We start from the raw sequence: 144,179 nt of genomic DNA on the forward strand, positions 1-144,179 counted from the left end.
AGCCTGAACCCTTCTGGCTGGCAGCATGTGCCTCACGGTCACTTCCTGAGTGGGGGCAGGAATGATTCTGGAGCTTCTTACGGTAACTGGCCTTTCCCAGTTACTCTCCCTGCAGGCCACCGCTGCCCCCTGCACCCTTTGGCAGGCCCCAGGCTCAGCTGCCCCATGCCTCTGTCCTGCACAGCCCCGAAACTAAATATTTGGTGGGTGGAGAACAGGCCCCACATGCCCACATCACATCTTACTTTCCTCTGCCTGCCTGTCCCTGCCCTGGCACTGATGCCCAGCCCTTGTGGCCCGAGCTCCTTCACCCTCCACTGCCCATGCAGACACAGAGACACTGTACTCTTTGGTGCAAACTGAGGCCTCAGGCACCTCTACTCTTCTCTGGCAGTGGCAAGTTTGTGTTTAACTCAAGATCCACTCTGAATCAAACCACTCCCCTGAAGCCAGCAGGCAGCCAAGCATACCCTTCAGCCCTGCTCTCCTGAGTCACCCTCTCACCCCTCTCCGGGGTTCCCTGCAGAATTGTGGAGCCACAGCGCCTCCAAGTGGCCAACGTTCCACAGTCTCATGGATTCACACCTGACCTGATGAGCTCAAGATTGTCCAAATCGGGAACAAAGATGCCCCATTCTCAACCCTGCAACCCCCATCCTCACACCCTCTATGCTTTCCCCAAAAGGCCAATTTAGGTTGATCTTCAAATTCACCCCAGGCCAAAGGGACACATGAACCAATCTTTTGACTGCAAAATAAATAATTGTCGCACTTAGCAGCCAGAATTAAACAGACCCTTAATTAAACAGCGTGAGGATGTCAAGCCCACCTAGCCCAGAAACACTGCACTGTTCCCCGGATCCTTTTGCTCAATCAGACCCAATCTTTTCATATTTTGTATTTAAATTAATATCACTAAATTTTACATCATGTGTTTTATAAGAGATGATTTCTTGATTTTACAAATTTATTTCTGAATTTGTAAAATTTTAAAATAAACAACCCTGTCAGCTATGACTTAGCCACATTCAGTTGGCTGTGACATTTCCTATCATTCCCTGGGGTTAGGAAAGTGCCTATGAACTCTACCAGTGATCCAGTGATGCTTAGTAAATGCCTCCCACAGAAACCATTTGCATCTCCACAAGAAAACACACTCACGACTGGGCTCGGTGGCTCATGGCTGTAATCTCAGCACTTTGGGAGGCCGAGGTGGGTGGATCACGAGGTCAAGAGATCAAGACCATCCTGACCAATGTGGTGAAACCACATCTCTACTAAAAATACAAGAATTAACTGGGCGTGGTGGCGCACGCCTGTAGTCCCAGCTACTCAGGAGGCTGAGGCAGGTGAATCGCTTGAACCTGGGATGGCTTGAACCTGGGAGGTGGAGGTTGAAGTGAACCAACATCGCCACTGCACTCCAGCCTGGCACAGAGCAAGTCTCCATCTCGAAAAAAGAAAAGAAAGCAAACACACTCACAGTCGCAAGCTCACAAGCACGCACACACAACACATTTTAATGGACAAGTCTGCTGAAGTTCAATTACCAGCACAGCTACTTTTCCTCTCGGTGCTTTAGGTTGGTTTCTGAGAAGGACCATTGTTGATGTTCCCAGTCTTACCAAATCCCTGAAGATGTGGTCATGGAAAGTGTGTGTATGATGAGAAATATTTCTCAGCAAGATCGTGAGACTGGATAAATGTTACTAAAACATAATGATTTTCTTTTTTCCCAGAAGAACATTTACAAATTCTGGCTTTAAACACAGTTCGAGTACTTTAGAGAACAAGTCATCAATTATGACTGTGAAGACAGAATTGCTTAGAATATTGCAGAATTTGTGGAGAAAACTGAGCCTCTCCCTGAAGACTCTCCAGTCTATTTCACATAGGAGAAGTCTCTTGTAAAGAGAAGATAGTAATTCGTAATATTCCACAGGTCTATATAAGTGAACTTCAATTTATTCATCTTATAAACATCAGGCAGTTCCCATTTTATTCTTGGTTTGGCCTATGAAAACAAAGAGAGTGATATCATGAAGTGCCCGAGAATGCCAGGGAGAGAAGTGAAGAGCAAGACAGGTGGGAGCCCGTCCTTGACAGATGGGCAGTGTCTGGCCCTGTCGTGGGAAAATGAAGGTCCTTCTGGGCCATGGAAACAGTGAGCGCCAATGCAGAGGATGTTAAAGGCTGCAGAGTTTTCCAACATCTTCAAAAACTGTTCGATCACAGACGGTAATCAGATGTGGATGACGACTGTGAGAAAGCATTCCCAGGAAAGCAGAGTTTATCTTGGGGAGAAGCTCAGAGCATTTTCTCCTTCAAAACCAAAGGCAATTTGACCTTCTCTGTATTTTGGGAAGTACCTGACTTCCCTGAGGCGTTAAGATTAGGGCCAGAAGTCCAGAAGGAAGACATCAGGACCAACTTCAGGGTTCTTACACCCGACAAGAGGCTGTTTGGTGTTTTTCCCAACTGGAACTGGCTGCAACGTGATTCCAGTTGCTATCAGTCCTTTCTTCATATTTTCTAGGTGTTGAAAACTTTTGGAGTGGGGAGAAGAGCGTTCGTGGTGCACAGAACACCACTTTTCATTGCTTTCTGCTCTATTTCTGTTTTCAGCTATCTTTGACCAGGTTCTCTTTACTTGACCTTTCCCAAATCTCAGTTCCTGCTTCCTCAAGTATATAAAGCAAACCACGATGACTCTACCTTCTTCACTAAACAATTTTCAACAGTCTTGACCCCAAAATGAAATTCCCTGCTCTGAAAAAAGAAGGCCCAAGCTATGAAACCACAAAAAGTTTCCTCTACCCCGGTAGCGTACAGTGGCCGGTGAAGCCGGTGATTCCTCAAAATAAATAAATAAACAAATAAAACAGAGACCAACCCTAGACAGACAGAGATATGCGACCTTTTAGACAAAGAATTCAAAATAGATGTTTTAAGAAAACTCAATGAAATTCAAGATAAACAAACATGTCCCCCAAAATAACAATCAATGTTACCATAGAAATAAAGATTAGTAAAAGACTGACCAGATAATGAGAAAGGCTTATTATTTCCAAGGTCATCTTGACCTTCAAGAAGGGATCAAATATGTATGAACTAGTGAAAATTGGAATATAAAAAGTAGGATCATCTGCAAGGCAATAAACAGTATCTCATGTGGAAAGTAAGGATGGATATAATTAAGACCAACAAAAGGCTTGCTATGTGAAATGAGTAACTTCTACAATGCACATTTGCTGATCTGAGCAGTGGAGAGGGAAGGGATTATTCTGGAAGAGGTAGAAGAGTGATGTGAGATAAGGACACACTGGTGCAAAATAGTATCATTAGCAAACAGAACCTGCCAGGGGACTGGGGCTTGTATGACTTTTCTTTCCACTGTCCTCTGTGAGAGCTCAAATGCACCATTTTCTGTTCCAAGGATTTGCTCCCACAGCCCTCACTCCACCTTTGTTAGAAGCTGCTGGTATTTACTTCTCTGTGGTTTCCCATGGACAGACTCCCACTCCTTCTTTGTGGAGCGTGGTCTAAAGTAGAGGTCATCTCTCCCTCCCTCCAAATCCCACAGTAATTGGCATGAACCTCTCTCACAGCATGTGCCACCTAATTCTGCATCTTTTCATTCCAACTGGATTGAAAGTTAGGTGTGGATCTGAACCTTAAACAACACCTTCATCATAGGATGTGTAAATGACTGCTTTCACTGTTCTATCCGTGAACAGAATAAATGCACAATTAAAATGATTGTTTAAATTAATTTAACCACAAAAACCTTCCCAAATGCTGTAAACAATGCAACCACAAAAGAATTGCTCTCCTAAGTTGTGAGATTGTAATAAACAAAGAAAATTATGTCAAATATTTGAGAGGAGCCTCAGAATTTTAATCCCTCTTATACAAATATCATTTGACACAATGCCTCTCTCTACCTGAGAGAAAGAACCAGCCTCTGGTAATTACTGCTCGTCTTTTGATGTGGCTTAATTTCCCTGAGGTCTTTAACTCAAGAAGATGGGGATATTTTCTTTGTAAGAATGCTTATATTACTTTTTGTTTTCTTTATTTTTCACATATATTATTTGTTATGAATATAAGTAAGTATATTGTAATAAAATCTTCCACCTCTCTGCAGGTGAAGCTACAGTTCACATTCCATTAGAGCAAGGCCTTTATTTCTTCTTTTTTTGGTTATTAATAAAATATTCCCTTTCTGCCCTTGTATGTTCACCCTCAGTGTAGGTAGGAAACCCTGCCTGCCTTTTTTACGTCTTCTTTCAGCAACAGTGTTTACAGCTGTGGTCTGAGTTCTGTTCAAGCGTAAGAATCAGAGCTGGTCCACTATTGGGAGTGTGGGTCTCACAGGTCATGTGGATGAAGGTGGAAAAAGACGGATACAAGGTCTTAGGAAGTCTTTGAAATAGCATACTAAGGTCAGGGAATTTCCATCTGTGCCCAGGGCTTCCACACAAGGTGACAGCAAGGAGTGATTTGATGATGGCAAAATTATAATGGGTTCAGAACAATCCCTGCCAAGAACCATCATTTGCAAGAGAAAGAAATTTGGTGTCTGTGGCACCAAAATATCCGATAAATGAATTTGGGGAACTATAATTTTCCAAGGAGCTATGCAGGACCATGCCCTTCTGTCCTGGCTGGGTCTGGAATATTCTATCTTAGCCTTGGTGTACAGGGCTGTCTCTGAGGACTCCCAGAAATCCATGATACATAATCATGTCAGCTTTAGTCACAGCTTGAAATTTCGAATATGTGAACTGTAACTTCACCCAAAGACAGGTGAAGGATTTTTATTACAATATAATTATTTATATTTGCAGCAAACCCTATATTGCAAGATGTAAAATAACAAACAAAACAAAAGTAATATAAGTAATATAATCATTATAGAGAAAATTCCCCCATCGTCTTGAGTTAAAGACCTCAGGGAAATTACTTCAAATCCAAAGACTAGAGCAGTAGTTAGCAAAGGCTGGAGTAGAGATGGACTGTTGGGAAGATGTTGGTCAACAGATACAAAATTTCACTCAGATAAGACGAAGATGTTACAAAGATCTATTATACAACAAATGACTAGAGTTAGTAGCAGTAGCTTGTATTCTGGGAAAATGCTAACAGAGTACATTTCAAGTATTCTCACCACTGGAAAGGATAAGGATTGAGGTACTGCATATGTTAATTAGCTAGATTTAGTCATTGCACTACGGACATACATTTTTAAATGGCAGGTTGCATGGTATACATACATACAACTCTTATTTGTCAGCATTCAGGTTCTAGAAACGCCATTTCCTAGGGAGCCAAGCTGACACTGGAGCAGTAGTGCACGCAGCTTCAGTCTCCCAGGACAGGAGCAGTGGTAATGGAAAACCAAATAAAGAACACGCATTGCTTACACTAGGCAGAAGAAACGAAGTCTTGTTATCATGACTGTATTCATCAAGTAACGGCCACAAAAGTCACAAAAACGTTCAAGTCAAACATGAAGAATGGTGTGCCTCTGTATACAGAAAACTTCCAATGTGACAGGGATAGAAGAGGCTTCAGAAGAAAGAATGAACGTTCTTGTGGATGAAGCATCAGACCTTGCAGATGCCAGATGCCCAACACATGCAAGGGAAGAGGCCCGTTCCCCGCCCATGCCCAAAGCTTCTGTATGTGGGCAGCAACCTCCCAGCCCCGAAGAAAACTGCGTGTCCCAGCCCTGAAGGCCGAGGCTAAGACACCCAGTGCTTGCCTTAGAACAGTGAGTTGGCTCTGAGGACTCCTGGAGCCTGGTGGACCACGATTGCTTCCACCACCCACATTTATAGTTACTGTGTCTCAGGGGTGAATCTGTGGACAGCTGAGGTCCAAATCTATTTCTTTCTCCTGGAGAAGGAGGAGCAAACAGAGGAGCAAAGCCTCTGTTAAGGGTTTGCAGGAGTTGCAAGGAGAGAGAAGGATGAGGTTTGTGAGCCAGAAGGAGGTGACTGTGCCACGCTGTGGCTGAGCTGCTAGCACAGAGATACACGGCCGAGTCCCCTTGCTGTGTCCGCTTGATCTTCAGAGTGGAGACGGATCCCTCAGGCCTCTCTGCAGAGAACCAATCATGGGGAAGCCCCGATTTGTCTGCTGCATCCTTGTCTTGGAAGTAAATTGGAAACTCCAGGCCCTGTCCCAGGCTCTGTCGTTATCAATAAGGGACATTATGACCTGAAATTGGATCATATCTGAGAGCTACATCCTTTCCCTTCCTTGCTACCTTGTGTCTCAGGGACTGGGAGACTCCAGCACCTGTGTGATCTGTGGAGACAGAAATTGGGAACTGAATGAGAAAAACAACTATAGTCATCTCTCTCTCACCCATCACACACACACAACACACACACACACACACACACACAATGAGACTGCTTGGCATCTGAGGAATTACCTGCCCCCAGGAGACACAAGCTGCCCAGGAGAGGAGCCTGGTGCCCATGGCAGGGTCAGGGCAGGATGGGAGCTTTGCAAGATCAGAGTCACTGTGAGCAGGAGCAGAGGAAGGACATCCCTGTCCTTACACGGAAGTACCCACAGTGACATCACTTCCTCTCTCAACCACGCAATGACAGGAACAAAGGATTTATATTAGAATACACTTAAATGACTTCTTTAAATATTTGTGAGTTCCTTGCTTTTTGCTTGTTTGTTTTTTGAGACAGAGACTTGCTCCGTTGCCCAGAATGGAGTGCAGCAGTGTGATCTCGGCTCACTGCAAATTCTGCCTCCTGAGTTCAAGTGATTCTCCTGCTTCAGCCTCCCCAGTAGCTGGTATTACAGACTCACACCACCATACCAGGCTAATTTTTGTATTTTTAGTAGAGATGAGGTTTCACCATATTGCCCAGGCTCGTCTCAAACTCCTGACCTCAAATGATCTGCCCACCTTGGTCTCCCAAAGTACTGGGATTACAGGTGTGAGCCACCACGCCCAGGCAATAAATTCCTTTCTAGGCCGGGTGTGGTGGCTCATGCCTTTAATCCCAAAACTTTGGGAGGCCGAGGTGGGTGGATCATGAGATCAGGAGATGGAGACCATCCTAGCTAACATGGTGAAACCCTGTCTCTTCTAAAAACACAAAAAATTAGCCAGGCATTGTGGCAGGCACCTCTAGTCTCAGCTACTGGGGAGGCTGAGGCAGGAGAATGGCTGGAACCTGGGAGGCAGAGCTTGCAGTGAGCTGAGATTGTGCCACTGCACTCCAGCCTCAGCGACAGAGTGACACTCAGTCTCAAAAAAAAAAAAATTCCTTTTTAACAACATCAATGCATATATCATTGCTTTGGGCTCCCATGCTGTCTGGACCCAGAGGCCTCACACTGCATCTGAGTTCATCTCCTCATCCCACAGCCGCTCCTCTGTCTGCTGGACATGTTCTCTAGGATGTGTCAACAGCTCCACGAACACAAGGCAACACAGGTGAACTCATTGTCTTTCCTGCAAATCAGGGTCCCCTCTGCCATCCCCATTCATGTGCCAGCCTCCTCCATCCCCCAGTCACACATGCCCAACAGGACTGTCCCATCACATGGGTTCCCTCATGAGAGGCACCTCATCCCTCTCTTCTGGGACCACCTGCCATCTTTGTTAACTATAATTCAGAAAGGATACCTTGGTGACAAACTCACAGTGTTTTTTCTTTCTCTACCTATAAATATATTTACCTCAATCTCAGTATTTAATGAATGAGAATTATAATTCTGACTTGATGCTTATTTTTAATCTCCTTTCTTGACTTTCACTGTGCCTTTCAGTCTATTCTTCTGGGAGATAGTTATCTTTTGGGCTACTTTTAAAATCTTCTCTTTGTCATTTGTGTTCCACAATTTCACTATAATATATGTATTCCTCTACTTCATATTCATTTAACTTGTTCAAACAGAGGATTTAGGTCCTGAAACACATCTTGAAAATTCTCAGCTAATGTCTCATAATTATCACCTATCATTCTCTCCACTTTCTCTTTGTGACACTTCAATCATGTGTAAGAAAAATGGGAAGTTCCAACAAAATATTATATATATCCTAATATACTAGAACCCACAAGATTTTTATTCCTTATCCCTTACCTTTTCTTGTTTCCTATTTAATTTTCTGTGCTGCATTCTAGGTAACTTCTTCAGATCTGGCTTTGACCTCAGTAACAATCTCTTTTGAAGCATGTCATCTTTTCTTCATTTCCACTTTGTTTTCAATGATAATCTTAATCATTACTGTATTCTCTTTGATTATTTGTAATGTTTCCTTGGTGATTTCTGACAGTCTCCTTTTTCTTGTTCACATATCAATTTGCTCCTGTATTCCTTCAAATCTAGCTCTTTAACTTTTATATCTTTTAATGGCAAAATTCCTTGTCTTCATACATTTCAACTGCTTATTGTTTCTACTCATTTTTCTTCATTGGTTCTGGTTTTGTCTTAATAGCGGGTATATTTACCTGACATTAATCTGTGGGATTTCAGAGGGGCCTGCATTGAGAGTGCAGAACGTCCAGTCCATAGCTTTTCCAGCTGTCTCCAGTCTCATCCCAAATGCAGGGGGCCAAGAATTGTCTGCTGCACTCTGAGTTGCCAAATACTCTCCTGGCTTTGGTTCCTGGGGTCAGAACGTACTCTCAGGACAGCCACAATGTTCCCTCCAGAACACAGTTCTTAATATTTGTTATTTTTCATGATACCGTCTCCATAAATTAGCACTTATAAGGCTGTGTAGTCATGACTTCCCCTACCTGTTCTTCCAAGAAAAAATTATATAAATACATTTTCAATAAAAAAACTACTTAGTCTAAAGATATTCCCTCTTCTTTCCTTTTTGGTTCTTAACCCAAAACTTTAAAAAATAACTTAGATATTAGAATTATATAATGTAGACTTTACCCTCATTGAGTTTGAAGAGCATGTGATATTTTAAATTGGAAATTCCTAGACAAACTGACAAACTGGCTTACACAATGAATGGTCCAATGCTTGTTCAACAAGCAAGTGCCCTTTGATAAGCTCATAGCAGAGCATCTCAAGCACAGTTAACTCTAGATCTCTGCCAGGAGATCTAGACTACAGCAGACCTGTAGTCTTCCCATTATTGGTTCATCCACCTGCTCGTCACTCAATCAGCCTGTCATTCATTAACTCATCCATTATCTGTGAAATAGGTCTCCCTTCATGCCAGGAACAGCTGTTGGTAAATGTAACAAGCACAGCCTTCGCCTTTATGGAGTTTAAAATCGAGTTGAGCAGAAAAATATCCAGACAAGTAACTGGACAACTCCAACTGTGCTCAACTCTATTGACTAACGAGCACATGTTACCATCAGTGCTTATAACAGAAAAATTGATCTCAGCTGGGAGGCAAGGGCGTGCTTCCCACAGGAGGGCTGATCATGCTGAGGTCTGAAGCACAGGTAGGAGCTGGCCACTGCAGAAACGAAGACTCCAGCCCAAGGCAGAGAAAATGGCCTTTGAAGTCTCTGTGATGGGAAGGAAGGAGGCACAGAAGAGGGACTCCCCTCATGGCTGCAGTAGAGAGAGGCGGGGAGGTGAGGGGAGGAGAGACACAGCAAGGCCTTAGAGGGTGACTGCCCATATGGGAAATGTGGGCTACAGAAGAGACCACATGAGGGTGGGGGCTGGGGGAAACCCTAGAGAGAAGAAGCAACATGGTCCCCAGGGAGAGACGAGAGCCTAGATGGATCTGAAATACAAATCCTGTTTCATCCTGGGGGCCTCAGAACCATGATGATGGGGTTTCAAGGTCCCTGGTGCAGAGAACTCTGCTCAGGGCATCACTGAGTTTGGGGTGAGAGAGGAGGGCAGAGCCTCCCTGCCTTTATGTACAGAGAGGAGACGGCCGTGCAGCACTGTGGCTTCACTGCTGGCACAGAAGTACACAGATGTCTGGGAGGGAGCAGCCGACTCCAGCCTGAGCAGGAAATCCTTTTTGTTTAATCTGGAGACATTGTAGCCATCGGGGACTTCTCCTTTGTCAGTGGTATCCTCGGTAGCTGAGTAATGAATCAGCCTCAGCCCCATGCCTGGGTCTTGTCGATACCAGTACATGGAGTTATGGTTCATATCCTGGGCACACTGCAGTGTCATGCTCTGTCCTGTCTTCAGGATCTGGAATTTTGGGCTCTGAGTGACACCAGCATTTGCAGGACCTGCAGAGAAGGACAAAGCTGATGCTGCAGCCCCAAAGGGAAGGCACTGGGCCTTGAATTCCAGACAGGGTCCCTGCCTAGGACCCACCTGCCCACAAGAGAGAAAAGGCCGCACAGCACAGGAGGCCGATGCTCATGGCAGGTGCTGCAGGACAGAGGGATCTTCTGGGTCTGTGCATTGATGAAAGGGGAACAGGACTGTCAAGGGAGTCATTCTGAGATGTCATTCTCCCTGCCTGGGCCCCAGAGCCTTCCTGTCAGGAGAGGCCACACCTCTTCCCTAGATGGTCAAATTCACAATAAATGCACCAGTGAACAGTTTGGATGGGAAGAATGCCTTTGTCTGAATTGACACAACCTTACAAGTTTTTCTTAGCCATTTTGTAAGCAGTTTGTAACTCAATGTAAATTTTATCCCTGTGATGATATAATTCCTCATTCATACACTGGTGCTAGTTACCTAAATATTTCTCTAATTTAGACACTTATGGACACTCCTCTTGTCTTCCGGGTGTTTTTGACTCCTGTGTCCCAAATACTCCTTCAAGTATCCTTTTCTAATTTGCTTAGCTGACCTTAATCCCGTTTAAAATCTTTTGTCTATATTGGTTTTCTCTGTTACCAAGTTTCCAAATCCCAGGGGCAGGTTCATCAACTTTGGAGCAGTCGTTTGTTCTGTTTCTTGTCAATTCACTGACAGATGGGACTCCTGACAAGCCGAGCTGAGCACCTTCAGCTCCACCCAGGGCTGTTGCTTTCTGTGACTGGGGTGAGACCCCAGCAGGCAGAACCACCTCACGCTTCTGACTGCCCTCTCTGTGTGGATGATGGTGGCTGCCCAACGCTGCCCATGATCTGTGGGCACAAACGTGTCTTGATGTGTGAGGTACGTGGGGAGAGGAGAGAGGAGGCAGGCTCCAGGATAAGAAAACATGCTCTCATTTTATTTGAGGTGTCATATTTCATAGGGAATATTCCCTTGGTCAGGATTCTCACCACTAATTCAGTAACAATTAAAAAAAAAAAAAAAAAAAGGCCGGGCGCGGTGACTCATGCCTGTAATCCCAACACATTGGGAGGCTGAGGTGTGCGGATCATGAGGTCAGGAGTTCAAGACCAGTCTAACAAACATGGTGAAACCCCTTCTCTACTAAAAACACAAAATAATAATAATCATCATCATCATCATAAATTAGCTCAGCATGGTGTTGCACACCTGTAATCCCAGCTACTCAGGAGGCTGAGGCAGGAGAATCACGTGAACCCAGGAGACGAGGTTACAGTGAGCCGAGATTGCACCACTCCACTCCAGCCTGGGCAACAGAGCAAGACTCTGTCTCATTAAAAAAAAAAAAAAAAAAAAGCTCAAAAACTATATCTTAGTGCACAGAGTTCCACACTTAAAAAGACCCCTGTTGCTGTAACATTGTCATGATCTTCAACTTCCTTACAATATTTGAGCAAAGGAGCTGCCAGTAAGTCTCATTGACTGTCCTGAGTACATGGTTTGGTTTCATATTCTGCTCACCTCCTCTTGTGCTGGTTTCCTTTTGGCACAAGCATATGACTGGAGTCTGAGTCACTCAGCATCCATGGGGTTTATGCTGAGTCACTCAGCATCCAAGGACACAGAAATTGAAGTCAGAGCAAAGGACCACCTGGTGCTGAAAGTCACAGCCAGGATGTAACAAGTCTATGAGTGGGTACCCTGTCTGTCCAGGCTAGACCAGGAGACAGAGAAACACACAATCTAGGAGCCTGCTTCCCAGGGCAGAAAAGGGCATTTCCTAGCTCAAGGCTTAGGACTCATGAACTGGACAGTTAGGGTCAACACAAAGAGAACCTTTCTCCCAATGTGATGTCATCTCTCAACAAGGTCACTATTACTGTGTTTTGTTTGGCCCCAGGGCACTCGGTGTGTGGACACAAAGCTCAGCTGCGTATGTGTCTGATGAAACTCAAAATATTTCCCTTAAAGATGATTAATTTTTGCCAAAATATAATTATAAAATAATTTGAGTAAATGAGCAGATAAGAAAAGAGATGAATGAAAATGAATAAACAAACTTTGTAAAATCAGCCTGTACCAGCTTGGAAGACCTTTTGAGGTTGTTTTATCACAACATCCATCTCCAGATAGAATTGTCCCTAATGTGGATCTGGTAGCTCACTTGGCTTCAACCCCTTTTAAAACCATATAACTTTTCAGGAGCTCCTCATTCTGTTAATTATTTAATGTATAACCAATCTGTTTATTTAAAATTTGTAATGTTTATATAACTTATATATCAATAATACTGAGTTTTAAATGCCTGAGGTGGGATATATGCTACATTCTCTAGTTAATACTTTCAAAGTAATCATCACACATATATATTGCCATTTCTGTGACTTCTTGAGTCCTCACCCTAAGATTTCCAGGCAAAAGGTGTCTTTATCTGCCTTTGGGCATTGGCACAGTGAAAGAGGCTGCCTGAGATTAGCAAAGGAAATAAAAATAGCTAGATTTCTACTATATACTAAATATTTTATGGTATTGGTTGGGTGCCATGGCTCACACCTGTAATCCCAGCACATTGGGAGGCCGAGGTGGGCGGATCATGAGGTCAGGAGATTGAGACAATCCTGGCTAACACTGTGAAATCTCGTCTCTACTAAAAATACAAAAAATTAGCCAGGCATGGTGGTGTATGCCTGTAATCCCAGCTACTCAGGAGGCTAAGGCAGGAGAATCACTTGAACCTGGGAGGTTGCAGTGGGCTGAGATCACGCCACTGCACTCCAGCTTGGGTGACAAAGTGAGACTGTGTATCAAAAAAAAAAAAAAGAAAGAAAGAAAAGAAAAGAAAAAGAAAAAGAAAAAAGAAATTCTAATTTTGTATAGTAAAATAACAATAAATAATGAAATTATTATTTTTTGAAGTCCTCTCTATGAAGCAGAATTGGACTTCGAATGAATGTGCATTCATATACTCAGTGCTTGCTGTTCTGCAAATGACCCTGCCGCTCGTGTGACAGATGGTTTCACAGAAACAATAAGATACTATATATTTAATATTCAGATCTTAAATGTGGCGTATGCATACAGAGGAATATCATGAAGCATTAAAAAGAAGATTATCTGGCCATACCTGACAATGTGGCTAAACCTGGAGGACATTATGCTGAGTTGAAAAAGTCAGGTACAGAAAGACAAATACTACATGATTGTGCTTATATGAGGCAACCTAAAAGTCAAACTCACGTAAGTGAAGATGAAAAATGGTAATTTCCAAGGGCTGGGAAGTGGGACAAATGGGCAGCTGCCGTCAGTGGCTATAAAATTTCAGTAAAGAAGGATGAGGAAGTTTTAGAGATCTACTGTCCAACCTTCTGTCTGCAGATTACGATACTATATTGTACATTTAAAAATCTGTTTAGGGCCGGGCGCAGTGGCTTATGCCTGTAATCCCAGCACTTCGGGAGGCCGAGACGGGTGGATCATGAGGTCAGGAGCTCGAGACCATCCTGGCTAACACGGTGAAACCCTGTCTCTACTAAAAATACAAAAAATTAGCCGGGTGCGGTGGCGGGTGCCTATAGTCCCAGCTACACGGGAGGCTGAGGCAGGAGAATGGCGTGAACCTGGGAGGTAGAGCTTGCAGTGAGCTGAGATCATGCCACTGCACTCCAGCCTGGGCGACAGAGCAAGACTCCGTCTCAAAAAAAAAAAAAAAAATTCAGTTTAGGGGGCGGAGCAAGATGGCGGAATAGGAACAGCTCCAGTCTCCAACTCCCAGCGCGAGCGACACAGAAGACCGGTGATTTCTGCATTTTCAACTGAGGTACTGGGGTCATCTCACTGGGGAGTGCCGGACAATTGGTGCTGGTCAGCTGCTGCAGCCTGACCAGTGAGAGCTGAAGCAGGGCGAGGCATTGCCTCACCTGGGAAGTGCAAGGGGGAAGGGAATCCCTTTTCCTAGCCAGGGGAACTGAGACACACAACACCTGGAAAATCAGGTAATTCCCACCCCAATACTGTGCTTTAAGCAAACGGGCACACCAGGAGATTATACCCACACCTGGCCGGGAGGGTCCCACGGCCATGGAGCCTCCCTCATTGCTAGCACAGCAGTCTGCGATCTAACCAAAACAGCAGCAGCAAGGCTGGGGGAGGGGCGCCCACCATTGCTGAGGCTTAAGTAGGTAAACAAAGCCACTGGGAAGCTCGAACTGGGTGGAGCTCACAGCAGCTCAAGGAAACCTGCCTGTCTCTGTAGACTCCACCTCTGGGGACAGGGCTCAGCTAAACAACAAAAGAAGAAATGGATAATTTCCTGGACACTTACACTCTTCCAAGACTAAACCAGGAAGAAGTTGAATCCGTAAATAGACCAATAGCAGGCTCTGAAATTGAGGCAGTAATTAATAGCCTACCAACCAAAAAAAGTCCAGGACCAGATGGATTCACAGCTGAATTCTACCAGAGGTACAAGGAGGAGCTGGTACCATTCCTTCTGAAACTATTCCAATCAATTGAAAAAGAGGGAATCCTTTTATGATTCCCTCTTTTTTTTATGATTCCCTCATTTTATGAGGCCAACATCATCCTGATACCAAAGCCTGGCAGAGACACAACAAAAAAAGAAAATTTTAGACCAATATCCCTGATGAATATCGATGCAAAAATCCTCAATAAAATACTGGCAAACCGGATTCAGCAGCACATCAAAAAGCTTATCCACCATGATCAAGTGGGCTTCATCCCTGGGATGCAAGGCTGGTTCAACATTCGCAAATCAATAAACGTAATCCAGCATATAAACAGAACTAAAGACAAGAACCACATGATTATCTCAATAGATGCAGAAAAGGCTTTTGACAAAATTCAACAGCCCTTCATGCTAAAAAGGCTCAAAACATTCGGTATTGATGGAACGTACCTCAAAATAATAAGAGCTATTTATGACAAACCCACAGCCAATATCATACTGAATGGGCAAAAACTAGAAAAATTCCCTTTGAAAACTGGCCCAAGACAGGGATGCCCTCTCTCACCACTCCTATTCAACATAGTGTTGGAAATTCTGGCTAGGGCAATCAGGCAAGAGAAAGAATTAAAGGGTATCCGGTTAGGAAAAGAAGAAGTCAAATTGTCCCTGTTTGCAGATGACATGATTGTATATTTAGAAAACCCCATTGTCTCAGCCCAAAATCTCCTTAAGCTGATAAGCAACTTCAGCAAAGTTTCAGGATACAAAATTAATGTGGAAAAATCACAAGCATTCTTATACACCAGTAACAGACAAACAGAGAGCCAAATCATGAATGAACTTCCATTCACAATTGCTTCAAAGAGAATAAAATACCTAGGAATCCAACTTACAAGGGATGTAAAGGACTTCTTCAAGGAGAACTACAAACCACTGCTCAGTGAAATAAAAGAGGACACTAACAAATGGAAGAACATACCATGCTCATGGATAGGAAGAATCAATATCGTGAAAATGGCCATACTGCCCAAGGCTATTTATAGATTCAATGCCATCCCCATCAAGCTACCAATGAGTTTCTTCACAGAATTGGAAAAAACTGCTTTGAAGTTCATATGGAACCAAAAAAGAGCCCGCATTGCCAAGACAATCCTATGTCATAAGAACAAAGCTGGAGGCATCACGCTACCTGACTTCAAACTATACTACAAGGCTACAGTAACCAAAACAGCATGGTACTGGTACCAAAACAGAGATATAGACCAATGGAACAGAACAGAGTCCTCGGAAATAATACCACACATCTACAGCCATCTGATCTTTGACAAATCTGAGAGAAACAAGAAATGGGGAAAGGATTCCCTATTTAATAAATGGTGCTGGGAAAATTGGCTAGCCATAAGTAGAAAGCTGAAACTGGATCCTTTCCTTACTCCTTATACGAAAATTAATTCAAGATGGATTAGAGACTTAAATGTTAGACCTAATACCATAAAAACCCTAGAAGAAAACCTAGGTAGTACCATTCAGGACATAGGCATGGCAAGGACTTCATGTCTAAAACACCAAAAGCAACAGCAGCAAAAGCCAAAATTGACAAATGGGATCTAATTAAACTAAAGAGCTTCTGCACAGCAAAAGAAACTACCATCAGAGTGAACAGGCAACCTACAGAATGGGAGAAAATTTTTGCAATCTACTCATCTGACAAAGGGCTAATATCCAGAATCTACAAAGAACTCAAACAATTTACAAGAAAAAAACAAACAACCCCATCAAAAAGTGGGGAAAGGATATGAACAGACATTTCTCAAAAGAAGACATTCATACAGCCAACAGACACATGAAAAAATGCTCATCATCACTCGCCATGAGAGAAATGCAAATCAAAACCACAATGAGATACCATCTCACACCAGTTAGAATGGCAATCATTAAAAAGTCAGGAAACAACAGGTGCTTGAGAGGATGTGGAGAAATAGGAACACTTTACACTGTTGGTGGGATTGTAAACTAGTTCAACCATTATGGAAAACAGTATGGCAATTCCTCAAGGATCTAGAACTAGATGTACCATATGACCCAGCCATCCCACTACTGGGTATATACCCAAAGGATTATAAATCATGCTGCTATAAAGACACTTGCACACGTATGTTTATTGCGGCACTATTTATAATAGCAAAGAGTTGGAGTCAACCCAAATGTCCATCTGTGACAGACTGGATTAAGAAAATGTGGCACATATACACCATGGAATATTATGCAGCCATAAAAAAGGATGAGTTTGCGTCCTTTGTAGGGACATGGATGCAGCTGGAAACCATCATTCTTAGCAAACTATCACAAGAACAGAAAACCAAACACCGCATGTTCTCACTCATAGGTGGGAACTGAACAATGACACCACTTGGACACGGGAAGGGGAACATCACACATCGGGGCCTATCATGGGGAGGGGTTGCATTGGGAGTTATACCTGATATAAATGATGAATTGATGGGTGCTGATGAGTTGATGGGTGCAGCACACCAACATGGCACAAGTATACATATGTAACAAACCTGCACGTTATGCACATGTACCCTAGAACTTAAAGTATAATAAAAAATAAAAAATAAAATAAATAAATAAAAAATAAAAAATAATTCAGTTTAAAAGATAGCCTTCGGTTATTAAACTTAAAAAGCTGGCAGAAAAAGGTGTAGGTGGCTAAGGAGAGAAAGAGAAGAAGAAAAGGAAATCTGTATAATTCAGAAACTGAACAAACTACTTCGAATAAGTTAAAAAAATTAATGCAAACCTTAATACTCTAAAAGGTAAGAAACATATTTATCATTCTTTAAAGCTTCTTTTTATTTTCATTTGTTCTTTTTTCATTTTGCATTTTTTGTCATAAAATATCTATACAAAGAAAGGACCTCCAAACATATATCAAATAAAATAAATAAAATAATAATGAATGAATAACAATTTTTCTTGTTACTTTTCCTCAAGGTAGATTGTATCAGTTACAGGAAGTCTACAGTGCGGAAAATTTCATCATTCTGTTTTGCTTCAGTGAAGGTGAATGGATACGCTTGGCCTGGAAGTCATGTGTTCCTTGGACTTGTCAGGGAAGAGGTTATAATGGTCACATATGAGGCATGACCTTGCCCTCCTGCTAACGGGACCTGGAAAGGGGAAGCCAGATGAAGGGACAGATATGTAGAGTCGGGGGAGAGGGCTGGTGCAGAGGTGTCGGAGGAAAACACCTCAGCCAATTACTTAATATGAGACCCAGGACAGCTGCTTTCCTTCAGATGTATAAACAGGTGAAATTATACCTACCTTACATGATTTCAGTGAGCATTAAACCAGATCACATATAGAAGCAACAGGAAGTGTCTGGGGGAAAAGCCTGTCAGCTCACCAGGACCTGAGCCCCTCTGGCTGGCAGCATTCTCCTCAGGTCACTCCCTGAGTGGGGGTAGGAAAGTGTCACCCAATTCCTTGGGGTACTGGCCTTTTCCAGATACTCTCTCTGCAGGCCACTCTTGCCTTGTTCACCCATTGAAAGACCCAGGCTTAGGAGCTCCATGCAGCATTCCTGTCCCGCACAGACCCTCAACTAAAGGGGAGGTGGTTGGGCACAGTCCCCACATGCCCACATCACACTTCACTTTCCTCGGCCCACCTTGTTCCTGCCCTGACACTGATTCCCAGCCCTTGCCACCCCAGCCTCTACACCCTCCACTGCCCGTGCAGAGGCAGAGACACTCCCTGCTTGGTGCAAACCCCGGCCCTACCTTTCCCTGGGCAGCCCCAGGCCAGAACCTACTCTAATATCCACCTAATCTCCTGATGCCAGCAGGCAGCCAGCCATTCCCTTCCACCCTCCTTTCCTGGCCACCCTCACACCCCTCCCCAGGGTTCCCTGCAGCATTGTGGAGCCACAGCGCCCCCAAGTGGCCAACGTTCCACAGCCCCATGGATTCACACCTGACCTGATGAGCTCAGGACTGTCCAAGTTAAGAATAGGGATGCCCCCACTCCAACCCCTGCAGACCCCATTATCTCACACACACCCTCTCTATTGCTTTCCCGGAAGGGCTGATTTAGGGTGGAACTTCAAATTCACCCTTGGCCAGTGGAGACAAAAGGACACATCTTGATTGCACAATAAATGACTGTTACATTATAGCAGTGAGCATCCTAAGATGGAGGAGAGGAGCCAGAATTATACAGGCCACAGGACGAAACAGTGTGACAATATCAAGCCAGTCTGGGCTGAAAATACTACATTGCACAGCTCCCTTTGATTAGTCAGACCCACATCTTTTCACACGTTGTATTTAGTTTATTCACAAATTTTAGTTAGCACATTTTATAAAGAGGATTTGTTGATTTTACGAATTTATTTCTGAATTTATAAAATCTTGAAATAAACTATCTTATCAGCTATAACTTAGGCAGATTCAGTTAGGTCTGCTATTTCCTATCCTTACCTAGGAGTGCTTAGGAGCTCTGCCAGTGACCTAGCACCTCATAAAATGCCACCAGGGGAGAAACTATTTCTATGTGAGTGAATATCCACAAGAAAACACACACACACATTCACACTCACAAACACACACACACTCACAAACACATATCTTTCCATTGTCAAGGATGATAAGATTCCATTACTGAGCAAAACTAGTTTTGTTTTTTTTTTTCTTCAATGTTTTAGGTTGATTTAGGTTGATTTCATCAAGGGTGATTAACAAGCACCTTTGACTCTATTCCACCCTCACCAAATCTCTAAAAATGTGGTTGTGGAAAGTGTTGTTATGGTGAGGAAGTTTTTTGCAGGATTATGAGTCTTTATGAATATTACTGCACCATAATTTTCTTTCTTTAGTGATTCTTCAATCAGCACAAATAACATAATTTTCTTCACTCCAAAAGAACATTTGCAAATTCCAGCATTAGATATCCTTTGGATACTTAACAGCACTGGTCATCAATCCTGACTGTGAAGACACAATTGCTAGGAATATTACAGAAGTTACATGAAATACCAAGACTATTCATAATCATTCTGCATGATATTTCAAGTGGAGTCCCTTAATCACACTCCAGGATTCTGTATAAGAGGGCAATAACTTATTAGTTTTACAAACATCAAAGAGTATCAACTATATGCTTGGCTTTTCCTATGAAAATAAAGGGAAGAGGCTGATACAGTACAGTCCCAGGGAATGTCACAGTAAGACGTGAAGAGGAAGGCAGACGTGAGCCTGTCCTTGACAGATGATCGGTATGTGGCCCCGTCTTAGGAGAACAAAGGTCCTCCCAGGCCATGGAAATAGTGAGGACAAACGCAGAGGACGTAAAGACTGCTGAGTTTTAGAAAATGTTCAAAGAGCATTTGGTCATAGAAGGTAACTGGATCCGGGAGGTGAGTGTCAGAAAGGAATCCCAGGGTTGCAGAATTTATTTGGAGGGGAAACTGGAAAGTATTTGCCCCTTTAGGAACAAGGGTGACTTTACCTTCCTCTGTGTTTTGGGAAGTACCTGACTGTGGCCTGAGGAGTCAAGATTAGGGCCGGAAGAAGGAAGACAGCAGAAGTAGCTCTAGGGCTCTCCCAATGGCCAAGCGGCTCTTCGGTGATATCTCCGACTGGGACTGGCTGCCAGGTGATTCCAGTTGCTATAAGACCTTTCCTTAATTTTTCTAGGTATTGAAAACTTTGGGAGGGGGGAAAAGAGAGTTCATAGTGCACAGAACACCACTTTTCATCACCTTCTGCTCTATCTCTATTTTCAATCATCTTTCGTTTTCTCTATCCTTGACTTTCCCAAAATCTCAATTTCTTCTCCCCAAGTTGTATAAAGAAAACCCTGTTATTCTCCCTTCTACACTATGCTGTTATCAACAATCTTGACCACAAAATTAAATCCCTTGTCCTGAAAAAGAGCACACCAGCTGTTAAATTACAAACATTTCCTCTATCCCTGTAACTTACAGTGTCGGCAAAGAAGGTAACATTGCAGTCAACCTGCGGAAGCAGCACCGGTCCTCTGAGCAGGCTCTCTTGGCCTTGTTTCCTCCAGCCCTTGTTTCCTCCAACCCCGAACTGCAGAAAGCCCCAGGCTGTGGGTCCTAGCATTCTAAATTGCCTTTCTTTCTCCCTGCAGTCCCCAGGTTCTCACAGATATGTCAGGGCTGAGGTTGCTCCACATTGGGCCTGGGAAGTTTGTGCACAGAATGTGGTTGGCTTTGTAGGGCTGTGCCAAGCTGCTGGCACAAAGATAAAGGGCCGAGTCCCCCAGCTCCAAGGCGCTCACATTCATCTCAGAGCTAGAGTTAGAGAACTGGCGCCCTGAGAATCGACTAGGGAAGTTTCCTTTTTCTCTCTGTGTCTCACTGAAGTATTCGAAGAGGAACTGAAGGCCATGTCCTGGGGTCTGTTGGTACCAGGACACACTCCTGTGCCCAGAGATAGGGGAGCAGCTCAGTGTCACTTGCTGTCCTCTCATTTTGATCAGAGATCTTGGAGCTTGGGTGACTCCAGCCTCTACTGGGCCTGTGGGAAAAACAGATGGAGGATGAGCACGGGAGACAGCCTGGTGGTACCTCCCCAAGGTAAAGCGGAAGACACAGGGGTGAGGGCAGGCTCAGAATGGGGTGCTGTCCTGTCTGCAGGGACTCACCTGCTCCCAGGAGACAAAGTAGTGCCCAACAGAGCAGCATGGAGCCCGTGGCACAAAGGGGCAGGCAGCACTGTGTCTGTGCTCAGGGCTTGGTCCTCCTGGGGAACAGCTGAGTTCTCAGCCTCGCTTTTCCTGGTGGGAGGGGCATCCTGTGACGTCACTGTCCTATGTTCTTCCCTTGCAGGCCTCCTGAGGTCCACTGCTCTCTGTTCGGCACAGCAGAATCCACTGGGCCTGTGAGGGAGGGAGACAAAGGCTGGGGCAAGAACACCGGAGGGAGCCTGAGGGTGCCTTGGATGAGGGCTGCTTCAGGGACACCCCACCTGTGTCAAGGATTCACTTGCTCCCAAGAGACAAAGGCCTTCCCATCAGAGGTACCTGGAGCCCATGGCCCGGTGGGACAGAGCGGGTCAGATGTCAGCCTGTGAGGGATACTGGTCCTCTGAGAGCTGGGGTTTTGGGCATCGCATCTCTGATCGGATGTGAGGCTGTGATGTCACTGCCCTGATGTCATCTCTGCAGGTTCCCATGCACCCTGCCTTCCTTGTTATGCCCCTGGCTTACCTGATCCAAGACCTCTGCTTTGTGCTGTAAATACTCGCACATACCATGTGGGGCTGGACTGGGCTGCTCTGAGCTGGAATGAGGCTGCATGTCCCCCCCACCCCAAGTTCCTTTGCTTTTCCTTCCAGGCAGTTTTTCCTCTGTCTGTCCCTGCCGGGGACATGCAGGTTGTCCCATCCCAGCATGGGACAGCCCATTTTCATTCTCCCTTGCAAGTTCACAGAGACTTCCTAACCCACGCAGAGCTGAAGTGCATGGCTCCCTGAAGAGAGGCACACCTGCAATTTTATGTATCTGCCATCACATTTTTAGTGAGCACAAACATTGAGCAAGGCTGCTCCTTAACCCTCCATGTCCCAGGCTCCTGGCTCTGTGCACACCCCTGAGACATTTGGAGCTCAGTCGTTCCACAGCACCCCCGTGTGGCCCACTGCACAGTAACCAAGATTTTGTCATTGTTAACCGACTGAATATTTATGTCCCTCCAAAATACAACCCCCAGGGAGACAATATTTGATGATAGGGTCTTTATAGAGAAAACTATGTTTACATGAGCTTATAAAAGTGGAGCTCTGCTCCAGTATGATTAATGCCCTCTGGGATGAGGCACTTGATGCCTGGCTTGTTCTCTCTCCACCATTTGAGGATTCCACTGGAAGAGGGTGCGCTGCAAGCCAGGAGGAGGGCCCTCACCAGAGACCCACATGCTGGCATCCCCTTTTCATACTCTGGAGTTGTGAGAAAAAAAAAGATTTGTGTTTAACCCATGCAGTCTGTGCTATTTGCTGTGGCTGTCTGAACTGATGGATACAGCCTTTCTAACATGGTGCATGGGACATGTTTAAATTAGGAACAATTTCACCATCTTGACTATTATACTTTTTCTCTAGGGGAAGTAAAAGAAGCCCCCACATTTTAAAATTTGTGTCCTTCAAGATCACTTTTTGCATTGTAAAAAGGGGAAAAAGTGACAGAGAAGAAATTTTACCTTTGAGAAAATTCTGATGGAGATGATGCAAACCTGGCCTAGCTCATGTAGGTGTGCTGCGGGAAGAACTGTGCCAGAAATCACACCAAGTCATCCTGTCTCCCTCGCTGCAGGCAGACTCTCAGGGATTTGTGGGTGATTGATTATTAAAGTTCTTTTTTCTGTGATAACTCCAGCCAGCTTGCTCGAAGCAGACCTTTCAGACCACTCTGTGCTGAGTGCCAACGAATCAGCTTATCCAAAAATAAAGAAAACAATATCCACTGTTGCCATGCTGCTGGGCTGAATATGTTCCCATCCATATTCTCTCTTTTAGAAATCCTCCTTTTGCTGATTTCACTGACAATATCCTCTTGCCCATTTTCCCATATATGAGTAAAGATATGTGCAGAAAATGATTAAATTTCTAAGTTTCTATTTGTGATTCTATACTTAGTAAGCCAAGAAGGAGAGGCCAGACTGAATTTAAAAAAGAAACATGAGACTTGGGAAAACAGAATCCGAGAAAGATTCCATTATAGAACCACTATCCTTCACTTGCTACTTCTGATTTAGCTTATTTCCAATCCAAATTTCTTTAAATATCGACATTTGACATATCTGTTACCAAATTTTAATAATAGTTACTTATATAGAGCAAATCTAGATACTGTCATTATGAAGTATTTCTTGATTTTTAAGTCCAAAGGCAAATGACCCCATGAGAAATCAATGAGAAGAGGTTCCAATCCAGCTGCATCTGACATTAGCAGTCACTAGCCAATGTGCCAGTGAGATATGATCAATAACAAGTACCTCTTCTAAGATGTCATCACAAAAATACCCTACTGTGAGGGCCGGGCGCGGTGGCTCAAGCCTGTAATCCCAGCACTTTGGGAGGCTGAGACGGGCAGATCACGAGGTCAGGAGATCGAGACCATCCTGGCTAACACGGTGAAACTCTGTCTCTACTAAAAATACAAAAAACTAGCCGGTGCGGTGGCGGGCGCCTGTAGTCCCAGCTACTTGGGAGGAGGCTGAGGCAGGAGAATGGTGTAAACCCGGGAGGTGGAGCTTGCAGTGAGCTGAGATCCGGCCACTGTACTCTAGCCTGGGCGACAGAGCGAGACTCTGCCTCAAAAAAAAAAAAAAGAAAAAAAAAAAGAAAATACCCTACTGTGGGAGTATTCATGGATATAAACCAGTTAAAATTCTCTCAAGTTCAGATGGCAGTGTTCTACAACTTAATGCTTTTTATGGATTTTCTGCATACCTAACTCTCCAAAACCTTTCATAACAGAAGCTGATTGTCTGATGTGGTTTCTGATCCTAGGGAAGGTAAAGCTACTACACAAAATCATAAAAATATAAATTATCAGTAGAAGTCACGTTAAGAAAAACTATGTTTTTTTTTTTTTTTTTTTTTGAGACGGAGTCTCGCTCTGTCCCCCAGGCTGGAGTGCAGTGGCCGGATCTCAGCTCACTGCAAGCTCTGCCTCCCGGGTTCACACCATTCTCCTGCCTCAGCCTCCCGAGAAGCTGGGACTACAGGCGCCTGCCACTTTGCCCAGCTAGTTTTTTTGTGTTTTTTAGTAGAGACGGAGTTTCACTGGGTTAGGCAGGATGGTCTCGATCTTCTGACCTCATGATCTGCCAGTCTCGGCCTCCCAAAGTGCTAGGATTACAGGCTTGAGCCGCCGTGCCCGGCCTAAAAACTATGTATTTTTTGCTTTAAAAGGAATGCCTAAAATTTTTCTGATTCAACTAAATAAAATTGCTAGAATACTGGTCAATTCTTTACTAGAAAAAGAAACAAAACAGATATCTAAATTGCTTCTGAGATACCTCATATCCCATGGTGAATAGCCATTATATTTCAGAGAAGAGAAGGCTTAGATAATATTATAAAGATGTGTGAAATACCAGAGCACTCGATCTGACTCCCCATAAAATTGCAAACTGGTAGCATCTCCTGGCTCCTTCCCCAGGGAAGCCTGATCAGACAAGATATAACTAAGAAACCAGAAACAAACTGAAAACTATGAGAATCTTCTGGGAAGACTGAAGCTATTTGGGGCCAGAGTATGAAGAGATGAATGGTGAGCCCAAGACTGCAGTGAGAAAACAAACCGTGGACATTGGTTAAGCTCTGCCTTGTCTGCCTTCCTCCTTGCATGGAGACAATCTGATCTACATTTAAATTTTAGAAATCAATAGCAGGAGCCAGGCACTGTGGCTCATACCTGTATTCCCAGCACTTTGGGAGGTAAAGGCGGGAGGATCACCAGAGTTCAAGAGTTTGAGAGAAAACTGGCAACATAGCAAGACCTCATCTCTACCAAAAATGTAAACAAAAAAGTTAACGAGTGGTGGCGGTGTGTGCCTGTAGTCATAGCTACTTGGGAGGCTGAGGTGGGAGGATTCCTTGAATCTCAGAGGTCGAGGCTGCAGTGAGCCACAATTGCACCACCGTACTCTAGCTTGGGTGACAGAGTGAGACGCTGTTTCAAATAAAAGACAAGTTTTGCAGAGATAGAAACTTTAGAGGAAAAAGTAACCAATGTAACCCCAGAAAATATAACTTGATTAGCAGCAGCTGCCCAGTTACCTGGGTTATCATTAAGTGAGGTCAAATAAGTAAAAGAGAAACACAGAAATGTCAGATGTTAATCAAATAAACTACAATTAAAGTTAAAATATAAATGGAAAGGACAATAAGAAAGAGAGAAGTCTGAGAAGCATGGTGACTGCAGGTCTCAGGAAAAGCTTCCCAGAGAAAAATAGGGAGCTAAGTAGAGATCTTGGCTACCTTGTACCAAGCAAAGGGGCTAAATGATTACCTGGCACACAGTTGTGTTAATGATTTGAGAAAGTGTGTGGAGTAATTACAGATGAGAGAATCTAAGTTGAAAGCACAATATTAGGGAGTTGCATTTTCCATTGGAATGTGTACTGGGTTTTCCCTCTTACTTCAATTTATAGAATTTCGGCCCAAATGAATCCATTTTCACCTCCATGGCCTTGCTCATGTAGCCCCTCTATAACCACAATTGGGCATTATCATAGAACCCCACTTCTGCCTCTGGCTGAAATCTAGTGTTGCTGACTTGGTGAAGACATTGCCCACTTTTCCCACCCTCTAAGGCAGGAGGAAACCCTTCCTTCACAGAAACTCCAAAGCCATTAGCATGTACTTCTTTCTAGAGGTGATTAAATTTCTCTTTATGAGAACTCTTGTTTGTTCCTTCCAGCCTCAGAATTCTGTGAGAGCACAATCATATAAAGGGACATGTAGATAGCACTAGCCCTGCGCAATATACACATAAAACAAGATTTACTGGGGAAAATTCACAAGCAAGAAGCAGAAACGCTGACTCAGTTATTCACCCCATCCTTAGTCCCTGCAGAGATGTGCTTGGATAGGCATAGCTCCATGCATTGTGGAAAGTCTGCCAAAAGAAGGATCCATCACCATTCTGCCATATGTATTATGGAGAGAGTGTGAGGTGCACATTTAAGGTCTACTCAAGGTAGAATACATAGCAGGGGTAGCTTCTGAGCTGGCAAAATTGTCTCTTGTTGATTGGAGATTGGAGGTATATCCAAGCCAGTGTTGCGAGGACTAGCTAGAACCCTTTACATATCTCAATCTGACTGAATTAATTACCTGCCTAATACTGATAGGGGTGAAGGTAGAGAGAAAACATAAAAGGAGAAAGAAGGGTACTCTCATTTCATAGGGATTGTGTTCAGGTACCATCAAGAAAGTGGAAAGGAAGATTTTCAGACCAAGAAAAAAGTTTCACAATACATATATTGGACTAGAATCCTGTATCCTGATTATATAAAGGATTCCTATAAATCAGTATAAAAGATACATAATTTAACTTTTAAAACTGGGCAAAAGCATTAATAGGTATATGAAAAAGACATATCTGCGAATGGTAATAAAAACATTAAAATGTACTCAACATCATTAATCCTTAGGGAAGCGCAAATTAGAACTCCAATGAAAGATTAATATTATGCCAATAAATTCAACAGGAGACAAAATAAACAAATTCCCCAAGAAACACAATTACTCACTCAAAAAGAAGTAGATAACTTGAATGTCCATAGGGATATTAAAAAATACACATAGATGTAGTTTTAAAAATTGAACTCATAATAATTAAAAGCTTTTCCAGAAAGAAAACTCCAGACCCAGCTTACTTTATTGATGAAATTGACCAAGTTTATCAATTTACAAATTGTAAGGAATAAATAGTACTAATATTAACATAGAAGCAAAAATCCTTAACAAACATAAAGTAAATTTAACTCACAGTGTATAAAAAGATTAATATCCAATCAGTAGGTGAGATTTGCCCCAGGAATGCATAATTGGTTCTATATTTAAAAAGCAATGAATGTAAGTCACCATATTTAAAAATTATTTAATTCGTGCAAAAATTTTTAACAAAATATTGGCAAACTGTATCCAGCAGCACATCAAAAAGTTTATCTACCACAATCAAGTAGGCTTCATTCCTGGGATGCAAGGTTGGTTCAACATACACAAATCAACAAATGTGATTCACAACATAAACAGAACTAAAAACAAACCCAGATGATCATCTCAATAAACACAGAAAAGGCTTTTGATAAAATTAAACATTCCTTCATGTTAAAACCCCTTCAACAAACCAGGCATTGAAAGTACATACTTCAAAATATTAAGAGCTATCTATGACATACCACAACTAATAACACACTGAAGCAGCAAAAGCTGGAAGCATTCCTGTGAACAAGACAAGGATGCTCATTCTCACCATTCCCAATCGACACAGCAGTGGCAGACATAGCAAGAGCAATCACACAAGAGAAAGAAATAGAAGACATTCAAACAGGAAGAGAGGAAGTCAAACTGTCTATACCTATCTATACCTAAAAAACCCTATGGTCTCTACCCAAATGCTCCTAGGTTGGAAAAATTACTTTAGCAGAGTTCAAGGATACAAAATCAATGCACAGAAATCAGTACTACTTCTATACATCAGAACATCCAAGCTAAGAGGCAAATCAAGAATGCAATCCCATTCATAATAGCAACAACAACAAAAAATACACCTAGCAAAACAGCTAACCAGAGAGGTGAAAGATATCTACAATGAAAACTATAAAACACTGCTGAAAAATATCAGAGGCAACACACAAAAATTGAAAGACCATTCCATGCTCATGGACAGGAAGAATCAATATTGTTAAAACGGCCACAATGCCCACAGCAATTTACAGATTCAATGCTATTCCTATCAAGCTACTAATGTCACTTTTCACAGAATTAGGAAAAATTTTTTAAATTCGTTTGGAACCAAAACAAAACAAAACAAAATCCTGAGTGGCCAAAGCAACGCTGAGCAAAAAGAACAAAGCTGGAGGCATCACACTACCCAACTTCAAACTATGCTACAAGGTCACAGTAACCAAATCAACATAATACTAGTACAAAAACAGACACATAGACCAATGGAACAGGTTAGCGAACCAGAAATAAAGCCATCCACCTAAAACCAACGATAACAAAACCAACAATAACAGGCAATGTGGAAGGGACTCCCTACTCTACAAATAATGCTGAGAAAACTGGCTAGCACATGCAGAAGGTTGAAACTGGACCCCTATCTTTTACTATATACAAAAGTCAACTCAAGATTGATCAAAGACATGAATGTAAAACCTAAAACTAAAACAACTCTAGGAAAAAAAAAAAAAAAACCCTAGGAAATACCATTCTGGACATAGGACCTGGCAAGATTTAATGATGAAGACTCCAAAAGCAATGGCAACAAAAACAAAATTTGACAAATGGAATCTAATTAAACTAAAGAGCTTCTGCACAGCTAAAGAAACTACAAACAGAGTAAACACACAATCTACAGAATTGGAGAAAATATTTGCAATCTGTGTATCTGACAAAGGTCTAATATCCAGCATCTATTAAAAGCTTAAACAAATTAACAAGCAAAAACCAAACATCTCCATTAAAAAATGAGCAAAGGATGGCCGGGCGCGGTGGCTCACGCCTGTAATCCCAGCACTTTGGGAGGCCGAGGTGGGCAGATCACGAGGTTAGGAGATCGAGACCATCCTGGCTAACATGGTGAAACCCTGTCTCTACTAAAAATACAAAAAATTAGCCGGGCATGGTGCCAGGCGCCTATAGTCACAGCTACTCGGGAGGCTGAGGCAGGAGAATGGCGTGAACCCGGGAGGAGGAGCTTCCAGTGAGCTGAGATCGCGCCACGGCACTCCAGCCTGAGTGACAGAGCAAGACTCCGTCTCAAAAAAAGAAAAAAAAATGGGCAAAGGACATGAATAGACACTTTTCAAAAGAAGAAATGCATGAAGTCAACAAGTCTATGAAAGAAATGTTCAATATAACTAATCAGTAGGAAAAATGCAAATGAAAACCACCATGAGATACCATCTCACACCAGTTAGAATAACTGTTATTAAAAAGTCAAAATATAACAGATGCTGGCAAGATTGCAGAGAAAATGGAAAGCTTATACATTGTTGGTGGGAATGTAAATTAGTTCAACCGCTATAGAAAGTAGTCTGGAGATTTCTCAAACAACAACAACAACAACAGCAACAAAAAACCCTGCCATTCAGCCCAGCAATCCAATTAATATACCGAAAGAAATACAGCACTCTACCATAAAGATACATGCACACGACGTTCAATGCAGCACTATTCACAATAGCAAAGACATAGAATCAACCTAATGCCCATCAATGTGGACTGGATAAAGAAAATGTGCTACATATACACCATGAAATACTATGCATCCATAAAAAGAACAAGAACATGTTCATTTCAGCAACAGAGAGAGAGTTGGAGGACATTGTCCTAAGTGAACTAATCCAGGAACAGAAATCCAGATACTACACATATTCTCACTTATAAGTGGGAGCTAAACATTGAGCACACATAGACACAAACAAAGGAACAGTAGACACTGGGGCTTACAGAAAGGTGGGAGGTGAGAGGAAGGTAGGGATTAAAAAACTACCAATTGGGTATTAAATGGATTACTTGGGTGGCAAAATTATCTGGATACTAAATACCCACGACATGCAATTTACCCACGTAATACACCTGCACATGTAGCCCTTAAAACTAAAATAGAACTTGGAAAGAAAAAATTTTTTAGAATCATCTTAATAGATATAGAAAAATTATTTCACAAAAATTCAACGTTCTGATTAAAAACTCTTAGCAAACTAGGAACAACAACAACAACAAAAGTCCTCTACCTTATAAAAGGCATTGATGGAACATCTACAGCTAATATCATACTTAATGGCCAAAAGCTGAAAAAATGAATGTTTTTTCCCAAAGATTAGGAAGAAGAACAGGATGCCCATCCTCATCCCTTCTTTTCAACATGGCCATGGAGCTCCTAGCAAAGCACAGAGGGTAGGGGGTGATGTTAAACAGTCTTTATTCACAGAGGACCCAAGCACCTATGTGGAAAACCCTAAACAATGTACAAAATCCTACCAGAAATAATAAATGAGTCTAGCAAAATTTTAGGATACATTTTAAATATACCAAATTAAACTGTATTTCTATATAAATGTGAAAGCAAGAAAAATTTGGAATTAAGGAGTGCCATTAAAAATATTATTATTTGAAAAATGTTCATGTCCTTTGCCCATCTTTAAATGGGGTTACTTGTTTTTTGCTTGTTGATTTGTCTAAATTCATTATAGCTTCCGTATATTGGGAACAGAAAACCAAATACATGTATACTCTCACTTTTAAGTTGGAGCTAAACATTGAGCACACATGGACATAAACATGCAAAGAATAGACACTGCGGATTACTAGAGGGAGGAGTGGAGAAGGGGGCATGGGTTGAAAAACTACCTATTGGGTACTATATTCACCACCTGGGTGCAATATACCCAAGTAACAAACCTGCATATGTACCCCCTGTATCTAAAATAAAGGTTGAAATTTAAAAAATATATAGCATCAAAAATACTAACTACTTAGGGACATTTTAATAATATTTGCCCTGGGTTTCAGGAGACATTGAAAGAAAGCGGAACACGTCCTCTTAAGACTTGACAAAATACTCCACATTTTGGTTGTGGTGGTGTTGCTGGAGTGACTGCATTTGATAAAATGCATATAACTGAACACTTAATACTACATAGTTCACTGAGAGTAACAAAAGTATATCCCACTCTCCAGAGTTAACAATCATTAATATTTCTGCATTTATTCTTTCAACTAGCACTTTTCTAAAATGACTTATGTAAATGTGATTAGACGTTCACAGAGCTCACTACACAGTTGTTACAAACGAAGGCCACGTATTCACGGGTATCTGAATGGTACTAATTCTGGGCCAGAACATACCAGCATCCCTGGAAGTCCAGCCTCACCCAGGGCTTGATTTCCTTATGTTCCTAAGGAGCCCCAGAGTTGTTTACTGTTCACAAAATACGTTGCCCCTTCGGTTGAGCTCTGTAAGGGTTGCCTCATGGGTGCTGCTGGCCAGGGTTTCCCAAGGGTCCTGCCTTTCTTCCCACCTGCCTGAAACACTGGCCTTGCCTGCTGCTGCCAGGGGCAGGGATTGGGGAGGGAAAGGGTCTTTTGCTGCAAATAAAGTCCCCAGTACTCAGGTTTCTGCATTGCTAAGCTTGAGAGCCAGATTCTGCCTGTGTGCTCAGACTTTTGTGGTTCTTTAAGGACTGTGCTCCGGAATCAGGGCAGATCTGTCAGGGAAACCCCACAGCAAAACTCCCTTCCCATTTTCCCCATGATCTCCCCACCGCATCAGGGTGGCTGGGTCTGGAGGCTTTAAAGTATCAACTCATCTACTGCTACTGTAAGGGAAAATGCAAAATAAATAAAAGAGGCTTAATTTTTCCTGTGAAAAGTAATGCAAGAAACTCCTCCTCACCCCTTTTCTAAGAGCATTTAGTTTCAAAGTCTTGAAATTCTAAATTCTTCCTTTGTCTCTTTGAAATGTGTGTAAATCCTATTAAAATCTATATAAATCTCTTGCCAGTTTTATGACCCAGGAATGTCTTTCCCAAGACATTCCTTTCCCAGGCTTTCCTGGGAACCATATTTTGAGATGTAATCATCAAGGAAGACAGAGTCCCTGTCGCCCAGTTTTTGTGGGAGGGTAGGAGCCCAATTTAGGATCCTAACTTAACTTAGGCAAAAGGCTAATTTTGACAATTAACTTAAAAGGTTGCTTCCCCCCAAGTTGCAAAGCTACCTCATTTCATAAAACTGTGAGAAGAATATCTTCTCTTTTGATACAGCACAGATGACCGTACATCTTGGGGTAGGGAGCCTTTTGTCTCTATCATAAATGAACGAATGAATTAGTGAATGAAAAAAGACGTAAACAGAACAGCCAGGACCCACTCTCCTCTCTAAAGGCTAATGTAGAGCTCTGGAGGAATCAGGCTCTGAGCCTGATGATTTAACACACCGAGAATAAAGAGACCAAAGGAGGAAAATAATCCTTCAAATGTCAGCCTGGAGAGGAAATCCAGGGAGGAGTTGAGACCTGAAACCAACAAGGAGACTTCCAGCCAAGGGAAGGAGAGTGGATGAGTCAGGAAGCTTCTAGACCATGCTCCACGGGCTCTAGAGCAAGGGGAGCAGACAGAGGCACGTTTGCTGCCTGCAGGGTTCAGAGAAGGTGTCTGTGTACATTCGGAGCTTTGATCAGGGCTAGAATTCACAGTCTAACTTTCAGTGTAAAAATGAGAAATTAGAGAATAGACAAACTGGAATATAGAACAATAGAAGTGGTGAAAATTCATACATATTTCTCAAACACATTTCCCAAAGAGTAAGTCTACTACTGTCCTCTCTAGCTGACTTCTGGACTGGGACCCTTGCCTGGAAGTTCGTTCTCTGATTTCCCAATGCTCAGTGCTGCTTGACTCTGCATGACAACAACCTATGATGGAAGGGAACCCTTGGTCCCAAAGAAGAGTCATGAAAACCACTGGACATGAAGTGTCAGGAGAACATAGCTCCTCACAGGACGGTGTCTGACCCAGTGCAGGGTGTAACTCTGTGGTGACACAGGTGATTATTTAGAGGGTTCTTCTAAAATTTTAAGCTAAACAATCCTTACAGCATGCTTGCTTTATTTCAGAATTTTATTATTATTATTATTATTATTTTTAGATGGTATCTCACTCTGTCGCCCAGGCTGGAGTACAGTGGCGCAGTCTCAGCTCACAGCAACCTCCACCTCCCAAGTTGAAGCGATTCTCCTGCCTCCTAAGTAGCTAGGATTATAGGCATATGCCACCATGCCCAGCTAATTTTTGTATTTTTAGTAGAGACAGGGTTTCACCCTATTGGCCAGGCTGGTCTCAAACTCTTGATCTCATGATCTGCCCGTCTCGGCCTCCCAAAGTGCTGGGATTACAGGCCAGGCCTGAACCACTATGCCCGGCCTATTTCATGATTTTAAAAAAGCATTTTTTAAAAGTAGATCTGAATATGTTTATCTTTTTTTCAAAGCAGTTGACAGGGCAGAGTCACACTCAGGCAAAGGAAAACCCACACTCTAAATATGAGCACAGGATGTAAAGTTGCCACATGGATGAATTAGCAGGTGCTATGATGTTCTGAAGCTTCTGTCGGGGACTCTTGCAGGAAATGCTCACCCGAGCCCTCCGTGGCCCCCACAGCTTCCTCGCAGGCTCTGAAGGTTTCTGCACAGGAACCCGGCGACTCTGCAAGGCTGTGTCTTGGCTGCTGGCACAGAGATACAGGGCTGAGTCTTCTGGCTGCAGGGCGCGTACGTGAAGGTATAAGAGAGAGCTCTTGGAGCTTTCAGGTGAGAAGCGACTGGGCACACTTTCATTTAGAGAGAGTTTCTCATAGTTGTAGATAAACATGAGCTCCAGTGGCTTCTTAGCTTTCTGCTTGTACCAGTACATAGCATTGTGCCCCAGATGTTGTTCACATTTCAAAGACTTCTTATTTGTCATTCCCATGACCAGGTGTTTTGGTGTCTGGGTAACTCCAGTGTTTGTGGGGACTGTAGGAGGAAAGGGACAAAATTCAGGCAGCGCCCAGGAGGAGGGTTGTTGCTGCAGCTGCAAGGAAAAAGCTTGGAGTTCAAGGACAGACAGTTTGAACCTAACTCACCTGCTTCCAGGAGACACAGAACCACACAGCAGAGCAGCCTGCACCCCATGCTAGCCTTGGGTCTGAGATGGGGCCTCTGACTGGGGTCCTCTGGGCGATGGGCTGGGCTCTGGTCTCCTTGGCCCTGATTGGTGGTTTTTCCTGTGATGTCACTGCTCCTGACAGTTTCCCCAGACCCAGGGGATGTTTCTTCCTAGCCGTTTTACACCCTTTCTAGGTCCTGATAGAAGGTAGATTTGAATAGTCTGGGCTGGAATGAATGGGCTGGGGAGAAAGGGCAGAGCCAGCTTTTTACCCCCCAAGGATAGTCCTCTGGCAGGGGCTCTTTGCTCTCAGCTGCTTCCTCATTATGTGGATCCTCCCTCTCTCTCTGTCTCCCTGTCTTTCAGGATTCCTCTCAGCAACAGCCCACTCCCATTCAAGGAATCTCCTTCTGCCCTGCGGGATCACACAAGACAGAACCATTCAAAATGTCCCTTCCCTCAATGTCTAAGCACGGTGGAGCCCTTTTTGCCCAGCTCTGTGGAGGGAGGATGACTGCGTGACCACAGATGCAATGTGGATCAGCGCCCAGCATTCAAGGGTATGGCTGTGATGCCAACCAGCAACCAGGCACTGGGGAGGGAGCTGAGGGAGCACGAAAGGGATCAGCCACCTTCTGTCCCTATAGTGGAGGGCATGGGGCTTGGCTGGGCCTAGAGCTAACATACACAGGATGCTGAAAAAGAACAACACAAGGTGTGTGGTGCAAAGGGAAGGGAAATCAGCTTGAAGCTGATGTTAGTGTGCTTGACCTGAGTACAGCCATGCTCTCATTTGAGGTACGCATGGCTCCCCATGGGCAAGATCCCTCCTGGCCCATCTCTCCTCTTACTCTCTATCCCTTCCCCAGGTCCCTGCCTCAGAGGTTTCACGGGAGCACAGCTCCTCCCTGTGGCCAAAGCAGCACTTGGCCACTCACCAACCCAGTGTCAGGATCCAGACCGGTTCCACATCCTGAGCAGCAGAGATGGGTTTCAAAGGCCAGGGGAGAATGAAGAGGAAGGACGTGTTGGCGACAATACAGAGAGTTAGCAGCCAGAACACCAGGTACCCACACACCTAGGACATTCTAAATTTTTACTCAACAGTAATTGTCTATGTCTGAGTCTGGGCACCATCGCAACACCTTCTCTCTACAAAAATTACCAAAAATTAGCCAGGTGTAGTGGTGCATGTCTGTAGTCCCAGCCACTCAGGAGGCTGAGGTGGGAGGATTGCTCGAGCAGGGAAGTCCAGGCTGTAGTGAGCCATGATTGTGTCACTGCACTCCAGACAGGGATCCCAGCGTCTATCCTCTCTCCTTTCTATAGTTTTTTCCTCTTCTGCAGCATAGTGGGCCCTGTCGGAAAAGAAGACGTACATCATCAATTTATTTGCTCCTTTCTATCCTTAGGACAATTTTTGATGGACAATAAAACACTTTTGCTTTCCATGTCTCCTGTAAACAAAACAAAACAAAAGAATAACCAGAAATCCTGGAGGTTGCTGCCCTGGGGCCACTTACTGAGGCACTGAGGTCTGAGTGCTGGGCCTTGCTGACCAGAGTAGGAGGAGCTGGGTGTGCTGGCATGCACCTGTAATCCCAGCTAGTCTGGAGGCTGAGGCAGGAGAATCACTCAAATATGGGAGGCAGAGGTTGCAGTGGGCCGAGATCACCCCAATGCACTCCAGCCTAGGCAACATGAGCGAGACTCCATCTCAAAAAGGAAAAAAGAAGATAAAAACGGGAAAGCAGAGAAATCCACTCCTTGCTTTCTTCAAGAGGCTTCTACCTAAAATAAAAACATGCAAAATTGTACCTCACCTTTAATAAATATAAAAACTGGCTTTCGGAGTTAATAGACTGAATCTTTGCAGAGCAGCATTCCCACCAAAAACAACTACATAAACTTAACAAAATAGAAAAACAAATGTTTGAAAGCACTTGGAGCTACTGAGGCAGTAAGAACCTACCGGACTGGGATCTCAAGGAGAAAGGAGAGATCTAACAGATCACTTTTCCCTCTAAGTCATTTGCCAATTTCATATCGCTGCCTAAGTAGCTGAGGAAAAAAAGGGAAGACTGAGAGTGTAGCAGGCTTTGAGGAGCATCTACCACCTTTCTGGTCTTGGAGAACATTTACTTTCAGTGACTACTGAATAGGAGAGGACCCTGGCAAAGACCCCAGGCCTTGGTGCTGGGGGTAGGAGCAGGGATTGACTGAAAATGAGCATGAAGGAACTATCTGGGTGGGGAGGATGAAATGTTTTACAGCTGGATCATGGTGATTGTTGCACAACTCCACAAATTTATCAAAATTCGTTGAATTGCATACTTACAATAGCAAATATTATGTTATGCAATTTGCACTTTGATTAAGCTGTTAAACTCCAGACATGTAGTTGGAACTTAAATGGCTAAGACCAAAGGCAAGCAGCCATCACGTAGGCTGAAGCCCAGCTCTGATCCAGCTCAGTCATCAGCTCAGTTAAGGTGATCTGCCCCTGCTACAATTCCCAACAGAAGCAAAAGTGAATCATTTGAGGAAGATGAAATCATTCAGAGCCTCAGATTATCTCTATAGTTTTTATATACAATATCCAGCATTCAAATAAATTACTAGTTGTGTGAGAAAACAAAATCACATGCCCAGAAAAGAAACAGAGAAAACAGAAAAAAGAAATAGACCCAAACAGATTCAGATGTTAAAGTTATCCAAAATTGGCTTAAAAATGATGAATGTTAATATAGTCAACAAAGTAAATGACAAAATGTGGAATTTTAGCAGACACCTGGAAATTGCAGGAAGATTTAAGTGGAAATTCCAGAACTGAAATATACAAAATACCTAAAATTTAGAATTCAGTAGATATGTTTAAAAGAGCAATAGTTTCTTAAATGAAACTCAAGAAGTTAATCTGGCTGCCTCATGTTAAGTTGAAAGTGACAAATTCATTCCTGCCTCTGCCTCTAGATGTCTCTTGACTTTTGCTGCTGAATTCTGTTCCTGCACTGCCTGGCTTTATTCTGGCGATTCTCATGCTGGTCTAGACCTCTGTTGACCTTGAAATGGTGTAAAATGGTGTCCCAATATTAGACTCCATGTTTTCTACTCTCTTAACTTGTTATTTTGTGAGCTAGCATCATTAGCCCAAATGCATCACACCAGGTTGACAGGGTCATCAGATTGTTCTGCTCTTGCCCACATGCTGAGCAAGACTCATTGATATTGAGGCCCTTGTACCAAGTCCCTTCTCTTTCTGAAGGTTCCCATGGGGACCCTCTATATTCTTGTGTAAATACCTGAACTCCCGCTCAGTAATCATCTTGCAATTCTATGAGTCAAAATATGTTTTCCTAAACAACTAAAACAAAAAAAATTCTAATAAAAATGGCAAAATGGGAATAAAGAAAAGATACAGGTTATGTGGTCGTGTACAATTGTCCTGTACTCAGAGTCCACAGTTCCACCTAATAGTATCTGTAAAAGTTCTTCAAATCCTACAGTAGCTGGCCATTTCTGCCCAAGATATCTTTGGTAATTTAATTTCAGATATCTGTCTATTTGGAGATGGCTGCAAGAACAAACCCAGCCAGATACTTTCTTTCTTAGACAGGAAGTGGGAGCTGGTGGCTGGGAGGGAGGCAGATCTCTGGGGGTTTGTGCACAGGCTGGAGGTGTCTTTGTAAGGCTGTGGTTTCACTGCTGGCACAGAAGTACATGGCTGAATCCTCCAGCTTTGTGGACTTGATCTTCAGAGTGAAATTTGATCCATCAGGCCTTCCAACTGAGAATCGATCATCGAATATTTCAGACTTCTCTGAGATGTTATCATTAACAAAGGAAACCAGAAACTCGACTTTCTGCCCCAAGATTTGTCTGTACCAATAGAAGTAGAAATGATTAGAGATGGGGACACACCGCAAGATCACTTCCTGTCCCATCCGTGTGACCTGATGGCTGGGAGTCTGGGTGACTTCAGGTTCTGTGTGTCCTGTGGGAAAAGAAAGAAGATTAAGAGAATAGTTTAGAACTGTCTTAGGTAAGTTCAAAGCAAGAATTTCCTAGAGTCCTAAGCATCGACCTGCTTTCAAGAGACTAAAAATTGCCCAGCATAGAAGCCAGGTATCCATGGCAGGATCACAGCAGGAATGAGGCCTCTCCTAGCTCAGGCATCTGATCCTGTGGAGGAAAGGAGTGGCATTTTGAGCTCCCATGACCCCACAGGCAAGGTTTGGCAGAATTACTGGTGTCTCTGGCAGCACCCACCATCCCTGGAGCGCCCTCTATAGGAGAGAGGAGGGAGCCTTTGTACTGGTGCAGAAACCTGACAGTGCAGGGCTCTGCTCAGGGATCTGATGGTGTGTGCAGGACTGAGGGCCATTAATTGTAAGAGCAGGGCTGGAAAATATGGGGCTTAGCAAGGTAACCCTGAGTACAAAGTCCGGCTCAGAAATTCCAGGAGGTCGTCTTCTCTTATTACCTGCTGTGAGCAACAATTCAGGTGCAAGAGACTCCATGGCTGATAATGGATGCCGAGAAAACTTGGTATTAGGATTAAAGAGACAGAAGGAAAAACAATCAAGTTTGAAAGTTTTAAATCCTGAGTGGAAGAGAGAAGCCAACAAGAAGTTGAAACTCTGAACATGCCCCAGGGAGAGTGAACTAGAGAACAATGATGCAAACCCCATGGAGAACCACTGTCCTCAGGGTCAGGCACTGATACAGCCACCTGAGGAAGGCATTGGGTATTCTTTATTTTTTTAAAAAAGAAAAGGACCTGCCAGGTGCGGTGTTTCACGCCTGTAATCCCAGCACTTTGGGACCCCGACGGGGGCAAATCAAGAAATTAAGAGTTTGAGATCATCCTGGCCAACATGGTAAAACCACGTCTCCACTAAAAATACAAAAATTAGCTGGTTGTGGTGGCGGGCGCCTGTCATTCCAGCTACCTGGGAGGCTGAGGCAGGAGAATCGCTTGAACCTGGGAGGTGGAGGTGGCAGTGAACCGAGATCACGTCACTGCACTACTCCATCCTGGTGACAGAGTGAGACTTCATCTAAAAGCAAACAAACAAACAAAAAACAAAATAAAAGGTCTGAGCAGATTTTGAGCTGGGATGATGGCTGAGATCCAGGGTCTAACTTGGGTGGAAAGATAAGTAAAAAAGGTTCATATTGGAAGGCAGATTGGTGTGGCCAGAGTGTTAAATGCTACACACAAGATTTCCTGAAGCACAAACGAACTGGAAGATACTTGGAACAACTTAAACTTGACAGCATCTGTCCTGCATTCAAGTTCAGGCACAGTCTCGTTCAAGACAAAGTCGGGACATGGGCTACAGGTGTCTGGGCAATGTAGGATTGTCACATCCAATAAAGGACAGTATTATGGTCTGAGATTTCTGCCGAGGCCCTCCGGAATGCTCAACTGAGTGTTGAGGCTCAGCTGGACGTGTTGCCCCCATGGGTTCCTCACTAGACCCAGGAGATTTGTGCACAGGGAGGCGGTGACTCTGCAGGGCTGTGCCTTGGCTGCTGGTACAGAGATACACAGCTGAGTCTTCTGGCTGCAGGGTGACCACATGAAGGTGTACACAAGAGCTGTCGGCATTCAGACGTGAAGTGACTTGGCACAGTCTCTTTTTGAATGAGTTCCTTATAGTTGTAGTAAAACATGAACTCCAGGGATTTCTTAGCTTTCTGTCTGTACCAGTATATAGAATCATGTCCCAGATGCTCACGTTTCATCGTCCTTTTACTCCTCATTGCTGTGACCAGGTATTTTGGTGTCTGGGTAATTCCAGTATCTGTGGGGCCTGTGAAAATAAGAAGCCAAATTCAGACGAAGCCTAGGACAGCATCTTCTGAGGCAGTTCCATGAAAAAAGCAAAAAATGCAAGGACAGAAATGTCCCACCTGTATCCAGGACTCACCTGAGATAATGGACCACACCACAGTGGAGGCTGCAGCCCATGGCAGGGTCACACGGGCAGAGGCGTGGGGACCCTGAGTCTCCCTGCTTGGCATTCTGGTCTTGTGGGTGTGCTTCCCTGGCCCTGAGACAGGGGCTGCTTGGGAAGTCTCTGCTCCTGTTAGTGTCACTGTTAGTGTCCACAGCTCACACTTCTTCTTTCCCTTTCACCTTTGTGCCTGCACCTCAAGAGGTGGGTTTAGACTAGCTTGTCAGGGCCAGGTGTGCACGGCAGTTTCCTCAGACAGTTGCATTTTCTTAGCCACTGCCCATCCTCCCCATAATGAATAACTGGGTCTCCCCTTCCTCTTTCTACTTGTAGTGGCCTTCCTCCCCAACATACAGACCCCTTCCCTTTGGGCAGGTGCATTCCCCATGCCTGTCTTGGACCTAGGACGAGCACACTCCGGCTCCCCTCTCTCATTTCTGTGAACTCCAGGAGGCCTCCTCACCCGGCTCAGCTGAGCCCATTCCTAGGGCCAGCTGTGCATAAGTTTAAGACCCAGTAATGTGACACCAACTAGGGAGGAAGCACCCTTCAGTGGGTGCTGAGGGGGCACGAGAGGAATACTCTGTGACCCCTACCCCCGGGGAGCATCTCACCTACTTAGGATGACAGACCTGAACACAGACTCGAATAACAGGAGGCCCTCCAAGCATGAGCAGAGGGACTGCAGAGACGAGGCTACGCAGGTCCAGGTGGAATGGACTTTAGTGTCTTCATGTTGTCCACACATGATCTCTTAACTAGCACAAGGAGCAGACCCTGATGCCAGAGCATTTGATTCCTTTCTTAGTCCTTTCCTCCCTCCTGCCTCTCTTCTCCTCCCTCCACTCGACTCAGGAATGTCACTAAAGTCACAGCTCCTCCTGGAGGTGAAAGAGGCACATGGCTCTCTTCTCAGCCATCTGCCCCCAGTCCTCCAGATACAGCATTGGGAGCATAGATACACAAAGGGATTCCACAGGGAATACACAAAGCAAGAAGGCATTTGAAACACCAAAGTAAAGGCTTAGCAACTCTAACACCTACTGGTGAAATACCCAACAGCCTCCACATACACACTTAAGATATCAAAATAATATGATCCAATAGGTATTTATGGAGTGCATAACTATACGTCAGGCACTGTTTGAGGACCAGGAGTAGAGCAGTGAATAAAACCAACTCTCATGGGCACATGGGCCATTTTAATTTGTTCAAAAAGCTTTTGTGAATAATGTTCTCATTCTCAAAGTGCTTCAGGGATTACAGGAGCTATAAGACATGTTTGACGGGAGCTGGGCGCGGTGGCTCATGCCTGTAATCCTAGCACTTTGGGAGGCAGAGGTGGATGGAATACGAGGTCAGGAGTTTCAGACCAGCCTAGCCAATATAGTGAAACCTCATCTCTACTAAAAATACAAAAAAATTAGCTGGTGAGGGTGGCGTGCACCTGAAGTCCCAGCTACTCAGGAGGCTGAGGCAGGAGAATCACTTGAACTTGGGAGGCAGAGCTTGCAGTGAGCCAAGATCGCGCCACTGCACTCCAGCCTGGGCGACAGAGCAAGACTCTATCTCAAAAAACAAAACAAAACAAAACAAAAAAACACATGTTTGGCATGTTTACAGATAACATCTAATTTGGAAAGTTTTACAGGGTATGCTTTAGGAAGGTTAAAGTAATTGGTGTTTAGGTGCCTAAATCATTTTATCTACCAACTTTCTCATTTTCTCATCCTTGAAATCTGGATGTGGGGAGAGACTGAAATAATTTTCTCCAACTCTACCCAGCTCTGAAACAATGAAAGCCAAGCAGGATAGACTTCACCAGGCTGCTGTGCCAGAAGCTTACATGGTTCACAGCCCCTATCAAAATACTTTACAGAGTGCAGGGGCTTAATACGTATTTGCTTAATTGGTCAACGAATAGATGGGTGGAATGGAAAACAGTAAAATCCACAGGTAAAAGGTAGGTCTAAGCACTTAAAAATTGCGTTTCTAATGTGCTATGGTTGGCATTGGTATATTTGTATCTGTACCTGTACAGAAATCAGATCATAGTCTCAGTATGTAAGGCTGGAATGTAACTGATAAAAATAATTTTCATTTCTGCCGGGCGCGGTGGCTCAAGCCTGTAATCCCAGCACTTTGGGAGGCCGAGACGGGCGGATCACAAGGTCAGGAGATCGAGACCATCCTGGCTAATACGGTGAAACCCCGTCTCTACTAAAGAATACAAAAAACTAGCCGGGCGACGAGGCGGGCGCCTGTAGTCCCAGCTACTTCGGAGGCGGAGGCAGGAGAATGGCGTGAACCTGGGAGGCGGAGCTTGCAGTGAGCTGAGATCCGGCCACTGCACTCCAGCCTGGGTGACAGAGCCAGACTCCGTCTAAAAAAAAAAAAAAAAAATTTCATTTCAAAGCCTTTATTTATAAATAATAATGTTTAAATGTTGATGAAGCATTGTCAAAAGGAGATATGGAAATAGAGGGATTGTTAATTCTTAAATTCTCCTTCCTGTCAGGGTTCCCATCACTCTTTGAGCATTTCCTTACTTGATGGCACAAGGGGTTCTAGGCTTTTCCTGCCTGTCTTGGTATCTACTGTTTGTCCAAAAGTTCTGGTGCCTTCTAGTGGACAATGGTATTTAGAAAACAGAATATGGACACTAGATCTTTTGGGGTGCTTCCAGGGTGAACTACTCTTAGGCATCACAGTGGACAGAGCTGTACATACAAATGTATATTCACAGTACATATATATTTACAGGTATCTTTAATTCCTCTTTAGACATATTGAGAAGCGATGAGTTCACACTAGTTCCCATCCTATATTATGTTTATTGTTGTGTCAACTGTTCTCTCTTTCCATATTTGCAACTTCCTTATCCAACACTGAGAAGACTGGCTCTGTTATCCATATAGATCTGCATATTTGATCAATCCCTTTGCATGTAACTACATGTATGCTGCGGCTGCCACCATCTCTCCCTTGTAAATGGCCTCATCCCTCCATTCAAGTTCTGACTTCCTTTGCCAGGGAGACTACCCAGGAGAGATGAAACTCTCCTCACCTCAGTCCAGTTTCTAACACATCACACAAGGGATGCCTTGCCCCACCCAGTGCCCTTTGCAATTAGCTGGGGCTTCCACAATCTGCAGGAGGCTGCTTTCCACACCCCATCTGGACTCACTCCACTTTTGCGGAGACACTTTCCACATGCTGCATGGTCTCTATCTCCTTCCAACAGGCCTCCCTTCTACACAGATACAAAGAAATGCACCACTTTGGTCCACTGTATATCATGTCACAGTGTCTTTATTGCATAACTTGAGGCACCTGACATGGGTGATGAGCAGGGAAGGCCTCAGGACCTTTCAGGAAATCTTCTTAGTGTATAGGGTGATGGTTGCACCTAGTGAGTTTGCTTGTACTTGATCTGTCTGGGCTTCTCTGAGCCCTGTGTGGTTCTGTGATTCTTCACCTTGGTCTTCAGGGAGCAATGCCAATTTCATCTTTCTAAAAAATCCTAGGGTTTTCCTTCCATACTAACACACGTTCTTGTGAGTACTTGTCTCCCTTACTCAATTGGATCTTCCTAAGGTCACAGGCTGTATCTTAATCACTTTCTTTTTTCTCCTTCCTAATGCAACCACCCGCCTCACTTGCCAGCATTTGCAGAACACCTTAAAGGTGCAACAGCAGCTGCTCCAGATACCCCACCACATGCCTCTTTCCATTCTCTCCCTTGAAAGTGGGAGCTGGGGGTCCCCTTCCAATATTTTCAGGACCACAGACATTCTAATCACCTCTCATTCATCTTGCTAGGACCAAAAGCTTGAGAACCACAACCAGATGTTTTCTTCTCAGCATTTGAAGGCCTGTCTGAAGTCTCAGGTCCTCAAGGACCCATGCTCTGTTCTGGTTAGTGAACACCTCTGACTACAAATATATAGAAAGACTCTGATTGCGATGGGTACCATGTGAAAGGAAAAAATAGGGCACAAGCTATTCTCATCAGCATTCAAAGACTATGTAGAAAACCACTTGTCAGTTGGGGATTGACACAATGAGAGAAGGTTTTTTGAAGAAGAGGACTTCAAGGTAGATCTTAGAGCAATCTACCTAGTCCCATTCCAACTATTTTTTCTGAGAAACTATTTCTGCTGGATTGTCTAGAAAGAAGCCAGCATCAACTTTGACTACTAGCACCTGGCATGCTATGTCCCAGGAACGGAGAGACACTTTTGAGATTTCCTTTCACAATTTGTAACTGCTACCTAAAGAGAAAAATGCTTATTTGCTGGGCTGGAATTTTCACTTATCCGACTCATCTTTAACTATTTTAGAACTCACAATCTTCTTTTGGCTTTGTTGACTACTTACCTTCTTACTATGCCTCTCCTGATCTCATGTTCCCAAGGTATAAGACTGAGAGCAAAAGATTCATAGCCCGAGGAGAAGACTTTCGGGCTCGACAGAAGGAAGAATTTTCCAGAAGTGGGTACTGTGGTTTCCTGTCCAGCCAGAATGGAGGCTGGAGGACTATTGGACTATTGGTGGGGATGTTTTGGACAAGGCTTAAGTCCCCAGTGCAGCAAAGAAGAAGCTTAGCATTTACTCTAGGCCAGAGACAGTGTCATAAACTGGGGATTTTAACATACAATATTTTCTTCAGAAACTCATAATCTAGTTGAAGGAACAGATAAGGAAATCAAAGCCTGCAACAAAATTGAAAAGTTATAATAGCAACACACACAGCATTTTAAAAGGGCACCAAGAAGAACAGAAAGGTTAGCATCTAACAAATTGGGGCATTATAAGGTGGAAGTAGGGCAGGGCATTGGGAATAAAGAGAACAAAGTGGGAAACATATTCCTTCAAGTGTCAGTCTGGAGAGGAAATCCAGGGAGTAGCTGAGACCTGAAACTATCAAGGAGACTTCCAGCTGAGGGAAGGAGAGTGGATGAGTCAGGAAGCTTCTAGACCATGATCTACGGGCTCTGCAGCAAGTGGAGCAGACAGAGGCAGGTTTGCTGCCTTAAGGATTCAGAGAAGGTGTCTGTGCACATTTGGAGCTTTGATCAGAGCTAGGATTCACAGTCTAGCTTTGAGTGCTAAAAGGAGAAATTATGGAATAGACAAGCAGGAATATAGAATAGAGAAGTGGTGAAAATAGATACATATTTCTCAAACCCATTTCTCAAAGGGTGAGTCTCTTACTGTCCTCTCCAGCTGGCTTCTGCAGTGGGATCCTTGCCTGGAAGTTCGTTCTCTGATTTCACAATGCTCAGAGCTGCTTGACTCTGCATGACAAAAACCTATAATGAAGGGAACCCTTGGTCCCAAAGAAGAGTCATGGAAACCACTGAGCATGAAGTGTCAGGAGAACTCAGCTCCTCACAGGGCGGTGTCTGGCCCAGTGCAGGGTGTGACTCTGTGGTGACACAGGTGATTGCTTGGAGGGTTCTTATGTAATCTTAAGCTAAACAATCTTTTTTAGAGGGTGTTTGCTTTATTTCATGATTTCTTTTTCTTTTCTTTCTTTTTTTTTTTTTTTTTTTTTTTGAGATGGAATCTCACTCTGTTTTCCAGGCTGGAGTAAAGTGGTGCAATCTTGGCTCACTGCAACCTCTGCTTTCCAGGCTCAAGCAATTCTCTGTCTCAGCCTCCTGAGTAGCTGGGACTACAGAGCTGGGATTACAGGCGCATGCCACCATGTCCAGCTAATTTTTTGTATTTTAAGTAGTGACGGGATTTCACCATATAGACCAGGCAGGTTTCAAACTCCTGACCTCATGATCTGCCCCTCTCGGCCTCCCAAAGTGGTGGGATCACAGGGGTGAGCCACCATGCCCGGCCTATTTCATGATTTAAAAAAGCATTTTTTAAAAGTAGATCTGAATATGTTTGTCATTTTTTTCAAATCAGTTGACAGGACAGAGTCACACTCAGGCAAAAGAAAACCCACACTCTAAATATGAGCACAGGATGTAAAGTTGCCACATGGATGAATCAGCAGGTGCTATGATGTTCTGAAGCTTCTGTCGGGGCTCTTGCAGGAAATGCTCACCCGAGCCCTCCGTGGCCCCCACAGCTTCCTCGCAGGCTCTGAAGGTTTCTGCACAGGAACGCGGTGACTCTGCAAGGCTGTGTCTTGGCTGCTGGCGCAGAGATACAGGGCTGAGTCTTCTGGCTGCAGGGCTTGTAGGTGAAGGTTTAAGAGAGAGCTCTTGGAGCATTCAGGTGAGAAGCGACTGGGCACACTTTCATTAATAGAGAGTTTCTCATAGTTGTAGATAAACATGAGCTCCAGTGGCTTCTTAGCTTTCTGCTTGTACCAGTACATAGCCCTGTGTCCCATATGTTGTTCACATTTCAAAGACTTCTTATTTGTCATTCCCATGACCAGGTGCTTTGGTGTTTGGGTAACTCCAGTGTCTGTGGGGACTGTAGGGAAACAGGGACAAAATTCACGCAGCGCCCAGGAGGAGGGTTGTTGCTGCAGCCACAAGGAAAAGACTTGGAGTTCAAGGACAGTCGATTTGAAGCTAACTCACCTGCTCCCAGGAGACACAGAACCACACGGCAGAGTAGCCTGCACCCCATGCTAGCCTCGGGTCTGAGATGAGGCCTCTGACTGGGGTCCTCTGGGCGATGGGCTGGGCTCTGGTCTCCTTGGCCCTGATTGGTGGTTTTTCTGTGATGTCACTGCTCCTGACAGTTTCCCCAGACCCAGGGGATGTTTCTTCCTAGCCGTTTTACACCCTTTCTAGGTCCTGATAGAAGGTAGATTTGAATAGTCTGGGCTGGAATGAATGGGCTGGGGAGAAAGGGCAGAGCCAGCTTTTTACCCCCCAAGGATAGTCCTCTGGCAGGGGCTCTTTGCTCTCAGCTGCTTCCTCATTATGTGGATCCTCCCTCTCTCTCTGTCTCCCTGTCTTTCAGGATTCCTCTCAGCAACAGACCACTCCCATTCAAGGAATCTCTCTCTGTCCTGTGGGATCACACAAGACAGAACCATTCAAAGTGTCCCTTCCCTCAATGTCTAAGCACAGTGGAGCCCTTTTTGCCCGGCTTTGTGGAGGGAGGATGACTGCGTGACCACAGATGCAGTGTGGACCAGCGCCCAGCATTCAAGGGCATGACTGATGCCAACCAGCAACCAGGCACTGGGGAGGGAGCTGAGGGAGCACGAATGGGACGAGCCACCCTCTGTCCCTGAAGTGGAGGGCATGGGGCTTGGCTGGGCTTAGAGCTAACATACACAGGATACTGAAAAAGAACAACACAAGGTGTGTGTGGTGCAAAGGAAAGAGAAATCAGCTTGAATCTGATGTTAGTGTGCTTGACCTGAGTACGGTCACGCTCTCATTAGAGGTACGCATGGCTCCCCGTGGGCAAGATCCCTCCTGGCCCATCTATCCTCTTACTCTCTATCCCTTCCCCAGGTCCCTGCCTCAGAGGTTTCACGGAAGCACAGCTCCTCCCTGTGGCCAAAGCAGCATTTGGCCAATCACCAACCCAGTGTCAGCATCCAGACTGGATCCATATCCCACATCCCTGAGCAGCAGGGATGGGTTTCAAAGGTCAGGGAAGAGTGAAGAGGAAGTATTGGCAACAACACAGAGAGTCAGCAGCCAGAACACCAGGTATCCACACACCTAGGACATTCTAAATTTTTACTCAACAGAAATTGTCTATGGCTGAGTCTGGGCACCATCCCAACACCTTCTCTCTACAAAAATTGCAAAAAATTAGCCAGATGTAGTGGTGCATGTCTGTAGTCCCAGCTATTCAAGAGGCTGAAGTGGAAGGATTGCTTGAGCCATGGAAGTCAAGGCTGTAGTGAGTCTTGATTGCATCACTGCACTCAGGACAGAGTAAGACCCTGCACCCACCAAGCCCCTCAAAAGAAAAAAAAGAAACGAAAAGAAATGAAATGAAACAAAGAAAAGGAAAGAAAAGAAAAGAAAAGAAAAGAAAATTGTCTGTGTCTGGATCCCTAGTAATGAGCAGAACAGACAGTACCCCAGCCCTCTGGAACTTGTGGGCCAGTCTGAGTTGTTCAACAAATACTCCGTGAGCAACAGCTAAGAGCAAGCACAAAATCACTAACATTTTCACCCCCAGAATTCTATTTGAGTAGGGCAATTCAACATATTCAGAAAACAACTAAAGAATAAAAATGTATCTTACATAAAGTTTGATACATATAATCAGTATGTCATTGTTCAATCACTTCATATATGTGATACCATATTTCCTCACGTATTAAATCAGGAGAGCGGAAATGAGATGATCTCCAAAGCCCTTCCATTTCTCAAATGTTAGAAACCAAATTGGTCATCAGTTCTGTGGAGAGCTTTCCAACTAGAAACCAGCTGGATGACTTCCAATGGGTCTTCTCTACTTCACTGCAGAAGCTATTTATGCTTTGTGACCATTTAGTTATTAGAATATCATCAATTTTCTTAAAATGTACTGTTATGCCCATATTGACTTTTCATTCTAGACCATTTGAAGATACAAATGAACACAAATAAACACAAAATGAGATGATTCATACTTTCTAAGTGATTTTTATTATCTATTGTTGTATTACATCAGTATTACCATTTTGTGATGATAATTATAATTGTAGGACTGAGATTACGGTCGTAAATCTATATTATATGTAAATCTACACTGGGCCGAGGGAAGACACTTATGCATGATTTAAGTCAAGGGTTTATAATTTAGATTTGTTTTAACCTGGGGATGTGCTCGGTCAGGAGGAAAACTTTAGCATTCTTCTAATGTATAAATTTCATCAGATTTTCAATGTGGCCCAAATAACAAACATAAAAAATGTAAAGGATGTAGATTAGAATTTAAGGGTGTTGAATATTCTCCCTCTCAACAGGTTACATATAGGATTGATCTCTAACCTGCTACAGTTGGAGATATTCTATTCACTAGATAAAAACCTAAAATTAGCCTTGTTTTAAACACTAGTATCATTACCATTAAAATTGTTTCAATTGGTATCTACTTCAGCAAGAAAATCCTTTGGCCCTTCTACAAAGAAGTAGAACAAATGCGAACAAATAAAATCGTGTTGTATGTTTGGCTCCCAATAAGTAAACCAAATTGCCAGGGAAATAATAAAAAGCAATAGAATTTAAACTGAAAACTTGAATAATGGCGAAAGTGAAGGGTTTAATTGTCCTGAGGACAATAGCTAACATAAGCATTTCCCACAACAAGGGGTGGTGACCAGAGAGTTCAAGTCATCTGAATTAGGGATGGACCTAAGAAGGAAAATGATCTCAGGACCGTGTGAATTGCAAGAAGAGTGAAAAGTGGAATGGTAAATATGAAGAGAAGCCAAGTAAATGTATTTATATAAAATAGAAGTAGTATATATGATTGAAGATAAGAGGACATAACTGACTCCAAGACAGCCGGGATTTAGGACACAGAGTACTAACAAGGAGCCCCAAGAACCTGTATAAGAAAATTTTTTTTATTTTTTGTATTTCTTTCTGGGTCAGATCCTAAGTTGTGCATGCATAGGGTGGCACTCCTGAAGGCCCAGCAGGGAACAAACTCTGGAAGGCTGAAGACATGGGTAGGGATGTCAGAAGATACTCAGGGCCGGAAGGAATTGGCTTTCAGACCCAGTGAGAGTAGAGAGTCATGGTGGGAACAACATGATTCCCACTAAGACCCTGGAAAGGCATGCACTAGCAATGATGACCCCATGCTGGGGCTCCCTAAGAGGGAGGGCAAAGCTGAAGTAGACCCTAGCTAGTCATATATTCAACCCTCCCAGAATAAAACCCAATACTATTTCCAAGAAATAACATAACCCAGAGCCTCAAGCCTATGTTGTCCACAATGCTTCACATAAAATCTTTCTAATCTTTCATGTAGGATATTTAGAAGTCTCCTAATTCTTCATGCCACCCAAAAATCTATCTCCTTTCTGATCCATACTACTACCAGTGTTCCTGTACCAAAATATCAGTTTCATCACGTTGTTTCACATGCAGTAGGACCAATGACTCACCACTGCCTAGAGATTTGTGTCCAAAGTCCTTTCAGGTCTCCCAATATTCCCAGTCATCTGACTATTGCCTGCTCTTGAGGAGAGTTCAAGATGACCTTCATCAGAATTGGGAGAGACGCTTGCTGGTCACCCTTCTTGAAGAGAAGGAGCCTACAAGGCACAAGGCTGCCTCCACCAGCTTCTCCTCAACACTTTCCAGTTTACCTATTGCCATGGAATTTCATGCCTCTCCCATATTTTTCTGTTAAATAAAGTACTTACTGATCATCAGAATTGTCTCTTGATCTTAGAAATATTTCCTTCCCCTCGTTGTGCTCATCAACCATTTTTAGCAATCATATTTTTTTCATAATGTTATATAAAATATGAACACATGTGTGCAGCATAGAAACACAAGAAATAGCTTCCTCCACCAGTTCAGATCTTCAGTGCATGGGACAGGCTCCGTTTTTGTTTGTGGAGCCCTAATACTTCAGTGGCTTTGTTGTGAGGCCCTGCTCTAGCTGAGAAACAATTCCGTGAGACTTTCGTGTGTGTAAAATAGAGGATTTCTCCACTGGGTGCACTAGCCGCTGTACTACAGACTGAAACTCCATCAGAGGCCATCAGGGAGTGGAGACTGGAGCCTTGGGTGCAGGTGCACACACTGGCCCACAGCTTCCTGGCTGAGCTGGGAGGTTTGTGCACAGGAATGCGGTGACTCTGCAGGGCTGTGCCTTGGCTGCTGGCACAGAAATACACAGCAGAGTCACCAAGCTCCAGGGACTTGATGTGAAGAATTAAATGAGCTTTGTCTGGAGAGTCAGGTGAGATGCGATTTGGAACTGTTTCATTTAAAATGAGCACCTCACTATTGTAGCTAAACATTATCTCAGCAATTTCTTGGAGTCCTGCTTATACCAATACATAGTATCATGGCCCAGATTTTGTTCACATTTAAGGGACTCCTTCTTTCCCGTCTGTGTGACCAGGTATTTTGGAGTCTGGGAAACAGCTGTGTCCAAGGAACCTGCAAAGGAAAGATGCAGAATTCAGGCAAATCCCAGGAGGTAGCCTGCTGCTGTTGTCATGGTGAAAAGACTTAGGGACTCCAACAGGATCATGTCACCTGGGCCCAGGACTCACCTGCTTGGAGGAGGCAGAGGGCCACACAGCAGAGGAGCCTGCAGCCCATGACAGAGTTGGGCAGACCAGGCAAGGCCCAGGGCAGGATTCTGGTGTGCAGTGGTGAGAAGTCTAGGCTGTGCTTTCCACTGCCGCTGAGAGGGGCTGCGCCAGTGAGGTCACAGCCTGTAATCATTTCCCCATTCCCAGGCTCTCCTCTAGCATGGCTCCTCCTTTTCACGCCCTACACTTGCTGCTTTAAAGGAGTTTTTGGAACTTCTGGGAAAAGTTGAGAGGGTTGAATTGTGGCCTTCAGGATGTCTCTGACAGTCATTCCTGTGCCATTAGCCCCTTCCCTCCTTGCTTCTTACCCCGGATTGACCACCTCCTCCCTTCCTCTCCCTTTCATGCCCTTCCCCAAGAGTCAGGCTGCTGTTCCTCTCTGAATCCTTTGCTTCCCCTTCACAATAATGCAGAACACTGTTTTGCTCTCTTGAATCTTTGTTCACTTGAAGGTCTGATTAATGGTCAGCAGTCCCCCTGTTTCAGAAGAGACTGGCCTAAGATTTCACCTGAGTACCAGCTACAGCCACCTAACCCACATGACTGTGATGCTAGTTCAGAGAAAACCCTGTTGAAGGGTCATTGTTGGGAGTGAACTGCAGCCCGGCTCCCTCTGATGTTCTTATCTGTCCAAGGGGTAGATCTATGAGGAAACAGGAGGCTGTTGGACAACATGCAGACACCGTGTGCTGGGAAAGAACGGCGATGAAGGTCAACAACACAGCAGTCAGGGAAAACAAAAGTAGGTGATGTCACTGCCCTTGAGTTGTCTGCAGATAATCCTCCTTCTTGGTATGAAGTTTACAACACAAGCTTATTGCAGAGTTTCTCAACTTCAGCACTAGTGCCATGTTGGATCAGGTGATTGTTTGTTGTGGGGGGCTGACCTGTGCAGGTAGGATGCTTAGTGGCATCCTTGGGCCCTACCCACCTGATGCCAATGTGACAACACAACATGCCTTCATGTTTTCTGAATTTTCCCCTGTTGAGGACTCCTGTCCCCTTTATTCTTGCCCATGGTACTCCTCTCCTCTGCCACCCATCAAACACCCAACCTTGGGGGTGTGGCAGGGCCACAGTTCCTCCTGCTCTGGTCAGCAAGGTCCAGCACTCAGATCTCAATGCCTCTGTCAGTGGCCCCAGGGCAGGAACCTCCAGGAGGAAAACCAGGGACCAGCACAGCCAGAATGGCATTTCACACACACATACACACACACACTTTGGTAGCGTTGTCATCTACAGGTGAATCCCCTGCAAACACAGACCCTGATGGTTCATTTGTGATTTACTAAACACAGAACTTGAACTAAACAAAAGAAAAATGACCACTATCCTTCTTGGAACATCAAGAATGCTTTCTTTGTTTATAGTCATTGAATGTCTACTTAGTGCCAAGCATGAGTAAACAATATTCTCACTCTTATGATGCTTATAATCCAATAGGAGCAAAAACACATTCACACATTACCTGTAGACTAAGAATATGAAATGCATGTTACATGGAGGCCAGCAATATAGTTACTGCTTGCATTTAAATACTTTTTCTAAAGCATCCCATTTCCTGATCTATGAAACAGTGGGCAGAAGTAAATAATTTTCAACATTCTGTCTAGTTCTAAAATTCTGTGAACATAAACCAGGGACCCGCTGGATGTGGGTCTTATTCAGTACTTACCTCATTGCACCACACAGCTGACATGGGAGGCTTTTCTAGTGAGGAAGGAAGGAAGGGAGGGAAGATAGTGAAATGACAAGAGGCTGTATATGATGGTGATGATAACTATATAAAGATGTAACCAATCTTAAAGAGTAAACAAATAAATATGTATCTCACTATTTTACGCAAGGGTTTTTACCAAATCACATGGACAGCATCTGGGAGAGGCACTGGAATGAAACTGATAGAAAGAAACTAGCCTCACATGAGGCAATGTTAGTTCTGGGTGTTGTTTTCGTTTGTGTTTTACAGGAGACATGAAAAGCAAAAGTGTTTTATTGTCCTTCAAGAATTGTCTAGGCCAGGCGCAGTGGCTCATGCCTGTAATCCCAGCACTTTGGGAGGCTGAGGCGGGCGGATCACTAGGTCAGGAGATCGAGACTATCCTGGCTAACATGGGGAAGCACCGTGTCTACTAAAAATACAAAACAATTAGGAGGGCATGGTGTCCGGAGCCTGTAGTCCCAGCTATTCAGGAGGCTGAGGCAGGAGAAGGCGCGAACCCAGGAGGCGGAGCTTGCAGTGAGCCAAGATTGTGACACTGCACTCCAGTCTGGATGACAGAGCGAGACTCAGTCTCAACCAAAAAAAAAAAAGAATTGTCCAAAGGATAAAAAGGAACAAATAACTTGATCATGTATGTATTTTCTGACAGGGCCCACTATGCTGCAGAAGGGGAAAAAAGCTACAGAAGGGAGAGACGATAGACGCTGGGATCCCTGGGAAGAGCCAGGCTTCCAACAAGAAAGTCAAAGAAAGAAGAAAATATAATAATTTTATCATGGAGATAACTTAATCTACAAAAAGGCGGAGAGTTGTAGGGGCAAAGGGAATGAGACAGAAGCCTGCAGAAGAACCAGAACACGTCGAACTGAATGATACCACGATGCATATTTTGAACATGGGTCTATTTTTGGCTGCCCTATAGTTAAACCCCGTCTTATATTTGGGCAGTTCCCCCAAAGTTTGCGTCTTAGCGGGAAAGGCAAGTGTGTTGATATGTTTACAAGCAAAATCTTCCACCCTTCTAGAGTCAAAATTTCCATCTCCGCCTCTTCTTTTTACACTTCTCATGAGGAAACCACTCCACTTGGCAGAGCTGTCTCCCTCCTCCAGCTCCCCAAGAACTCACGGGAAAACCGTGCTGTCTCCTCGGGTGGAATAGAATGGACAAACAATCTCTTGTGCCCAATTATGTCACATTTAGTTTCCTGAGAAGAATCTGATGTCGATTTCATGTCATCTGATTCTGTCTCTGTCTTCACTGTTGCTCATCACTGGGTTTCCAGGTCTGCAATGGGACAAGGGCCGTGGTTTCACTTCCATTCGACCCAGCTGGCTGCTTGTTACTGGAGACAATGACCCTGATTTTAAAAAATTATTTCAAGCTGACAAAAAAAATACAAAAGTCAACACGCATCTCAGCTCATGGGATCATATCTCTGCAGGTCAACCAGCAGCTGCCAGTTTTCCAAATGAAATTCAGACCAAAGCCAGATAAGACATCCTGTCACAGGCCATGTGTCCCTCACCTTTGCAAAGTGTCAGTTCATGCTATTTGCCTGTTGAGTTATTAAAATTGTTTGTCCACTTAAAACATTTGCATTTATTATTTCTATTATTATATGGATCACCAATGTTTAATCTGTAGTCATTTGTTAGCAACAATTAACACAAATTAAATGCAATGCCATGATGGATAGAGATTGTTTATTAACAATGAAAAATGATTATACGTCATCTTATTTTTGTTACTGAGAAGAAGTTCTAGATTTGTTGTGAGGGTAGGAGTTTGAAAAGCCCAGGGGGACCCTGACTCTCCAACTCTTAGTTAGTCACTTTAAATATTTAATATTGACCTTAGAAGTGTGTGTTTCGCGTAGTCTGCTTTTATAACTTTTAGCACATTTGAAAATGGCTCATACTACAGAAAGTTAAGAAATTTAGAATCTAGCATGTAGAAAGGAGTTTCCTGCCTTCAATACATGCTTTTCTTCCATTCCAAGATAAACTGCAAAATTAACCTCCACAGCACGGCTAATGGTTTTCCTGTTAAACTGTCTGGCTAGACTTTCACTTCCAGGCAGCATGCTAGAATATATCTGGTAGAGTATAGAGATACTCTGAAGCTCCATCCTGATGAATAGCTAGAGCCTATGTAAAGTGTATCTTTACTGTATTTTTGCATTTCTAAGAAGTAAGGGAAATTCCAAATGCTTTTTGAAAAGGTGAAACAGGAGCCTGTAGTGAAAACAAAACGAAGAGCCTGTTTCAGATGTGCATCCTGGAGGTCTGTCCACGCCACCTTCTTTCCCATCTCCAACTGTTTGGCATCATCTTTTGACATCTGGACAAGTCTAGCTTCCATGGGTCTTGGGAGACAGGGATAGATGTTGAAGATGGAAGCTGGAAGGGAGTCTGATGATGTTGTTTTGATAGAATCATTTGCTCAGACCCAGGAGACAGATTTCTAATCCTTAGAAATTCCTGCTCCAAGAACTTAGAGGAACATCCAGAAGAGGAAAAAGAAAAAAAAAAAAAACCTTTCTAGCTTAAGTCTTTAATCATTTAGAGTCAGGGGAATGGCTCTCCAGGTATTCTTTGGTCTGATAAGTAGATTTCCCTTGGTAATTACTCTCTTTGCAAGATCCCTTGAGGAAGCCCTGGTTTGTCAGGCTCACTGCCCACATCTCAGGAAGTCATTTCATGGCAGGATTGAGCTGGAGCAGAGGCCCAGCATCCAGAGCCTCTCTTATTCCTCTCAGGAATGGGTCCTCCACTGGCATCTGCCTGTGAGCTCTCCTCTTTCCCAGCTCAAACTCTCCCCTTTCTCATCCCATGCAGGGTCACGTGCAACAAATCTGGCAGTCTAGGCTCTTTGCTAGAACAAAAACACCTGCACAGCAAGGCAAATGAACAGTCTGTATTTAACCTCTCACATTTCAGCATTAACACAGCTTCTGCAGACCATATTTTCCCCTGTTGTAAATAAACCCGATATTTCTTTTAACTGTCTCCCATGTGGAGAATGCTCTGTCCTTCCTCTGAGTTCCCTTAATCTCAGTAGAGTCACAGCTCCTCCTTGTGGCAAAAGATCAAACATGTCAAGACTCTGTGCCATGGTGGACCAAAGGCAGCAGGGATGTTGAGGTCTTAGAAATAGAGATATGCAGCCAGGCATGGTGGCTCATGCCTGTAATCCCAACACTTCGGGAGGCCGAGGCGGGTGAATCATGAGGTCAAGAGGACGAGACCATCCTGGCCAACATGGTGAAACTCCGTCTCTATTAAAAATATAAAAATTACCTGGATGTGGTGGCATGCACCTGTAATCCCAGCTAGTCTGGAGGCTGAGGCAGGAGAATCCCTTGAATATGGGAGGCAGAGGTTGCAGTGGGCCGAGATCACCCCAATGCACTCCAGCCTGGGCAACATGAGCGAGACTCCATCTCAAAAAGGAAAAAAGAAGATAAAAACGGGAAAGCAGAGAAATCCACTCCTTCCTTTCTTCAAGAGGCTTCTACCTAAAATAAAAACATGCAAAATTGTACCTCACCTTTAATAAATATAAAAACTGGCTTTCGGAGTTAATAGACTGAATTTTTGCAGAGCAGCCTTCCCACCAAAAACAACTACATAAACTTAACAAAATAGAAAAACAAATGTTTGAAAGCACTTGGAGCTACTGAGGCAGTAAGAACCTACCGGACTGGGATCTCAAGGAGAAAGGAGAGATCTAACAAATCACTTTTCCCTCTAAGTCATTTGCCAATTTCATATCGCTGCCTAAGTAGCTGAGGAAAAAAAGGGAAGACTGAGAGTGTAGCAGGCTTTGAGGAGCATCCACCACCTTTCTGGTCTGGAGAACATTTACTTTCAGTGACTACTGAATAGGAGAGGAGCCTGGCAAAGACCCCAGGCCTTGATGCTGGGGGCAGAAGCAGGGACTGACTGAAAATGAGCACAAAGGAACTTTCTGGGTGGGGAGGATGAAATGTTTTACAGCTGGATCACGGTGATTGTTGCACAACTCCACAAATTTATCAAAATTCATTGAATTGCACACTCACAATGGGCAAATATTATGTTATATAATTTACACTTTAATTAAGCTGTTAAACTCCAGACATGTAGTTGGAACTTAAATGGCTAAGACCAAAGGCGAGCAGCCATCACAGAGGCTGAAGCCCAGCTCTGATTCAGCTCAGTCATAACCTCAATTAAGGTGATCTGCCCCTGCTACAATTCCCAGCAGAAGCAAAAGTGAATCATATGGGGAAGATGAAATCATTCAGAGCCTCAGATTATCTCTATAGTTTTTATATACAATATCCAGCATTCAAATAAATCACTAGTTGTGTGAGAAAACAAAATCACATGCCCAGAAAAGAAACAGAGAAAACAGAAAAAAGAAACAGACCCAAACAGATTCAGACGTTAAAGTTATACAAAACTGGCTTTCAAATGTTGGATGTTAATATAGTCAACAAAGTAAATGACAAAATGTAGAATTTTAGCAGACAACTGGAAATTGTAGTAAGGTTTAAGTGGAAATTCCAGAACTGAAATATACAAAATACCTAAAATTTAGAATTCAGTAGATATGTTTAAAAGAGCAATAGTTTCTTAAATGAAACTCAAGAAGTTAATCTGGCTGCCTCATGTTAAGCTGAAAGTGACAAATTCATTCCTGCCTCTGCCTCTGGATGTCTCTTGACTTTTGCTGCTGAATTCTGTTCCTGCACCGCCTGGCTTTATTCTGGCGATTCTCATGCTGGTCTAGACCTCTGTTGACCTTGAAATGGTGTAAAATGGTGTCCCAATATTAGACTCCATGTTTTCTACTCTCTTAACTTGTTATTTTGTGAGCTAGCATCATTAGCCCAAATGTAGCACACCAGGGTGACGGGGTCGTCAGATAGTTCTGCTCTTGCCCACATTCTGAACAAGACCCATTGAGATTGAGTTCCTTGTACCAAGCCCCTTCTCCTTCTGAAAATTTCTGTGGCAATCCTCTGTATTCTCATGGGAATACCTGAACTCCCACTCTGTAATCATCTCACTATCCTAAGAGTTAAAATATGTTTTCCTAAACAACTAAAACAAAAAAAATTCTAATAAAGATGGCAAAATGGGAATAAGGAGAAGATACAGGTTACTTGGTCGTGTACAATTCTCCCATATTCAGAGCCCACCATCACACTCTGTAGGATCTGTAAACATTCTTCAAATCCTACAGCATCTGGTCATTCCTGTCCAACATATCTTTGTTAATTCAATTTCGGGTATCTGTTTATTTGGAGATGGCAGCAAGAATAAACCCAACCAGAGACTTCTTTTTCTTAGACAGGAAGTGGGAGCTGGCGGCTGGGAGGGAGGCAGATCTATGAGGGTTTTTGAACAGGCTGGAGGTGTCTTTGCAAGGCTGTGGCTTCACTGCTGGCACAGAAGTACATGGCTGAGTCCTCCAGCTTTGTGGACTTGATCTTCAGAGTGAAATGTACTCCATCAGGCCTTTCAACTGAGAATCGATCATCGAATATTTCAGACTTCTCTGAGATCTTATTATTATAGAAGTAAACCAGAAACTCGACTTTCTGCCCCAAGATTTGTCTGTACCAATAGAAGTATAAGTGATTAGAGATGGGGACACACCGCAAGATCACTTCCTGTCCCATCTGTGTGACCTGATGGCTGGGAGTCTGGGTGACTTCAGGTTCTGTGTGTCCTGTGGGAAAAGAAGAAGATTAAGAGAATGGTTTAGAATTGTCTTAGGTAAGTTCAAAGCAAGAATTTCCTGGAGTCCTAAGCATCGACCTGCTTTCAAGAGACTAAAAATTGCCCAGCATAGAAGCCAGGTATCCATGGCAGGATCACAGCAGGAATGGGGCCTCTCCTAGCTCAGGCATCTGATCCTGTGGAGGAAAGGAGGGGCATTTTGAGCTCCCATGACCCCACAGGCAAGGTTTGGCAGAATTACTGGTGTCTCTGGCAGCACCCACCATCCCTGGAGCGCCCTCTATAGGAGAGAGGAGGGAGCCTTTGTGTTGGTGCAGAAACCTGACAGTGCAGGGCTCTGCTCAGCCCCAGGGGTCTGATGGTGTGTGCAGGACTGAGGGCCATTACTAAGAGCAGTGCTGGAAAATATGGGGCTCAGCAAGGTAACCCTGAGTACAAAGTCCGGCTCAGAAATTCCAGGAGGTCGTCTTCTCTTATTACCTGCTGTGAGCAACAATTCAGGTGCAAGAGACTCCATGGCTGATAATGGATGCCGAGAAAACTTGGTATTAGGATTAAAGAGACAGAAAGAAAAACAATCAAGTTTGAAAGTTTTAAATCCTCAGTGGAAGAGAGAAGCCAACAAGAAGTTGAAACTCTGAACATGCCCCAGGGAGAGTGAACTAGAAAACAATGATGCAAACCCCATGGGGAACCACTGTCCTCAGGGTCAGGCACTGATACAGCCACCTGAGGAGGGCATTGGGTATTCAGTGTTTAAAAAAAAGAAAAAAAAGGAAAGGACCTGCCGGGTACGGTGTTTCACGCCTGTAATCCCAGCACTTTTCGGGTCCGAGGGGGGCAAATCAAGAAATTAAGAGTTTGAGACCATCCTGGCCAACATGATAAAACCACATCTCTACTAAAAATAGCTGGTTGTGGTGGCAACGCCTGTCGTTCCAGCTACCCGGGAGGCTGAGGCAGGAGAATCGCTTGAACCTGGGAGGTGGAGGTGGCAGTGAGCCGAGATCACGCCACTGCACTATTCCAGCCTGGCAACAGAGTGAGACTCCATCTAAAAAAAAAAAAAAGAAAGAAAAGAAAAGGTCTGACTATATTTGGATCTGGGATGAGGGCTGAGATCCAGCGTCTAACTTGAGTCAGAAGAAAAGTCAAAAAACAGTTCATATTGGAAGGTGGATTAGTGTGGCCAGAGTGTTAAACACTTCACACAACATTTCCCAGAGGCACAAGCCAACTGGAAGATACTTGGAACAACTTAAACGTGACAGCATCTGTCCTACATTCAAATTCAGGCATAGTCTCGTTCAAGACAAAGTCATGTCCCAGGCTGCAGGCGTCTGGGTAATTTAGCATTGTCACATCCAATAAATGACAGTATTATGGTCTGAGATTTCTGCCGAGGTCCTATGGAATGCTGAACCGAGTGCTGAGGCTCAGCTGAATGCGTTGCCCCCATGGATCTCTGACTAGACTTAGGAGGAGGTTTGTGCACAGGGACGTGGTGACTCTGCAGGGCTGTGTCTTGGCTACTGGTGCAGAGATACAGAGCTGAGTCTTCTGGCTGCAGAGCGAACACATGAAGGTATAAGCGAGAGCTGTCAGGGCATTCAGGTGTGAAGTGACTTGGCACAGTCTTGTTTTCAATGAGTTCCTTACAGTTGTAGTAAAACATGAACACCAGGGATTTCTTAGCTTTCTCTCTGAGCCAATACAAAGAATCATGTCCCAGATGCTCACGTTTCATCATCCTTTTACTCCCCATTCCTGTGACCAGGTATTTTGGTGTCTGGGTAATTCCAGTATCCATAGAACCTGTGAAAATAGGAAGCCAAATTCAGACGAAGCCTAGGACAGAGTATTCTGAGGCAGTTCCATGAAAAAAGCAAAAAATGCAAGGACAGAAATGTCCCACCTGTGCCCAGGACTCACCTGGGACAATGGACCACACCACAGTGGAGGCTGCAGCCCATGGCAGGGTCACACGGGCAGAGGCGTGGGGACCCTGAGTCTCCCTGCTTGGCGTTCTGGTCTTGTGGGTGTGCTTCCCTGGCCCTGAGACAGGGGCTGCTTGGGAAGTCTCTGCTCCTGTTGGTGTCACTGTTAGTGTCTACAGCTCACACTTCCTCTTTCCCTTCCACCTTTGCGCCTGCACCTCAAGAGGTGGGTTTAGACTAGCTTGTCAGGGCCAGGTGTGCACGGCAGTTTCCTCAGACAGTTGCATTTTTCTTAACAACTGCCTGCCCTCCCCACAGTGAATGACTGGGTCTCCCCTTCCTCTTTCTACTTGTGGCTCCCCTCCTCCCTAACACACAGACCCCTTCCCTTTGGGCAGATGCCTTCCTGATGCCTGTCTTGGACCCAGGTGAGTGCACTCCAGCTCCTCTCCCTCATCTCGGTGAACTCCAGGAGGCCACCTCACCTGGCTCAGCTGAGCCCTTCCCTGGAGCCAGCTGTGCATCATTTTAAGACCCAGTAATGTAATGCCAACTAGGGAGGGAGCACCCTTCAGTGGGTGCTGAGGGGGCGTGAGAGGAATAATCTGCAACCCCTACCCCCAGGGAGCATCTCACCTACTTAGGATGCCGAACCTGAACACAGACTCGAATGACAGAAGGCCCTAATGGCGTGAGCAGAGGGACTGCAGAGACTAGGCTACGCAGGTCCAGGTGGAATGGATTCAGTGTCTTCATGTTGTCCACACACGGTCTCTCAACTAGCACAAGGAGCAGACCCTGATGCCAGAGCATTTGATTCCTTCCTTAGTCCTTTCCTCCCTCCTGCCTCTCTTCTCCTCCCTCCACTTGACTCAGGAATGTCACTAAAGTCACAGCTCCTCCTGGAGGTGAAAGAGGCACATGGCTCTCTTCTCAGCCATCTGCCCCCAGTCCTCCAGATACAGCACTGGGAGCATAGATACACAAAGGGATTCCGCAGGGAAACGCACAAAGCAAGAAGACATTTGAAACGCGGAAGTAAACGCTTAGCAACTCTCACTGCCCCTACTGGTGAAACGCCTCCAACAGCCTCCATATACACACTTAAGATATCAAAATAATATGATCCACTAGGTATTTATGGAACACAGAACTATATTTCAGGCACTGTTTGAGGACCAGGAATAGAGCAATGAATAAAACCAACTCTCATGGGCACATGGACCATTTTAATTTGTTCAAAAAGCTTTTGTGAATAATGTTCTCATTCTCAAAGTGCTTCAGGGATTACGGGAGCTATAAGACATGTTTGACGTGGGCTGGGCGCAGTGGCTCACGCCTGTAATCCTAGCACTTTGGGAGGCAGAGGTGGGCGGGTTACAAGGTCAGGAATTTCAGACCAGCCTGGCCAATATGGTGAAACCACATCTCTACTAAAACTACAAAAAAATTAGCCAGGTGTGGTGGCGTGCGCCTGATGTCCCAGCTACTCAGGAGGCTGAGGCAGGAGAATCACTTGAACTTGGGAGGCGGAGGTTGCAGTAAGCCACGATTGCACCACTGCACTCCAGCCTGGGTGACAGAGCAAGACTCCATCTCAAAAAAATAAAAATAAATAAATAAATAATAATACATGTTTGACATGTTTTAATTTGGAAAGCTTTACAGGGTATCCTTTAGGAAGATTAAAGTAATTGGTTTTTAGGTGTCTAAATCATTTCATCTACCGACTTTCTCATTTCCTCATCCTTGAAATTCGGATGTGGGGAGAGACTGAAATAACTTTCTCTAACTGTCTACCCAGCTCTGAAACAATGTAAGCCAAGCAGGGTAGACTTCACTAGGCTGCTGTGCCAGAACCTTACATGCTTCACGGCCCCTATCAAAATACTTTACAGAGTGCAGGTGCTTAATACATGTTTGCTTAATTGGTCAACAAATAGATGAATGGAATGGAAAACAGTAAAAACCCTACCTTTTAGGTAGGCCTAAGCACTTAAAAATTGTGTTTCTAATGTGCTGTGGTTGGCATTGGTATATTTATATCTGTAAATCTACAAAAATCACGTTGTAGTCTCAGTATGTAAGGCTGGATGTAACTGATAAAAATAATTTTTATTTCAAAGGCTTTATTTATGAATAATAATGTTTCAATGTTGATGAAGCATTGTCCAAAGGAGATATGGAAGTAGAAAGTTGTTACTTCCTAAATTCTCCTTCCTGTCAGGGTCCCCATCATTCTGTGAACATTTCCTTACTTTATGGCACAAGAGGTTCTAGGCTTTTCCTGCCTGGCTTGGTTTCTACTCTTTGTCCAAAAACTCCTGATTCTTTCTAGTGGACAGTGGTATTTAGAAAACAGAATATGGACCCTAGATGTTTTGGAGTGGTTTTGGGGTGAACTACCCTTAGGCATCACAGTGGACAGAGATGTATATACACATGTTTATTCACAGTACACATATATTTACAGGTATCTTTAATTGCTCTTTAGACATATTGAGAAGTGATGAGTTCACACTAATTCCAATCCAGTATTATAAGGTTTATTCTTGTGTTCTGGTGTTCTCTCTTTCCATATTTGCAACTCCCTTATCCAATACTGAGAAATGTGGTTGTGTTATCCTTATAGATTTATATATTTGATTAATCCCTTTCCATGTGACTACGTGTATGCTGCAGCTGCCACTGTCTCTCCCTTGTAAATGGCCTCCTCTCTCCATTCAAGTTCGGACTTCCTGTGCCAGGGAGACCATCCATGTTGAAACTCTCCTCACCTCAGTTTCTGACACACCACACAAGGGGTGTCTTGCCCCACAGAGTGCGCTTTGCAATCCGCTTGTGCTTCCACAGTCTGCAGGAGGCTGCTTTCCACACCCCATTTGGACTCACCCCTCTTTTGGGGAGACACTTTCCACGTGCTGCATGGTCTCTATCGCCGTCCAACAGGCCTCCCTTCTACGCAGATACAAAGAAATGCACGTTAGTCCTCTGTATTTCATGTCACTGTGTGTTTATTGCATAACTTGAGACACCTGACATGGGTGATGACCTGGGAAGACCTCAGGACCTTTTAGGAAGATCTTCTTAGTGTACAGGATGATGGCTGCAGCTAATGAACTTGTTTGTAGTTGATTTGTCTGGGCTTCTCTGAGTCCCGTGTAGTTCTATTATTCTTCACCTTGTTCTCCAGGGAGGAATGCCAATTTCATGGTTCTAAAAGTCCTAGGTTTTTCCTTCCATACTAACATATATTTATGTCAGTATTTGTCTCCCTTACTGGATTGGATCTTCCTAAGGTCACAAGCTGTATCTTAATCACTTTCTTTTTTCTTCTTCCTAAGGCAACCTCCTTCCTCACCTGCCAGTGTTTACAGAACACCTTAAAGGTGCAACAGCAGCTGCTCCTGAGAGCCCACCACATGCCTCTTTCCATTCTCTCCCTTCAAAGTGGGAGCTGGGGGTCCCCTTCCAACACTTCCAGGTGCACAGACATTCTAATCACCTCTCATTCATCTTGCTAGAACCAAAGGCTTGAGAACCACAACCAGATGTTTTGTTCTCAGCATTTGAAGGCCTGACTGAGTCTAACTTCCTCAAGGACTGATCCTATGCTCTGTTAGTGCTGGAACTTAAACTTATCCTGGTGTCAATGTGGAGCTGCCACACTTTGGAATCCCAGCACTTTGGAAGCCCAAGGCAGGTGAATCACCTGAGGTCAGGAGTTCGAGACCAGCCTGGCCAGCATGACGAAATCCCATCTCTACTAAAAATACAAAAATAACCGGGTGTAGTGGCACGCGCCTGTAATCCCAATTACTTGGGAGGCTGAGGCAGGAGAATCGCTTGAACCCAGGAGAAGGAGGTTGCAGTGGGCCGAGATCACAGCATTTGCATTCCAGCTTGGGTGATGAGTGAAACTCCGTCAAAAAAAAAAAAAAAGTTAAAGGTGGCTTCCGTGTTTCAAGTTTGGCTAACCATATGTGTGTAGCTTCGTTGCACTGACAGAAAATATAGAAAGAGAAAGCTATGATGAATTCAGCGCTAGACTAGTTGACCCAAGGTACAGGAGCAGATATGTTTAGTAGAAGTTGGGTCTGAGAAAAGCTCAGGAGAGAGTAGGTATTTCTTTCTTTCTTTTTTTTTTTTTTTTTTTGAGACGAGTCTCGCTCTGCCGCCCGGGCTGGAGTGCAGTGGCCGGATCTCAGCTCACTGCAAGCTCCGCCTCCCGGGTTCACACCATTCTCCTGCCTCAGCCTCCCGAGTAGCTGGGACTACAGGCGCCCACCACCTCACCCGGCTAGTTTTTTGTATTTTTTAGTAGAGACGGGGTTTCACCGTGTTAGCCAGGATGGTCTCGATCTCCTGACCTCGTGATCCGCCCGTCTCGGCCTCCCAAAGTGCTGGGATTACAGGCTTGAGCCACCGCGCCCGGCCAAGAGTAGGTATTTCAAGGACTGATTATGAATGATAAGAAATTAGATCATAAAAAGGCAAAGAGAGGTAATGTGTACAGTGAGAGAAGAATTTATCTATTAGTTGTATTGAAAGCATTTCATTCTTCAAGTAATGCAGCTCGGTTTAACAGTGCTTTTTGTGTTACCATAGTAAAACCTTATTAAATCAGGAAGGCCATGAGCAGTCCTTAACCAGATGGGGTCTGTAAATCCCATACTTCCCTCTGAAGGCATGTTTATGAATAACCTCAGCAACAATATTTGCCATACTTGAGAAATGAAGAATCCTCTTGATGAATGTCCGGGTGTCTCCTATCACGCTCTTGCTATTTCCCAGAGGTCTTGGAATATCGATAAAGTTGGTTCGTTTAAGGGGTGTAAACGGGATTATTCCCTCATTTTTTTTTCATCATTGAGTGAATTCAGAGAGCCACCATGAAGAACATTATCTTTGTCATGTTCCTAGAATTGCTGATAAGTGCTTTTCTTCCTTTAATATTGTAGAAAGAGAGAGTGATAGAGAATGAACTTTCAGCCTCTATTGTCTCTTGTGTAGGTCAGAAACTCAACAGAAAATTTGTGAATTTCCATTCCTCCTATAATAGCATGGAGAAATAGAAAACTTCCCCCTATGCAAAATACTTGCATGCAACATACTCCTCATTCACCCTCCGGTTCTGATGATCACCTGAGACTTTGCTATGTAACTAGAGTGAATATGCATTTATTGACCAAATAGGGACATTTTTGAGAAAGAAAAGTGATGCAATTTGTAACTGTCCCAGGACAGCATGCATAAATCAGACTGTTCTTAGCAAATCAAGACTTAGAGTCCATTTACATTTAATAGCAATGCACCAAGCCAACGCTGTTGGTCCTTGCCCTTCTCAGCTTTCTCCTCTCTAAAGTCTAGGATTCAGGCTTGGTAAAAGGTGAGATTTATATGATCTGAAGAGAAACCAGGGAATGGATCCAGACTTGGATAACAGTCCAAAGAGATGTGGAGTTTTTATAATTTTACTGAATCAGTAAGTAGTTCTAGTACTGATTTCTCTACCCTTCATACCAATCATGTTTGTGTTTTCTTACTGGGAGATCCCTGAAGACATGTCTGTGAAATTTGTTAAGCTTTTGAAAGTATTTTAGAATTGATAAATTCATTGTTTCAAAAGATCTGCAAAATAGCATATAAAATAGAGCTTCATTTGTGAAAAATGTATCCTGTATACATGTGTGGATGTGCGGATGTGTGCAGGTATATACAAAGACAAATACCTATAGGAATTACTGCTGCAAAATTACAGTGATTTGATTTTCTTTCTTTCTTTCTTTCTTTCTTTCTTTCTTTCTTTCTTTCTTTCTTTCTCTTTCTTTCTTTCTATCTCTTTATTTCTTTCCCTCTCTTTCTTTCTTTCTCTTTCTTTCTTTCTATCTCTTTCTTTCTTTCTATCTCTTTCTTTCTTTCTTTCTATCTCTTTCTTTCTATCTCTTTCTTTCTTTCCCTCCCTCCCTTCCTTCCTTTCTTTCTTTCTTTCTTTCGTTCATTCGTTCGTTCGTTCTTTCTTTCTTTCTTCCTTCCTTCCTTCCTTCCTTTCTTTCTTTCTTCCTTCCTTCCTTCCTTCTATCTTTTTCTCTTTTTTTTTTGAAGGGTCTTACTCTGTCACCCAGGCTGGAGGGCAGTGGCGTGATCTCTGCTAACTGCAACCTCCACCTCCTGGGTTCATGTAATTCTCCTTCCTCAGCCACCTGAGTAGCTGGGACTACAGGTGCACGCCACCATACCTGGTTAACTTTTGTACTTTTAGTAGAGACGGGGTTTCACCATGTTGGCCTGGCTGGTCTTGAACTCCTGCCCTCAAGTGATCCACCCACCTCAGCTTCCCAAAGTGTTGGGATTACAGGCATGTGCCACTGCACCCAGCCCATTATTTTCAATAAGTAGAATTTGGGATAATTTTTATCTCAATATTGCTTAATTTATACTGTACTATAGCTCTGCTTAGATTTCCTACATGAATATTACATGTTACAACAGTAGATATAAAAGCCTTTTTCATTTGGGAAAAGAAGAGGTAATGAAAGATCTAGGCTAGCAGAACATTGGCAGTGTTTCCCCCCAGAAGGCTATAGTGGATGTTTTTTAATCTACCTCTTATTCAGAAACTTTGGGACAAAATGTAACCTTTGTTTCGTTCCCTTCCTTCTCCTTCTCATCTCTAGAGGCTTTACCCATGGATTGTGACAATAACAATGACCAGATGGTTGGGGGCTATACCTGTAACAAGAATGCCCTTCCCTGCCAGGTGTCCCTGTACATTGGATCTCACCTATCTGGGGCTCTCATCAGCAGCCAGTGGGGGCTGTGGGCAGCTCACTGCCATTGACCATGGTGTGGACCCTGGAGTGTCCCTAGAGGATGTCCATTCCTCCTGTGGGTTGCCTTCCTTGGTCTGAGGTCTCCTGATTCATCCTGTTAGGAAACAAGGCCTTGGCAGAGAGAAAAAGGAAATCTTACAGTGCTCTTCTTGAACATCCTCTTCTCTCTAAGAAAAAGTATCTCCCTTTTCTTTTCTGTGGTTCTCTGCTCTTGTGACCTGAATCCCAATACTATTGTCTTCACCAGTCTCCAGCCTTTCAAATTAACTTCAAGGTCTCCCTTTCCATGGACACCTGACTTTCTGCTGGCAGTACACACATTGTTCTCTTCTCACTTGACACATTTGTGGCAGCTGGTAGTGCAACTTCTAGCTGCTGAGAGAGAGTTTCAAAAATGAGAGTACTCAGCTCACTGCATCCATTTTTGCATGGAACAGAGTCCCCCAGCTGACAAGGCTTTTTTTTTAAGGTTCACTAGTGGGCCCAGCTTTGTCACTGGGCCAATTCATTTGCTTGCAAGGTTCTGATGGGGTGACGCAGAATGGGCTATGGGTATGAAACTAAGACCCAGTTGCTTAGTAAAAGCTCTGCAGCCTCTTTCTTTCTTTCTGGACAATTCAAGGTGAGATTAGGAGAATCTAATCTGGCAGCTCCTGGAGGGACTGAACAGCTCATTAATGCAGTTAAGATCATCATACACTCCAAATACAAGAGGGCAACCATGGGACATTACCTCATACTAATCAAGCTGGCCAAACCTGCTGTCCTCAACAAAAGCATAAACACCAGCTCCCGACCCAGCTCCCGACCCAAAAGCAGTACTCAGTGCCTGATCTGAGACTGAGACAGCACACAGCTTTCTGCCAGTGGGTGAGCCTCAGTGTGACTCAGTTACAGGAGAGTTGGAGTTCAGTTAGGCTGTGGGATGGTTGAGGCTGAGGGATGGAAACTTTGGTTTCCTCCTCTGAAAAATGGGAATAAAAATAATAATAGTTCCTAGCTCACTAGTTGAGTTTAAGGATTAGATAATATGTAAAATAAGTTTAGATTATTATCCTCAGCAAACTAACACAGGCACAGAAAATCAAATACCGCATGTTCTCACTTGTAAGTGGGAGCTGAATGATGAGAACACGTGGACCCAGGGAGGGAAACAACACACACTGGGGCCTGTTGGGAGGATGGAGGGGGAGGTAGAACATTAGGAAAAATAGCTAATGCATGCTGGGTTTAATGCCTAGGTGAATGGTTGACCAATGTAACAAACCTGCACATCCTGCACATGTACCCCAGAACTCAAAATAAAAATAAACTTTTTAAAAATAAATAAACAAAATGAGCTTAGAACAGTAAGTGCTCAAGAAATGTTCATTGTTATTATAATTATTATTATCGGTTTGTTGCTGCCCTTTGGGGGACCTGACCCTCTGGGGAGTTTGGAGAGAGGGGCACTAGGAGGGTTTGGAGAAGTTCATATCTACGGGGGGATGGGTGACACTTATTGTCTGAGGATAACGGTATCACCATGTATTTTATTCAAGAATGAGTTCTTCCACAGAATACAGTTCAAAGAGTAAAGAAAAGACTGGATCCTAGCTCCCTAATTCCTTGCAATGTTGAAAAGTGCCTGTGCACTCCAACAGCACAGGCTATGAAGCCTTCCTGGGCCCGATCAGTGACAGCATGGTGTTCCTGGCTTTCTTGAGCACAGGAAGAATGCCTGTCAGCTGGGTTTAATTTATCCCTACCCTGGGCCCTGCATCTGCTCAGGAGGTAGGCACACTTCTGATACTCACTTCCTCTCCTTTGGGGATGACTCTAGTTGTCCTGTGGTCTGCAATGGAATTCCTCAGGGTATCGTTTCCATGGGTGCAGGCTCTGCCCACAAAGGCAAACCTGGCATTTATACCACAGTTTGCAACTACATCAAATGGGTCCAGACATCATGGAAAGCAAACTGAGGGATTTCTATCCTCCCTGGGTCCAGGTCCAGAACCTGGAATCCACGGTAACTGTCTTACCTCTGGAGGGGCTCATATTTCTCACATAGAGATGTCAATAAAATACTTTCACTAAAACTGATGTTGCCATCCTTTAAAATTATTCCAGGTTTCAAGGGAAAGATTTAGAGTAGTGTTTCACCAAAATGAGGTAGACAAATCACCTACATTAGAATAATTCCAGGAGTTTTTAAAAATATTATACTACTGGGTTCTACCAATAATCAAAATTCTTCCACATTTCTTTTTTTTTTTTTTTTTTTTTTTGAGACAGAGTCTCGCTCTGTCGCCCAGGCTGGAGTGCGGTGGCCGGACCTCAGCTCACTGCAAGCTCCGCCTCCCGGGTTCATGCCATTCTCCTGCCTCAGCCTCCCGAGTAGCTGGGAATACAGGCGCCCGCCACCTCGCCCGGCTAATTTTTTTATTTTTTAGTAGAGATGGTGTTTCACCGGGTTAGCCAAGATGGTCTCGATCTCCTGACCTCGTGATCCGCCCGTCTCGTCGAAATTCTTCCACATTTCTAACCACAACTTTCTTATGATGTTTATGGGCTCCAGGGTTACAGAACATTGGCCCAGAAAGGGTCTTCCCTTCCTCTGCAACCTTTGGCTGAGCTCAGCTTGCTACTATGAGGGCATTAGCCATGCTTAGTCAGACCAGCACAGGCTGCTACCATGATTTTCTTTAAACCTATACAACTGGCAACTACAGAGATAGCTTGCTTCAGAGCACCTCAAACATCAAAGTCTACTTTTTTATGTGAAAAGTAAATGCTTAAGTGATAAATACCAAGATAAAACAAAGTTTGCCAAGGAACATCAAAACCTGCCCTTCCGACAGTAAGAAAAGAACCTTATAAATCTATCCTCCTGTATCACATAAAGATGAGCTTCTTGCTGCTACCCAGATGAGTTGCCATCCATTCTTACAAAGTTCTTTGTTGCATTAAATGATGACATGTTCTTTTGTGACTTCCACTTCTTTGTGTGTGTCCTGTCATCTAGAATCTTGTGGCATGATTCTGTGTTTCTAACACAAGAGTGCTTCAGATGTTCGATAGTAACTAACACATTCCTTAGCATATCTTTTCTAGGCCCTGGTCTCTAGCCACCACCGAGTGATGGGATCTGCACTCCTCTAACCAAGTCCTCAAGACAGGGTTCCCTTTGGCTATATCTGTTCAAGTCATGGTAGTTGGAGCAGATGCTCTCCACAGAAGCCAAAATTGGGCAGTAGGATTGGCAGCGCAGTGATGGAGGATTTTGAATGAGAACAGGGGAAAGCTCAAGAAGGTAGCTGCCAGCTTCAAAGGAACTGGAAGAAGGCTTGGGGTTGTCAGTTTGGTCATGGGAATTGGTAAGAGCAAGAATGAATGCTGTCTCGAAGGAGTCAGGATACCAGCATGGATATTAGCACAGAAAACTGGGGACAGGCAAGCACCCATTTACTGGAAATGGTGTCAAATGTTGACTTGGTCACAGGGAACAGGGCAAAGCCGAGATGCCTGAACAGAGAAGAGACAAGATCTCAGGCGGGCAATCAGCAAAGGTAGCCTGTTGCTGTGTCACTGGCCTTTCTGTCTCCTTGGATTCCACTTGTCTAGGAATGGCATGATATCTAATTGTGAGTGAAAACCAAGTCTGATACTAGTACTTAAAAGACTAGGATGATTGGAGAGCTATTAGTATGAGCTAGGCAGATTTTTACATGGAGTGTGATTTCTTTGTGTCTTAAATCAATCTTTGGTGGCATTGATTCTTCTCAGCTTCAGTTTGATTAGTGTGATTCTATGCTTTTTTTTTTTTAGGCGGAGTCTTCTGTACTGGATCAGTTCTCAGCTCATGCAGCTGTTTAGCCATTCTCCTGCCTCAGCTCCCGAGTAGTGGGACTACAGGCATCTAGTTTTGTATTTGTAGAGACGGGGTTTCACCGTGTTAGCTTGTCTCGATCTCCTGACCTCGTGATCGCCCGTCTCGAAAGTGCTGGGATTACAGGCTTGAGCCACCTCGCGCCCGGCCGGCTTCTATGTTCTCAAATCAGAGACAGTAGGGATTTTCTTACTGGAGTTCATACGGCTGTGAGATAAGACTTGAGAGAATATCTGTTAAACAACAGCATCTACCTTGTAGTATCACATCAAGAACCTTAACTGCAAAAATATCATGAAAAAATCAACAGGTACTTTGCAGAAAACAAGGATGCTAGGTTCCAGATCTTCTCCTCATTCTGCAACCTAATAAGCTCACCCAAAGGAAAATGGGTTTAGTTTGACATGACTTACTCTTAGTGAACCAGTGTTCTCTGCTAAATTCACTAAATATTCCTAATCTGATGACTGTCACTCAAAGGGAGTGGGGTGGGGAGAGTGACAATGATTCTGAAGCTCTAAGGGTCACTGTATTTGTGAATTGTTTGCCCCCCACCTTGTGTCTCAGTGGGACTGAGTCATTCTTCCTAGGCTGTAATTCAAGATGCCTATAAGTTTCTGTTTTCTACTCTCCAAACTACAATTTCCAAAATTGTAACAGGAAAGCATGGCTGAGCTAAGTAACATTTCTCTTTGGAAATCAATTTATTTGGATTTAGGAAATGCATCCCATAATATTAAGGTGAGTCTATTAAAGGGGGCTGGGACAATGGAGCTAGGAGGAAATAAAAAATACAGTTAGAATTAATAAATCCTAATGTTCAATAGCGGAGTAGAGTGACTATAGTTAACAACAATGTATTATATATTTCAAAATAGCTAGAAGAGAGGATTGGAAATGTTCCCAACACATAGAAATGATGAATACTCTAGATGATGGATACCCCAAACACCCTGAATTGACCATTACACATTCTGTGCATGTAACAAAATATCTGTGCATCCCATAAATGTGTGCAAATGTTATGCATTCATGAAAAAATTTTTAAAAATTATCAAGTTCCTATTATATGCTCAACATTGTTGTGGGGATATAACTACATTTTACAGAAATTGTCTTTATCTAAAAATTAATATGAAGTATGTATTATACATTAAAAATTAATATGACGTGCATATTATACACTTTCCATGTTTCATGTCATTCACCACTTATGATGCTCTATTTGGTTGTTAGCTTCAATTTAATCTCTGTCTTCGTCTCTGTTTTTCTTCCTAATCCTATTTTCTTCTGATCTAATAGAATGCTTTCTCTCCATAATTCCTCACTGACCCCTTATATTCAGAAGTGGCAAATTTGCAGTTATTTCATGATAGCATTTGTGCATGTTCTGACAGCTGTGGGTTTCACATATACACACTTATCTGTTTCTGCGATAAAACAATTTCTTTTGTTAGGTATGCTTTACCATCGAATTTTATGTGATGGAGGTAGAATATGGGCATGAACAGGAACACAGAGCAATGTAAAGTAAATTCTGACAGAGACGGAAGTTTGTACCTTAACAAAACTCTAATATGTGGATGAAAAATTGTGTTAGTTTGTCCCATTTTCCCATTCGTTTCTGTGGGTATTCATTTTATACTGAGTATTTTAAAGTCCAGAGACCAATAAAAAGCTAGAAACAAAATAAAGTCTAGAACGCTGGTCACCACATTTAAATATTCTTTCTTCACATTTTATTGTCTCCGATACTTTGATGTACATTTTCTGTCTCCGTCAAGATTTCCTTTTTTTCCTGCATTATTCTCTGTCACTCTAATATCCCAGCCCTAAATATCCATTCCTCCACTTCTTCCTTTCTCCCGAAAGCATTTGGAGTAAAGTAAAAAGTGGGATATTCTCAATAAGATTACTAATTTTATTTTAGGCCACTCTTGATCATTGAAACTGAACCACCATTTAATTTTCAATCTACAGACAGGGTATGAAAATGGTTTCTTCCCTATCTTCTAGAGCAGGGTTGACCAATTATGGCCTAAGGAAAAAAATCTGGCCTACAGCTGACTTTAGTAAATAAGCTTTTACTGAAACGCAGCCACACTCGTTTATTTACATGCTTTCATTGCAGGCCAGCAGAGTATTATGACAGACTACATTGCCGGCCAAGTATGTGAAACATTTACTGTTAGGGCTTCTATTGGAAAGGTTTGCTAAGCCACGCAAACAATTTTATGGAGAGAATCACATGTAGCCAGAGTAAAAATGCCTCCAAACTAATTCCACCCTTGAGCAGGTTCTCAAGAAAACTTAGATCTGGTTTCTAGGGTTCAATTTCTCCAGAAAGATCATTCTATTCACTAATAATGATTTTCTATATGTTACAAAGATGAGCAATTCAGCTTAATGTAGACTTCCAGGTTCACAAGTGTATACTTTACACCTTATTCTCTTTTGCACTTTTTTTCCCCTGACTGTTTATAGGGTGTGTGTGTGTGTGTGTGTGTGTGTGTGTGTGTGTTAGTACTCATTTTTTTTTTCAGGAAAAAAATGTTTACTTAAAATTGTCTCCACACACTAGAGTGGCTAAAAGCCAGCATGATCTAGTGATGTATTCGCTACAAAAGTGGCTGGAGAAGATAAGAAAAAAAAAAAGTCTATGGAGAAAAAGAATATGAAATTGCCTTCAGAGTCTGGAGCCTTTTCTTCTTGCCAATACAAATGTCAATATATTTGTTGGAACCTAATCAGCCCCTAAGTTAGGCACAAGTTCAAATAGTCTTCCAAAGCCACTAAGTCGTGTGCATGGGAAAAAGAGGTGACAAATACAGGCTAGTTAAATATTGGCATCTGCCCACGGGTCACCCTGTGTTTGAAGTTTGAAAAAGAAGTGTAGATACTGATCCACTCTGCTGAGCAAAAGAAAAAATATGGGCATTCCCCACAGCTGATGGATCTTGTGAGAAGAGGCTGAGGAAGGAGGCCCCCACACATTGTAGCATGTCCAGTATTAATTACAAATAAGAATTTATTGATGTCATGGGGAAGAGAATTTTTGCACACATAAAATGCAGACAAAAATACTTCATCGAGTCTGAGAACTTTCAACCCACTTCTCCAGTGTCACACTTTACAAAATGACTCACAGTATCTCAGAAACACAGGATATCTTACAGGTCCAAGCTCCCACACAATAATGTAAGAATATTTGACTCAGATGTACTCAGATGTATTCACACGAATGACAAATACACATGCATATGTACAAAGGCACCTCATACTAATCCTGTATTCACCTGGCCTCTTCTACAGGGAGCATTCTCCTAATCACTTTCACTTAACATCCCGATCCACTCTGCTCCACACCCCTTCCACTCACAGGCAACACTGCAGCACCACCATTATCCTTGGTTTTGCCCACCCTCATTTCCCCTGTCATCTACCTAACACCAGGTTTCCCGAAGGCTGGTAGACTCATCACTAGCAGTCCTCAACATAATTTTAGATAGTACTCAGATGAGCATTTTTATTTGAAAAGCATGTGTTCATTTTAGTATGCATTAGATAAAAAAAGCCACTAATATAAGAAACGTCGATGTCATTGCTAAAAAGAGTCTAAAAAAAGAAGTCTATTTAAAAATCAAAATGTAAGTGGTTTACATGCAAAAAAAAAAAGTAAAAGAATGATATGGAAATAACTGAAGTCTGGAAACTGAAGTCTAGAAACCATCACTTAGCATTTTCCTCACATGCCCTTCACTGCTTTAGATGGCTAGAGAACCATCCCAGTAGCCAGACAGGACTACTTTTCTTGTCTCCGGATTTTTTGTGTGGGAAATTGCAACTGTTCCTAGATGATAACCCACACCACCTACTCCCAATCTGGCAACTCTCACTCTTTTGCTCCTGGAAGGAGTCCAAATGATCAAGCCCAGGGCACACTACAGGCAGGTTTCTAGGCCAAAAGAGTACATGAGCCAACTATTCTAAAAAGTTCTACAATGCTGTATTTTTTATATGGGCCAAGATCTCTGAGGAATCTCTGGGGAAGTTCCAAGAATGATGTAGAATTAAACAAGTTCTATCACCTCACAGGTTAAAGTATCAGCAATGGAAAATATTGAACAGGCTAAGAAGACTCCCCCTTTCTCATCTGGGCACCGCTCCTTCCCTTACTCCTTAATACCTTCTAATTTTTAGGAATCAATTAAAGGCAGCTCCCCACTTTGGGTGCCATTTATTCAGTAGTTATTGAGTGTCTATATAGTCCGACAGCTCAAGGCACTTTTTAAAGGCTATGGCCTTAGAAGCAAAGCCCCATTTCCCTTCTTTCTCCCTTAGAGCTCTGGTTCTCAACTGGGGATGATTTTGCCTCCCAGGTGACATTTGGCAATGTCTGGTGACATTCTTGGTCATTACAACCGGGAGACGAAGGTATTGCTGTTTTCTTCCAGACACCAGGCATACGCAGATAAACATCCTGCAATGCACAGGACAGTTACCCACAACCAAGAAGTATCTGGCCCAGCATGTCTGTAGTGCCAAGGTTGAGAAACTCTGCTGATGAGTACGTCATCTTGATAGCAGTAGCAGTTCAAATGTAAAAGAAGCAGAAACAACTTCAGGAGTGATAATTTGCTTAAGCAGAAATAGATCCCGATAGGACGTTTCAAATGTATTGCATAGATGTCAAATCTTGCTACATCTGGCCAGGAGTTACTTCTCACTGAGATTCACTCAACTGTATGTTTCTGTCATGTTGTATTAATTCTTAAAACTCCTACTCTAGCAACCTATTTCTTGGATTTTCCAGAATTCCAAATAGTCCTTGAAGTTAGCCATTAGTTTGGTAGATTTCAAACTGTTCTCCCTTATTTTATTTCATTTTTATTTTTTGAGACAGAGTCTTACTCTGTTGCCAGGCTGGAGGGCAGTGGCATGATCTCGGCTCACTGCAACCTCCAATCCCAGGTTCAAGCGATTCCCCGGCCTCAGCCTCCTGAGTAGCTGGGACTACAGGTGTCTGCCACCATGCCTGGCTAATTTTCTGTGTGTTTTAGTAGAGACGGGGTTTCACCATGTTGGCCAGGATGGTCTCGATCTCCTGACCTCGTGATCTGCCCATCTCGGCCTCCCAAAGTGCTGGGATTATAGGCGTGAGCCACCGCGCCTGGCCCTGTTCTCTCTTATCATATTCATGGCATCACTGGTGAGAGCATGAACCCTGAAGTGAGGCTGTTTAAGTTTTAACCATAGATTGGCCACTTAATAGCTATGAAACTTTGATATACTCACTTGACTTCTTTTAGCCTCTTTTTCCACATCTCTTAAATGGTGAAATTTGTAGTTTAACATTTACAGTGCTGCTTGTGAAGACTGAATGAGTTGATGCACATAATCTACTTCCACAGTACTGGACACACAGTAAATACTTTATAAATTTCAGTTGTGTTATCATTGTCCAATAATTTTGCATTATCTTGGCATCCAGATTTTGGTGAACTTACTGAGATAAGTGTTTCACAGTGGTCAGGATCACAGACTCCGAAGGAAGATTTTTCTGGGTTGGAATGCTGATGTTACCATGTATTTGCTATGTCAAATCCTCTACAGTTTCGTGTGCCTTAGTTTTCGCATCTGTAAAGTGGGAATTATAATAGGTATCTTATATGGTTGTTGTGAAGATTGCTAAATTAATATAGGCAAATACTTAAAATATCCCTGACATACACAGCAAACTGTACTTATGCACTTACTCAATAAGTACTTAGAGTAAGTACAGTAAGCTCAAGATAATTCTAAGCTCAAGATAATTATCAGTTATTAGCATTTTTAAACTTTCCTTTTTTCTCTAAGTTCAATTAATAGCAATCTTCTTTTTCTTAGGGAAACAAGCTGTTCCTTTAATAATGAAAAGGTGAAGTACCACCCATTGGGTACTATGCTTACTGCCCGGGTGATGAGGTTGTTGGGACTCCAAGCCTCAGTGTCACGTAATTTACTTACGTAAAAAACCTGCATGTGTACCATTTAATTTGTAATAAGAGTTGAAATTTAAAAAAGAGGAAAGCTAACATGAATATATAAGACCAGAGCGGTCATAAGACAAATATATAATTGTAAAAGAGTCCACATTATGAAACTTCAAAAGTGCAGTAGTTCTTAGAATAAACATTTACAGTTGAGACGCCCAACTACTTAAGATTTTTTATCTGGGAATCCGGACACCTGCAACTCTGTCCTGTGACCTTACTTACCTATTATGGGGCACAGTTTTCACCAGGTGATTTTATTACTTTCAGTCCCATGAACCCCTAGAAAAGTAGGCAAATGCTAATGTTTAAAATTGATGTTAAGTTATCTTCCATATGTCACAGATTTTAGATTTAGATTTGTGAGTTTACAGTGAAATCACTTTTCTGGCACATGTGGCCATGAATGTCAAGACAAGTCCAGAGGGATAAATAGCTGTGGAAGAAAAGCTGTCATCCTATTTCCCAGTCCAGGTGAAGTGAGCAACCATGAAGACCTTTATCTTCCTTGCTCTCCTGGGAGCTGCTGGTGAGTCTCTTTTAATGAGTGAATCAGTGGGTGTCTAACATAAACTTAAGTTTGTACTTTATACTCTGGAAGACAACAATGAATGTTGAACCTGGTCTCTGTATTCAAGAAGCTTAAAATATTGAAACAATTGTGTAAAATACATACGTTCGTGGATAATTAAATTTCACTTGTTGGAGGAAGATCACAGTTAGCAAAAGTGATCAGGGTAGAAGATATAAAGACATAGGACTTGCTCTCAACTTCCGGGTAAAATTAATGAAGAAGGAGAGAAAAGGAAAAGATAGCCCAGATTAAGGAGGTGCTTATCCTGACCTTTCCAAGAATTTGGAGTTAGTAATTGAAGATAATCGTATGCTTTTAAAGAGGCTGCAGGTGTCAGAGCCTGCAACTTCTCCACACTAAAGGGCTAGTGATATAAAGCCAATGGGAAAAGCGATTTTCTTTCTCATGAATAAAAGCTATGGGCTGTGTTTTACGATATTTCTGCCATGGAACTCTCTCTGGTGTAAAGTAACATGTCATTTCATCATGAATATAATAGAAAAATGATGAGTTATCCTTTTATACTACTAAATTTTATATGACTAAAACTTAATACTAAATTTTCTCAAGTTAGGTAGGTATAAATTCAATGCATCTGTCTACATACCTGCTGACTTCTTTCCTAAAAGTATTAAAAATATCTGAACAATGGGGCTCATAAAATATAATCACAAACTTTTGAAGCTACAAGATGTCTTAATAAATCAGTGGACTAGACTTTAAAAGCTGAATAAATTCATAAGTGTTGGAAAGATAATTGGGATAAGAGGAAAGGCTGAAGAGGGTCATCCTATAATGCTCCGTAAAATGTTTTTAATAAAAATTCTAGACTGGAATCAAGAAGAGAAATTAGGAGAGCAAAAGTACAAATCTCTAATTTCCTTCCAGACCAGAAAATTCTCAGGTGACTTTTTAAAGTGTCCTTTCTGTTACCGTATGGAACTCTCTCTCCCATACCAACATCCCACCAACCACCACAAACCAACATCAGCATGACTACTGAAAAGCATTACACCTAATTGCATGGCTGCGGAGCAGAGTTCTGTGAAAAAAGTTTCCTTGTGTCTTCAGGAAGTGATATTCAGGACACTTACTGTGTCGAGAGTTTCTGATCTTTGTGTGTGTGTGTGTGTGTGTGTGTGTGTGTGTGTGGCTGAATAGTACATATATTAAAAAAGAATGCCTTTATCAGAGTTAAAGCATAAATTAAAAAATAGATACTTACAATGTTATAAGTGGGGTACAATTTAAAGGTATGGAATAATAAATTCCCCACCACCACCAAATTACCTTAAAACCACCATTTACTGATTATGTGAGACAAGAGAACATTCTGCTCTTTTGGTAAATCTGAGAAAACTTCATGATATTGTAGAAACTTTAGGATGGATCTGTTTAACTGTTCCCAACTTTTCTCTGTCAGCCACTTTCCCCACTAGTGATGATGATGACAAGATCGTTGGGGGCTACACCTGTCAGAGGAATTCTGTTCCCTATCAGGTGTCCCTGAATGCTGGCTATCACTTCTGTGGCGGCTCCCTCATCGATAAAAAATGGGTGGTGTCTGCAGCTCACTGCTACAAGTCGTAAGTCATTGATACTCACTTTCTTATGCACTAAGATTAATTAATCCTCTATCCCTGACAAAACACAATTCAGAGTAAACTGCAGAGTTGTGCTTGAGGGTGAGGCATTCAGACTTCCAGAGACTTTTTATTTTCTCAGGTATTATCTGATGTATAAAGGGGCTTTTGCATGGGAGGTACCCTTCAGGATTCCCTGATGTCTTCCCAAATGATGGTATTCAAGATACAGAAGGGAAATTGTGAGTGGTGGAGTATCCCTAGAAATAGTTTATGACATGAATCAGTACATAGTGCTAATTACTATAGCTCAGCCAGTATAAACTGTATATGGAGGCAATAAAATACAGAGAATTTACAGTGCAACATTAAAAATATGCATGATTCATTCTACTCCTTAACATTTTGCCATTTCTCTGACTCTTGCTTCATTCCCTGTGATAATTGGTGATCCCAACCAGAGAGAAATGGCAAATGCTGATCAAACTCCACCAACTTCCTTTTTATCTCCAACTGTTTTATTCAAGTCCTTGGGTTCTCATTCCCATTCCTTACTATTTTAACAAGATGGCAGGCTGTGAGTCTGCACTTGCAGTGACACTCTCCTAAGGAAAACTCTAACCTGTACCATGTGATGGTGCAGAATGCTACCTTAAGTGCACAATTACTGTGTGACTGAATGCTTGAAAAGGATGGTGTCTGTGTTTATGCTCATAAATGGGGGGTCAGGAGAAGTGGAAATAGCTCAAACTAGATACTTACGAACTTATTACATCTTTTAATCCAGCCAAATCCAAGTGCGTCTGGGAGAATACAATATTAAGGTCTATGAAGGCAATGAACAATTCATAAATGCAGCCAAGATTATTCGCCACCCCAAGTATAACTCAGCCACCATTGATAATGACATCATGCTGATTAAGCTGAGCTCGGCCGCCACCATCAACTCTCAAGTGGCCACCGTCTCTCTACCAACATCCTGTGCAGCGGCTGGTACTCAGTGCCTCATCTCTGGCTGGGGCAACACGCTGAGCAGTGGCAGTAAGTGTCACCTGAAACAGAAGTACCAAGTATGACAGTTTTAGAGCTGAATGACATGTGGAAAGTCAGCTAGTCCAAACTCACTTAAAGCTAAGTTTCCAGAGCATAGTTTTTGGATATATGGAATCCCAGAAATATACTATTAATAATTGAAATGAAGAAGATTCTTTTGCTGGAACCATGTAGAAGACACAATAATGAAGTGCTATGAAGATACCAGGGTATTTAACTGAAGTGTGATTAGTGATGGGTAGAGAACTATAAACTGAGGAGGTAAACAAAACAAAGACTCAGGGATTTGGTCTTGCCTGGAGCATATACCTGCTTGAGAAATAAAGTCATAGATGTGAGATCGTGGTCACTGATGCTAGTGTCAGAGAAAGAACAATTCATTGATTAGAACTATTTGGGAAAGCTTCTAGAAAGAAAATATTGTTCTCTCAAATGAGAAGTCATTGGCTAATTGAAAGAAAGAGTGAGAGTATTGGGGAAGAGGGGAGAAGTATTGAGAAGGAAATTTTTGGACACCTCATGAGTGATCTTGCATTTTTTACTCTTCCACTCCACAGCCAACTACCCTGACCTCCTGCAGTGTCTGAAGGCTCCCATTCTCTCTAACACTGCTTGCCGCACAGCCTACCCGGGCAAGATTACTACAAACATGATATGTCTGGGATTCCTGGAGGGTAGAAAGGACTCTTGCCAGGTTAGTTTCTTTGTACTGCTTCTCAATTCCAGCTCATTCTTAGTTTTCTCCACCATAATTCCCCTTTTCAGAAACACAGAGGATTGTAAAACTGTCCCTATAACTGATTGTGAGAGGTGAGGGATAGGCTTGGAACAAATTAAATATTTTATTTTTATTGTATTAATGTCTAGGTTTAAGAGTTAAAAGATGCACAGAAGATTGTGTGCAAATAGTACTTCCAAGTGCCCTTCTGAGGAGGTAAACTGTGGAAAGGAACTCTAGTGGAAGGAGCAGAGCCAGTTAAGCAGCATTAAACCTCCAGTCCTCACCTCCTCTTGGCCCAATTGGCCTACCACAAAAAAAGAAGGGGCTCAAATAAGGTATAAGGAAGACTAACTACTGATAGAGTAAGTAGATTGAGGGTTGGAGGGTTTCAAGAGGAAGAGAAAGTGCTTCATGGTGGATCAGCAGTGTGGGACAATGGCCCCAGCGCAATGGAAGAACATCTTACAGTCCATTCTCCCATCTGGTCATAAATAAGAGCTCTAATATCCCTTCCTTTTTGCCCAGGGTGACTCTGGTGGCCCTGTGGTCTGCAACAACGAACTCCAGGGCATTGTCTCCTGGGGCAATGGTTGTGCTCAGAAGAACAAACCTGGAGTCTACACTAAAGTTTGCAACTACGTGAAATGGATTCAGCAGACCATTGCTGCCAACTAAACACCTTTATCTCTTCATGTTGCATATCCTATTCATCAACTTCACCTTCTTTCTTTGCCAAAAAACAGTATCTAAATAAAAATATACTGTCTTGTACCACATCTTTCCAAGAATGGTCCCTGTCGGTATTGATGAACTTTCTCTTGAAACTAGCTGTTAAGAAGGTGGACATAGGGTCAAACTATTATATTGAGAAAATGTGAAAGGTTATTGATATGGTTTGGCTCTGTGTCCCCACCCAAATCTCAGGTAGAATTGTAACTCCCAGTGTTGGAGGTGGGGCCTGGTGGAAGGTGATTGAATCGTGGGGGCAGGCTTTCCCTTTGCTGTTCCTGTGATAGAGTTCTCCCAAAACCTGCTTGGTTCAAGTGGGTAGCACCCCGCTAATCCTGCCATCCACGTGAAGATGTGCTTGCTTTCCCTTCTACCATGATTATAAGTTTCCTGAGGCCTCCCAAGAAGCAGAAGCCTGTACAGTCTGCAAAACCATGAGCTGCCTAAACCTCTTTTCTTTATAAATTACGCAGTTGCAGGTACGTCTTTATAGCAGTGTGAGAATGGACTAATACAGTTATTTAGTCATTAATTCAACCTAATCAATATAAGTTTACTGATCGCCAACTATATGCCAAACTCTATGTGATACACTGAGAATAAAAGGGTGAGCAATTTTAGAGGTCACTGTTACCACCACCTTTTGTTTTTTTACAAAATCAAGAACTTAAAAAACATGTCAGATAAATGTTGCTTAAGATTTGACTACAGTATATATTTTGACATGCATTTCTGGGGCCAGGTATGGTGGCTCATGCCTGTAATACAAACTCTTTGAGAAGCCAGGCTGGGAGGATCACTTGAGGTCAGGAGTTTGAGATCAGCCTGGGCAACACAGAGACCAGCCTGGACAACACTGCCTCTACAAAAAATCAAAAAATTATCTGGGCATGGTGGTGCATGCATGTAGTTCCAGCTACTTGAAAAGCTAAGGTGAGAAGATTGCTTGAGCCCAGGAGTTTGAGGCTGCAGTGAGCTTTGACTGTGTCACTGCACTTCAGCCTGGGAGACACAAGACCCTATCTCTAAAAATAAAAATCAATTAATTGAAAACATGAACTTTTTTTTTTTTTTTTTTTTTTTTTTTTTGAGACGGAGTCTCGCTCTGTCGCCCAGGCTGGAGTGCAGTGGCCGGATCTCAGCTCACTGCAAGCTCCGCCTCCCGGGTTCACGCCATTATCCTGCCTCAGCCTCCGAGTAGCTGGGACTACAGGCGCCCGCCACCTCGCCCGGCTAGTTTTTTTTTTTTTTTTTATTTTTTAGTAGAGACGGGGTTTCACAGTGTTAGCCAGGATGGTCTCGATCTCCTGACCTCATGATCCGCCCGCCTCGGCCTCCCAAAGTGCTGGGATTACAGGCTTGAGCCACCGCGCCCGGCCAAAAACATGAACTTTTATAGTACCAGATATAATGACACTAAAATGCAGAAAATTAAAATTAATTGCCCAAAATCATTTAAATAATTCACAGCGAAGCTAAGATAAAGCTCACGTGGGTATTCCCAGTGGATTGCTGCTGATATAACAAAATGGTCTTTTTTTCCTTTTTCTTCAATCTATCTGAAACTCTGTGAGGCTAGGTAACAGAAACCTCTAGATGCAGAAATATTTAAAATTCACAGGTTTCCTGTGTTTTCCAAGGTTTCACCTACCTGTATATTCCTTTCTTCCAAGATCTTTCTTGTTTTCCAACTAGAAATTTGCTATAGCAGGTCTGGTCTCTGGAGACAATTTGTGCCCGTTTTTCACCACAAGTTCCCCCAAATCCCAGATCAGATGATATGCTAATTTAAACTATAAACAAAAACAAAAAAGTACAAATGCAGATAAGTTTGCAGAAAATAGATATTGCCCCTTGAGGTCATAAATGGCTACAGATGTATTATTTGTTATCTTCAGTCCTGTCTGGAGAGTGCATCACAGACTCTGGCTTTAGTTCTTCCATAAGTCGTCCCTCAAATCTTCTTTGTTCTGTGCATCATTGAAAGGAGGGCTTGGAGCAGAAAACGCTGCACATGATTCTCATGATTATCTGGTATGAGACAAGGGAAAAGACACACCGGGATCAGAGAACAGAATGGTACAGGTTCAGGCAGTTGGAAATGGGAGTGTATTTGTGGTTCAATGATAAGGTGAAGGAAGGGTACTGTCTTAGGCAGCTCAGTCAGCTATAACAAAAATATCACAGACTGTGTGGCTTGCACAACAGACACTTATTTCTTGCAGTGGAGGCTGTGAAGTCCAAGATCAAGACACCAGGTAGTGTGGTGTCTGATGAGGATAGCTTCCAGGTTTCCTAATGGCCATCTTCTAGTTGCATCCACTCACGGCCAAGAGAGCCAGTTCTTGTCCTTTTTCTCTTCTTACAAATTAGTACATTAATCCCACCATGGGGGCACCACTTTCTAGACCTTATCTAAACCTAATTACCTCCCAAAGATTCCACCTCAACACCATCCCATTGGAGGTTGAATTTTTAATATATGAATTTGGGGGGGGGCCCACAAACATGCAGTCCATAATAAATATTTCAGAGGAGGAGAGTATTAAAAGATATATTTGCCCATTAGCAATTTTCTATCCTTTTGTAAATATGGATGGCACATTTGTAGAGAAAAGCTGAGCTCTTAATACTGCCTTATCACTGCCCCTAAAATGCAGCCAAAATTGCTTAGCCTTAGATTCAACATTCTCAAATATTTGATCACAACTAACCTTTCCTGTCTTATTTTCTTTGTTCTCATTGAATTGTTTTTCTGTTTGTGGATAATCTAACTTAATTTCGTATATAGCTCTCTTTGTGTAAATAAGTAGCCTTGGATCTACCCCAACTAAATATCTTGGGCTTCTCTCTTGAACAAATTGAGATTAAATTTTCCCTGTTCTCTCCGAAATACTTTTCTGCTCCACTTAATTACCACCATCAATACCTACCTATTCACCTTCCCACCCCAGATAGAGGGAAGGTTCCAAGACTTGACAGGAAGTGTGAGATACACAAAAGATGAGAGATCAGGGCAGGTCCAGAGAAAAGAAAAGGGCAAACAAATTATTAATCCTTTATGTTATGCAATAGTGTTTGTTTAGTACTTATTCTTGCCATTTTCAGTCTCTTGTTTTGTTTAATACTTTATAATTTGTGAATTTTTATTAAATTATATCTGTCATATGCCATTTTAACCAACAACTTAGCTTTTATAAATTCACCCTAATAAAATCAGCATTTAAGTTAAAAAAAGAAGGTAGAAATGTGAACACATCTCTTAGGAAGTTGCAAGGAACAGAATATCTAACTAATACAGTCTTTAAAAAATTCACAAATGGAAGCTTAGGAGTAGGGAGGGCTTTAAGAACATTTATGTAAGAACATTTGTTTTAATAAGATAAATTACTAAATTTATCTCTATAAATAAATTATCTCTTTTTCTCTATACATCTTATTTAATTTATTATTTTGCTGTAACAGCACTATTTATCTTTCATGGAAAGTGACTTTAGTTTTGAAATCAAATTTTAAAAGGTCTTTAAAAATATTTGCTATCCTCGTATTATTTAGTCTTACTTTTAAAAGTCAATTTAAAACGTAAATTTGTTGATGGGGCACAAATACAAAAGTCTTAGTCTCGGAGATACTCATTTGTTCTGACTAGCTCAGGCTAACCACTTTCTATTTGTATGCCATCTAAACTGTAGGATTTCCAGACCTCTTGAAGAAATCACAGTTTTCAACAATTTATTTGTTTCTCCATTTTTTTAACAAGTTCCCAACTTCCACAGAATAAATAAACTCATTTTCTCCTTTACCAACTGATCTCATCTTCTCACTGTGAGGCACAAATTGCTTCATCAAAACTTACCTGAGAGTTATATAAGCACTCTAACACGACCTCAACAGTCTACTGTGATTTTATGTACACAGTCCCCATGCAAAGCCTTCATTACTTAACAGAGTTCATTATTAAGGACACATCCATGTGTATAATCCAAGTTCATTTTTAAAATGACTTTCCTATTTTTGTGGTCCATTTCTATTTGCAGTGTTCTTAGCCCTTGCCAGCCCTGCCTCTGAGACTCTTACTAGACTTGGAGGGACCCATGGTAGCTACCCCTGAAAGACCACAGATTTCCTCCAAGGCCAGCTTCTGGCTCAGAGATCTGATAGCAGCAGAGTACCCTGTTTTCCAAATAGAAAATAAGGCCATATGGTCTGAAGAACTGATGGAAAGTCTGTTTTGTTTTTATTCATAAGGGGAACTTTCACAGTTCACACAATTTTGTGTTGTGGTAGTTTCTCATACCACTCATATACTATATCTGCAGTTTAAAAAATTATAAGATAAAAGATTATGCTTCCCTGGGAGTCACTGGATTGTCATCCTGGTGTGTTAGAAGCTTTCCTCATCACCCCACTGCATTTCCTCTCCATTACATGTAGAATGGAATGGCTTGGCAGATTTCTGAGAAATGACTCTCCAAGCTTCTACACTTTCTTTACACGTGACTGCCTCTTCCATAGAACCTCTTCCTCCATTTTCTTTTTCAAGGAGCACTCACACAGAATTACAGATACTGCTCTGATGTGACTCTCACCATTGAATTACCATATAACTTTCCTTTGGGGTTTCCTCACTTCAAAATCACATTTTCCATTTTTGATGATCAACACTTGAATCCCCTGAAGTCCTTTTCATTTTCTTCTTCCTGTTTAACTACTAGGATTATTTTGCCCTTGAAAAAGAAATTTACATTTACTGCCATGTCTAGGAAAAACAAATTTTCTTCACTGTAACTTAGCATGGTCTCCACATTATTACTTTGTTTTACATGTGTTTACCAAAAAAAAAAAAAAAAAAAAGGCAAAATCTCTCATTTCATTTGAGAAAAAGGCATAACAAAATATTTTATTCCTTTTTTTAGCTATGTAATTTAACCCCCTTCCTTCAATCCAAATCTGCTACATTTTGTTCAATCAATAACTTCATAAGCTACATAGGGTGGGAGAGTTACACCCTCCCACAGGACAGCTAGCTGCCATGTTCTACTGAGTGAGATATGCAAACTGAAGGCTGGATCTAATGGTGAAGACAATAATCTTAAAAAAGAAAGAGAGAGAGAGAGAGAGAGAGACGTTAGAGAAGTAGAAGAAGAAAAGAAGTAAGGTAGGATAAGACTTAGGAAGAAATTTCAAAAAAGAATAAAAGTAACTAAAATAGATCTTTAGAAAATTATGCTGTGTGGTAATATAATACAAATTCTCTTCTTTAGTTTTCCTAAAGAAACTAAAGAACAATTTTTAGTGTTCTAAAAATTGTTAGTGTAGTGTCCAGAACAATTTTTACTTTTGCTACTGTATTTTGGTTTTGAATCTGATTTGGACAATGGAATAAAATAGTAGTTAGACGAGCTTTAACACTGGTTTGGGGCAAAAGATGATCCACATCTGGGTAACAAGAATGATGCAGGAAGGGGTAGGTATATTTCTTTGTCAATCATAACAGTTACCAAATATTAGAAATAAAATGTCTTCACACCATAGAACATTTATCTCCCCTAGCTCTGGGTTCCACCAAAGATTTTTCCTCAGACATTGTATTACTCCAGATTCATTCAGGAAATACAAACCACTCATCAATATAAAGAGGAGAAATTTTAGTATAAAGAACTATTAACTTTTGGCTGGGTGCAGTGGCTCATGCCTGCAATCCCAGCACTTTGGGAGGCTGAGGCAGGAGGATCTCTTGAGGCCAGGAGATTGAGACCAGCCTGGGCAACATATCAAGGCTTTGTCTCAATAATAATAATAATAATTAGCGGAGTGTGGTGGTGCATGCTTGCAGGTCCAGGTATTCAGGAGGCTGAGGCAGGAGAATCACTTGAGAAAAAAGAATTATTTACTTTTCTGGTGAGGGAAAAAATATAGAGAATAGGGCAAAGCAAAAAGATCATTTTGCAGTGCCTGACATGTTCATGCGAACAACTCTAAAAGGAGTGCACGTTTTTATTGTTATTTCATATTTGTGTTCCTTTTCTGCATTTTTCTTGATAAACAAGTGTTAGGTTTTATAAAACAAAGATAACATTTGTCTTTAATGACATTTCCAGGATGTTTGGCTTATAAAATTTAGTATTAATCTTTCTCACCTTACAAAAATCCCTTAATCCACCCTAATCTGCAGGAAGAAAGCCAGCTGACCATGAGTGCAACCCAGTCAGGCTAGGAGGTTTCCCAGCACTGACCTCCTCCATCCTCTCATCCCCCCACATCTTTTCTGAGCCTCACGCTTGTCACAAGATGTCCCTAGTGAAACATGAGTAGAATTGTAGGGGATAATACATTTTCTCATAGAGGGAGGGGTATTGAGCTAGGAAGAGCTGAAGCCTAAGAAGCTCAGTAATTCTGAATTCCTAACTTCAGGAGGGACATTGCTGGAGCCAAATCACACAATTCTGTGAACCAGTAGCATCCAGAAGATGTTCTCCTGTCTAGTACTCAGGAGTTTTGCAGAGGTGAAAAAGATGACAGTCACAATAACTCATATTTATTATCTTCTGTTTGTCATATACTATGCTTAAGTGTTTTTAAATAATATTTAATCCTCATGACTATCTTACGAGGTAAATACTAATCTTCTTTCCATTTTATAGCTAGGAATACTGAGGCTTAAGATAATTAAATGTCTTTCTCAGGATAAGGCAGCTGATAAGTCAATAGGAATTGAACCCTATCAGGCCAACTCCAAAGCCCACGCTCTTAATCATGTTAAAAACAAAACAAAACAAAACAAAACACAAAAAACAAGAAAATATCATAAAGATTTAAGAACTTCACAACAATATTTTTACATTAAGATAAATTACTGTTCCTGAAAGCCTGGAAAATATGGGAATCCTAAAGTTATAGTTATTTTATTTTGTTTAACTAACATTTAAATATACTATTTGTTAGGCAGTGTCCAAAGCCACTTTAAAAACATGAACTCTTTTCATTTTCCTAAAAACAATCGATGTGATGGGCTCTTCATTTTATAGGAAAGGAAACTGATAAAGACAGAGATAAAAAAACTTGCCCAAGGGCGTATGACTACAAAATGTGTCATAATCAGAGCTCATTAATATCAAGCTTCAGAGGCTACCATGAGAATGATAGGCAGTGTATTATGAATGACTCATACTCTTAGCTTTTCTATCGTAGATTCCAACATCTTCTCTCATAGGAGCATTGTCTAATCCTTTTTCTGTTTTACTCCTAAAGGTGGAAAGAATCATACCTCATGCTCACTTTGAACTGCCCCACCAAACCCTTCTCCAGATGATCTTGATCCTTCCCTCCATCAAGCCACCACTCCTCAGAATTGAGGGTTAAACATGAAATTAGAGCAAACTAACGAATCCAGATACATTGTTTTTGAGTCCTTCAGGATTGAGAGGACACAACAGTGGAACTGGGAACCACTCAGGCAGAGTCACCCTCTTGGAACACTTGCTTCACCTGCCACCATTATAAAATGGAGTAGAGTTGGAAATGATTTGTCTCCTGTCCTGGTTCTTCATTACTGCATAGAAAACCACCTCAAATTTAGCAGAGTATGGCAACATCAATCACTTGTTATTGCTATTTCTCATGGCTTTAGGGTGTGACTGGGCTCCTCTAGGCATCGTTGCTGGGAATCTCTCATGCTTTGCAGGCAGCTGGTGACTGGGCTTGGCGCCATCTCAAAGACTTCCTCACTCATAGGTCTGGTGGCTGATACTGGCTGTCAGCTGGGCCTTCAGCTTGATTTTTCACCAGAGCACCTGTGCATGGCTTCTCTATGTGCCTCCAGATGGGATGGCTTGGGCTTACTTATAGCAAAGCACATGTACTCTAAGAATATTTGAAGAAGAGAGCCAGATGGAAATTTATTGACTTTTAGAATCTGTTCTCCAAAATTATGCCAGTTCACATTTAAGAGGAACCAAATTAGAATTTACATATTGTAGAGAAGAGAGCCAAACAATACAGGAGTACTGTCTAAGCCACCACATCATCTCACATCCACGAAAAATCTCTTGGAAACAGAATTATGCTTTTTTAGAAGTTGTATTTTAGGTTTTGGGATACATGTAAAGGTTTGTTACACAGATAAACATGTGCCATAGGGGTTTGTTGTACATATTATTATATCACCCAGGTATTAAGCTCAGTACTCAATAGTTATCTTTTCTGCTTCTCTCCCTCCTCCCACCATCCCCTGTCAAGTAGACCTCTGTCTGTTGTCTCCCTGTGTTCATAAGTTCTTATCATTCAGCTCTCACTTACATGTGAGATCGTGTGGTATTTGGTTTTCCTTTCCTGTGTTAGTTTGCTAATTTGATGATAGCCTTTAGCTCCATCCATGTTCCTACAAAGGACATGATCTCATTCTTTTATATGGATGCATAATATTTCGTGGGGTGTGTGTACCACATTTATTTTATCCAGTGTGTCATTGATGGGCATTTAGGTTGATTCCATGTCTTTGCTATTGTGAGCAGTGCTGCGATGAACATTTACGTGCATGTCTCCTTATGGTAGAACCCTTTATATTCCTCTGGGTATATACCCAGTAATGAGATTGCTGGGTCAAATGGTAGTTCTGCTTTTAGCTCATGGAGGGATTGTTGTGCTGCTTTCAACAATGGTTGAACTAATTTACACTCCCATCAACAGTGTATAAGTGCTGAAACCTCACCAGTCTCTGTTACTTTTTGACTTTTTAATAATAGCCATTCTGAGTGGTGTGAGACATCTTGTGGTTTTGATTTGCATTTACCTTATGATCAGTGGTATTGAGCTTTTTTCATATGCTTGTTGGCCACATGTATGTCTTCTTTTGAGAAGTGTTTGTTCATGTCCTTCGCCCACTTTTTAATAGGGTCATTTGTTTTCCTTTTGTACGCTTGCTTAAGTTCCTTATAGATGCTGGATATTAGACCTTTGTCAGTTTGTAAAAATTTTCTCCCATTCTGAAGGTTGTCTGTTTACTCTGTTGATAGTTTCTTTTGCTGTGCAGAAACTCTTAAGTTTAATTAGATCCCACTTGTCAAATTTTTCTTTTGTTGTGATTGCTTTTGGTGTCTTTGTCATTAGTATGGTTTGGCTATGTCCCCACCCAACTCTCAACTTGAATTCCCATATGTTGTGGGAGGGACCTGGTGCGAGGTAACTGAATCATGGCAGCAAGTCTTTCTCATGCTATTTCTGTGATAGTGAATAAGTCTCACAAGATCTGATGGCTTTAAAAAGAGTAGTTCCCCTACACAAGGTCTCTCTCTTTGCCTGCTGCCATCATGTAAGATGTGACTTACCCTTTCTTGCCTTCTGCCATGATTGTAAGGCTGAAATTAAACTAACAGGAGGATTTGGAACCACAGATAAACAAGGCAAAGCAGCTTATTGGTAAATCAAATCAGTGATAAACGTCCTACCTGTGAAATAACTATTCAAGGAAAGAAATTTAAAGATTTGGTAGATACAGGAGTGGACATTTCAATCATTTCTCTATAGCACTGGCTGTCCACGTGGCCAATTCATCCCACACAATTTAACATAGTTGGAGTTGGTAAAGCCGCTGAAGTATATCAAAGTAGTTATATTTTGCATTGTGAAGGGCCTGATGGACAAGCTGGGACTGACTATTCAACCAATTATAACTTCTGTACCTATAAATTTATAGAGAAGAGATTTATTACAACAATGGGGAGCACAAGTTCTAATTCCAGAACAATTATGTAGCCCTCAAAGTCAACATATGATGCATGAAGTTGGGTATGTCCTTGGTACGGGACTAGAAAAAAGTTTGCAAGGTTTGAAAGACCTGCTTTAAGTGGAAAAACAAAGTTCCTGCCAAAGATTAGGAAATAATTTTTAAAGGCGGCCATTGTTAAGCCTCCAGAACCTATACCTTTAAAATGGTTAACAGATAAGCCAATTTGGATACAGCAATAGCCGGTAAGTAAAGAGAAACTGGAGGCTTTAGAGAAATCAGTTACTAAACAATTAGAAATGGGCACATAGCTCCAACATTTCCCCTTGAAATTCTCCAGGTTTTGTAATTAAGAAAAAATCAGGTAAATGGAGAATGTTAACTGACTTAAGAGCCATCAATTCAGTTGTACAACCTATGGGAGCATTACAGCCAGGATTGCCTTCCCCGGCTATAATTCCAAAAAACTGGCCTTTAATAGTTATAGATTTAAAAGACTGTTTCTTTACTATCCCTTTAACTAAGCAAGACTGTGAATGGTTTGCATTTACAATTCCTGCAGTAAACAACCTGCAGCCTGCAAAGCGTATTGGAAAGTGTTGCCACAGGGCATGTCAAACAGCCCAACAATCTGCCAGACATATGTGGGGCAAGCAATTGAACCTACTGGTAAAAAATTTTCACAGTGTTACATTATTCACTACATGGATGATATACTTTGTGCTGCCCCCACTAGAGAAATACTACTCCAACGGTATGATCATTTGCAAAATTCGATTTCTCGCACTGGTTTAATTATAGCTCCTGACAAAATTCAGACTGCTACTCCTTACTCCTAATTGGGGACCTTAGTAAATGACACTACCATTGTGCCACAGAAAGTAACCATACATAGGAATCAACTAGAAACATTAAATGACTTTCAAAAATTACTAGGGGATATTAATTGGATAGACTTGCTCTAGGCATTTTTACCTATGCCATGAGTAATCTGTTTTCTATCCTTAGAGGAAATCCTAGTCTCACTAGCCCTCGGCAATTAACAAAGGAGGTGGAGGCAGAGTTACAACTGATTGAGAAGCAAGTCCATAAAGCTCAGATAAATAGAATAGATCCAGAGAAGACTCTAGATTTGCTAATTTTTTCGACACAGCATTCACCTACTGGTGTTATTGTCTAAGAACAGGACTTAGTAGAGTGGCTTTTTCTTCCACATACTAACTCACAGACTCTAACTCCTTATTTAGATCAAATTGCTACTATGATAGCGATTGGGGGAACTCGGATATGATGGATTACATGGATATGATCCTGGAAATATTACTGTCCCTCTCACGAAGGCACAAATACAGCAAGCGTTTATAAATAGTCTTACTTGGCAGACCCATTTAGCTGACTTTGTGGGTATTCTCGATAATCATTTTCCTAAAATGAAGCTGTTTCAGTTTTTGAAATTAACTAATTGGATTCTCCCTAAAATAACTAAATTTAAACAAACTGAAGGTGCTGAGAATGTTTTTACAGATGGGTCTAGTAATGGTAAAGCTTCTTATTCTGGATTGAAAAGTAAAGTTTTCCAGATGTCCCATACTCCAGCTCAAAAAGAAGAGCTTGTAGCTATAATTGAGGTATTGATTGCTTTTGCTGTGCCTATTAATGTGATTTCTGATTCTTCATACGTGGTTCATTCTACACAGTTAATTGAAAATGCTCAGTTATGATTTCATACAGATGAACAACTTTTGACCTTATTTACTCAATTGCAAACAGCAGTTAGGAATAGAATGCACCCTTTTTATATCACTCACATTAGAGCTCATACACCTCTTCCAGGACCCTTGACTGAAGGGAATCAGATGGCTGATCGCCTGGTTGCTACTGCAATATCTAATGCTAGCCACTTTCACAATTTGACCCATGTTAATGTCTCTGGTCTCAAACGCAGACACAGCATTACCTGGAAAGAAGCTAAAGCTATTAAATAATAACTTGGGGTAGAGGTTATGCTTGTATTTCTCCAGGTCAAAATCAATAGCTGATTTGGTACCATCAAGGCACCTGAAACCTTATCATAAGCCAGATGCCAAGGAAGAGACTCCGGGAGAATCCCGAGGACCCACAGTTGCAGCCATATGGAGACTGATACTGAGGAGGACCCCAACTGTCACGAGCAACACCCATCCAACACAGCCACCCACCTCGGGACAGATCAAGAAGCTGTCACAGACGGCGGAAGAAAACCTGAGGAAATCGGGACAACCAGTCACAATGAATAATTTAATCATAGCTATTATAGTGATTATCACCACTGCCATGAGTATTCCTTCCATAAGGACTGGTAATAATGCCTGGATGCAATCACTCTAGAACACTGTTACACATGCTTTCTGATCTCAGTATTTACCATAATAAATCTGCTCCTATAATCGAGGCATACAGCCCTTAAAAACCTATTTGTGAGCAGGATTGGATCCAGCTAGAAAAAATGAACGTACTTGTTTAGGAAGATTGCTTTGCAGAACAGGCAGAGGTGCTGCACAACGATTCCTATGGAATCATTAATTGGTCCCCTAAGGGGATGTTTAGCTTGAATTGCACCTCTCAGTCTGCATGCCATAGTCACACTATGTTCGATGATCTGAACAAAACAGTCAGATGGTAGAAATGATAAGAAGTAGGGCAAAATTCCTATTATCTGGAACCATGGCAGTTTAGTGGCACCTCAACCTCAAATGCTATGGCCTGCTCTAGGAGCTAAACATAAGGATTTGTGGAAACTATTAAATGCTCTTAATAAGTTCAAAATTAGGGAAAAACTAAAAAAGCATCTGGAAGGACACTCTACAAACTTGTTTCTGGATATAGCAAAATTAAAAGAACAAATATTTAAAGCATCCCAGGCACACCTGACCTTAATGCCAGGAACTGGAGTGCTTGAAGGAGCTGCAGACAAAGTAGCAGCTAGTAACCCATTAAAATGGATAAAAACACTTGGAAGCTCTGTGATTTCAGTGATGACTGTGCTTTTAATCTAAGTTGTTTGTCTTTGTACAGTGTGCAGATGCAGATCCTGACTCCTGAGAGAAGTAGCTCATCGTGACAAAGTTGCCCTTGCTTTTATCTCTGCAAATCAGAGAAGGGGGATATGTTAGAAGCAAGCCCCCCAAAATCTGGCCATAAACTAGCCCCAAGACTGGCCATAAACAAAATCTCTGCAGCACTGTGACATGTTCATAATGGCCCTAATGCCTGCACTGGAAGGTTGTGGGTTTATGGGAATGAGGGCAAGGAACACCTGGCCCGCCCAGGGCAGAAAACCACTTAAAGGCATTCTTAAACCACAAACAATAGCATGAGCAATCTATGCCTTAAAGACATGCTCCTGCTGCAGTTAACTAGCCCAACCTACTCCTTTAATTTGGCCCATCCCTTTGTTTCCCATAAGGGATACTTTTAGTTAATTTAATATCTATAGAAACAATACTAATGACTGGTTTGCTGTTAATAAACATGTGGGTAAATCTCTGTTTGGGGCACTCAGCTCTGAAGGCTTTGAGACCCCTGATTTCCCACTTCACACCTCTATATTTCTGTATGTGTGTGTCTTTAATTCCTCTAGTCTCCCCAGCTGAACTGGTCTCGGCAGTAAGCAAGGTTTTTAACCATATAGAGCTTCAACTTGAAAGTGAGTAATAATGATATTTAATGTATAGGCCTGTGATAAAGGATAAATTAGGTCACACATGCTGGGCATATAACACAGTATTTTTCACATGGTACAAAACAAATACTGATTTTATTGTTATAATTATTATTATTCTAAAACCTTTGGGTACTAAACAAATGTTGTCTCCAAAAGTTTAGAGTACATGGGAACATACTGATGACATGTTTTAAGTTAATAATTAAATTTTAGGAGAACTAAGTCTGCCTACAATTTTTACACATATAGGAATGTTATGTTTATGGACTTTTACAACTGATCAGCTCTTTAATTACTCTGATAAAGATCAGTTTGATCCTGATCAGTTTGCATTTGTCCAGTCTACTCTATATAAAATGTGAGATTGAACCTACTGTTATTACTTGCCTCTGTGAGACAGCCTGGAAGTTATCATATAAAGGTAGCTAATAAAAAGAAAAAATGGGGTGCATTTTGAGAGAATAATCAGCATAGAAGACAAAAAGTGACCGAGTAAGGAGTCTGGTTGTATTCAGACCACCCAATAGGAAAACATCCCAGATCTGAAGATTATGAAGTGTCTTGGCAGGGTGGTTTTGCCCTGGACCTTTTATAGGGAGAGAAAGATAAGTTTGAGGTGGGGAGATTTATAGTTGGGGTTGTTTTACAATCAGGGGGAAGTCTCAGTCAGTTGGCTGAATAGGACATGTTTATTTTTGAATGTAGCTACTTTTGAGGAGACAAACCATTCTAATCTCAGCTAAACATTTTTGAAACAAAAAATGTGGAGTTGGATGGTCTGTGTCTGGCCATGTCAGCAAGTATGGGCAAAAGAGGAAGGGTCTGTGTTTAATGTGTCATGGGTAAGCAAGAGAACCAGGTGAAATTTTCTGGAAGCTGGGAGATAGAAGGGGCAGAGAGTCTTATCTAAGGCATATGGGAAAGGTAGTTCTTTGTGGTAATTCATTTCCAAGAACACAAAACGGTGGGGGGATGTCTTAACCATTGCTTTTTTCTGGGAACACAGGCTAAGATAGAGTTCAGCCTTGACACAGAGAATATGGAGACTGAGTTCTGAGTCCTGTCTTTGCCACTAACTTCCAAGAGAACCACAGCTTCCTCATCACTAAAATTAGAAGGAATGAAAAAAGCAATGATTTATTCAGTGCATTTCATACCCCAATCTTCTGGAAGTCTCTGGAAGAGGTGGGATGGCAGCGGGGCGGGGGTGGGGGGCAAGGAGAGAGGTTTAAGTCACAGAGGGAGGAGGGGACAACAAAGAAAAGTTGTGTCACAGAGAGGGGAGGGAAAATCAGCAGGTACATAATGACTCCGGGCAAGATTTGTAGGATAGGAAAGGAGGCACCAGGACCTTGGCTTGGTCTGTGCCACTACCTTTCACCCACATCAGACACGGCTCCCAGCAATGCCATATATATTTGGGTCTTGATAAGGACTCATTTGAAGACTGCTCTCTCCTCATCTCTCTTCTGCCCATAATTAGTGTTTCTCCACAGCTGTTCCTGACAAAGACACTTGGACTAAAGATTGGGACAGTTTACAGCTTGATCAACTTGCCTGCTCCTGGCGAGATCAGTCTGCCATGAAGGATTTTCTCATCGTCGCTCTCTTGAGTGCAGCTGGTGAGAGTTTGGGGCTTTGTTTCTGCCTAGCGTGACACCCAGGATAGTCTATGAAAGATTGGAAAGAGGATTAGCTGGGCACGACTAAAGAGCTAGGAACTGGAGGACATTTAAATAAAACAACTGTTGAAGAAAACAAAAGGAACCACATTAGAGGACATGGGCCTGGAAAAGTGGGGTGAGCTGGTCAGGGGCTCTGGAAGCCCTAAGCTTTTCTATTTCTTTCATCACCAAAGTCAGGCAGTCATTTTTTACCCCAATTTATGGCAAAAGTGAATTAAAAAAAAAAAATTTCAAGTAGTCATTTTTTCACCTTTGTAACACACAACCACTGCCAGTCAGAGTTTCTGATCAGCATGTAATTTAGTTTCACAGAATTTTAATGTAATTTCATCTCAGCAAAGCTATGTGTTAATTTTCTTATTGTGTGTAACTTAGGGGACATGCATAATTTTCTTTGATTAAAATATAAAAGATAAATTGAAGACCTTTACGTTACGTTTGAAAACCTTAGGTTAGGGAAAACTACCCTAGCCAGTTGTGGCCTTTTAACTTCTTTTTCTCTTTCGACCTATGGCCCTTGATTCTCCAGGAGCTGTTCTGGCTAAAGACTCTAAAGATAATCAGGAGTCATCATACAATTTTACTATTCCTTACATGGTCTATCTTCAATCCTTCCCAGAACCCTGCGTGGGGTCTCTCATTCACCCTGACTGGGTATTGACAGCTGCCCACTGCCCCTTGCCGTAAGTAACCCTTTTTCTCGTGAGCCGGGAGGAATCTGTTCAAACAAATGTAGATCTGGTGAAGTATCCCAGAAAAGTTTTAGTAAAATCAGAAGACATGGAAAAGGAGAGACTCTTATTCCCAGTGGGAAATAGAATACAAATTTGGGCAGTTTAGGAGGAGATCAGAGGAAGATGTCAGAGGATTCCCTCTCATGGGTAGTAAATAATATTCATTCATCAACAATACTTGTTAAACATTTATTATATAGCAAGGGCTGTTTAATCACTGATAAAACTGTGAAGGAACAAAATGAAAATAAGTGTTCCCTCATGGAGCTTACATTTTGGTAGAGGGTTTAGCCAACACAAATAAACTGCCAAAAACAAAGTTTTTTTTTTTTTTAATGGTAAGCTGTAATATACGGGCATGAAACAAGAGATCTGCTTTAGTTAATGTGGTCATGTCCATCATCTCTGAAGAGGTGAGATCCATAGGAAGAGGACTCAGCCAAATGAATAAATCCTGGGGGATATTCCAGACGAAGGGAACAATATTCATATACTCCATGAAGTAGCAAAGACATTAAGGTATTTGGCAAGCCTAGAAATCAGCAGGAACTAAGGGTAATGAGTAGGGGGGATGCTCATAGGATGAGGTCAAAGACTTAGGCAAAAGCTGTATCACGCAGTGACAGTAGAGGGCACGGGAGCACAGTACAAAATAAAGCAATTCCTTGCAAATCTCAGTGTTTCTGCTGTATGTGAGAATGTGTTGTGTGATCAAGACCTATTCAGTTTCATGAGTATAGAAGGATCCCTTCAAATTCAGAAATCTCAGCCACCTGGCTGTTCAAGGCAGTTTAGTTTAACACAGACTAACCTCTGCTCTGTGGTATATGGGAAATACAAAGGAAGTACATAGTTCACATCCTTCCAGAATAAGAATTGAAAACGCAGATGTTCTTTCTTACATCCATACTTAACCCATGAACAGGATGTGTGGTGCCTCTCTATTAGCTGCTAATTCAGATGATAAAAATCTTAATAACAAGGCTCCACTGACTGTGCTTTAGGTGCCAGACACCATGTCAGACATTTTACAAATTTATGTCTCTAATAGAACAATTCTGTAAATTATTGCTATTATTTTATAGACAAAGGAAGGCCATGTCAGTTCTCAGGTTAAGAAATAAAGTTAAAACAATTACAGAGGGTGACCTGTAGAATTTCTTGTAATCTGTCATCCTATGACTCTCTTTCTTCTCATCTCTCTGCCCTCTTTCTTCCAAAGTGTTGAAATCCGACTGGGAGTTTCTCAACCTAGCATCACAAATAAGAAACAACAGATACGAAACTATTCATCAATTGTGACCTACCCTGACTTTGATGCAAAATCCTTGAACAATGACCTAATGATGATCAAACTGTCAACACCTGCTTCACTCAACTCCCATGTGGGGACTATAGCCATAGCCTTGGAACCCATGCCACTTAATGAGTCCTGCTTTATTCCAACCTGGACCTGGAATGAATATAAAAACCGTAAGTGTTGGATGCTGTGTTCTTTATGCTGAGGAGGTTGGAGCTGGGAGAAAATGTAGTGGGATGTCCCTAATGGAAATCGCCTCTATGAGACAAAGTTATCCATTATAGAGGGATTCCTGTCAGGGCCCCAAACCACCATCACTGGAGGTCAAAGATAAAATTCAAAGAGACTGATAAAGGGCAGCCACTCTGACATCAAAAAATGGAGCAGACAATAATTTTTATATCTCTAGAATATTGAAGACAAGAGTCCAGAGAACTGGATTGAAATACAGGTGGGAGAAATAGGAGTCCTCATGCACAAAAGACAGCATGAAGGCAGTCTGTGGGAGGGTGACTTACTCATTGATAGTTGCTGAAAACCCATCACACAATGGAAGAACAGTGGAGGAAATGAACATAAAATATATGTGATGCGGTGAAGCAGCAGAGGATGCTTCCTACACCCTCCACAGAGAACCCAATTATGTGCAGAGAACCCTGGGGGACAAGAGAATGGTTGAGGGAGCACCTGTCCTGTCACCAGAGCTGGTTCCCTGCACAGAGTGCTACTCATACCTACTGCTCCATCCCAGAGTTCCCACTAAGAGGTGGAGACTTGGGTGGTTCATAAGGAAATTGATTATTATGACATAATCAGTTGGTATCTCCCTGGCCTGACATGCTTCATGGGAAAAACAATGGCAGCCCATGTTGTAAGCACACACCCGTCTCCCCTGTGAGCTGAAACTGGGATGAGCAGAAAGATCTGGTCTCTGCAGGAGTCTGTCTAATAAAGAACACTTATGAAGAAAATTACTTTCTAACGTGTTTGTTGGTCCTTGTTGGCTGTTACTCCACTATTCTCTCTTTAGGTATTGTTGAGGATAAGGATGCCACCACTTGATATCTGAAATGAAATGACAAATCTAAATCTATTGCTTATTACAGCAAGTCAGAGCAATGCTGACCAGGCACCATCCCACTAAGCAGAGTGGAGTGCTGATTAGCATATGGGGTTTGTGGGAAGCTTGGAGTCGAGGGATTGGAGGACTTTCAGAGGTATGAATGGGTTCTATCATCTGTCGAGGCCTGGCTACTTCAGGGGGATTGCTGTTGATTGGTTGGCGCTTTGAGACACGTCTTTCAGAGGACCTCTGATCCTGATTGGCTGATTTTAAGAAGTGAAGGCCGACATTGGTTATCTTGCAAAAGCTATGTTCACTCAAGCAAGTTGTCCTGGATCTATTAATCAGGTTTAAATCTTTCTCTGGTGGCTACTGAACAAGGCACCTGTTCTGTAAAAGCAATTAAAAGTGGAATTTTAAAAATCAGTCTTTGGTGAAAAAAAAAAAAACAGAAAAAAGCAGAAACTATTATATTCTCAGTATTTTGCAGCTTCATTTTTCCATTTAGAAACAAAGAACTTGCGAATCTAGGTGAACACGTTTTCTGAACAATTGCAGCTTGGATGAATTTTGTCCTTTACTTTATAAGTCTTATTCAAAGTAATTGAATCACAACTTACAGATGTAATTTATTCCTTACCATTTGAAAACAAAACAAAACTATACAGAGGTATACAGGCTCTGCATGTCAAAATCACAGTGACAAACTATACCTCTATAAGCTTTCTGGTGCAGGACTTTCAATATTTGTTAGAAATTCATTTGATTTCAAGTAACTTAAGTTACTTTCACCTAGCTTTTTACACGTATTTTAACTTAGTTCCCATAAAAACACAAAACTGAACATAGTTTCTCTTTCTTCTCTGGCCTGACACCTTCTGGCCTAATCTACTTTAGGGCATTTGGTTGGATACACTCTATCAGAAAAAACCCTGCTCCTTAAACAACACTGGACTTAGTTTGAGCAATCTCTGGTCAATGTTTTTTTTTTTTTTCCTTTCTCTTTGCTATTCTCTACCAGAAATTTAAATTACATAATACCTTGGTTAAAGTCCCTGTATCCTGAAGTTGACAGTATAATAGCAATTGCTATTACGGAGTTGAACAACATGGCAACTACTCAGGGGGAAACATATATGTATATTTATATCAATATACATATTATAAACACTTATAAATAATCTGTTTAACTTCAAAAGCAGTTTTATATGCATTAAAATAGTTTTTCCCTTTATAACCAAACGTGAAAAGGATCAGGTAGATGCCCAATAAAGGTGTATGGTAGGGGCAAAATCTTTGGGACAACGGCTTCGTTACTGTCTCTTTCTCCTTGTGGTCACTAATAACTCACAGTTTTTTTCAATTTTTTTATAAATGATGCATAGTACAGAAAGAACTATGAATTTTATATCTGACAAAGGGGACTTATAAACCTACTTCTCCAACATGGAGATTACTGAACAAGGAATCCTATGGAGAATGGAGTGTCTGCTGCTACCTGCATTGAATATTCTCAGGACTGAATTTATTTACGAAACAGGATCTGGTTGCAAGAGCCGTTGTGATAAGAAGAGTCACTCTGGAGTTTGTTTTCTCTTTCCCACAGTCAGTGATCCTGACATCCTGACATGGATCAACCAATATTCTCTTCCATTCCATGACTGTCAGGATAGACTCAAAGAAGAACAGGCAGGAAACATCATTTGTGTGGGACACCCTCTAAGGATCCTATCTGAAAACAAGGTATTTCTCCCTTCTGTATACAGGAAGATAGCAAGAGTCCCATGGGAGGAGTGGTGACAATGCAGAATCAAAGAGCACTCATCCAAAAGGCCTCCTGAGAGTGAGGAGCAAAGAGCTGAAGTCCCTCTCCCCTCCCCTCTCTCCTCTGGGTTTCTAACCACTGCCCTTCTCATCTTTCAGAGTGGGAGAGATTTGGGGTAGAATTATTTGTCCTTTGTCTTGCTTGCACTGGGGTTGGGTCAAGCTTGAACCTTAGAGGTAAGATTCTGTGGATGTAAAGAGAGGTCTGCCACCTCTCAAGAAAAATAAGCCCATTCTCTTAGATGGTTTTGCTACTCTTATGTGCCACTTTTTGGCATTTACTTTTTTTTTTTTTTTTTGGAGATGTTGTCTCACTCTGTCACCCAGCCTGGAGTGCAGTGATCTTGGCTCACTGCAACCTCCGTCTCCCAGGTTCAGGCGATTCTCCTGCCTTAGCCTGCTGAGTAGCTGGGACTACAGGCACGCACCACCATGCCTGGCTAATTTTTGTATTTTAGTAGAGATGGCGTTTCACCATTTGGCCAGGATGGTCTTGATCTCCTGACCTTGTGATCCACCCACCTTGGCCTCCCAAAGTACTGGGATTACAGGCTTGAGCCACCACGCCCAGCTGGCATTTACTGTTGTTCCATAAGGACAAGGACACATTGACCTTCTGTTCCTTCTCTCTATAAGGAAGTTTCGGCAGCCCCAGCCATCTGCAATGGGAGGTTGCATGGAATCTTGTCCTGGGCAGAAGGAAGCGTCACCCTAGGAAGTGAAGGATTCTTCACAGGTATTCATCACTATGCAAGATGGATCTTGAAAATTATGGATACCCACTGAGGCGCCTCTGTTCCCATATCCCCTCAGTACCACCTCTTCATAGTTTCTACACTGGATCTACAACTCTCTTCATCTTTGTTATTTTGGAACAAAATCCAAAGAGGAAACATCTGATTAAAAAAAAAATGAGTGGCTAAGAACCCATGCCATGACTCCTGATGCCTTTGTCATGTAAACTTTGAGGATAATGAGAAATTTAGTAACCTCTTCACCTTGTGTTTGTTCATTCATTTATTCATTCAAAAATTAACCACTAGCTGTTTAGTAGGCACTGCCTTTGCTAAGGATGCCTGAGTGACTATGACATGACTTTGGTCATCAGTTAGCTAATTATAGTACCTTGTGATAACTGCTATAACAGAGATGAGCAGTAAGCTCCATGAACACATAAAATAAAACATTCTGAGTGGCAGTGTCAGGAGAAGTAACACCAGAGAGGCAGACAAATTAGGGGAGGATATTATAAAACTGAGCACATAGTTTATTAAAAGACAAAAAAGCATATGAAAGTGTGGTAAAGTCTGGAAAATATAGGTAAATAAGCAATCCTTGAGGGTAGAAAATAAATTGTAGAAAAGAAAAATAATGTGACAAAATATTATTCTATATAGGCAGGCAAAAGTTGGGTGATGAAGGGCCTGACCTGCTCTATAAAGGAACTTGGATTTTTATCTCATAGGCATTAGATGGGGTGTCATTGAAGCTTTTACAGTAAACAGAATACCATGCAATTTCTGATTTGAGAGATACTAAGGAAGTAACATCTGTAAGATTTGGACATACTTACTGTAAGAAGAAAAGGCAAGGGAGGTGTCAGAGATAACTCCTAAGTCTTTTGACTTGGACAACAGGTAAGATGGTGATTCTCAAAGATAATATGAGGATAACAAGTGCATTTGTGTGCAAGATATCAAGAGCAGGGTCCTGCATGAGGAGACAGGTGGCCTGCTATATTGAAATCCTTAAAGGATGTAGAGGTGGTTATTTCCAGCAGGCAGTTGGAGACAGTGAACTGAAACCCAGATGCTGCCTGAGGAGTGACTAACAAATAGGAGTCCTACGTTGGTGGGTGGGAGCTGCGGGGTTTGGGAGGGCTCTCTGCTATGGAGAAGAGCTGTGATGGGTGCTGAGCCCTTCTCGCACACTGGCATATGTTGGGGAGATATGCAGCATCCCACAGTCACTGACCAAGGCATCTAAAAACAGAGACAGAGTTAAAGGGATTCTGAGTGGCCCCCCAAACTTAGGGGTTTGAGTGACACAGGAGAGACCAAAGAGCATCAGGGAGAAAAGGATCAATGTGACATAGGGATCTTATGTTAAAAAAAGAAAAGATGGGCAGAGGAGGCCAGTGAAGATGGGAACAGAGAACCACACCATAGGAGAAAACCCCTGTGGGAGGCATAATGAGGTTTGAGGTTTCTTCCCTTGAGGGGCACAGTGAATCTAGGACACCTATAAAGATCTCAGAGGTGAGTTGGTTTTTGGACCCTGAACCTGGATGCCTGAATGTGTTTTCTCTTCTCCTAAAGCAAAAAAACAAAACAAAATAAAACCTACATGTGATGACTCATGTCTATACTCCCAGCACTTTTGGAGGCTGAGGTGGGAGGATTGTTTGAGACCAGGAGTTTAAGACCAGCCCTGACAACATAGAGAGACCTTTGTCTCTACATAAAACAGTAATAAAAAAAACTCCTAACTCATGGGAGGCTGACAGGGGAAGAGGTCATGACTGCCATGAGTCATTATTGTGCCACTGAATTCCAGCCTGGGTGACAGAGCAAGACCCTGTCTCTCAAACAACAACAACAACCAAAACCAGAGAGCTTAGGTGCATCTAAGACCAATAGCTTGTTCTGGCCCATTCACAGAAATTTTCTTTTTTCTTAAATCTAGATACTAAGGCCATTTCATTCCCTGTATGAGTTTTTTTCTGTAATCTCTACCCTCAGTTTGCCAGTCTTCTCTCACATTTTCCCCAGTTTCCTGTCTCTGACTCACTGCCCAAAGCACCCTTAATGAATCATGTCTGTATTTGTGCCAGAGGTTTTTTTTTTGTTAATTTCAACTTTTATTTTAGATGTCGGGGGACAAGTGTAGGTATGTTACATGGGTATATTGTGTTATGCTGAGGTTTGGGGTATGGATCCCATCACCCAGGGAGTAAGCATAGTACCTGGTAGGTAGTTTTTCAACCCATGCCCCTCTCCCTCCCTCTCACTTCTAGTAATCTGCAGTGTCTATTGTTCTTGTGTTTATGTCCATGTGTGCTCAATGTTTAGCTCCCACTTATAAGTGAGAACATGAAATATTTAGTTTTCTGTTCCTGTGTTAATTCGCTTAGGATTATAGAGCTCAACTAATCACTTCTTGTAACTCTCGAATTACATTTTTAGCACTTATTGGCAATCCTATCTTCTCCGAGTAAATTGTTTGTATAATTCTCCGCAGTAGCAATTTCAAACCCTCTCCTCTCTCCTCAAACTTTCAATGCTCCCTTTTAGCAGATGACCTCTAGTGTGTGAGTAGGGAAAAGTCAAAACCAGCAGAACATACCTCCCTGAAATTGCCGTCACCAAAACTGCAAACATACCTGCTTTCCCCCACCCTTTTTCTTTTTCATTCTTCCTGCTATATTGGAAGCAAGACTTCATTATTTACAGCCTCCATCTCTACCTGTGAAATGGACCCCATCTTCTCTGACTTCCTCATGGACTTGCTTTATTGATTATCTCCAATTTTCCCTATCTATCACCTTCTTCCTGTTATTGTTTAAGGAAAATAAAGCCTCGCTCGTCTAAAGTACAGAACCCAAGGACATGTTTCTTTGACCTACTCTCTGGTTGCCTCCTCTATCCCCTTTGCAGGCAGTTCTTACTTGACAAATCCTGCAAAGTCTGTTTCATAGGATTCTCCTATCTGTGTCTCCTTGCCTGTCTCTCTCTCCATTCTCTTTTTTACATTCCATGTTCTCCTTGGAGCTCTGGTTCATCCACCTGGAGATTTCTTCCCCAACTCTTCATTTGGCTAACTTGTACTCATCCTTCAAGTCTCAAATTTCACTTCCCAAAGGAGGTCTTCTTCTGACTTTATATTAGGGTCCTGTGACATGCTTCTCTACCTCCCTTTTCTTTTGACATTCATGATGATTATTCTTATTACATCTGTCTCCCCTTCATTAAGCATTGTGATGTATGAGAGCAAGCTTCTCATCTCCCTTGCCATGGAATCATCAGTATCGAATACAATGCCAGCATCCAGTATGCATTTGTATTAGTTTTCTATTGCTGTGTAAAAACATTACAAATTTAATGGCTTAATAAAAATACACATTTAGGAGGAGTTCAAGAAAAAATGGTGGACAGGAGCAGGACTAGTTTGCACCTCCCACTGGGAGGGACACAACAGAATGTGGATGCCCACATCACGAACTTTTTCTCCAAGAACTACTGCAGGAACATAACAGGAAAGCCAAGAGAATCCACAGACTCTTTGAAGGAGGTGGATTGCCACTGCAGGCTCTGTGGGATAGCCGAGGAACTCTGAAGACAAAGGATATAATCTCTTGGGAGCTCTATGGCCTGAGAAACCTGAATACTTATCCAAAGGTGACCCTAGGGAAAGCTTGTATTGTTCTTATGCAATCATAGCGAATGTGCACCTAAAAGCACCACCTCCTGGCTGGAGGACAACCAACACAAAACCAGTGCACTTAACAAAAATGCAACCAAGGACCTTCACAGAGTCCACTTCACTCCCTGCTACCTCCACTGGAGCAGGTGCTGGTATCCACAGCTGAGAGACCTGAATACAGATCACATCACAGAACTCTTTGTACCAGCCTGGAGCCTGGAAGCTCCTCTGAGTGGCTAGATCCAGAAGAAAAACAACAATCAGTGCAGTTCAGGACTCAGAAAGCCCCATCCCTAGAGGAAAGGGGAGAGCACTGCATCAAGGGAGTACCCCCATGGGACAAAAGAATCTGAACAGTAGCCCCTGAGTCCCAGATATTATCAGTGACATAGTCTACCCAAATGAGAAGGAAACAGGAAACAAACCTGGTAATATGACAAAACAAGGTTCTTAATGCCCCCAAAAGACCATAGTAGATCACCAGCAATGGGTCCAAACCAAGAAAAAAATCTCTGAGTTGCCAGGAAAAGAATTCAGAAGGTTGATTATTAAGCCAATCAAGGAGGCACCAGAGAAAGGTGAAGTCCAACTTAAAGAAAGCAAAATGTTATACGGGATATGATTGGAAAAATCTCCAGATAGCATGAATCAAAAACAATCACAACTTCTGGAAATGAAGGACACACTTAGAGAAACGCAAAATGCATTGGAAACTCTCAGCAATAGAATCAAATGCATAGAAAAAAGAACTTCAGAGCTTGAAGAAAAGGCTTTCAAATTAATCCAATCCAACAAAGACAAAGAAAAAAGAATTTAAAAAAAATGAACAAAGCCTCCAAAAAGTTTGGGATTATGTTAAATAACCAAACCTAAGAATAATTGGTGTTCCCAAGGAGGAATAGAAATCTAAAAGTTTGGAAACATATTTGAAGGAATAATTGAGGAAGACTTTCCTGGCCTTGATAGAGATCTAGACATTCAAAAATAAGAAGCTCAAAGAACATGTGGGAAATTCATTACAAAAAGATTATTGCCTAGGCACATGCTCATCAGGTTATCTAAAGTCAAAACAAAGGAAATAATCTTAAGAGTCATGAGGCAAAAGCATCCGGTAACCTATAAAAGAAAATTTATCAGATTAACAGCAGTTTTCTCAGCAGAAATCCTACACGCTGGAAAGGATTGGGGTCCTATCTTTAGCCTCATAAACAAAACAATTATCAGGTAAAAATTTTGTGTCCAGTGAAACTAAGCTTCATAAATGAAGGAAAGATACAGTCTTTCTCAGACAAACAAATGCTAAGAGAATTTGCCACTACCAAGCCAGCACTACAAGAAAACTGCTAAAAGGCGCTCTAAATCTTGAAACAAATCCTTGAAATACACAAAAATAGAAACTCCTTAAAGCATAAATATCACAGGACCCTTAAAACAATAATACGATTTAAAAAAAAAAAGGTATTCAGACAATAAATAGCATGACGAATAGAATAGTACCTCACACCTCAATAGCAGCATTGAATGTAAATGGCCTAAATGCTCCACTTAAAAGACACAGAAAGGCAGAATGGATAAGAACTCACCAAATTATCTGCTGTCTTCAAGAGACTCGCCAAACACATAAGAACTCACATAAACTTAAGGTAAAGGGGTGGAAAAAGATATTCCATGCAAATGGACACCAAAAGTGAGTAGGAGTAGCTATTCTTATGTCAAACAAAACAAACTTTAAAGCAACAGCAGTTAAAAAAGACAGAGTGACATTATGTAACTTTTTTAAAGGACTAGTCAAACAGGAAAATATCACAATTCTAAATATATACACAGCTAACACCTGAGCTTCCAAATTTATAAAACAATTACCACTAGACCTGAGAAATGAGATAGAAAGCAACACAATAACAGTGGGGGGACTTTAATACTCCACTGACAGCACTAGACAGATCATCAAGACAGAAAGTCAACGACAACAAAAAAATGAACTTAAATTATACCCAAGAACAAATGGACTTAACAGATATTTACAGAACATTCTACCCAACAACTGCAGAATATATATTCTTTTCATCAGTATATGGAACTTTCTCTAAGATAGACTATATAATAGGTCACAAAACGAATCTCAACAAATTCAAGGAAATCGAAATTATATCAAGTACTCTCTCAGACCACAGTGGAATAAAATTGGAAATCAACTCCAAAAGGAACTCCCCAAATCATGCAAATACAAGGAAATTAAATAACCTGCTCCTGAACAATCACTGGATCAACAATGAAATCAAGATGAAATTTTAAAAATTCTTTTTTTTTTTTTTTGAGACAGAGTCTTGCTCTGCCACCCAGGCTGAAGTGCAGTGGCTGGATCTCAGCTCACTGCAAGCTCCGCCTCCCGGGTTTATGCCATTCTCCTGCCTCAGCCTCCCAAGTAGCTGGGACTACAGGCACCTGCCTCATCGCCCGGCTAGTTTTTTGTATTTTTTAGTAGAGATGGGGTTTCACCGTATTAGCCAGGATGGTCTCTATCTCCTGACCTCGTGATCCGCCTGTCTTGGCCTCCCAAAGTGCTGGGACTACAGGCTTGAGCCACCGCGCCCGGCCTAAACATTCTTTGAACCGAACAATAATAGTGACACAACCTATCAAAACCTCAGATATACGCAAAAGAGGTGCTAAGAGGAAAGTTCATAGAATTAAATGCCTACATCAAAAAGTGTGAAATTGCACAATAGACAATCTAAGGTTACACCTCAAGGAACTAGAGAAACAAGAATAAACCTAACCCAAACCCAGAAGAAGAAAAGAAATAACCAAGATTAGAGCAAAAGTAAATGAGATGGAAATAACAACAAAAGAAAATACAAAACATAAATGAAAAAAAAACCTGGTTCTTTGAAAAGGTAAATAGAATTGATAGATCATTAGTGAGATTAACCAAGAAAAGAAAAGGGAAGATACAGATAAGCTCAACTAGAAATGAAATGGGAGACATTACAACTGATACCACAGAAATACAAAAGATCATTCAAGGCTACTATGAACACCTTCACATGCATAAACTAGAAAATCTAGAGGAGATGGATACATTCCTGGAAATATACACCCCTCCTAGATTAAACCAAGAAGAAATAGAAACTCTGAACAGACCAATAACAAGCAGTAAGATTGAAATATTAATTAAAAAGTTGCCAACAAAAAAAGTCCAGGATCAGATAGAAGATAGATTCACAGCTGAATTCTATCAGACATTCAAAGAAGAATTGGTACCAATCCTACTGACATTATTCCAAAAGATATTGATGTTATTCCAAAAAGGGAGTCCTCTCTAAATCATTCTACGAAGGCAGTTTCACCCTAATATCAAAACCAGGAAAGGACATAACAAAAAAGAAAACTACAGGCCAATATCCCTGATGAATATGGATGCAAAAATCCTCAACAAAATACTAGCTAACAGAATCCAACAGCATATTAAAAAGATAATCCACCATGATCGAGTGGGTTTCATACTAAGGATGCAGGGATCGTTTAACATCTGCAAGTCAACCAATGTGATATGCCATATAAAAAGAATTAAAACAAAAATAACATGATTATCTCAGTAGATGCAGAAAAAGCATTTGACAAAATCCAACATCTCCTTATGATTAACACCCTTAGCAAAATTGGCAAAATGTGGTATAGAAGGGACATACCCTAAGGTAATAAAAGCCGTCTATAACAAACCCACAGCCAACATTATACTGAATGGGGAAAAGTTGAAAGCATTCCTCCTAAGAACTGGCATAAGACAGGGATGCCCACTTTCATCACTTCTATTCAACATAGTACTGAAAATTCTAGCCAGAGCAATCAGACAAGAGAAAGAAATAAATGGCATCCAAATTAGTAATAAGAAAGTCAAACTCTCATTGTTTGCTGATGACATGATCGTATACCTAGAAAACCCTAAAGACTCATCTAAAAAGCTCCTAGAACTGCTATATGAATTCAGCAAAGTTTCAGGACACAAAACTAATGCACACAAATAAGTAGCACTGCTATGCAGAACAGCAACCAAGCTGAGAATCAAATCAAGAGCTCAATCCCTTTTATGATAGCCACAAAAAAAAAAAAAAAAAAAGAATATAGTAACCAAGGAGGTGAAATACCTCGACAGAGAAAACTACAAAACACTGCTGAAAGAAATCATAGAAGACATAAACAAATGAAAACACATTCCGTGCCCATGGATGAGTAGAATAAATATTGTGAAAATGATCATACTGCTAAAAGCAATCTACAAATTCAATTTCCACCAAAATACCACCATCATTCTTCACAGAACTAGAAAAAATAATCCTAAAATTCATGTGGAACCAAAAAAAGAGCCCACATAGCCAAAGCAAGACTAAACAAAAAACAAATCTGGAGGTATCACGTTACCTGACTTCAAACTACACTATAAGATCATAGTCACCAAAACAGAATGTTCCTGGCATAAAAATAGGCATATAGCCCAATGGAACAGAATAGAGAACCCAGAAATAAAGCCATATACTTATAATCAACTGATCTTCAACAAAGTAAACAAAAATATAAAGTGGGGAAAGGACAGCCAATTCAACAAATGGCACTGGGATAATTGGTAAGTCACATGTAGAAGAATGAAACTGGTCTCATCTCTCACTCTACACAAAAATCAACTCAAGATAGACCAAAGACTTAAATCTGAGACCTGAAAACGTACAATTTCTAGAAGATAATATAGGAAAACCCTTCTAGACATTGGTTTAGACAAAGACTTTATGATCAAGAACCCAAAAGCAAATGCAACAAAAACAAAGATAAATAGATGGTACTTAATTAAACTAAAAAGTTTCTGCACAGCAAAAGAAATAATCTGCAGAGTAAACAGACAACTCTGAGAAAGTCTTTGCAATCTATATATCTGACAAAGGACTAATATTCAGAATCTACAAGGTACTCAAACAAATCAGCAAGAAAAAAACAATCCCATCAAAAAGTGGGCTAAGGACATGAATAGATAATTCTTTAAAAAATACATACAAATGACCAAAAAACATATGAAAAAAATGCTCAACATCGCTAGTGATCAGGGAAATGCAAATCAAAACCACAGTGTGATACGACCTTACTCCTGCAAGAATGGCCATAATCAAAAAATCAAAAAATAATAGATGCTGAAATGGATGTGGTGAAAAGGGAACACTTTTACTCTGTTGGTGGGATTGTAAACTAGTACAACCAGTGGAAAACAGTGTGGAGATTCCTTAAAGAACTGAAAGTAGATCTGCCATTTGATCCAGCAATCCCACTGCTCTGCTGGGTATCTATCCAGAGGAAAATAAGTCATTATAGGAAAAAGGTTCTTGCACACACATATGTCTTCATAGCTTTGCCTTCCCTAGAATGTCATATAAATGAAATTATATGGTATATAATCTTTTCAGACTAGCTCTTTTCACTTAGCAATATGTATATAAGTTTACTCGTTGTCTTTTCATGACTTGAGAGTTAAGTTTTATAAATCATAAAATCTCTGAATAACATTTCATTATATGGATGAATCACATTTTGCTTTATCCATTTGTCTATTGAAGGACATGTTGGTTGCTTCCAAGATTTGGCAACTTTGAACAAAGATACTACAAATATTTATGTATAGGATTTTTTGTGAAGACAAGTTTTCAAATCTTTTGGTGTATCAAGAAGTGTAATTGCTGTATCATATAGTAAGGTTATATTGAGCTTAATAAGAAACTTCCAAGCTATTTTCTAAAGTGATTGTACCATTTGGCACTCTCATCAGCAATAAATTCTCACCAGCATCAGTTCCTGATACTTCATATCCTCACTAGCATCTGTTTTTTTTCACTCTTTGGATTTAAGCCCTTCCACAGGGTATGTAGTGGTATCCCATTGTTGTTGTAATTCCCTAATGACATATTAAGTTAAGAATTTTTTCATATGCCATTTACCATCTGTTTATATTCTCTGGTGTTATCTTCCCCATCACTGCAAAATATATCTGTTTGAAGCCCTAAACCTTAATGCAACTGTATTGAAGATAGGGCCTAAAAGGAACTAATTAAGGCTAAATTAGGTTAGAAGGGTGGGACCCTGATCCAATAGGATTTGTGTCCTTATAAAAAGAGTCACCAGAGAGCTTTCTTTCCCTCTTTCTCTCTGTGTGCACAGAGGAAAGGCCATGTGAGGACACGGTAAGAAGGTGATCATCCACAAGCCAGGGAGAGAGGCCTCACTAGAAACTGAATTTGACAGCACCTTGATCATGGACTTCTGACCTCCAGAGCTATAAGAAAGTAAGTTATCTGTCGTGTAAGACCCCTAGACTGTGGTTTTTTTTTATGGTAGTCCAAGCAGACTAAAACATTTGGTAAGGATCTTTGGCCCACTTTTAGGTTGTGTTGTTTTCTTAATGTTGAATTTTAATATTTGCTTATACATGAATTATTTAGCAGATATGTGTATTGCAAATATTTATATCTAGTCTGTGGCATATCTCACTTTTTAGCCCTGAATACTTTGTTTCATAACCATCAGCTTAAGTATCTTTCCCACTAGTCTGTAAGCCCTTGGAAGGTAAGGAAGAAGTCCTTAAACTGAGGCAACCCCAACAGCAAGCACAGATCCTAGCACAAGTTAGATTCATAAGATAAATAATTTGCAGGTTGGTTCACAGAATAAATGGATAAACAGTGACATGAAGGAAAAGTTAATGTATTTTGAAGAGGAGTTTAATGTCAGGCAGAGGAAGCAATGTCAGCTCCACAGGGCTACGTTATGTCCACTGGAGAAAAATACCGTCTCATAGTGGGGGATAGCATCACACAGACAGGAGGGGCAGCAGCCCACACACAGTTTAGAGGGGCACCTGCCTGCCAAGGCTGGCAAAAAGGAGACCAGACAGGAGGTGGCTATAGAGACATCATGAACTTCAACTTATCTTAGCTTTAATACTTTCTTCCCTGAAGACGGAGTGCAGAACTCTGAATTCCAGAATCATTTCAACCGTATTGGGGACCAATCACTTGATTCTATTCTTATCTCTCTGACGTACTACACTACGCCCTCCTCTGAGTAATGGACACCATTTCTAAAACTGAATCTTGCTACTAAAATAATTCAGATGATATATTTTTCCAATTCAGGAACTTGCTTTATTTTATTTAGTCGTTTTCTCTTTCTCTTCCATGTTTTCCAGAGACTGCAGCTAAACTGGGCTTTCAACATCAACATGAAGTTCATCGTCCTTTGGGCTCTCTTGAATCTGACTGGTGAGTGTGTGCATATTTGTCTCTTTACTCACCAAAGAGAAATCCTGGGAAAAGCATGAAAGATGGGTAATGGCGAGAGGTGTCATTCCAGAACTCAAGTGTAGAATGGTTCTCTGTCCCTCCCCACTGCCCCGTTCCCATCAAGTATCCTCCTGTGATAGTGCCTGCCTGCCTGCCGCAGGAGGATTGCTTGTGTACTTTTGGGGGAGGTGTGGACATTGTCACTCAAATACCAGACCCACTCCTAAGAGCTGACTCTGGACCTGCCTGCAACAGAATTGATGTTCTGCACCACAGAGGGCACAGCAGAACATTGAAAAGTCAGATATCTCCTGGCACAGTTCCTGTTACTCAGGCATAAACCCAGGTTTATTCATAAATCTTCTCTTTCTCTCGTACCCCACATTTGATATCTTTGAAAAATGTTATTGGCTTTATCTTCTAAACGTATCCTAAATCCAATCACATCTCGCTGTCTCCGCTGCTCACAATGATCCAAGCCACCACCTCTTGCCTGGATTAGCAACTTATTCTCCTAACAGATCCCTCTACCTCTATACTTCTGCACTCTACAGGTTCTCCATGAGGAGACTGTCATCACTTCTTTGCACAAATCCTTGAGTGGTTCCATTTGTACTCAGAAAACAAGGCCGAGTTCTTACAATGGTCTACAAAACCCTCCATTCACCTTTGAGCCCCTTTCCTGCTCTGCTCCCCTTCATTCACTCTGGGTCAGCAGCCATGGCCTCTGTGACATAACTGACATAAGCCTCAGGACCCATGTTGCAGCTGTTTCCTCTGCCTGGAGTCCCTTCACCCAGATATTTGACTATGCAACTTCCCCCATCTTCGTGTTATTGTTCAACATTGCCCATGAAGTTCTACTCTGATGACTGGTTTAATACTACCTGAGGCTGGATGTGGTGGCTCACGCCTATAATCCCAGCATTTTGGGAAGCTGAGATGGGAGGATCACTTGAGCCCAAGAGTTTGAGACCAGCCTGGGCAACATAGCAAGACTCCATCTCTATAAAAAAAAATTCAAAAATTTAAAAATTAGCCAGATGTAGTGGCACACATCTGTAGTCCAAGCTACTCAGGAGGATTGCTTGAGCCCAGGAAGTTGAGACTGCAGTGAGCCTGATCTTGCCACTGCATTCCAATCTGGGCAGCAGAGTGAGATCCTGTAGATCCAATCTGGGCAGCAGAGTGAGATCCAAGCAAACAATAAACAAATACTGCCTTATACCCTTCCTTCTCCCCCAACACACAATTGGTAATACCTTTCTCTCTTTTCCTGTCCTGCTTTTATTTCCATAGCACTAATCAACATTTAACATCATATATAGTTTACTTGCGTGTTTTTCCAGAGCACTAATCACCATTTAATATCCTACATAGTTTATTTGTGTGTTGTGTTTATTATTACTGAATATATTCATTAATCATAGTAAATGAGAGCAGGAATATCTACTTTGTTCACTATTTAGCCCAAGCTCCTAAAACAGAGCTTGACATATATTAGGTGCTCAATGTATATTTGTTAAAACAATAACTTATCTTTCCCCTCCTTAGACTCTTAGCATTTGGTCTGTTCTTGTCATGATACTTATATAATTCTGTCTTGAGTTGTTGTTGGAAAAAGAGATAAGACTTATTAAAGCATTCTAAAATTGCTAAAAATAGTAAAAAAAAATAATAATAAATGCATTGACTTAGCATACAACCCACTAAATTGTGGAAGGTATTTAGGAAAGTTTAACATTTAATTTGAAAGACTTTATTGACAACGAAAAAGCCAAACACTTTTTGTTTTTCAAAAGAAATATGTTTCTACCATTTATCATTTTCTTCATGTTTTAGAACAAAGTAAGTCATTTTACAGATTTAGTTTACAGAAAAGGGTAGGGGAACTTGGAGCCTATTAAATGACTTTCCTGAAGTTCTTCTAGTGATGACTGAGAAATCTTGGAATTTCTTTTCTATGCTTCTCTTTCCAGTTGCTTTGGCCTTTAATCCAGATTACACAGTCAGTTCCACTCCTCCCTACTTGGTCTACTTGAAATCTGACTACTTGCCCTGCGCTGGAGTCCTGATCCACCCACTTTGGGTGATCACAGCTGCACACTGCAATTTACCGTGAGTGATAAGCCTTCAAAGGCACTCCATTCTTTGGGTTCTCAGGTTGGGCACAGACTCTCACCCCTGTCTGAGACCATCTCCCAATTAAATGGGATTAGAAAGGCCTTTGGGAGACATAGGAGGGTACAGAAGAAGGTCTGTAGGGAGGAATAATATAACAATACAGGCTCATAAAGATGGAGAAGCCATCTCTGTTAAGTCCACTCATAAATGTCTATATTGTTCCAGAAAGCTTCGGGTGATACTGGGGGTTACAATCCCAGCAGACTCCAGTGAAAACCATCTGCAAGTGATTGGCTATGAGAAGATGATTCATCACCCACGCTTCTCAATCACATCTATTGATCATGACATCATGCTCATCAAGCTGAAAACAGAGGCTGAACTCAATGACTATGTGAAACTAGCCAACCTGCCCTACCAAACTGTCTCTGAGAATACCATGTGCTCTGTCTCCACCTGGAGCTACAACGTGTGTGATATCTGTGAGTTCAAGACAATGTTCTCTCAGAATTAGACATGCTTCTACACCTTTGCAACTCTTGGCTTCTTCAATTCTGCCTAGTGAAGCTTTCTTCTAACCTCTTTATTCATCCTCTTTCTCCCCTTTCCTTTTCTCTGTACCTCACTGAAGGAGTGCTTCAAGGTTTTTGGTTTTTTTACTCACTCACTGTATCTTTCTATCATTTTTTCTTTCATATATGATAGAAGTGGTTTTAGTGGAAAGAAAACATTTGTATTCTAATCCTAATTTTCCATGTGACAGCAGATCATTTTACCTTGGAGCCTCAATTTCCTTAACTCTAAAATAAAGCAGACTACTACGTTGTGTATTTTCAAACCATTTCAGGCAATAAAGCAACTTGAAATAAATATCAATGTATTAAATGTAAAATAAATGCATCATATTTTACTAAATGAGATAGAACTTCCTTATGAAAGATTGTAATAAAGATACACAGTTAAAATTTTAAGAAGAACTTCTGAAATAAACATTTTTAACTGGTAACATTCTAAGCATTCACTCATTTCTTCAGAAAACTGACAAAGGGTTCCCATTATTTTTATCAATAGAAGTCTTCTATACATAAAATGAAACTCCTGAACTAGATATTTTATCTACGCTTTCTTCTATGCCTCATATTTCATATTCCATACAAAACTCCCACAACTCAAGGCAGCTTTCTGTTTTCTAAGTTGCATCCCCATCTGCCCATTACCCCATCTCCAAATTTTTATGCAAACCCTAATTAACTGCCTATAGTTGTTAATTATGAGAGTTGAGAGTAGTGGTGAAGGGGAGTTGATTACCTATTAGCAAAATAGAACAATGATATAATCCCTCATGAATAATTATTAATGCAACTTTACTCATAAGTTTGAGTATGTATAATACACATCATACACTAGATACTACAGTATGAAAAGGAGATTTATTTGAAACAAACCTGTCAGGTTACATTCATCTATCCATCACTACTTTCTTTTTATAGAAGCCAATGGGCAGATATACACTTATTCTATCATTGTTGCCATGATTCAAGCCTTTTAAATCTACTCCTTAGTAAATACCTTCAGATTTGGAGCACATTTTCTTGAATATATTAAGAAGTAGAAATTATTTGTCCTCTGAGAGTCAATTTGATTTTTGGAAAGAGCCAAATGTCCTTCTGGTGAGCAGTATGTTTGATGCATCTGGGTTATGGCACGTGGGTCAAAAGGAGATATAACTTCAAAAAAAAATGCATCTTATTTTTATCTGGCTCATGAAGTAGTTAAGTAAGAATTTCCTACGGAAGTATTCCCAAAAGAAATGTTTAGCCATGAAATCATTGCTTGGAAAATAAAGTGAAGGATCTCAAACATTTTCTTTTCAAGAACTAATACATTATTTTCAAATAAAAACATTAAACATACTCCTCCATTATTTAAAAAAAAATCTTAAAATTCAGCACTTCTTCCCAAAGAAACATCCGTGGAAAGAACATGTGCCACATGTGTTCATACCACTTTGTTGTTTTTCTCATTTTGTTTCAGATTGGACAAATTTTGTTATAAGTGTGCACAGTTCACAGTATTTGTGGACCATTGACACAAAGAAAAGAACTTTAATTAGGAACCAGGAAACCCAGTTTTAAATCCCAGCTTTACCACATACTAGCTTTATATGTTTAAGAAAACTGTTTTTTCAGTGACTTTTTTGTGCAGATACTTGGTTTTGTTATGACCTGACAAATGAGAAAGTAGGCCAGGTATCTGTAAATTCCTCCAAACTCTAAAAATTACATGTCAAAGGAAACTCTTTGAATGTTTAAATTTCGAGAAAAGTTTTTTTTTTTTTTGAGATGGAGTCTCACTCTTGTCACCCAGGCTGGAGTGCAATGGCAGGGTCTCAGCTCACAGCAACCTCCACCTCTCAAATTCCAGTGATTCTCCTGCCTCCCAAGTAGCTGGGATTACAGGCCCTCAGCACCACACCCAGCTAATTTTTCTACTTTTAGTAGAGAAAGCGTTTTACCATGTTGGCCAAGCTGGTCTTTTACTCCTGACCTCAGGTGATCTGCCTGTCTCGGCCTCCCAAAGTGCTGGGATTACAGGCGTGAGCCACTGTGCCCAAAAAAGTTTAAAACAAAGTGTTTCATTTCATTGCAGGAGTGTCTCATATTTACATACAACTTCCAAGAATTTGATCGCTTTTATAAGGTCAGACATTTGCATCATAAGAAATTGTTAATCTGATCATCTCCTGTACCTTCGTTGCCCTAACTGCCACAGTTCTGATTTCTCTGAATGTTTGATCTCTTTTAATTTCTGATGGTAGGAGAAGAAAAGTTTTTTAAAAGAAGGTTTAATACCTAAGAGAACTCTTAAGGAAGTTTGACTTCTGTCTTTTCTTTAGACAAGGAGCCTGATTCACTGCAAACTGTGAACATCTCTGTAATCTCCAAGCCTCAGTGCCGTGATGCCTATCAAACCTACAACATCAAGGAAAATATGCTGTGTGTGGGCATCGTGCCAGGAAGGAGGCAGCCCTGCAAGGTAAAATACTCTCCATGCTTTAATTTTCCCATTTTCTTCCTTCTGTCTTGCCAGAAAGATAACCTGCTTTTCTGTTGCTGTTATCATTGTTTTCCTGGCAGGAAGTTTCTGCTGCCCCGGCAATCTGCAACGGGATACTTCAAGGAATCCTGTCTTTTGCGGATGGATGTGTTTTGAGAGCCGATGTTGGCATCTATGCCAAAATTTTTTACTATATACCCTGGATTGAAAATGTAATCCAAAATAACTGAGCTCCTGCGGCAGTTGTGGACCATGTGACATGGCTTGTCCCCATCGTTCAGCTTTAGAATTGAATATAAATTAATTCCTTACATTGCCCCTGTCTCACTTGTCTCACTTCTGCTACCTGTCTCACTTCACTGCATACCTGTCTCACTTCTGCTAAACAGAATGGGTGCTTGAGCAGTTTTACTTGTACATATTTTCACTGTGATTATTCATAACAACCCTTCTTGCCTTCTAGATAAGAATGGAAAACCCAAAATTCCTTAGATAACTGAAGTTTATGAAGTGGGAATTATGTTCTCTGTAACGAATTGGTAACTGACATAAAATAAAGACCACCCCACAGCCATGAGACGATGTGTGATTTTGGCACATGACTATGCTGATTGCAAAAAGAAAGTCTAATAAAGAGTAATCTAAATAGAAGTGTAGGGGAGGGAAAAGGTGAGAGGGAGGTGTTACACTAACTTCTCCTCGCCCTCACAGCTCTCAATGCCGTAGATGGATTCTGGTCATTCATTTTGCAGGATTCTGGGTGTTTGCTGGAGACATGAAGAGTTACTATAAGAGTTGACTGAGGTTTATGGCACAGCAGATAAATGGGAAATCAATGACAGATTTTCCTAGTACATACTTGCCTTTTATATAAAGCTAGTTGCCCAGGAACTCACTTTCTCACTCTAGAGTATTTTCCTCCCTTCCTTCCTTCTCTTTTCACTTCACCCTGCAGTCTGTTACCTCCTGAGAGTTTTAATTGATAGTTTTACGTGGGGGGGGGTGTTTTTCTGGCCAGTTGACTGAGTATTTAAAAAAACAAAAACAAGAACAGATTTTAGAGAGTTCAGCCTGTGGCTGCTACAAGTGGACTACCGGGGTCTTTCAGCCCAGCTAGGGAAGAAGAGAACCCCCGCAGGAAGCAGAAGTTCCAGTAGGAAGACTTGATCTCTCCAGGGCTCTAAAACCCCTAAATCAGTAATGCCTCGTTTGCAGTGTTGAGAAGCTAAATTTTGAGTGTGAATTATTAAGTGCAACTGTGAGAGCTTCATCTTCACGTATTTTATTAACTGAAATTTTCGTTTGGGAGAAAAATGGTTTGGAGGCCATTTTTCAGAGGAGCACCCGAGCCTCTAAAGATGTCTCCCAACTTGAGCTGGTCCTAAGATTTCAATAGATCATAGTGATATTGTATAAGACCAGCTGATCCTAGATGGTGAAACATGGCAAGGTCACTGGATTCCTTGAGCATTAGCACTATCCATAAGACTCCACTAGCACTGTGAGGTGACCTCCTTGGTTGGAGAACACATCATTTTTGTGTGGAATGCAATAAGGCATTCAGAAAATCCAAGGAATGTGATGCCAGGACAGTAACGGTGACAGGTGAAAGAAAATCTAAATTCAGAATATGTTATTTTGAGTGAGGACAAGTAGCTACTCTCTCTGGCCTGAGCTGCACCATGCTGCCCATTTCTTTCTTACTGTACATGTGCTAACAAAAAAGGGAAGATGGAGCTTCCATGGTGGACATGCCTGGCCCCCAGGTACACCTTTTCTTTTGGTGTAGCTGCAGGCATCCCCCCATGCAAGTTTCCAGCTTAATATTTCTGTATGCTTTGTTAGGAAAAAAAAAAAAAAAATGAGGCCAGTGACTTGTTTTTCTAAGACCACTAGAGCGGGCGCAAAGGAACCAGCGACTAGGCAAGGGTAGGAGCAAAACTGCAAGTTTATTTTGGTCACCTAGCTTCAGGGGAAGAAGGTGGGTAAGGAGAGGTCTGTTGGCCTCCGGCAACTGAGGCCCACAGAGTTCTCCATGCTGCCCTCGGACGGAGTTCCGGCAGTCCCGACCGCAGTGGGGAAGCTGGGAAGTCCGCGCGTGGCACTGGTCCGGAGCGGCTTTTCTGGGAGTGGGAGGGCGATAGGCGGGGCACGGGCGTGTCCGGGGGCGTTCCGCAGGTGCGACCAGGTAAATCTTGGTCTCTTCAGATTGACGTCACCTGGCGCATGCCCAGTTGGTCTGCACCTTCCCGGGTGTCGGCTGCATTTTCGCGCGCGCGGGAAAAGTTGGGGGAGATGAAGAACCCGGAAGTGCGCCATCTTGCCTCCGTTCGTCCAAACAGCCAGGTGCGGTGGCTCATGCCTGTAATCCCAGCACTTTGGGAGGCTGAGGCAGGCAAATCACGAGGTCAGGAGATTAGGACCATCCTGGCTAACATGGTGAAACTCCATCTCTACTAAAAATACAAAAAAATTAGCCAGGAGTGGTGGCATGTGCCAATAGTCCCAGCTACTTGGGAGACTGAGGCAGGAGAATTGTTGGAACCCAGGAGGTGGAGGTTGCAACGAATCAAGATCACACCACTGCACTCCAGCCTGGGCAACAGTGAGACTCTGTCTCAAAAAAAAAGAAAAGAAAAGAAAAGAAAAAGAAAAAAAGAAAAAAAATCATTTCTTTGGCTGCTTTTTGTTAGAAGGGAAGCTCCGTCAAGGACTCTCTTGCCCTCACTACCTGCCTAAATAATTTCTTTCTATCAATTATTGTACCAATAAGAGTGTCATTTTTTAACCTCCTCAAACTCTAACAATATGTTAGGATTTGGAGAGAAAGTTGTTCTTGTAAAACCAAAGAACAATGACTGAGGCACGTTTCCGTCAATTTAGAAGTTTATTTTGCTGCAATTGAGAACATACCCAGGGAAAAAGAGACACAAGCCACAGTAGGATCAGTGGCCTATACTTTTTCCAAAGAGGGTTTGGTACTTCAATAATTAAAGGGGAAAGAAGGGGAAAGAGGAAAGCAAAAGGGGGATGGTAGATCAATAAGGCAAGTGGGTGTATTCTTTTGAGGCCTTGATTAGCATTCACTATATTCACATTTTGCATCTGAAAAGAGGGGTAGAGGAATGGTCAACTACGCATTCCTCTCCACTCAGCGAATCTGCATTTTTACATAAGATAAACATAGAATACAGGACACAATCAGATACGCATTTGTCTCAGGTGAGGGGGGAATGACTCTTAGTTCAGTCTTTATCCATACCTGTAACAATAAGCTGCTGATTTACATCGTCAGGGTGGAATTCAACAGAACTCTCTTTTAGGATAAAGATCTTGCGGCCCACAAGGAATTTTCTTGTGAGAAGATTGTGAGGTGGGCTCCCTGGGAAGACATGTGGCATCCTATCTTCACAGCTACTATTTAAGAACAAAATGGGAGACGGTTTTGCACGACTCAGTTCTGAAGCTTAACTGTGCCCTTTGGCATAGTGAGTTTAGGGTCTCAAGATTTTATTTGCCTTTCATGTGGTATTTAGTAAGAAAGATCCTCTATAAATACCTCTATCAACTTTGAAAAGCTATGATCTTTAAAGATAAATGCCTATTGATAGGACAGGATCTGACAAAAACAAGGTAGAGCCTATTTTTGTGCACAGAGATGAACACTAGTTACTGCACTGATGAGACTTTGAAGACTTCTTAGAATTTGCAACTCTCCTCTTTGTGTATTCACTCCAGGAACAGAGAGATTTTATAAATCATAAAACTGGTTTTGTGAAATAGGAAATCAGGGTAGAAAAAAGCTTTGATTTGAAGTCACTGACTGTAACAGTTGGAATAGAATCCAATTGTCCACTGTAGTGTAGTACAAAGAGCACGGATTTGGGATCAATCAATGATTCCAACTTCAACAGCTACTAGCTATGTGTCCTTAAGCCAATAATTAAGTAATCAAACCTTTCTGGTCCCACTTTCTTTATCTCTAAAATGAGATCAATAATATTTCTCTGGATTGTTGGGAATAAATAAAATGACTTATGTAAGCCATGTAGCATAGTACTTAGCACACAGTAGGCACTCAATAAATTGTAATTTCACTTATGTCTTTGACAAGGAATGATTGGTAATCTAGATCACCATTTTTTTTTCACACTTCTCTTTGTCTATTTGTGCTGCTACAACAAAATAGCTGAGACTGGGTAATTCATTAACAAAAGAAAATTATTTCCTACTGTTCTGAAGACTGTAAAGTCCAAAATGAAGACGCCAGCATTCAGTGTCTGGTGAAGGTCTTTTGGCTGCATCCTCACATGGTAGCAGGCAGAAGGCAAACAAGGGACTAGCTAGTTCCCAAGAGCCTTTATATGAGGCTCTAATCCTCCCAGGAGGGTAGACCCCACATGGTCTAATCACCTCCTGAAGGCTCCACCTCTTAATATTGGATTAAATTTCAATGTAAATGTCAGGGGGGACACAAACATTCAAACATAGCACCTGCGTTTATCTTTCTTCAATCAGAGTGGGAACTATTTTCATGTCCACAAAATAATTGATAACTCGTAAGTCAGAGAGCCAAAGATTCTAACTGAATTTGCCTATATATGTTACTCCTTCTCAAGTTTGAGGCACCTATGCCTTACCCAGCCTGACTGAAAGAGAAGCCCTTAAATATAAAATATAGAGAAGATCTTTTTAAACAATAGTATTGTACTTCTTTGGATAGAGGTCTATAAATATAATAATCATAAGACAAGTACAGTTTAACAACATTTTAGTAACCAACTTCTATATAAAGATGCTTTGCTATTGAAGTATTTCCCCCTGATTTCAGAATTAATAAACACCTATTGCAGAAAATGAATAAAACCCCCAAATTAGCAAAACAGTGTTAAAGTTGCCATACCCCTATGTGACTAATTATACAAGTAATTGCGTAGAGTTTTCTAGTATTCTGTACTTCCTCCTCAGATTAGCTAACTGCTAATTCATGTCAGGATTTGTTAAGTCCACCAAACGCCATTTATCTGTTTATGGACTCCTTAATATTAGCTCCCAACAGGGAACGCTGGATGTGTGCGTAAGCTCAAGGGCCTCCCACCGACCCTGAAGCCCTAATACATATTAGCCCATTATGAACGCTTCCTCAGGCTCACCTGTGTCTAAGCCCCTACCTCTCCATTAGCTCCATTTCTGTTCTCCTCCTCAGAAGCCCTGAAATAATGGGATTTAGGCCATAAATTCAGGCTATGTTTCTGCTTGGTTGCATAAATCTGAATGATAAAGGAATATTCTCCTCTCTCTGCCTTCAGAACTCCAAGTGAATTTTTGAGCTCATGCTTTTTGTTCTCTGAGAATGTTTTAAATGAAGAAATAATAAAGGAAAGAAAAGCAGTAAAATCTGGAGGAAGTGAAGAGGAAATACGTCACATATTTCTTGAAAGTCACACTCTATCTAGTAAACATCTAAAAGTTGAATAAGTATCGTATCCATGTATCGGTTAATTGAGAGGGTGACAGAGACAAGGGAGAATAAACAGCTCTCTTAAGTGGCCATATTCACTTACCAGTCTTAGAATTCCACAATATTTTTTTTGTGTGGAGAAGAGGAATGCATTCATTTGTAGGCTTTATTCTTATTTGAATAGTTTTCTTTTTCCTTGCTAAATGTAAGAAAATGGCACAATGCTAACAAAATCATTTCTCATTATCGAAGTTTTGAATGGATGGGCATTTTCCCATATTAAATGGCTGCTTTTCTGTTTCAACAATACATTTTTTGGGGGGAATATTAAAAGGATAGCTTCTAATAGACAGATTCTTTAATAGGTAATAGACAGGCATAAGTGAAAAATAGACACAGGGTATTATAGTCAGGTTGACAAGTACATTTATTGGTAGTTGGACTTCTCATTACATAGGCCCTTATCTAATTATATTTATGCATAATTCATAACTCTTTATGCTTCACAGGACTATTGTGAAGGATAATTAAATGTTATTTACAAGTGGCAAACAAATAGTACATTTTCTGAAAAGTTTTGTAAATATTAAATCATACATTTTTATACCTAGCATGTGTAAGGTAAAGGAAACTCTTGGTGAATACTGTTCACAAGGTTAAAAAAATCCTTTCAATGGTATAAAGTCATATCTACTTTAATTGTTGTATAAATTCAGATTTCAAAAATTAGGCCATTTTACCAGCTGACTTTTGTGAAATAATTATTTGTTTTATACGCTTGTATTATACACATACATATATATTGGCATATATATGTATGTAGAAAGAGCATTAGGAATTAGCTGTGAATTAGTAGATAATTAAAAAGAAGTAATTATCTTTTATTTACTTATAGTTTGGTGAATCTCTTTGCAAATCAGCAACATTGTCTTAGAAACTTAATTTTTATCTCTTGCCCATAGTTTCTTATTTTCTACCATTTTCAAATTTTAAAGAAATAAATTTAACCTCAAATTGGGTAACTAAACCACCAACAGTGGTCTAGTAAGATCTTCATTCCTTTCACAGACTGTAATTTAATTCATTTATAAGGGTAGTTGAGAATTTGCTGTAATTGGACTCTTTAGTGACCGTTTCTGTTGTAGACACCCAGTTAGTTAAATAGTTAATCTATCTGAGTACTGCTAGATGATAACTATTGGCAAGCATGTAATGTATTTTGTTCATACAAATAGTAAAAATTCAAATTTTTTTCTTAGAAGTTGTAATTTTTCACAAGGTAAATTCGAAATAATTTTATTTGGTGGTGTGGCAATGACATTTTCTCAGATTTTAAAGTTAGTAAATTCAGCAGAGAGAAGTCACTTAAATGCTTATTGAAAAACTATACTTCAATACTTTTTTAAAATCTCAACTTTTATTTTAAATACAGGGGCTACATGTGTTGGTTTGTTACGTGGGAATATTGCACCCAGGTAGTGAGCATAGTACTAGATAGGGAGTTTTTCAACCCACATCCGCTTTCCTCCCTCCCTCTCTAGTAGTCCACAATGTCCATTGTTCCCAAGTTTATGTCTATGTGTGCTCAATGTTTAGCTCCCACTTATAACAGTGAACATGCATATTTTATTTTCTACTCTTGCATTAATTTGCTTAAGATAATGGCCTCCAGATCCAACCATGTTGCTGCAAAGGACATGCTTTTATTCTTTTTTATGGATGCATAGCATTCCATGGTGTATATATACCACATTTTCTTTATCCAGTCTGCCATTGATGGGCACCTAGGTCTTTGCTACTGTGGCCAGCATAGAGATGAACATATGAGTGCATGTGTCTTTTTGGTAGAATGATTTATATTCCTTTGGGTAATATAATTACCCAAATGGGATCGCTGGGTCGAATAGTAGGTCTGTTTTAAGTCCTTTGAGAAATCCCCAAACTATTCTCCACAGTGGCTGAACTAGTTTACATTGCTACCAACAATGTATAAGCATTTCCTTTTCTCTGCAGCTTCACCAGCATTTGTTGCTTTTTTGACTTTTCAATAATGTTCATTCTGACTTGTGTGAGATGCTATTGCGTTGTGGTTTTGATTGGCCTTTCTCTGATGATTAGTGATGATGAGCACTTTTCATGTTTGTCGGCTGCTCGTATGTTTTCTTTCGAGAACTGTCTATTCATCTCCTTTGCCTATTTTTTAATGGGGTTATTTGATTTATTGCTTCTTAACTTATTTAAATTCCTTATCGAATCTGGATATTTGATTTTTTTTGGATGTATAGCTTGTGAATGTTTTCTTCCAATCTGTAGGTTGTCTATTCTGTTGATAGTTTCTTTCACTGTGCAGAACCTCTTTAGTTTAATTAGGTCTCACTTGTCAATTTTAATTTTTGTTGTAATTGCTTTGGGGGACTTAGCAAAACATTATTTGCCAAGGCCAATTTCAAGAAGGGCATTTCCTGGTTTCTTCTAGAATTTTTGTAGTTTGAGGTCTTACATTTATTTATTTATTATTTATTTATTTATTTTGAGATGGAGACTTGCTCTGACACCCAGGTTGAAGTGCAGTGGCACCATCTCAGCTCACTGCAACCTGTGTCTCCCTGGTTCAAGCAATTGTCCTGCCTCAGTCTCCCAGGTAGCTGGGATTACAAGCACATGCCACCATGCCCAGCTAATTTTGTTGTATTTTTAGTAGAGATAGGGTTTCACCATGTTGGCCAGGCTGGTCTCCAACTCCTGACCTCAAGTGATCCACCTGCCTTAGCCTGTCAAGTCCTCTTAACTTGAGGAGTAGATGCTGTTTATCTTGAGAACATGTATGTAGTAGGTTGTATCTGCTAGGCTGTACAGCAGAGGACATTTCTTTCTGTTTTCACAATCTCTTTGCAGGTTGGCATTAACTTGCATCACATTCTGGCTTAATGTTTATCCAATAATAACTAGTTTAATACCTGGGTGACAAAATAATCTGTACAACTACCCCCCAGGAAACAAGTTTACCTATATAACAAGCCTGCACATATATGTACCCCTGAACTTAAAATAAGTTAAAAAAAAAAAAGATTTTTGGTCAGGCACAGTGGCTCACGCCTGTAATCCCAGCACTTTGGGAGGCCAACGTGGGTGGATCACTTAAGGTCAGGAATTTGAGACCAGCATGATCAATATGATAAAACCCTGTCTTTACTAAAAGTATAAAAATTAACCATGCGTGGTGGCGGGCACCTGTAATCCCAGCTACTCCGGAAGCTGAGACAGGAGAATCGCTTGAACCTGGGAGGCAAACACTGCAGTGAGTTGAGATCACACCACTGCACTCCAGTCCGGGCGATAGAGCGAGACTCCATCTCAAAAAAAAAAAAAAAAAAAAAAAGATTTTAAAACTATTTTTGTTATCAACTACCTTTGTAGAGAGGTTTTCTGGGATGGGGAATTTTTTTCTCCTTGAATCATTTCTAATAATATTTAATTACTTATGAAATATATTTAATTATATTTGATTAATTCATATAAGTATTAAATATTCAATTATTTTACTGAAACTCAATAATGGGTTTAGTTATATTTTCCCAATAACTCATAACACTGCCACTACCCAGCAGTGTGACCTTGGGCTTCTGCAACTTCATCCATAGGATGGAAATAATAACAAAAACTATCAATGGAGGGTCAATACATTTTAGAATAGAGCTTGGCACAGACCAAGCTTTCAGTGAGAGTTGACTTCTGTGATTGCAATGGTAAATTTTAAATTCAATTAAAATATGACAAGTGGTAGTAACTTCAGTCTTTAATTACCATTCACTTAGTACTCAACCGAGATTATGTACCCTAGAACTTGAAGTATAATTTTTTTAAAAAGCTTAAATTTTCATAATTTTTTTAATTTTTAAAATTATTTTTTAAAAATGTTATGGGTACATAGTAGGTGTGGGGTACATGAGATATTTTGATACAGGCATGCAATGTAAAATAAGCCCATCAAGCATTTAGCCTAGGCCGGGTACGGTGGCTCACGCCTGTAATTCCAACAGTTTGAAAGGCGGAGGCAGGTGGATCGCTTGAGCCCAGGAGTTTGAGACCAGTTTGGGCAACATGGTGAAGCGCTGTCTCTACAAAAAATACAAAAATTAGCTGGCCATAGTGGTGTACACCTACAATCCCAGCTACTCAGGAGGCTGAGGCAGGAGGGTCGCCTGAACCTGAGAGGTCCAGGCTACAGTGAGCCATGATTATGCCACTGCAATCCAGCCTAGGTGACAAGCTGAGACCTTGTCTCAATAAATAAATAAATAAATAAATAAATAAATAAATAAATAAAAAGCATTTATCCTTTGAGTTACAACAGTCCAATTACATTTTTTAAGTTCAGTCATAAAAAAGAATGAGATCCACCTATTTTTCAACATTAACAAGAGGCCTCATTTTTCAGAAAGCTTGGAAACCAATCATCTGGGAAATTCGACTTAAAAGGCCCTGTATCCACCATCTCTCCAACCTCAGCATTTTACAGAGAGCAAGAAGGAGGCACAGAGGAGTTTAGAAGCTGAACTTCACTATTTCAAGAACTGGGACTGCACTGCCCTCAGGTCAGTGTCCCTCCTGCGGTGTCTTTCCTGTCACAGGCACTTGATAAATGCAGAAAGGAAGCAGGGTCAACCCCAGCCCCATCTCCCTAGAGAGCCCCACGTAGGTGTAGCAATGGCCTGGCTTCCTGGGGTGGAAGCCAGATAAGGGTCCGGGAGAAGAGACCCCCTGAGTCTGCAGTTGCTGCTCCCAGCTCTTTCATGAGTACCTTGCCTCTTTGCTGAGGAGGGTGCTCTGGCCAGCACGACACATTGCAGGATAAGGGAATCTGGGCCCGTCTCAATTTACAGGACTGGCTATCCTGTCTCCCTGCTGCCCTCTCCCTTAATCCTCAAGTGAGATTGGGATCAGAGTGTCTCCGTGCACCTGTTATCTCTCTGGTGTTATTACTCCTCAAGGTCAGTGCCTCCCAGGCTCCGACCTCTCCTCACCTCTTGGCTCAGCTCTGGTCCTGGGCCAAGATACGCCTCTTGCTTCCAGGTGGCTGCCTAGCTCCCTACCTTCTCTGTCAGTCGTAGAGTTAGGGGCTGTGACTGCTCCCTTGGGGCATTTGTTTTCTCCCTCACCCACCCCAGTTACTACTCAAGTGCTCACAGCAGCAGCAAACAAGTTTAGCTGAGTCCTTACCAGCTTTGAGGAGCTCAGTAGCTAACACAAAGACTGTGTCTGCAATGAGAAGCTGTACGCAGATCGCACTGGCATCCGTACACCCACACCTGAGCTGAATTCCTCTGTGGAGATGTGAGGTCCAGTCTGTATGGGAGAGGCCCTCAGGGCCCACGTCTTCTCCGTTGTCAAATGGAGAGCCAGCAACCGGGAGTCAGATGAGGTGACTTCTAGCCCTAGGTCAGCTGTGTCAGTCTCCAGGGGGGAAATACTGTGGAGTTAGAGTCAGACTTTGATTTCTTCCCTAAGAAGCATCCAACAAATGTCACTAAATTCCTCCTCCAGGACAAGCCATGTGGAAATGCATGGCAGGGATCTGGTACCTGTGGGGTGTCTGTGGCCTAAGGAAATTATGGTCAGGGACCATGACCCGCCATTGACTCAAGGAGTATCAAGCACCACTCTTGTTATCCTTTGGAGCTCCCGTTTCACATCATCTAGAAATTAACTGGATTGGAATTTTTGGAAAACTAAGTGGCTCTAAAGTTCTTTTCTATTCTGGTGTTGTAATATTCTAACCTTCCTTCTGTGTTGCTTACATTGTTTGCATAATACTAATGTGCTCAATCGGGCAAGTTCAGCCTGCCATGGAGCCATTAAACTAATTTCTCTTAAAGGTAATTGATGGCCGGAAGGGAAAGCACAAAGCATCCCAAAGGCAAACTCATGTTTATTTCTCATCTTCTCCCTCTTCTTCCCCTCACCTCCCCTTGCTTCCTGCTCCTCCCCAGGAGTGTGCAGAAAACCAAAGCTGCCCCAGACTCAACCATCTGAGAAGCTGATTATCCCTCCTCTCTGTGTCCTTCTAGGGATTAGTAGCAAAGCCTCCTCCAGCAGATGGAAATCACAGCCTTCCCCGCAGTCCCTGCCAGCAACTTTCCTCCTTCCTGCACTGCACTGGGAAACTAAAAGACTAGGTTTACAAGCGGTCCCACATCCCTGCTAGTACTGCAGTTCTATACATAGACAAAATGGAAAATGCCCACAAAACGTGGGGTAGGGGCATATTCCAGAGGCAGAATGTCCTGTAAAGACATCCCAGGATAGAAGATGGAAGAGGAGGGCAGGAAGGGAGGGGGAGAAAAAGAAACTAAACTTTCTTGATTCTGCAGGGTCCCCACTGGCAGGACGCTGGCATGGAGTCAGGGTGGAAAGTCTAAATGACTCAATCCTGAGAATTTTCTGCCAGGCCCCCGCTTCAGAGTGAAAGCAACCTGCCCTGTATCCTCTCCGGGCACCTCTGACCTCCAGAGTTATGTAAGGGGCACGGCTCCGAACCCAGAGGATAATCAGATCAGAAGTGCCCCAGCCTGGCCCTCCCCCATGGCATGGTGCCTGGCCCAGGTAGGACATAAAACTCCGAAGCTCTCCAATGTTCCTCTGCAGGGGAGATGCTCCATCGCAGGAGCCATGGCTCATGACCTTCTCTTCAGGCTTTTTCCACTTTTGGCCCTGGCAGCCCCTTACAAAGTAATCGCCTTGGCCCCACGTCTCGCCTGCGCTATTCCAGGTTCCTAGATCCTTCCAATGTCATTTTCCTGCGTTGGGACTTTGATCTTGAGGCTGAAATCATCAGTTTTGAGCTCCAGGTCCGGACAGCTGGCTGGGTGGGCTTAGGTGTCACAAATCGCTACACCAACGTGGGAAGTGATCTGGTTGTTGGAGGAGTCTTGCCTAATGGCAATGTCTATTTCTCGGTAAGTCTGAGGGTGACTTGCTTCCAAGGATGAGGGGCTTTGTTGGGTTGAGGTTGGTTTCCTGTCCAGAAACAATCCACATTCCCCAAGGATATCTAAACACACTCCCAGAATGCCAGCTGAATGCTGGTTGTTTCCCTACAGAAATAATCCACTGTAGAGTTTGAAATCTAGGTCTTCTATACTGCATGTCTCTAAGACTGCTGAGAGAATGAAACCATTAAATTGTGAGATACTTTTGCACCCCTTACTTGCTGATAGCCCACTAAATGCAGGTCACTGGGGAAAATTCAAAGCTGTTTGAGAAAGAGTTACATGAAGAGTCACATGAGAGAAAATGAATGTCACGCATACTTCAGATAATATGTGAGCCTTCAAGTATTAGGGATGCAGGAATATTAGACTTTATGGAGATGAGATTTGAAATGGGAGAAGTAAAGCAAGGTCAGGTGGTGAAACTCCATTATCCATAAAAGGGTGCTCTGCCATGTTCTTCAGCCCATGCTCTGCCCAAGGAGAAAACTACATAATAGAGAACACCTGGGTTCTGCTACTCTAGTATCCTAGGGGAGCTGAAGGGACAGCTACTGCTCCAAAGCATGAAATTTGAAGCTCCTAGTTCTTACTTCTTGACCTTCACTGGACCCAAGGATCAGCACTTGGTAAACAGAGACACTCTGAAGGAGGATGGGAGCCAGGATGCTGAGCTGCTGGGGCTGACAGAAGATGCTGTCTACACCACCATGCGCTTTTCCAGGCCCTTCCGCTCCTGCGACCCGCATGACCTGGATATTACGGTAAGATAGCGAGCAGAGAAAAGCATTTAATCACAAGCAGGTTTTCCTTCTGGAGAGGTAGTTGCCCCCAGTCAGGCAGCTAGTCATCATTCCCAGGACTTCTATTCCTCGCAGCCTTCTCAGGTAATATTCCAATTGTGCCACCTGCTGAAATCCACAAGCCTTCCGCAGGGTGGCCTCCCACTGATTCACCTACTGCCCACCCACCCCAGGGTTCTCCTCTTGAAGAATTCTAACCAGTTTCGTTGACCTTTAGGGCATTAGGATTTAAGAGTTTAATTCAGTCCTTTCATTTTACAGATGTGGACACAGGCTTAGAGAGGGCATGCAAGAGAGAATGTGACTTGCTCAAGATCACCAGCAAGTGAGCCTCAGAGGCAGAAATAGAACCTGACCAGTTCTCACTCCTAGTGTGAAGCTCTTTCCATTCCACCACGTAGATATGAGCAAGTACCTTGTGTAGGTCCTTGGGTGCAGGGATATGCAGAGTGCTGCTCGGAGGTGGCAGCAGCACAATGCTCATGGCACCCCGCAGAGTGACACTGTGAGGGCGCTGGCCGCCTACGGCCTGGATGACACTCCGAAGCTGGATCCGGAGCGTACTTTTGTCAAGTCCATCTTTCTGCTACAAGTCGTCCACCCTGACGATCTGGATGTCCCCGAGGACACCATCATTCATGACTTGGAGATCACAGATGTAAGATGCCTTGGTCCCACCCAGCAGCCTCCAGCTCCCTTCTCCTTTCCCCACTCAACCCAGATCCCGCCTCTAGCACCCAGTATTCAGTACATCCCTTGGGTGGAGATTACTCTGACTCTTCTCTGTCCCCTAAGGACTGCCAGTCTGACCCTAACATGAAACCCCTTCCCTGGCCTGGCCCTTACCCTATTTCTTTGGAGCCTCACTGTCATCTGGCTCAGCTTCTGTGCACCCTTCCACAGTTCCTCATTCCAGAGGATGACACCACGTACGCCTGCACCTTTCTTCCTCTCCCCATTGTTAGCGAGAAACATCACATTTACAAGGTATGGTGGACCAGATGGGGGGCATTGTCAAGGCAGGGAAGGGTGCTGGAGCGGAGCAGGGGGTGTGGTCAACCCCAGATGATGAAGTCTGGAAAATTTCTTGGAGGAAGCAAGAGGGAAGTAGTTGCAAGAACAGGGGGACAGGCGGGGCTTGGTGGAGGCCATGGCTACATCATTTCCTGAGCCCAGAACTGTAACTCCCAGCACTGTTTTATTTAAGCCACAGTGCAACAGACATGTTGATGAAAGTTACGAATTAATAATTGTTTGCAAAGAACAAAGTATGAGCCTCAACCTGGCCCCAGAATTGTGCTTTCTTAGCCCAAGAGGAGGTAAAGGCAGGGAGAGGATATGGCCAGGGACTGTCAGGAGGTTGGTGAAGTCTGGCTAGAATGAACTCAAACTAGGTAACTCAATTTCATATTTGAGTGATTTCAATTTTGATCAAATAAATAAAGGTATGATCTCACAATCATAAGTGACAAGTGTGGAGACTTTTTTTCTTTAGACAGATAATTTGAAAAGGCATGGCTACATGTTCAGATACAGTGAACTGAGGAGGTTACTAAGGGGAGGCAGAAGTCTTGGAATGTCCCTGGCTAGATTTCATATGTCTGCTCTCCAGAAGAGTCTTAAAGGAGGAGGGAGTTGAGAGAAGAGTCAAACTGAGTGGATGGGAAAATAATAGCTTGGGGAACAAAAACAGAGAAAAAGGGAGAGAGGCAAACAGAGAGAAGAGGGAAATGGGTATCGTTTTATTTGACAAAAGGAAGGAAGATAATATGGATTTGATGTGGAAGGTCTTGATCATGCTCTGCTCTCCTTTTTCCGCCCAGTTTGAGCCTAAGTTGGTCTACCACAGTGAGACAATGGTGCATCACATCCTGGTGTATGCCTGTGGCAATGCTAGCGTTCTCCCCGCAGGCATCAGCGACTGCTATGGGGCCGACCCTGCCTTCTCCCTCTGCTCACAGGTCATCGTGGGCTGGGCTGTCGGGGGCACTGTGAGTCCTGTGATGGGGGAAACACATGGCTAAGCAGGTGCATGTGGTTGGGTAATGAGATCACTGGGCTGGTGGAAGACCAGGGGATAGGGGAAGTCTGGGATGACAATTAGAAAACAAAGCCAGGAGCCCCGAGTCCCTACACCTGGTTCCCAGCCCTTCTTGCTGCCAAATGTCCCTTCTTCCAACAGAGCTACCAGTTTCCAGATGACGTGGGTGTCTCTATTGGGACTCCCCTGGACCCTCAGTGGATCCGGCTGGAGATTCATTACAGCAATTTTAACAACCTGCCTGGTGAGCACCCAGAGGATTTAAGGAAGGGAGGCTGGTGGGGCTGGCTCGTTCTTTCGGTATTGGGAGCGCACTGTGGGATGCGTGCTGACTCCGTGTGGTCACAGCCCCCCTCCAGCTTTCCTGGGCCTCTTTCTGTCCACATTGTGACCCGCTCTCCTGCCTCCTGTGATTGACTTTTCCTCTCTGCACCAGGTGTGTATGACTCTTCGGGGATTCGCGTGCACTACACTTCTCAGCTGCGCAAATATGACATGGGCGTCCTCCAGCTGGGCTTCTTCACGTTTCCCATCCACTTCATCCCCCCGGGCGCTGAGTCCTTCCTGTCCTACGGGCTGTGTAGGACGGAGAAGTTTGAGGAGGTGGAGCTGGGAGGCGCACCCTTCCTGAGAAGGAAACAAGCTCTCCTTGCCCCCCATCCCAGATCTGGTCTGATTCGCAAGCCCACACAGCCTGAGCCCCAGACTTGGAGAATAATTACAGCCTGGTGCTCAGGAAATTCACTAACATGACTTTTGCAGGGAAGGGAAGGAGTCGGGGCTTTGAGAACAAGGGGAGTGGGGAAGGAAGAAGGGCCAGAAAGGTTCATTAAGAACTACATTGGCAAATGTCAGTCATCAGAGGAAGGTGTCAAATATCAAGGGAGGAAAATCAAGCAGCAGGTCAAGGACAGAGTCCTTAACAAATCAGGTGCACCCCTTCCCTGTTACAGATGAATGGAGCCCCCGTGCCTGACATACAGGTGTATGGCTACCTGCTGCACACCCACTTGGCTGGACAGGCTCTGCAAGCTGTGCAATACAGGTGAGGAAAGACCTTGAAGCTCTCCCTTCTGTAGTTGGGAATGAATTTTAAGAATAGTGATTTATTCTGTAGCATATGGTTATGCCCAGTTGAGAATAAGGAAGAGCTAGAACTATCTTTAGAGTAGAAATAACTGGAATAAGACTGTGGAAGAAGTTTTTTGTTTATTTTTGTGGATAATCTACTCACAGAATGACCCCACCCACATGCTACATCTTTATTGGCAGACCCCTCTCTATTTCATCTTCTCTTTTTTTCTGAATTCCCACCTTCTCTTCCTCTAGGAATGGAACACAACTTCGAACAATCTGTAAAGATGATTCCTACGACTTCAATCTGCAGGAGACTCGAGATTTGCCCTCTCGAGTGGAGATCAAGCCGGTGAGAGTCTGAGGGAGGCCGGAAGAGTTGGGGGCAGCAGCTTCATACGTCATTACTGCCAGCCAAGAAAGTTCTCAAGCTCTACCAGTCCCTCTGTGTCTTACTCTCAGCCTTCATGTTTCACTCTGAACAGGGAGATGAATTGCTGGTAGAATGTCACTACCAGACACTGGACCGTGACTTCATGACATTTGTAAGTGACCTCTCTCCCCACCATGGTCACCATGGACCATAACCCCAGTGGAGAGCCCACTCATAGCTTTCGCTATCTAGTGACCCTTGTGATTTCACTGAAGCCCCTTCCTTCCTCCAATGGCATCACATATCCACACAGGGCTTTTCATGTTCTCACACCCCATGCATCTAAGATAGGAACAGGGATTTCTCACGTTCTCTGCCAATAGCCCACCAAGATCATGGAAATATAGTATGCTATAGCGACTAAGAGCAGAGATGCTGGGGCCTCACTGCCTGGGTTTGAATGTCAGCACAATCATTTAGCACATTTTTAGACAAGTTATTTGACTTCTTTGTATCTCAGTTTCCCAATTTGCATAAGATTAATACTACTTTCTACCTCATAAAGATTGTTGTGAGAGTTGGTTGACACATGCAAAACACCTAGATCATTGCCTGACTTGTAGTAGATGATCAATTAAAGTTGGCTATTGTTTCTATGATCACAAGAAAATCCCCCGTGCATCAGAAGTGGTTCAGTGCTTGTGGGGTTCAAAAGGTGTTGCAGGCTACTGAGGAAAAAAATATTGCCCTACAAATGATTATAATATAAGGTAGTAAGTGATATATACCATGAAAAAAGAATGGGAATAATCCACTGGGGAAATTCACAGGAAAGAATCACGAGATCCTACTACAGTGAACTGAACATGTGTCATAGGTGAATGAGTCCTGTTTTAGACACATAGAGAAGAGGAACTCCGGAGAAGGAAAAAACGGAGAAAGCTGTATATAAGGAAAGCATGGGGTGCACATGAAGAAGTTTGGCTGGAAGTTAAAAATTGGGAAAAGATATCTGAAGGAATGGAATGAGGATGAGGATGATAAACTTGGAAACAGTCCTTAAAGCAGGGGTGAGCCTGACTTACCTATATCTCCAGGACAGCAGGGCTAACTCTGTAAATATTTGCCAGGTAAGTAAATGGAATGAATGAATAGGTTGGAATTTATTAGATAGAATCAAATAATTGGTTTAGTGATGACTGACTATTGTTTAATGGACTATTGGGAGCCACTGGAGGTTTCAGAATAGGCAAATGGCAGGATGCAAGCTCAATTGTAAACAACTTGTCTGGCAGCTCTACAGAGGTCGGATTGCAATTAGAACAGATGAGTAACTGACACTAGTTGAGAGGCAGATGATCTAGCCCAAATCAGGATAGTGGCAGTGAAGCTGAGCACCGGGCAGATATATGGAATGGTTTTTTGGAAATAATATCAATAATTGTCCGCCAATGAAAACAGAGCAGCAAATAGGGGAGTGAGCTGGCTCTACCTTAAGGGAAAAGGAGAATGGCAGCACTGGTAAGATAACCACTTCAACTATTTTCTGTTTGCTTTGTTCTCCTCTCTCTGCATGCCTTTGCATCTCTGTCTCTCTGTCTTTGTCTATTTCCTCCAGGGAGGCCCCAGCACCATTAATGAGATGTGCCTCATCTTCCTCTTCTACTATCCCCGAAATAACATCTCCAGCTGCATGGGGTACCTGACATTATCTACGTGGCCCACGAGCTGGGGGAGGAGGCATCAGAGTGAGTCATCCTGAAATATAAGACCTCGTGTGTGGGGGAGGGACCTTGGGGAGGACTGGGGGAGGAAGAAAAGAAGGCCTACCCACTACCTCCTAAGTTGGTGGGCCAGGATTCCTTCGGGGGCTGCCTGACCAGCTCCTGCCCACCTTGCTCCTGTTCCCATCAGTATCTAACTCTGAAAGCTCTGGCACAAGACAGGAATTTTTGTGGGACTTCTTTTCCCATATCAGCAAGGTCATTCAGAGGAAGAGATAAATCTGAACCCTAAAAGTGAGATCCTTTATTTACAAATTCTTTGTCTGCCTTTTTTCGCATACACTACTTGACTCAGCCAAAGACTGTTTACTTTCAAGTCATGACCTGTCATTACTTTGGGGTAAGGATCCTCTCTGAGGTTCTTATGAGAACTATGAAATGTTTTTGCATGAAAAAAATGTCCATCTGTGCAAATGCAATCTATTTCACATACAATTTCAGGGCAATAAAATTGCCTCCAAGAAGGAGGCAATAAAGTGACATCAGGGAACCTGTCTCACTCCATGCCCTCCAGAGGAAGAACCACTTCCTAAAGAGTCAGAAGATCTGCTTTTTAATGTTTTAAAATTCTCATCTCTGAGTTCTCCCTCTGAACTCTCATCTCTGAGTTCAGCCTCCCAAAGTGCTGGGATTACAGGCGTGAGCCACTGTGCCCAGCCAGCACCTGGATCTTGATCTTGGACTTGCAGCCTCCAAACTGTGATGAGGACTAAATGTTGATCTTTTCTCTCTGAGTTCTGGTATTTCTCTTGTCAAACTCATTATAATTGTCTCTTTGTATTGTAAGACATTAGTTATGGCTTTTGCTGACATGGAATTGATTCTGACAAAAATGAGGGTACATGTTTTGCCGAAGCTCTAAGTCAACTCTAAACTACGGTCTGTTCTCTCTGTCCTGATCCTACCACCCACGGCAGCTCCATGGAGGGAATCATGGCCATGAACAATGTCGAGTGGACCCGGGAGAGCATTAAGAAAGCTGAGAAAGCCTGCAAGGAGGCCCAGCAGACAGTGATAATAAAGACCATTGATGTGAGTGTCCCAGGAGAGACCACCCTGTAGAGTTAGAGATGGGGGATGGGGGATGGTGTTGGGTAGAAGCAGGAAAAGAGAAAGAATGAGGGACGTGAATGGCAATGGTGGGAACACTGGGTCAGGGAACAGGGTGCTGAGAAAGCGGAAAGGTGGGTTGTTGCTGTCCTGGGTTGCAGATGTGATCAGAGCCTCATGGTTAGCCTGTGAGCTCTGTGAGGACTGGGGATGATCTCAGGAAAGAAAAGGGAGATCCTTTACCTTTACCTTGCTTTTCCCCCTCTCTTGCAGGAGGTGGTGGAAAACACAACAGGCTGGATTCCAGACATCATCCCTACTCCCCGGGGGCCCTGCTTGGAGTCCTCGGGAGGCAAAGTGGAGCCCCAGGACAAGACCCCTGCAGGCTTCAGGCCCTCTCAAGCTCTAGCAGGGCCACCCTGAGGCATCTCCCCCTGGCGGCCGTCCTGCTGGTGCAGCGCACACTCTCCTGGCTCCTGGCCATGCCGCAGACTGGAGTCTGATGCTGTCTCTTCATGTACATACCCAGGCCGCTCTCTCCTCAGTCCTCCCTTATCATCAAACACAGAAACTCCTCCCTGCATTGCCCCCCCAAATCCCTCATCTGTGTTCCTTCTTATGATCCAGGTCTTGACACTGTAGGCCTGGGCACTGCACATATTCCATAAAGATTCTTCTGTGACAAGCTATGCAAATCATCCTCTAAAGCATTAGAATCTCTGGTGGGGCCACATATTTTCTGGCAGAGTCTTGTTCCAAGGCTGGGTGTGAGGTAATGGATCCACTCTCTGAGAAGGCTGGTGCCCCAGCTTTCTTAAGAAGATGTATGAAAAGGAAGGGACTTGAATCAGAGAGAGAGCCCTGTAAACCTCCCATGGCCCATACCTGGCCCTGGAGGTGGTTTCTGTTTCTCTTTCTTCTGGCATTTGTGCCTGGCCCTGTAAGTTGGGGAGAGTAAATGGTAATTGCAGTAAAGGGAGGGGCTCTGTTTATAAAGGACACAGCTCAATACATCATATTAAAGAAAACTTGGCTCACTTCCTGTTGCCATCTCTTTCCTTTGAGCTTTTATTCCAGGAGGGGCAGTTGGATGGTCTCAAATTGCTCTATATTAGGCCCTCAGGGAGCACTTGAGGACCTGGTTGTCCAAATGTGACATTTAATGCACAGCTTTGCTCTTCTTACCTGTATCCCTGCTGTCCAACAATCTTGGTTTATTCCATTGAGTGTCACGTTGTCAACACTCAGGCCACTAGGTTTCAAGAGCCTACCTGAGCAGGCAGGCTGGATTGAATGCTAAGATCAGGACAAGGGCAAGACAGAGAGAGGCAGTCCTTAGCACTGGAGCCCAGGCACAAGGAGGTTCGCACAGGAACAGAGCAGTGACTAGGTGCAAATGGTTCATGGAGTCAGGATGCAGTTCATAACCTCAGTTTTCAGGAAAGGACAATTTTCATTGTGGCTGCCTTGAGAATTTCTGGAGGTATTTATGTATTTTTCTAAGCTTGACAAGCTCAGCACCACCCTATTCTTCAAGTTTTAAAGTCACCATTCTCATCTATGAATCGCTTTGCTCATTGTTCATGTCATCTAAGAGGGACCCCTACTCTGGATATCCAAAGGTGTTTAGAGGGATCTGAATCCTCTGGAAACCAGGACTATGGCCTCAGTGAACTCTGTGTCACTACTTCAGAGGCCTAGTGTTGAACTAGTATCATAGCTCTGCTTCATGGCAGAGCAATATGCCCCTCTGGGATTGGTGACATGAGAGATAATGAGCCCTTGGCCTTTGCTGTCTTTTCCCCTGGAGAATTCTGGATGCTCCCCTTTGAGACTCTGCAAAATCGTCAGTGTTCACATTCAGTGCCTGCAGTCTCAATGTTGACCCTTCTCATAGATCAGCATCACTTCCAGGCCTTGTTTGAGCACAGGGGCTTGCTGTACTTGAAGATGCATTTTAAAGTTCGTGATTATGAAAAAACTAGGCTCAACTGAATCCTACGGTGTCTATATTCATTGCTGGTCTTCTCCCTTGTCACCATTCAAGGGAAATTAAAATTATCATTTTATGTAATAATCCAAAGGCGTCTGCCCACTGTTTGAGGCAAACACCATATAGTTGACCCTTGAACAACACAGGTTTGGACTACATTGGTTCACTTATACATGGATTTTTTTCAACCAAATGTGCATATTGAGAATATAGTATTTACGGGATGCGAAACCTGTATGCATGGAGGACTGATTTTCTTTGTATACACACGTTGTGAAGGGCCCACTATGGGATTTGAGTATACTTGAAATTTGGTATCTATGGGCAGTCCTGGAATGAATCTTTCACGTATACCTAGGGAAGACTGTACTCTCTACAGTATGAGGAAACACACATATAAAAATATTAACTACATTAAAACATAAAACAACCAGAACAGACCACTTGTTCTTCATTGCTTTGTCCAATTTGTGAGCAAGTCTATCATTTCTAATCCAACTTGTTTTTCTCCAAGTGTCCCCAAGCAAACTCTTTCAGCATCTTTTAGGTAAACACACACACACAAAAAACAAAACAAAACAAAACCCTTTTTGGCTAGATTTCAGATGCTATCCCTCAGTTTGTGCTGCAGTCTTACTCTTGGGCCTTTTCTAGCAGGTTCAAGCTGGGCAGCGCCCCCAGGTTCTGCAGCCAGAACCTTCCAATGGCTCCCTTTGCCCAGGTCATGGCCAATAAGATTCCCAGACTGTGCTGTTCTTCCTTGCTCTCTCCTTCAATTTTATATTCCTTTCTAGCCTCCTTTTTCTCCTTTTATTTTTCTATCTATTGCTCGTCTCAGCATTCAGTCATCACGAACATATTTATTGAGCACCGTCTATCTGCTTGACATCAGGTCAAGAACAGATGCCACTGAAATAAACAGGAAATGGATCATGCATTTATCTTCCCTTACAGAGCTGCAGTTACATGCCTACAAGCCCCTCAGCAGCCATTCTCTCCTTGAGCTCACACTGTCCCCCTCTGAGCCTTACTCCATGCCACCTAATGTTTCCTCTTCCAGTCACCTCAAGAAATTGACTATATTGTTGTCAACCTGTAGAGAATAATGCATTTCTATAGTTAAAAGGTATGTGTTCATATTACACATATTAGACAGAGAGTGCATATGAATACCACTGGTAAAGTGCTTTAAACACTCCCAGAGGTGGTGGGAGCTTGAATTCGATGACTTCAGGATCCTCTCCAGATCATACATTCTGGATGGCAGTTTCCTGACTGCATTACACGCTGCAGGAGAAAAATACCCCAACTTCCTTCAAGAACACTCTGTCACTTGGGCCTGTCTGGCATCTCTCATCCTTCAGGGGTTTCTGAGGTCAGGTTCGCTTCTAGTGACTATGAGAATGTAACTCCTTTTCTTCCTCACCTCCTGTAGTCACAGCTCCATATTAAATGTGGAGGGTAAGCAAAAGACATATTCCTTATTTTTACTTTTCTCTGTGGTTCTATGAGGACAAGAGGAGCCACGGGCTAATGTTTACAGTGACTTTTGTCTTTTCCTATGAATTAAGAATATTTTGATACAATTTCAAATTCATAAAGAAGGGCAGTAATTCATATATATTCTTTACCCAAATCTAACCATTGATTACATTTGGCTCCATTTCTTTCTCCTTCTGTTTTGTCCTATTTCTCCTCCTCCCTCTCCTCTTTCTCTCTTCCTCCCTCCTTCTCCATACCTTCGTGAGTCTAATAATTTAGTTTCTTCTCTCTGTTTGCTAGGGTTTCCATCAGTGTCTAATTCTCTGCTACTACTTAGTTAGCTGAGAATGAACAGGAAAGCTCTCAGCTACACTAACCCAATGGCTGTCAATCTTGACTGCATATTAGCATCACCCGATGATGAGGTACCACCCAGGCATTTGTAGGTTATTGAATTCTCGAGGCATTTCTCCATTCTCATCTATGAATCGCTTTGTTCATTGTTCATGTCATCTAAGAGGGACTCCTACTCTGGATATCCAAAGGTGTTTAGAGGGATCTTAATCCCCTAGAAACCAGGACTATAATCTCAACAAACTCTGTGTCACTACTCCAGAGGCCTAGTGTTGAACAATATGCTATTAAGACTGAGGATCTCTGAAATAGAAGTTCAAATGTTCTTCACTAGCCTACTTCCTGGATGGAACAGAAATCACATTCTAATATCACACATTTAAGCCACAGCACAGGCACTGACCAGTCAAAATGAATATCAGTGGAAATAAATCTTGGAAGACCCCTGATTTCCTGTAGTTAGAATTTTAGTTGCTAGATTGTGAGAATATGTGGGGATCTCAGAGAAGGGGCACATTTAGAGGCCTTAGGAAGTGGCTATTACCAAACATTACTCAATAAATAAATAGCAAAGACAAGTTCTTCCCATGCAAAATAGCAAATGCAGAAGGAATAAGGAGATATGAAATCACTGTTTAACAAAATTCAGAGTAATAATTGATTCAGGCAGGAATCATCAATGGATGCCAAAACTAACAAATGGGATAGTTGCATAGCTTCAGAGTATCTTCTCACAATATATTTATTAATTATGCTGAGAAAAAATAGTAGCTTTAGAAACCTGGAAGACACCACCTCAACCAAGTAACCCCACAGAACCTCAGCAACGATGGACAGATGGACACTGTGTGGCTCCTGATAGGGAAGACTGAGATGGGCTCAACATCATGCCTGTGTTATTTCTGTCAAAAATGCATAACCTCGGTGCAATCATTAGGACATTTTAGGTAACCCCCAAGTATGAGGGATATTCTACAAATAACTGACTTGTAATCTTCGAATGTCAAAATCATGAAAGAAAAAAAGAAACTAAGGAATAGTTTCAGAACAGAGGAGAGTAAAAAACAAGCAAAATAAAACAATGAAAACAATTAAATGCAACCTGCAATTGTGCTCCCGGACTAATTTCTTTTGTGTTGCTGTTGTTGTTTGTGCTTCCTATATAGGACATTATTGGTGCAATTGGTGAAATGTGACTGGGGTCTGTGCATTCTATGGTGGTGTTTTATGCATGTTGATTTTCTGGTTTGGATGATTATGTTGTAGTTATGTGAGAATATGTTCTTGTCTTTTTAGGAAATACATACTAAAGTATTTTTGTGATAATGAAGCATATTGTATACAAACTGTCAAATGTTTATGAGATAGAGGGGGGAAGGAGGAGAGAAAAAGAGAGAAAAGTGATAAAGTAAATATAGTGAACAATTTATAATTTACAGGTGATAACTGGGAAATATGGATAAAGAGAAAACTGGGATTTGTTACCATACTTGCAACTTTTCTTCAAGTTTAAGCTTATTTGAAAATGAAATATTAATTAAAACAAAGAAACCAGTACAGGATTGATACAAAAACATAATAAAAAATGGAGAAAGTAGGAAAAACAGAAACAAGGCAGAGAAAGAGTAACCCGGAAAAAAATTAGAAAAGTGTTGTTTAGAAACAACACCTGCATGTTTTCCCAAGCAAGAGGTCTTGACCAATTTTCATTCTGAGCACAGAACTTTCCATCTCCGGGCTATAGTATACC

At 42.2% G+C, this 144,179-nt stretch overlaps 5 protein-coding genes, 1 pseudogene and 2 gene segments (V, D, J or C); 4 read left to right on the forward strand and 4 right to left on the reverse strand.

The window, feature by feature from the left end:
- Nucleotides 1-5,451: 5,451 nt before the first annotated feature.
- LOC117072432 lies at nucleotides 5,452-6,514 on the reverse strand (annotated as a pseudogene). The gene is made up of 2 exons (XR_004432791.1): nucleotides 6,446-6,514; nucleotides 5,452-6,315 (listed from the first exon to the last, which is right to left on the reverse strand). The product of XR_004432791.1 is annotated as an uncharacterized LOC117072432 (transcript).
- A 14,997-nt stretch (nucleotides 6,515-21,511) lies between these two features.
- On the reverse strand, nucleotides 21,512-38,352 carry LOC117072426. The segment is given in 3 exon segments: nucleotides 21,512-21,684; nucleotides 37,810-38,100; nucleotides 38,191-38,352. Coding segments are annotated over 3 exon segments (498 nt in total).
- A 7,649-nt stretch (nucleotides 38,353-46,001) lies between these two features.
- Nucleotides 46,002-46,763, reverse strand: LOC117072433. The segment is given in 2 exon segments: nucleotides 46,002-46,513; nucleotides 46,624-46,763. Coding segments are annotated over 2 exon segments (474 nt in total).
- Nucleotides 46,764-50,416: 3,653 nt separating this feature from the next.
- LOC117072420 lies at nucleotides 50,417-51,489 on the reverse strand. Its single transcript, XM_033192585.1, is given in 3 exon segments — nucleotides 50,417-50,989; nucleotides 50,992-51,126; nucleotides 51,243-51,489. Coding segments are annotated over 3 exon segments (765 nt in total). The 5' UTR covers nucleotides 51,418-51,489; the 3' UTR covers nucleotides 50,417-50,534.
- Nucleotides 51,490-68,051: 16,562 nt separating this feature from the next.
- LOC117073407 (trypsin-like) lies at nucleotides 68,052-82,031 on the forward strand. The gene is made up of 7 exons (XM_033194230.1): nucleotides 68,052-68,132; nucleotides 69,386-69,518; nucleotides 71,023-71,073; nucleotides 79,408-79,570; nucleotides 80,355-80,608; nucleotides 81,178-81,314; nucleotides 81,867-82,031. Exons 1-7 carry the CDS (start codon nucleotides 68,052-68,054, stop codon nucleotides 82,014-82,016), a joined length of 969 nt encoding a protein of 322 aa, XP_033050121.1. The 3' UTR covers nucleotides 82,017-82,031.
- Nucleotides 82,032-96,773: 14,742 nt separating this feature from the next.
- LOC117073205 (serine protease 58-like) lies at nucleotides 96,774-103,088 on the forward strand. The gene is made up of 5 exons (XM_033193772.1): nucleotides 96,774-97,119; nucleotides 97,712-97,865; nucleotides 99,139-99,389; nucleotides 101,886-102,022; nucleotides 102,740-103,088. The coding sequence occupies exons 1-5, from the start codon at nucleotides 97,080-97,082 to the stop codon at nucleotides 102,887-102,889; spliced, it is 732 nt and encodes a 243-aa protein (XP_033049663.1). The 5' UTR covers nucleotides 96,774-97,079; the 3' UTR covers nucleotides 102,890-103,088.
- Nucleotides 103,089-112,740: 9,652 nt separating this feature from the next.
- Nucleotides 112,741-119,341, forward strand: PRSS58 (serine protease 58). Of its 2 annotated transcripts, none has more exons than XM_033193154.1 (6): nucleotides 112,741-112,848; nucleotides 113,751-113,823; nucleotides 115,824-115,962; nucleotides 116,194-116,450; nucleotides 118,865-119,004; nucleotides 119,106-119,341. In XM_033193154.1, the coding sequence occupies exons 2-6, from the start codon at nucleotides 113,784-113,786 to the stop codon at nucleotides 119,253-119,255; spliced, it is 726 nt and encodes a 241-aa protein (XP_033049045.1). In that variant the 5' UTR covers nucleotides 112,741-112,848; nucleotides 113,751-113,783; the 3' UTR covers nucleotides 119,256-119,341. The 2 variants fall into 2 exon arrangements, with proteins under 2 accessions (XP_033049045.1, XP_033049044.1); XM_033193153.1 differs by lacking the exon at nucleotides 112,741-112,848 and adding an exon at nucleotides 113,404-113,626.
- Nucleotides 119,342-131,155: 11,814 nt separating this feature from the next.
- On the forward strand, nucleotides 131,156-139,564 carry LOC117072770 (putative DBH-like monooxygenase protein 2). Its single transcript, XM_033193171.1, is given in 16 exon segments — nucleotides 131,156-131,195; nucleotides 131,198-131,442; nucleotides 132,093-132,239; nucleotides 132,775-132,936; nucleotides 133,182-133,265; nucleotides 134,102-134,269; nucleotides 134,461-134,563; nucleotides 134,756-134,922; nucleotides 135,273-135,364; nucleotides 135,649-135,745; nucleotides 135,879-135,938; nucleotides 137,385-137,463; nucleotides 137,466-137,514; nucleotides 138,468-138,582; nucleotides 138,874-138,991; nucleotides 138,994-139,564. Coding segments are annotated over 16 exon segments (1,836 nt in total). The 3' UTR covers nucleotides 139,104-139,564.
- The last annotated feature ends 4,615 nt before the right edge of the window (nucleotides 139,565-144,179 follow it).

The sequence above is a fragment of the Trachypithecus francoisi genome, unplaced genomic scaffold, assembly GCF_009764315.1.
Source record: "Trachypithecus francoisi isolate TF-2019V2 unplaced genomic scaffold, Tfra_2.0 Lachesis_group4, whole genome shotgun sequence".
NCBI classification, from domain to species: Eukaryota; Metazoa; Chordata; class Mammalia; order Primates; family Cercopithecidae; genus Trachypithecus; species Trachypithecus francoisi.

Coding starts and splice junctions, on each gene's coding strand:
- LOC117073407 (XM_033194230.1), top strand. CDS start 68,052: ATGGGCTATGGGTATGAAACTAAGACCCAGTTGCTTAGTAAAAGCTCT. Junction 80,609..81,177: donor CAACACGCTGAGCAGTGGCA/GTAAGTGTCACC, acceptor TCCACTCCACAG/CCAACTACCCTGACCTCCTG. Junction 81,315..81,866: donor GTAGAAAGGACTCTTGCCAG/GTTAGTTTCTTT, acceptor CTTTTTGCCCAG/GGTGACTCTGGTGGCCCTGT.
- PRSS58 (XM_033193154.1), top strand. CDS start 113,784: ATGAAGTTCATCGTCCTTTGGGCTCTCTTGAATCTGACTG. Junction 115,963..116,193: donor GCTGCACACTGCAATTTACC/GTGAGTGATAAG, acceptor ATATTGTTCCAG/AAAGCTTCGGGTGATACTGG. Junction 119,005..119,105: donor GAAGGAGGCAGCCCTGCAAG/GTAAAATACTCT, acceptor TTTTCCTGGCAG/GAAGTTTCTGCTGCCCCGGC.
- LOC117073205 (XM_033193772.1), top strand. CDS start 97,080: ATGAAGGATTTTCTCATCGTCGCTCTCTTGAGTGCAGCTG. Junction 97,866..99,138: donor GCTGCCCACTGCCCCTTGCC/GTAAGTAACCCT, acceptor TTTCTTCCAAAG/TGTTGAAATCCGACTGGGAG. Junction 102,023..102,739: donor GGATCCTATCTGAAAACAAG/GTATTTCTCCCT, acceptor TCTCTCTATAAG/GAAGTTTCGGCAGCCCCAGC.